The 123,512-nt window shown below is 39.4% G+C and overlaps 7 protein-coding genes and 1 long non-coding RNA gene across 11 annotated transcripts; 2 read left to right on the top strand and 6 right to left on the bottom strand.

The window, feature by feature from the left end:
* Nucleotides 1–9,787: 9,787 nt before the first annotated feature.
* On the bottom strand, nucleotides 9,788–34,717 carry LOC146705210 (C-Jun-amino-terminal kinase-interacting protein 1-like). The gene is made up of 12 exons (XM_085462810.1): nucleotides 34,617–34,717; nucleotides 27,951–28,023; nucleotides 24,632–25,198; nucleotides 22,648–23,196; nucleotides 21,232–21,462; nucleotides 20,715–20,790; nucleotides 20,455–20,621; nucleotides 20,264–20,367; nucleotides 17,363–17,473; nucleotides 13,703–13,773; nucleotides 13,436–13,534; nucleotides 9,788–12,329 (listed from the first exon to the last, which is right to left on the bottom strand). The coding sequence occupies exons 1-12, from the start codon at nucleotides 34,686–34,688 to the stop codon at nucleotides 12,257–12,259; spliced, it is 2,193 nt and encodes a 730-aa protein (XP_085318936.1). The 5' UTR covers nucleotides 34,689–34,717; the 3' UTR covers nucleotides 9,788–12,256.
* A 6,768-nt stretch (nucleotides 34,718–41,485) lies between these two features.
* Nucleotides 41,486–80,619, bottom strand: cry2 (cryptochrome circadian regulator 2). 2 transcript variants are annotated; one of them, XM_085462807.1, is made up of 13 exons: nucleotides 80,321–80,619; nucleotides 76,227–76,335; nucleotides 75,395–75,537; nucleotides 74,187–74,371; nucleotides 73,927–74,015; nucleotides 72,182–72,322; nucleotides 70,353–70,478; nucleotides 69,883–70,068; nucleotides 69,609–69,760; nucleotides 69,011–69,213; nucleotides 67,572–67,652; nucleotides 67,017–67,471; nucleotides 41,486–44,199 (listed from the first exon to the last, which is right to left on the bottom strand). In XM_085462807.1, the coding sequence occupies exons 1-12, from the start codon at nucleotides 80,476–80,478 to the stop codon at nucleotides 67,023–67,025; spliced, it is 2,022 nt and encodes a 673-aa protein (XP_085318933.1). In that variant the 5' UTR covers nucleotides 80,479–80,619; the 3' UTR covers nucleotides 41,486–44,199; nucleotides 67,017–67,022. The 2 variants fall into 2 exon arrangements, with proteins under 2 accessions (XP_085318933.1, XP_085318934.1); XM_085462808.1 differs by lacking the exon at nucleotides 41,486–44,199 and having other exon boundaries at nucleotides 67,126–67,229; nucleotides 67,337–67,471.
* On the bottom strand, nucleotides 48,994–55,213 carry LOC146705209 (uncharacterized). Of its 2 annotated transcripts, none has more exons than XR_014921307.1 (4): nucleotides 50,897–51,664; nucleotides 50,614–50,730; nucleotides 50,394–50,497; nucleotides 48,994–50,291 (listed from the first exon to the last, which is right to left on the bottom strand). XR_014921307.1 is itself a non-coding variant. In XM_085462806.1 (4 exons), exons 1-2 carry the CDS (start codon nucleotides 55,170–55,172, stop codon nucleotides 50,710–50,712), a joined length of 2,958 nt encoding a protein of 985 aa, XP_085318932.1. In that variant the 5' UTR covers nucleotides 55,173–55,213; the 3' UTR covers nucleotides 48,994–50,291; nucleotides 50,394–50,497; nucleotides 50,614–50,709. The 2 variants fall into 2 exon arrangements, 1 of the variants encoding a protein (XP_085318932.1); XM_085462806.1 differs by lacking the exon at nucleotides 50,897–51,664 and adding an exon at nucleotides 52,236–55,213.
* Nucleotides 55,178–61,911, bottom strand: LOC146705208 (uncharacterized). The gene is made up of 4 exons (XM_085460990.1): nucleotides 61,476–61,911; nucleotides 60,554–60,582; nucleotides 55,248–60,122; nucleotides 55,178–55,195 (listed from the first exon to the last, which is right to left on the bottom strand). Exons 3-4 carry the CDS (start codon nucleotides 59,325–59,327, stop codon nucleotides 55,178–55,180), a joined length of 4,098 nt encoding a protein of 1,365 aa, XP_085317116.1. The 5' UTR covers nucleotides 59,328–60,122; nucleotides 60,554–60,582; nucleotides 61,476–61,911.
* Nucleotides 80,620–84,340: 3,721 nt separating the features above from the next.
* LOC146705206 (uncharacterized) lies at nucleotides 84,341–85,358 on the bottom strand. The gene is made up of 3 exons (XM_085465175.1): nucleotides 85,308–85,358; nucleotides 85,059–85,114; nucleotides 84,341–84,961 (listed from the first exon to the last, which is right to left on the bottom strand). The coding sequence occupies exons 1-3, from the start codon at nucleotides 85,310–85,312 to the stop codon at nucleotides 84,459–84,461; spliced, it is 564 nt and encodes a 187-aa protein (XP_085321301.1). The 5' UTR covers nucleotides 85,313–85,358; the 3' UTR covers nucleotides 84,341–84,458.
* A 4,927-nt stretch (nucleotides 85,359–90,285) lies between these two features.
* LOC146705204 (uncharacterized) lies at nucleotides 90,286–99,743 on the bottom strand. Its single transcript, XR_014921306.1, has 3 exons — nucleotides 99,346–99,743; nucleotides 91,481–91,535; nucleotides 90,286–91,292 (listed from the first exon to the last, which is right to left on the bottom strand). It is a non-coding gene; the product is annotated as an uncharacterized LOC146705204 (long non-coding RNA).
* Nucleotides 92,365–93,088, top strand: LOC146705205 (uncharacterized). The gene is made up of 3 exons (XM_085462805.1): nucleotides 92,365–92,406; nucleotides 92,531–92,589; nucleotides 92,676–93,088. Exons 1-3 carry the CDS (start codon nucleotides 92,402–92,404, stop codon nucleotides 93,086–93,088), a joined length of 477 nt encoding a protein of 158 aa, XP_085318931.1. The 5' UTR covers nucleotides 92,365–92,401.
* On the top strand, nucleotides 98,473–121,959 carry tango6 (transport and golgi organization 6 homolog (Drosophila)). 2 transcript variants are annotated; one of them, XM_085462803.1, is made up of 18 exons: nucleotides 98,473–98,792; nucleotides 100,829–101,469; nucleotides 101,680–101,796; nucleotides 102,060–102,204; nucleotides 102,470–102,576; nucleotides 102,817–102,979; nucleotides 103,768–103,835; nucleotides 104,512–104,624; nucleotides 105,214–105,390; nucleotides 106,155–106,281; nucleotides 106,942–107,142; nucleotides 108,932–109,075; nucleotides 109,953–110,438; nucleotides 112,219–112,276; nucleotides 112,359–112,517; nucleotides 116,868–117,019; nucleotides 119,320–119,433; nucleotides 121,617–121,959. In XM_085462803.1, the coding sequence occupies exons 1-18, from the start codon at nucleotides 98,576–98,578 to the stop codon at nucleotides 121,791–121,793; spliced, it is 3,366 nt and encodes a 1,121-aa protein (XP_085318929.1). In that variant the 5' UTR covers nucleotides 98,473–98,575; the 3' UTR covers nucleotides 121,794–121,959. The 2 variants fall into 2 exon arrangements, with proteins under 2 accessions (XP_085318929.1, XP_085318930.1); XM_085462804.1 differs by lacking the exon at nucleotides 98,473–98,792 and adding an exon at nucleotides 99,792–99,971.
* Nucleotides 121,960–123,512: the final 1,553 nt, after the last annotated feature.

Here is a 123,512-nt window from a genome sequence, read left to right as displayed (position 1 = left end):
TAAAATCAAAATTAGTACAGAGTAGGTTTATTAGATAAATACAATTAAGGTGATTTGATTGTTTTGCTTTTATTATTTGAATTAGGTTTTTCTTTACTCCAAAATTTCTTTACAAAGACATCCTGTATTCAAAAAGTCTATATGTTCCCATTCTAAACAGGAAAGGTCAAAATCTGACTATTAGTTTACATCTTATAAATAGCTCTTACAGGTTACTCCAAATTTAAAAACAACAGATCCTCTGGGACTGCTCTCCAGTCCTCTTAATTAAACCTAGTCATATTCCAAGGGCACTGAGAGGAGAGCTGCTACAACAGGTGTGTTTGGTTGGTACGATTCCCATCACCTATCACCTCCATCCAAGCTCTGCACTGCCTAACTGGTAATATTCATAGGATCAGAGACTGTACCTTTTAAACAGAAAGACTATTGGGGTGATGGTTCTGCATATTGACAAGCTGGGCACGACCACTTAGCTCTAGTGAAAGAAACTCTTATTACTACAGCATACCAAGACATTTTGGACAAATGCTCCCAACTTTGTGGGAATAGTTTGATGACGGCCACGTCCCATTCCACCTTAACTGTGCACCACTGTAGAAAGCAATGTCCATAAGGGCATGGACAAGCAAGTTTGGTGTGGAAGAACTTGACTGGCCTGCACTCGATAGAACACCTTGGGATGAATTAGAGCAGAGACTGTGAGCCAGGCCTTGTTGTCCAGCATCAGTGTCTGACCTCATGAATGTGCTTCTGGAAGAACAATCAAAAAAAGAATAGAAATATCCTTTATTGTCCCTCACTGGGGAAATCCAGGTAGCAAAGTGACCGGCAGATAGAGCATGCAAAGAAGAAAGATGAAATAAAAAACAAACAGAAAATAAATAAGACTGTAGAGGGCATATTTACACTTTAAATAGCATACTCAGATTCAAAACCCCTCTGTGTAACAGAGTAGGATAATTAATAAAAATGTACAAAAAGTGCTGTATATTAGTGCTTTTTACAGAAACTGGAAAAACTGCAATTAAATGCAGGGATGTAAACAATGTATTCTAATTATTGTAATTAAGGAGTCAGATGGTCTAATTTTGTTTTAAACCCTTTAAATAAATAAATCAGATATAATTTGGCTGAGTTGGCTCAAGGCCTCAACGTTTATTGTGTATTTCTGATCACTACATAAGTACCTGGGTGTTCACCTGAACAATAAATTGGACTGGAGTCACAGCACTGATGCTCTTTACAGAAACAGTCAGAGCAGACTTTATCTGCTGAGGAGACTCGTATCTTCTGCAGTGTAGGGGCGCTCCTGAAGACCTATTTTTTTTAACTCACTCAAAAATGGTGTTGTCTGTTTTCTACTGTCACTGGTTGGAACAGCAGCTTATCTACAGCTGAGAGGAAGCAGTTGGATAAGCTCATCAGGAAGGCCAGTTCTGTCCTAGGATGCCCCCTCAAGCCAGTGCAGGTGGTAGGAGACAGAAGATAGTATCACTCTTGGACAATGTGTCCCACCCATGAAGCTGTTACAGAACTGTAAAAAGCAAACTGTGGCTGGTAGCTCTCACCAGCAGGAAACTTACAGGGGCGTTTCTTTGACAAACAAACAAACAAACAAACAAACAAACAAACAAACAAACCCCAAATAAATACGATCACACGGGGACACTTATTACATGCACTAAGTGTTTCCCCAAGGAAATAACTGGTACCACTGCAACCAAATTATCTTAGAAACAGTATATCAGTTCATCATAAGTGCCTAAGCAAGGCCTGATTCCTATGAGGTGTTAGCCCCAGCTCAGGAATTGCACATGGCCCAGAAATTTTGATGAATAGGAAGATAAAATGGTTGACTATTAGTTACTAAATAGTGGAAAGGGGGTGGGATTAAATAAGCTTATGCTGCGTCCTACTCCTTTTTGAACATGTAAGTTATTTATAATTACTATTCCTTTTTTTCCCTTTTGTTTTGCTTTATTTGTCTCTTTTTTTTCTCTGTTGTTGTTGTTGTATTAATTGAACATGTTCAAAATAAAGACACAATACGAATACGATCTTTTTTGCACCTTCAGTTAATATTGAAGCAATGTGGACGCCACTACTAAAGATCAAGTGGACATAAGTGGCATTTCAAGTGATGTTAAACAAAACAAAATACTTACAATATTTCAAAATAATGTAATTTTCTTGTCTAATGTCGTTTTAATTGATATAAGGATGTTGATGAAAACATTTTTAACTCTACTATTAAACACTAGGCTCTAACATATAAACAACAGACAACTTCACCATCCATCCAGCCGCTCCCGCTTATCCTTTTCAGGGTTGCGGGGTGGGGCTATCCCAGCTGTCATTTAATAGTTTAATAATTTAATAATTTCTGGTGAATTCATCAAACACACTGAATGATGTCCTGCCTCCACCTGGTCTGGGTCCTAACTGTCAACTGCCTGTAGGTAAAGGAGAACTCAGAACTATCCGAAAAACGAAAACAAAATAAAAAACTAATATGAAAAAATAAGGAAAGAGCATACTTTGTTCAGATTTAAGTTTTTCTACTTAATATATAGTTCTGCCTTTCTCTAACTCACCCTAGCTAACATAATATGCCTAAATTACACATCTACAATATGTATCACTGTGCTGAGTGTTCGACAACATATATGAAATATAGTTGGTTAAAAATATATTTGGTGCAATTCAAACAGAAGAAAATAAGTGAATGCTTACCTGATGTATTACAGAGGATATATCTGGGGTGTAGTAATGTCTCCCGGTCAACCATAAATCCATGATGTTTCAATGGTGGAGAGATGGGATGTACCACGTTGAGAGGGGTGCGATGGAACAGTCCATCTGATAATAGCTTTAATTTTCTGGTCAACTATAATTCCATGACATTTGAGCATCATTGTTGTCACCTGGTCAACTGTAAATAGATCATTAATCAATTATAACAGGACAACTTTGAATCTGTGTTATTTCAGTGTCATTACTTTTGCACTGTCGGTTTGATCGGTATTTTAACACTGATTCAACATTTATTTAGCACTGAGATTTCAATCTGGACCACAATGATGATTCAGATGAAAACTAAACATCATTCAATGTTATCTTTCTATCTGGGAAACCAGAAAAAAAGTGTATGTCATAACTGAATAATTCAACTGTATTCTTGCAACATACATATCAAAAGTATCAGGTCTGAACGTAGCACACAAACTCCGTGCAATAAATATTTCTAGGAATTGAACACATTTTATATTTTATGAAAAAAACATGTCTTGCTTTGAAATTAAGTTGTAAACATGATTTATTGACAAGAACCACCACCAGCATCATCTTGACTTTGTTTTACAACACTGATATTATGCAGTGTCACACCCAGATTTTTGTCAAACCAGCAGCATACAATAATAACTTCTATACAAACATCTATACAGGATATATCTATATTGAGTTATGTGCACTTGATCTCCATGGCGTTAGAATCACAGAAGTGGAATACATAGGGCACTTTCTGGTACAGCCTCTCACCATGATGCAGCTAAGATGACAGCCACAGTCGTACATATTTGACTTAACCAACAAACAAAGTTTGCTGTCTTATATATTGTGTGTAATGCAAATGTAATTCTTGAAACAAACATGTAAGCCAAGAATGGTGTGACACAGTGTGTTTGATGCAGGCCACTTTGTTTTGGTTGTCCTGAAAAATTCAGGTTTTATGCAAAGAGGACCATAAAGATCACTGAGATTACTGTGTTAGGACAGCAGCTGCAATGCTCCTACTAGTGAATCTCACGGACAAGTTGCAGAAGTGCCCATACAAGAAGAGTGACAGCATGAGGAGTCCAAGATGAAGCACTGATTGTCTTTTCCTAATATTTGGGCAAAACACACCACCTATAATAGCAGAAAGATGCCTATTTTCAGTCCCCAGAATTTTTGCTTTTAATATCTGTTTTTGGTCGGGGATCGTCCACACAGTTATATGCCTTCCTTAATAAGAGCTCCACCCTCTCCGTCCCTCTTCTAAAGTCCTGTACAGCTACAAGACTGCTTGTCTGTAACTGGCTGTTGTTTCTATTTCGATTCTGTGACAAAGAGGAAAGCCATCATCATTACACCAGAAAATAAAATAGAAAAAAAGGCACTGTTGCTCTGATATAGTGTAAAACTTTTCCACCTTTATTTCCACTGGCTTAATCTGCTCAAATCGTTTTATTCCATATACATTTAATAGAAGACCAAAGATTCAAATTTCTGAACTTATAACTGCAGTAAGTAGATTTTTGCCACATCTGGGTAGCAGAACAGCTGTCTACATTTTATATGACCAGAGGCCTAAACTAGGAAGCAGGATTTCAGCGTATCCAGGGAACTTCAGGTTTCACCCTGGGTGTTTTGCACCATGAAGGCGGTGCATTTCTTACTGGGGTAAATCGCCACGGTAACTTATGCTGTGAATCTAACCTGTAGGTTAAAATCCTGATTGGTGATCGAGAGGTATAAAATCACTGCCTACTGACCAATCAGCTCTACAGAACATAGCATTACCATGCCTGCAAGGTCACTCGGACCTCTGTGCATTAAAAAGAGGAAGATTTGTACTAGCACAAACTGTCATTGTTTCCTTAATGAGCATCGGTAATAAAAAATAACTTTTAGATGAAAACTTATTCCTTGATTTTTTTTCTCACTGTAACAAAGAATTTTATTGTTTTACTGGCATTGATATCTGATCCTAAAACAGGACACCTACACTGTACTTGCTGACCTCATATGAAATTTGTAAGTAGACTACCTTTGAATTCTGGTTTTAGATTTAATGTTTTCTCTCAAATCCTTAAACAGGGTCTACAGCTCGACGAATCAAAACTGCGAGTCACATTGCCACAGGCATGTTCGTGTTTGGTGATTTGGAAAAAATATTAAATATTGCTGCATGTAATTTTAATCTGCAACAAAATGTCATTTACTTTGTTTTTTGTTCTGTGTGCAAAACCACAAGATTAACAATTAACGATGAACTACAGCTTAAAAACTTGCACTTACAAAACATAAACATAGTTTAGGGGTCAGAGAGTAAGGATTAGTATTAAAACATAATTTATAAATAGGCTTAGTCACCATTGCAAAAGTGATATAAGGTCAGCGAGTATCATGGTGATTTACCTCAGTAAGAAAGTGAAACATCACCTAGAACAGAAAATGCTGGCAGCTGCCACTGCTACCACCTCAGCCTCCTAGTAGAGCCCCCTATTGCATAAGTTTGAATTTTCAGAAAAAATGACTTCTGACCTTAAGGTCTAGGTCACCAAGATTCAAATTCGCCCGAGAGTTTTAGAAGATGCACCTATCGTATCAATTTCAAAATCCTGGGTGAATTCCTTCTTGCATTATTGAAAGATTATCAGAAAGATTTTCAGAAAAGTTGACCTCTGGCCTTCACCTTGAGGTCAAGGTCACTGAGATTCATTCTTGTCCAAGATATTTAGTGGTTTGTGAAAATCCTCCATCACCCTTGTTCTTAAGTTGTTGCATTCACAGGATTTTCAGAAAACTTTACTTCTGACTGAAGATTCACTGAGATTCTAACTCATCTGGGATTTTTAGTACGTGCTCCTATGGCATGAATTTCAAAATCCTACGTCACCTTGTGCTCAAGTTATCACATTCATAAACTTGGGTGTCCACACCACCCAACCACCTAGCGTGACCAGCACATGTGGCTTTCATTTGTGAAACCACATGTGCCACTTTCTACCTCCTTTTTGATAACTTAAAGCTCCAACTGTTAGCAAGGGTTGAGTATGTATGCTTTAAGCAATACAGAAAATGTCTCAGCTTAAAATAATGCGGTCCTTCCCATTAGTCTGCATCAAGTACATCAGTGCGCAGTCAAAGAAAGCTGCATGAAGAGTTGAAGTTGAGCCACATTTGGAAGAAAAAGGAAAGCAGCAAAAAAGACGAATGAGACATCTTTACAAGAACTCCAAAGATCATCAACAGTAGACTGTCATGTCTGGGGTTCAGAAAATACACAGTTTAGAGTTTTAGAAATGTTTTTTGTTTTTATTGTCCTTTAAAATACTGTCTTGGAAACTGCAGGGGGAACCTTTAAAATAAACTTGAATCAAAGATTGTCAAAAGAATTTCGTTTGATCAGAAGAATGTAGTTACGTCACTGAGATGATCATCATTGCACATCACTGCAGCAGGTAGAATAGATCAGCTATTTTTTAAATCCTACTTTAAGTTGTGAATGACTACAGAGAAAATAAGAAAGAATGGGGGAAAGTAGAAAGTGTTTAAAAGGGGCTTTATGAGGGGTTTAAAAAATATCCTTGTAATTTATAGTCTTTTGTTTTTACCACGTTAGCTGGAAAATATAAAACTTGTAAAATAAAGCGTTATCATTTGAACTCAAGTGCCTGTATCACTCAGTTACATCAAATGTTAATAATGAGAAAGAGCATTCATGCACTAGTTTCTTGTTTTACTAACTATTCAGTTTGTTTAAAAATGAATGACTATGTTCCTGGAGCTCAAAGTGTGGTCTAAGTGTTCAGTGGCATACAAATATTTAATTGAATCCCTACTGAACATGTACATTTTCTCACTTACAAAGAAAAGAACAGTTTTGAATTTCTATGTCAGTTTCATTCAAATGGAGAGCAACATGATGTCAACCAAAAATCCAGGAAAAAAAACTGTCCTAAATTGATTTGCATGTCCCTGAGCGAAAAAAATATTTGATCCCCTACAACCCAGTAAGAATTCTGGGTCCCACAGATTTCTGAGTGCCCACATGGCACACAAACCACAATAAATCAATCATTCAGTACACTGGAGATACTCCTGGTCTCAACCTGCATTGTTTATACATTAATCATGCCCACCAAAACAATTTCACATTGAGTGGGCCAGTGGACAGAGCTGTACTGTAAGATCTTGGATGAGAACCTTCTTCCCTGAGTTAGAACACTGAAGAGCGGTTGTACATGGGTCTTAAAGCATGAAAATTATCTAAATACAAACAAGTAAACAACAGAGCAGCTAAAAAAGGAGAACATTATGATCATGGAGTGGCCAGTCTGTAGACCTCTATCCTATAAATCAGATCTGTAGAGAGAATCAGCACTGAAGCTTGAAGTTGCCAACAGGCAGCCAAGAAAATTAAAGGATTTGGAGAATTTCTGTAAAGACGAGTGGGCGCAAAATCCCTGCTGAGATGTGTGAAAAAATGGTGACCAACTACAAGAAACATCTTACTGCTGTGCTTGCCAATAAGGAGTTATCTACCAACAGAGATGGGTGTTACTGTAATCTGATTACTTTTTTCAAGTACCGAGTAAAGTAAGGGATTACTATTGCAAAAACAGTAATTAGATTACCGCTACTTTCCCGTAGGAACGCTGCGTTACTGCGTTACTAAAACCGTGATTTTCTTTGCGAGAGTGTCTCACAACAGTGACGTAAGCGAGTGCGACGTTCGTGGCAACAGCTGTGTGCAGATCAACAATGGATAATATATCGAGTGCGGGAGAGAGTATGAGCGTGCAGCGTTTAAAGCGTGGAAGCACTGACCTTACTTTGAGTTTGATTCCATAAAAAGTGACAAAAACATTAGTGTCCGTTGTGCGTGGGAAGAAAACTTATTTTTACACCGAAACCCCCCCCTAAACAAGCTCCTAGTGCGCAACGACATAATGGGAAATTCACAGAGAAACTCGCGGATTCTTCAACTGACCGCTGCGGCACACCTGCACCAGGGTAAACCTCCGCCTACCCCACTCCTGCTTTACAGGTGAAAATAGAGCAAAAGGACCGCTAGTCTTTGACTTTATTTATTTTCTGCTGTGTTTTACTTGCATCTATTTGAAAGACTGAGTGTAAACACAAAAAATATTTTATTTTATGTGCTGGAATGTGCAGAAAATAGGTTTAAATATTAAACAAATTTCTTCAAGTCAGAGAATGTTGCATATAATTAAATTTTTGCTTGATGCATAAAGTTAAAAGCTTAAAACTAATAAAACAAGTTTTAAAAAAAGACTTTTCCATTTTATTACATTTTGTATGATGGATTATGTAGAAAAAGTAGAATTGGGCTGAAGATCTATCACTTTATCACCTATTCAGGTTGTAAATCGTGTTTTTAAAAAGTAACTAAGTAACTAAGTAATTAATTACTTTTGAAAATAAGTAATCAGTAAAGTAACGGGATTACTTTTTTGGGGAAGTAATCAGTAATTAGTTACTGATTACTTTTTTCAAGTAACTTGACCAACACTGTCTACAAAGTACTAAAAGTGCATTTTAGTTTAAAGTGGACATGAAACACTACATGTATAAAGGCTAATTTACACCATCGAGCCCAGAACTCAAAAAACTGACATAGATGTAACTCTGTCTGTGTATCTGCAGTTATTTATTGAAGAAATAGTGCTCAACGTTAACATTTAAAGAACATTTTTAGTGCTATTTGTGCCATTACAGAACAAGACATCATCGGTTGGTTGGAGTCAATAGACATTACATTAGTTTATGTTAACTAACTAGTAACACAACCAATAACTGAGGGGATAATAAATGCACTAAAAGCACTAAAGCTAAAAATCAGTTTGAGGGGATCACTTTTCTGCTATATAAGCATATACTGTCCACTTTCACTGTCTGTCTCTTTAGTAGTACCTGGCTCTTCGATGTTTGGCTAGCTACACTAAAACAGGAAAATAGAACTGTAAGGCGTAATGTTCGGGTTTGCAAAGCACTTTTTGAATGAGGACAGTGTGGAGGAGAGTCTGTTTTTGAGTCAGGCGACAGATGATTCACTGGACGGACAATCTGGAGTAAGAAACTCAGATTTTTCCTCCTCTGGCTGTACAGAATCGCGCAATCAGCTGATGCGATCGGCACTATTTTATGCAATAAAAGAGTCTCTCTTTTTTCCAAGCACATCCAGACAGTTTACAGCATAACAGATTACTACATGCAAATCACACCACAAGCACAACTACGTTTCTTACCAAAGCACGATTGGGAATCCCATGAACTGCAGGAAAAATGTGTCGATGTGTGTGATGGACAAATATTAGAAGTGAAGAATGTGATATAAACCAGTTTAAAATAAAACTCAAAAAAGAAATTTTAAATAAGTATAAGAATGAAGAAAATGCAATTAACCCAAGACAGCAGTCAAAGTGACGTTTATTTTTTTCTGCAAATTAACAAATCTAAATATAGTTTTAGTTGAACATGAGAAAATATTTTTTTGTGATGTTACGTTCTAAGTTGAAGGCGTTGTATACGTTTTTGTTGTTCAAATTTAGATGATGAGGATGTAAACCTGAGGGGGTCGGGCTAAATAAGTATATACTTCTGCCTTTTCAAACAACTGCATGGAAAGATTTTATGAAATGTTGGTGAATGTATATGTTTGAAATAAAAATGAACTGAACTGAACTGGAGAAAAGTGAAGCCCAAACGTTAGTGAGGGGGAGCGTAATTTGGAGATTAGTGCTGTCAGCGTTAACCTCGTTAGAATGACGTTAACACCATAACCGCACTAATGTGGCAAATTGCCGTTAGCCAGTAAGCGCGGATCGCCTTGTGTGTGGGGTTGCACAGCGCTAATGCGTTAACGAACTAACCGTGCTAATGCGTTGATGCCGTGCAGCCCCACGCACGGGGCGACCCGCGCTTACTCGCTAACGGAGATTTGCCGCGTTAATGTGGTTATGGCATTAACGTCATTTTAATGAGATTAACGCTGACAGCACTAGTGGAGATTTAAAAAAATTTTTTCCTATGGACATGCTGATGGACGTTAAGATTTTCAATCGTGTTTTGGTAAAAAACATAGTTATGTTTGTGGTGTGACAAAAAAAACCCAGTTTGGATATGCTTGGGAAAAGAGAATATTATTACATAAAATAGTGCTGATCACACCTTGTGAGAAACTGTTTTAACAGCTGACTGCACAGTTCAGGCCTGGTGAGGAAAAGCAGCACAAAAATTTTACAGTCCTTATTTTTCCCTGGGTTATTGGTTGTGTTACTAGTTAGCTAACATAAACTAATGCAATGTCTGTTGACTCCAACCAACCCGATGATGTAATGTTCTGTAACTGATACAAGATGGCGCTACACATATTCTAAAAACTTGAACTTTAAGCATTTCTTTCTTAAAACCAGCCACACATACAGAGTTACATCTATGTCAGTTTTTGAGAGCAGGGCTACAGGCAGTGTAAATTAGCCTTTATACATGCAGAAGCTGAATTTGTGGAATTAACCCCAAGTTAACAGTCCAAGATGATGGCAGTGAACATCAAACATTAGAAAAACTGTAAAATCTTTAATCCGTGCAGCCAGTGTTGCAGCAGTCGGGTTGTAAAGTGCAAAAAAAGTACTGTATTGTATTGGTAACGATACATGAATGGCTCAACCGTCCTTAGACAAAAAAAGTTTTTCCTTGTGTTTCTGACTTTACTATAAGAATGCACTCAACTCTGGAGTAATGACATTCCCAATATCCATCATTTCAGGTAACTAGAAAACGGCTTGGAAATCCAATACATATTTCACTCAATGGCGTCCAAATACATTTCGAACTTTTATGTTTTTATTCTGGATTTTTGTGTGTCATTCTTTCTCCATTAAAATGAAACTACCATAAACATTTGAGAGTGTTCATTTCTTTATAAGTGAGTAAACTTTACAAATTCAGCAGGGCATCAGATAATTTTTCCCTCACTCTAAAAGAGAAAAGCAGTAACATCTCTAGATTTGTTTAACTAGAAGAACCAGATTTTTTTTGTTTTTCCATTTGTTGAACTATGTAGTGTCACCCATCAGTTTCATAGACTATACAAATACTGGACAGACTGCCATGTGAGTTTAAACAAATGATCATGAATCCTAATGGCTGGTGACCATAGATTCATCCTGAGACTATGAGCCCCTAAATACACTTAAACGTTCTCTCACCTGCGTCTTGCATCTCTTGGTAGTTGTTTTGTGACTATTTGAAGTCTCTTTCGGGTGATGTTATTTGTGGTTGTTTGCTCAATCATCAAAGTGATTATTTTCTTTTGCGCACTCTTTGCAAATTCAGGAAGAATTTATTTAAAATTTTTGTTTTCATTGAACTCCATACTAACCCTAAAAAGTCATACATGATTACCTATGCAAACAGCACTTAAATGTTAAATGGACTGGTACTTATATAGCTCTTTTCTACTCAATATGAGCACTCAAAGGACTTTCTACCACAAGTCTTTTTCACCCAATCACACATTCACACCACTTTTATCTAGTGCTTCTAGATGCATCAGGGGCAACTTGGGGTTGAGTGTCTCGTCCACGGATACTTTGACATGTGGACTGGAGGAGCCAGGGCTCAATCTACCAACCAAATTGGTCGACACCTGCTCTCCTACCTGAACCACAGCGACCTGGCTCTTAAGTTTTAAGGCTCTTAAACAATCTAACAAATATTTAAGTTATATAATTAAATTTTTATTCTGCTTAAAGCTTTGTTGCCCAGGACTTATGAGCTAAAGTTAAATATATGTATCTCTGAACATTTAAATATGTACTTCAAAGGTTGTTTAATCAAATAAAATCAGAAGCTGCACTTCCAGCTAGTTTTTAGGACCACTACTTTAAATCTTATGAGCTTTTACTCATGTGTTTTATTTGAGCTCCTATAATGTTATGTGATTCAATGACTAACACTGTTATTTAAACATTGTCTCATTAGATTGCTTACAATCATTGACAGATATTGACATGTTTCTATGGTGCCAGATTGTTTGTATGGTAATTGCTAATATCAGAAAGATGATTCAGATTTTTTCTAGCAACATTTGTAGTTGCTGAGATTTGGCTTTGTGGGCTAGAGTAGCTCTGAAGGTAGTCTGTATATATGCAATATCCATGCATAGTTAATTAAGATAATTTTTGCAAATAAAATGCATTAATATTCAATATCTCTGTTTAACTATTGGTAACTTTCTGTGGCGTGAAAAATCCCACGTGTCCCTATCAATCCATAGAATTATTCATATTGTGATATGGCCAAAAGAAGGAGAAGCTTGCTGTATTAGTGGATGCAGCTTAGAAAAGAAATAACCCACCATGCAAAGAAGATATATTGGTAATCCAGTTGGTGGTATATAAGACCAGGCTTACATGCACATAGTGAATATTAAATTCATAGAATGGATGGACAGGAGGCATTATTCAATGAAGATGTCTTCAGTGGGACAGGAGTAGCCGACGTGCTCCTTGTAATACTGCTGGAATGCCCTCCTGTTGGGAAAAATAGCACAAAAGATTCCATAACCAAGCAGACCAGGTCACTGGAAATGGTTGATTTACAAGCTACAAGCCAGACTGACTTGTTCTAATGGTCCAGCCAGTGTTATGGCAAAATGTGACCCTATTGTACTTATTTTGTGTACATAAACAAAAATTGTTTTAAAATCAGCTTTAAACCTAATATATTTCAACAGAAGAGTGTTTATGTGTGTGAATGTGCTGCTGAGAATCCTCAAAGGGAACTCATCGAGAAAAAAGCTCTTTGAATGACATGGCAGCTGTTATATTTGAACCCAAAACACGATCCTTTTATAAACCTTTTATTGTCTAATGTTTTTATTTCCTGAACCTAACCAAGTAGTCAAGGCCCGCAGCTTTCTGCATTTAACACAGTTCTGTTGTAGAAATCATTTCGCAGGCCAATTCATGAAAATCGTGCCAGTGAAGACCATTCCCATCAGCCACTAACGCAAGTTAAAACTCTACATGGCAAAGAAATAACGAGACATAAAAGGAATCCAGAAATGCTGCTGTATAGGTATTAATTGGGTATTTAAAATCTCACATCTAGCATGAAAACATTTAGCTTTTAAAACTACAACTGGCCTCCTGGGCTTCCAGCACTTTTGTTGTTGATAAGGTTGTAATGTAACATTGGAAAATATTCCACTGTTCTTTTAATAAAAAAATGTAATTATATTTTTTCTTATTTATCTTTTACACAGCCTAACATCTTTTTTGGAAACAGGTTATATCTCCATGTTGTTTTGTTAAGGATGAAAACAAAACTGTAGCTAATAAAAGCCTCCCAACATCAGCCTTGTTACTTACTGGACACCATAGTGACCATAGTGAATTGTACTTAACCTCGGTGATGTGTTTTTCCCCCCATAAAACAATTAAAAAGACACTACTTTCTCAGAGCTTTCATCTGTCAGAGTTTGAAACCCTGATAGAAATCGTAACACACTATAAACTAGTGTCTACAGAAGTAATAATCCCTCTGCAGCATGTCCATAGATAGGACAGTCATATGCATTGAATCTTAAATATAATTGAATTAAATGCAGAGCAGAACACAGTAGAGTAGGACTTACCCGACAGATTCTGCTAAAGGATGTAAAGTTGTTTGTGACATCAGGACATGACAAGCAAAGCGCTGCTGGTCAGGGTGCTTGGTGATGAAGCCAAAGTACCTGCAGTGCAAATAAAACAATTATTTCCAAAGGTTCAATTGAGCCTGTTGCAGGATGAAAAACAACAGAGCAAGCAGCACACAGGAAAGATTCATGTTCATAAAAGTTAACTAATCTCTCACGAGGTGAGGGAATTGTAATACAAGCCATCTAAAGCATTTGACTCACCTGCTGTATTTTGGATGACAACCACAGAATGAAATATTTTTCAACTGGAAGAAATGGAAGCACTGGTCCCCCTGATAACAACAAAGACAAAGAGCCATGTAAACATGTAATTCTGGAATATTACTCTAAATTAACATCATAGTTAGAAACTTTTGTTAAGCTAGAATTTAAATTAATTCATTACAGTGAATAACATTAGAAAATGTTGTTAAATGGTAACTTACAACTGGAGAAATCAACTACCAGTAGATCTATTGGAACTAAAGTCCCATAGCAAAGTCACCGGGTAGCAGTCAACAATTATATTTAAGATAACTTTATGAGTACATCACTAAGAGTTGATTATCTTCTACCTAGAGGGGCTATGATGCCACTGACAGTTGTTTGCCCACTCCGGGTCGGGGATGAGTTCCTGCCCCAAGTGGAGGAGTTCAAGTATCTCAGGGTCTTGTTCGCGAGTGAAGCGAGAAGGGAGCGGGAGATCAACAGACGGATTGGTGCTGCACCGGTCCGTCGTGCTGAAGAGAGAGCAGAGCGTAAAAGCGAAGCTCTCAATTTACCGGTCGATCTACGTCCCTACCCTCAACTATGGTCACGAGCTGTGGGTAGTGACCGAAAGAACGAGATCGCAGATACAAGCGGCAAAAATGAGCTTGGCCTCTCCCTTAGGGATAGGGTGAGAAGTTCAGCCATCTGGGAGGGGCTCAGAGTAGAGCCGCTGCTCCTCCACATCGAAAGGAGCCAGCTGAGGTGGTTCGGGCATCTGACAAGGATGCCTCCTGGGCGAGGTGTTCCTGGCAGGTCCCACTGGGAGGAGGCCCTGGGGCAGACCCCGGACACGCTGGAGAGATTATATCTCTTGGCTGGCCTGGGAACGCCTGAGGGTGACCCGGGGGCACCGTGACCCGGCCCGGATAAAGCGGAAGAAGATGGATGGATGGATAGTGAATATAACTTCTTAAATTTGAACTTATGCAGGACTTTTCTAACTAAGAATGCAACCACATTCAGCCATTAATACATTGCTTCTATCTGTGCCTTCATTCTGAGCAATTTGAGGATTTGTAGCTTGCCTAATGACACTTTGACAAATGGGCTGGAGGCCTCTGATTAGAAGATGACAAGCTTTAAATCATGAACCATGTGAATATGTTAGGTTATGTTAGGTTGTAAGTACACAAGAAAATGCAATATTTAATATTGGGTTTGTTGTATTTAGAAATTAAACCCATCTCAATGTATTCAATTGACATAGTATCACAGTGTGACCACAATAAGGACCCACCCACAGGGTGTTGCACGTTGAGAGGTGTTTTATTGATAAGGGTTTTTGACAAACTTTGTTCGCGCAGCTTTTTAACTGCCTTTTCCTGAAATAGGAAATATTTCAGCATCCTCCTGAAATAGGGAAGGAATGACCCTGTAATGGAGAACAGCTGTGTGGGTCAACCTCTGACACACCACACCCTGAACTCACTGCTCCACCCCTCCTATGCTAAGCCACAAACCACACACAGAAAACAGAAACAGCATATAAATGTGGATGAAAACAGTTTCTTTTCTGAAGACTAAAACAACAGAAAAAAATATTTTCAATAAAAATTAATAAAAAATAAATAAATAAATAAAGATGGGAATTTTAAAAATTAAAATGGCATATGTGAAATGGTGAACAAAAAATCCCAGGAGGAAAATCCATCCTTGTTTTAATTATTTATTCAAGTAGAGATATGAGACCTACGGAGCCCGTCTGATGACATGGTCCAAAAACTAAATAAATCGTGGCCACAAAATACTACTTCGTGCCCTTGAAATAGTATAACGTGCCCACGAATTACGCATTTGTGGCAATGAAATAGATAACGTGCGCACACCATATTGATACAATTCCTGGACAGCTGCGTAGACACATAAGCATAAGAGTAGGCTAAACCTATACACCATGGACAGAGACAGTATGATTGACTTTTATTTTAGGCTGGGAATGAGCTACAAATGCATTTTGAAAAGCCTGGCAATGCAAGGAACCATTATTACGGAGAGACATTTAAACAGGATATTAAGATAAGATAAGATAAGATAAGATAAGATAAGATAAGATAAGATAAGATAAGATAAGATAAGATAAGATAAGATAAGATAAGATAAGATAAGAAAAGATAAGATAAGATAAGATAAGATAAGATAAGATAAGATAAGATAACCTTTATTAGTCCCACACGTGGGAAATTTGTTTTGTCACAGCAGGAAGTGGACAGTGCAAAAGTTATGTAGCAAATATTATTATTGAGAGCCCAGTTGCTTTACAGATGTAAGTACGACCTGGATGCCGGGATAGATTTTATTGTCAACCAACTGCAAGGGTCTGGGAAGGATCACGGTTATCGGTCAAGTGTTTCGTGCCCACAAATTAGCATTTCGTGAGCACGTTATACCTATTTCGTGCCCTCAAAATAGTATTTCGTGGCCACAAATAAGTATTTCGTGGGCACGTTATACCCATTTCGTGCCCACGAAGTAGTATTTTGTGGCCACAATTTATTTATTTTTTGGACCATGTCATCAGAGGGGCTCCGTAGAGACCAAATATTAGGATGGAAAATGGAAATACATATAAAGCAAAATGGGAAACGTGAATAGAAAATGCTAAATTAAAGCTGCTGAATAGAAAATGTATAAGAAGAAATACTTTGAGGATCTTCTTAATCCTTGTTCCCAGACTCTTATTTTACGAAAGGCATGTAGAGGAGTCTGGTAGAGGCCAGAGGAGTGGATGAGATTCACCCTGAGTTCCTAAAAACCCTGGATGCTGTAGAGATGTTTTGCTTGACAAGCCTCTGCAATGTTCATTCAAGATGTGGGGTTGTGCCTCTGGATTGGAAGACTGGGTTCATAATTCCCATCATCAAGACGGGGGACTGACGCGTCTATTCCAACTATAGGATTACACCACTCAGCCTCTTTAGGAAGGTCTAAGCTTTCCTGTCTTCCTCCCCTCGACCCCAACAGGTCATGGCAGATGGCTCCCTTCCCTGAGCCTGGATCTGCTGGAGGTTTCTTCCCACTGTTGCCAAGTGCTTGTTTATAAGGGGCTGTCTGATTGTTGGGGTTGTCTCTTTATTATTGTAGGATTTTTACCTTGAAATGTAAAGGAACTTTTAATGAATACTGTTGTGATTTGCTAATAAAAAAAACTGAAATTTATTGAATGAGAGGTCCGTTAGTCAAACCTTGGATTCTGGAGAAATAATGCGGATTTCCTTCTCATCATGAAACGCTGCACCAATTCTTTAGCCATTCAAGGGTGTTCAAGAGCATGTTGGAAAAAAAGTAGAGGCGGCTGCTCGACTTGACTGAGATGGATGCCTTCCTTAAACCACGATCCAAAGCAGGCGAGATTAAGTCACGTACGGTGTCGCGAGATTTAACATTGGTATATTATTGTTTATTATTATTGTTTATTGTACATATTAAACACTATTTGTTTTAATGGTTTTAGCACCATTTTAACAGTAGTCTAATATTCAAATGTGCTCTCTGTTCAAACAAATACTACTTTATTGTAAAATACATACATTTTAAAAATTCCTTCTATAAATCAGAGTTCCATTTTCATTCTGTGAGTAAAGAAAAGTGTGAAGAGAGAGAATAGTGCTGTACCCTGTGAGCGGAGTGGCACTGATCCTGGACACTCATCTTCACCCCTTTCACACTGACTTCCAGCGCACAGGCTGATGGAGGCTGACCCGCTGACCGCCTGTTGTATGCTACCTGTAACACAAACACACAGTTAGTTAGTAATCATGCCAGGCGAGATTTGCTTTGAGTCTAACAGGACTAATCCCGCATGAATCAAGTATGAAAGTGGCATCGGGAAAATGTTCTTTAACCATCTCTTCAAAAGCTTTTTTCAGAATCAAAATCTTTATTGTCATTATGCCAAAAGCACAATAGAATTATATGCAACCCCATTCAATTTAACTTTTATTTTCTGTACAAAAAAAGAAAGAAAGAGAAACTGTGATAAACAAATAAAAAGTATCAAACAGTATACAGTACTGTGCAAAGGTTTTAGGCAGGTGAGAAAAAAATGCTGTAAACAAAGAATGCTTTCAAAAATGGAAGTGTTAACCATTTATTTTCATCAATCAACAAAATGCAGCAAATGAACAAAAGAGAAATCTTAATCACATCAATATTTGGTGTGACCACCCTTTGCCTTTAAAATAGCATCAGTTTTTGAAAGAACTTGGATGGTAGGTTGTCCCAAACATCTCGGGGAACTAACCACAGATCTTCTGTGGATGTAGGCATCCTCACATCTTCCTGTCTCTTCATGTACAACACTCGATGATGTTGAGATTAGGGCTCTGTGGGGGCCATACCATCACTCCCAGTACTTCTTGTTCTTTGTTACGCTGAAGCTAGTTCTTAATGACTTTGGCTGTATGTTTGGGGTCATTGTCCTGCTGCAGAATGGGGCCAGTAAACAATCATTTATATTTCTGAAAGCATTTTTTGTTTACAGCATTTTTTCACACCTTCCGAAAACTTTTGCACAGTACTGTGAACACACTGACTGAAACTGGACTAAACTTTCAATATATTGAATGAAAGTCAGTAATGAAGACATAATTCTATGGAAAATGCACGTAATGCTGCCCAATGCTCTGTGGGGCTTGGAGGTGCTGCTGCTGTGAGCCCCGGTGTGAATGGACCCAGGGCCCCTGCCCTTGGTGGATTCAGGGGGACGGGCGTGCCCATGGAGGTCAGCGGGGGAGCTGCCCCTAGCCAATCCTTTCATTCCCATGCCCAGTTGCCTCCCCCCTTCCGCTCCATCACACCACCACACATGCAGGGCCTTGAGGTACAGGTGCGTCACTGAGGTGCAGGGGAGGCATTCCTCCTCCGTCCCCTCCTGGCCACCTGTGCCTCAATTTTATTCCACAACTTAGACACTCAAATTATTTACATTGTCACGACACATACGTATAGGCCCTTGGCACTCTGTTTATTCAACCTCACCTCTCAATTTTATGTAGACATTGAGGGTTCTCGGGAGGGGCCGTGCTGACACAAGCTGCTATCTGGTTGTTGACACCATGCCCCTCCCAAGTTTTAAATGAAATTTAGAACAGCACATACCAACACCACATATGAGCTCTCTGGGCAAAACCTGGTCTTGTTAGGAGAGCTGCTCCATCCAAAGTTGGACGGAGCAGCTCTCATTTCTAGTAATGTATTAACCCCCCCCCCCCCCCCCCAAAAAAAAAAAAAAAAATCATGACTGTCCTGAGTTGGAACCAGGAAGCAAAGTTACAGTCTTACACGCCTATCCGCAGTTTTTTTCCTCCTTTTATTCACTCGAGGCCCCGTTCCCTTAGAAACTGTGTCTCCCAAACCACTAAAAAACCAACCAAAAAGTGAGTAAAAAACAATTTAAACATAATAAAACAACGAAAGAACAATATAGTATCCACAACTGCACCATAGAGTAAAGCAGTCAAAAATGGATTATTAAACATTAGGTCTCTTTAACAGGTCCCTGTTACTTCATGAATTAATAACTGATCAACACACTGATTTACTCTGACTTACAGAAACCTGGTTACAGCAGGATGATGTTAGTTGAAATGGATCATTTAACATTTACATTTAACAGTGTTTCCTGAAAACTCTCTTTTGTTGGATCATTTCCTAATAACATTTAACTTACAACAATACCACTGTAACTCCTTTAAAAAAAGCCTCAAATCAGAAGTATTTGACTCCCTTGTATTACTTTCAAATGCGCAAGTTCTGCCATTAATTAATGCTTCAATCTTAAATAGGATTAACCCATCTCTATTAATCGTCTATGTACCACAGGCCTTCAAGCTGCCAGTCGTTAAACTGTTACTTAAAAAGTCATAATTTGACATTGGTTCTAAATTCAGATAAAACTGAAGTTATTATTGTATATTATTGTACTCAGCTCTAAAAATCTTAGAAATATGGTGTCTAACCAGATTCTTACTCTGGATAACATTACCTTGGCCTCCAGTAACACTGTGAGGAACCTTGGAGTCATTTTTGACCAGGATATGTCCTTCAAAGCACATATTAAACAAATATGTAGGACTGCTTTCTTCCATTCCAAATCCAGAATTGAATTTAAAATCTTTCTCATCACATACAAGGTCTTTAATAATCAGGCCCCATCTTATCGGAAAGACCTCATAGTACTGCATCACCCACTTTGCTCTCAGACTGCAGCCCTACTTGTGGTTTCTTGGGTATTTAAAAGTAGAACTGGAGGCAAAGCCTTCGGTTTTCAGTCCCCTCCTTTGGCGAAACAGCTCCCAGTTTGGATTTGGGAGACAGACACTATCTCTACTTTTAAGATTAGGCTTAAAACTTCCCTTTTCTATATCAGTGTGAAGAGCTGCCTTTATCTCATTTGTTTTTTATTTTAAAAAAATATTTTATCTGATTCTTGGGGGATTTTGATAATTTATGTTAATGAATTTGTTTAGTCCATACTTCAGCTGTGAGCTTTAATTTAACAGTTACTTTTTGTACCTTCTGCATTGCAGCACACAGCACATCTTTGCCTGTGTAGATGGGAACCGGAACGGAACCCAGATATTGCACCAGGAACTTCTCAATCCAACCATCTTTTTGAACTGCAAGAAGAAAGAAGAAAACATGCTTTTAATCATCGTTGCAGCTGATGAAATTCTCTTTACACAATCCAGTGTGCTGCAACGCACCTTGCTCAATTTCTTTGGGCACCCTGACAGCATAGAAGGCGGGAAAAATGCCTATAGCCCCAGTCCTCATGTTGTAACCCTGACACCACAGGTCCTTAGACTGGTTCAACATTAAGATAGGGTCATCTGCTTCAAGGTCCAGCTCATCTGCATGACGAGGAACAAACCTAAAACCATAGAGAGAAAAAGTACAGGATTTCAGATTCATGTGACTCTTTGCACATGGCACAGTTAATTTGTGTAAGTTCATGTGTGCTGACCTGTAGACAGCTCTGTGACTCTGTTGCCTCTCCACTCCATCCAGAACACAGGAGAACACACCAAACGAGCCAGCACCTGAACAACACATCACTGGCATTATACTCACAATCAGCTACTTAAAGTTTGTATATTTGCCATCCTCAACATCTAATGGGAAACAAGGAAAGAAAAGAAAAGCAACGAATCAAAATAAAACAAACAAAAAAAAAATAAGCATCCACTGACATTTATTTAGAAAAGCTTCATTTTTTATGTAAAATTATGGCTGCCCTGCATCATTTTCTAATAATGTAGTATTGGAAGGCTTAAATTAAACCAAAATACTTCTCAATACTGCAGCAATACTGCAGCATATCATTGCTCTTGCTGCTCCAGTCTTTCTGATGGGTTAAAGACCTTCCCCTAAAGTAACTACTTGTCTTCTGGAGTCTCCTTCTTACTATTCTGGGAAACACAGCAAATCTTTTGGCAATGGCACGTATTGATGTGTGTGAAAAAAAGTTTGGAAATACACACCTGTGGCACTGTTCTGGCTGTCGTTCTTGGCAAACAGGTTGAGGAACTTTCTGCTTATGGGAGCACAAGCTCTTCCACCATTCGACTCTTCTTCCTCTGACGTTGTGGATGATGTTACCTTGGACAGCTTGCAGGATCTTGGCATGACTTCCCTGCTCCTCTTCACCTCCTCCTCCCTCCTCTTCTTCACGTCTTCCTCATTTCTTCTTTTTTCCGCCACTTCCCTCCTCTCTTGGAGCAGTAGAAAAGACAGGTTATACTGAGAGCAGAGAGGAACGAGCAGGTGGTGTAGGTTTGATTTCAACTTCGCCAGTATTCTCTCTTTTTAAATTGTCATAATTTAATCTGGTCAGTGGTGTTACACAAGGTTTTGTACTAAGTTATCTACTTGTTTCTGTAATTCAATAAGAGCATGGCATGCTTTCAATGTTTGTTGATATTCAGAAGATACTTATCTCTGCTCAAAAGTCTTTGCTATTAAAATCGGACATAGGTGCAGTGATTTACTGAAGTGTGTGCAAAAGGTAAAAGAGAGTTTGTATAATTATAACAAGCTTTCAAGTCCGTATTTGATATGACCATCTTTATTCATCAACACAATCTTAACGCTCTTAAGCAAAATCTTCAGAAATAGTTTTCTAGACTTTCCAAAACCCTGTGGACCCACCAGCCCAGGTTCAGTACACACACCTCCTCTTAATCTATCAGATCCGCTGGAGGAATACCGTGACCTACAAGAAATGTTTAGCAAAGACAAGGCTCTATGTCTGCCCCCGCACAGACCCTATGACTGTGCCATCGTCACACATTAAACTCATCAGTTTACCTGCCTCAAACAGTAAGACAGTCATCCTTTCAATTCCTTGCCCTCTGAACTGTCCACCTGAGATGGCCAAACTGCTTGTTGCCCATGTTTTCACGTTACCCGGGATCACAGTACAAGTCGTGGCTGACAAGGGGCGTCAGTTCATCTCCCAAGTCTGGGAGACTTATTGTACCCCTGAGGTACGAGCAATGTTTAAGTTCTGGTTTTCATCCTCAGACAAATTGCTAGAGAGAGACTCAACCAGACTCAACCAGCAACTCGAGCCCCAAGACCACCATCTGCTGCAACCAGGTCATCAGCAGCAGCGGCAGTATTTAAGCTCAGACCTTTACTTTCTGCCAGATCACCAGCTACCGTATGGTGGCAAATTGGTCTTCCTGTTTTCCTCCCTATATTTTTTTAAAAGGGAAAAAGTGTTTTAATCCCGGAAGAAATGGGAGTTGCTATTACTCATATATATATATAATGTTATGTGAGATTGTAGGCCTTAGATATACCTTACTACACTTTGTAGCCATAAAATATGCTTATTTCTTTTCTAAAAACAGAAATGTGCAAGGGGCATGTTAAAAATTAGCAGAAGTATTTACCTTTCTTTTTTGCTTCCTCATTTTTCTTCTTCTCCTCCACATACTGTGGGTCTTCATCCTCATTGGCTGACTGATAGACCGTTTCTGCATCACTGTCATCATTGTGCTCGTTGTAACCATTCAAGCAGTACTTGAGGTTCACCAGCTCCAGTTGAGCATGTTCATCCACCACCAGAGTATATTTAACAGAGTCATAATTTAACCCTGTTAAAGTTTCACGGATTGGTACAGTCTGATTAGCCACAGAGGCCATGATATTGTCATCCTTTTCTTTCTTGGGGTCTACCCCTGTTTCAGTGGTACAGTCCGTTTTGCTGTTACCTTTGGGACAGCACGTTAGATCATTCTGTAAGTTTAGGCATGGAGTTGGAACTCCCTCCCCCTCTTCTTCACTGATGTCAGGGTTAGTTCGGTAGGTCAGAGAGGGATGCAGAGGCCCTGATGGGGGTCCTTCTGTGTCTGAGCTAAGGGACATCCTGTTGGACCCTCCCTCACTGCTGGACCGGGAGAGGACAGAGGGGTTGTCCTGGGTCCTGTCATGGTTCTGGTCTAAGAATACAAAACACGGAGCATCATTGTCAAATGTTTCCAGTTTGTAAAATTTTAGATAACACAGATGAACTTCACACATATGGTTATACTCTAAGATCGTTTTATTTTGCAATATTCTTTATAGCTGATATCAAGGGAATTCTAACAATTGGTTAACAAAGGTTCCAGAATACGTTTGCAGGTTTAGGTAATAGAATTTACAATAGTCCCACAGTATACTTGGGTATTTATCAAATCCCAGGGGAATAATTTTCAAACATCAAATATTGTAGTGCACTGCACAAACACGGGGAATTATTTATAGATAGCCCATTTATATCTCTACCTGTAGCTATAAATGGAACATTTGCCTGAGCTCAGTGAGATATGAATGGTGAAAGCTGGCAACTGCTAATACTAAAACAATTCTAATTAGTAAAGTGGGGGTTCAGTCTAATTAATACAGGTGAACCAACCAATATAAATAAAATTGTGTGGACTATTTGCCTTTAGAAATTTCTAGGAAGCTTTTGAAATGTAGGCTAGCAGGTTGATATTAGCATTCTGGTGCCGCCTCGCACAACACAACTATAGGCTTCCTGTTCACTGCAACAGTTATTAAACCTGCAAATATTTTCTGTGCTCTAAAGTAGTTTTTTATGCAGGGTGAGTTTTTTCAGAATTTTTTCATAGGGGTGACCATTGGGGGCTACATAAGAAACAAAAATAGAGAGGGAAAAAAAAGGAGAAATTTCTAGGAAACTACATTTCTAGTACTGCGCTGGACCTCAGTAGAGCCTATGCTGTACTATAGATTGCATCACAACTATACTTAACTTTATTAAAAGGTGCATTTGTAGGGTTTAAGGGTATACCATGACTATAACATATATTTAATGCAAGATTTTAAATCAAGCGTAACCCTGGATCTCTGATTTTCTTTTAATAGCTTTGGCTCAAAAGCAATATCAGGCACAGAAATCCTTCATTAGTCGACTCTAGTAATGTATTTTTAATTACTTAATATTTTTTAATTGATTTCAGAAATATAAGTAGCTCATTTCAAATGTAATGACTTAAAGAAATTTAAAAAAGATATCTATCTCAACACAGACGTCTCTCTGACTTTAGTTTTCAATGCTAATAATAACATTCCTCCTGATAGTGATGGTCCGTTAAGAGATTTTCTCACTCTCTTTCTTTCTTTCTGTCACTTTTCTTTTTCTGTTCCTCCAACTTCTTCTCCTTTTACCAACCTGGTCTTCACCCCCTGTCCAATATCCACGCAGACATTAAGGTCAATAATAAAATAAAATCAATGTAAAAATTAATAAAAAGAGGAGCCTGCAGAGAGCATAATGTGTTTCACAGACGAAACCATGATCCTGTTTGCTAAAACTGCCAAACAGGAAATGATTATTAAAAAAAATTGGTGTGAACCTTGGTTCAATACCTTGGTGTGTTGTCTCCAGGTTTCTCTGTACTATGGGTGTGCGCGGCACCACCATAGCAGGCAGATAGACTTCCTTATTAGACAGAGTTTTATTCGACTTTAAGGCGCTTCCTCTGTTGCCTCCTTTAGTGCCTCCTTTTCCTCTCCCATCAGCTGCTCGGCCTTTCAGTCCGTTTTCTTCCCTTGGCCTCTGATGTCCATTCTTGTCTTTTGCTTTTGACTCTTCACACGGTCGTCCTCCTCTTCTATCTATCACTCCATCTTTTCCTCTGAGGTCGCCCAGGCCCCTGTCTCTCATCACTGTTGCTCCTTTTCCTCCCCCTCTTCCTCCTCCACTTCCTGCTCTCCTCTGGTTCCTTAGTGTGCGAGAAGACTGTGTATGCATAGCTCCAGGCATTGATTGTTCCCGTGGTCGAGCTCGTGTGTCTGAGCCAGTGGCAGCAGCCTGACCATTGGTTCTGCTGTTGGATACATTGGCTGTTGGAGGTTTGGGTGCTGGCCGGCGCTGAGTGCTGTGCTGGACTTTGTCCTCAGCTTTTGGTTGGACATCTAGTGGAGCGAGATCCCCTTAATACATACACACAAACAACAAAAGCAGCAGATTATGTATTAGGCAATCAGATATACGGTATACAGAGGGATATTCAAAGTAGCCTATGGTAAGCTGTTAATCCTGTTACAGCAACAGCAGAAGAAAAAAACACACATGATGTTTTCCTGACTGAAGGAGTTGTTGTTCTGTTACGTCATCATTGCTTGCCACACAAATAATTCCACTGTTACATTAGACAAAAGGATGACAGCCGCGGATTCCAAAGAAAAACAAGAAAAAAAAGAACTCAGGAAAACAGAGACTTTAACAGTGCATGAACAGACTTATTATGCCATTAGTTGCTTACTGGTATGCTTGATCTGCAGCTTGAGTCTGACCTTACACAAAATGTTACCTTAACTATCAGTTTTCTACTTTTACTATTTTTTAAAGCTTTTAGACTTCTATATTTAGTGCAAAGCTTTGTACATATTGTAATAATAAAATAAAATTAGTATATAAGAATATATAATTTAGTCCAATTTTTAATTCTAATTGTACTTAGCTTGACTTTGCCTCTAAACAGGAAAATGTGTACAGTCAGGGGTTAAAGTGTGATCTAGCAGGTGGGGGAGCCCTAAAATCAGTTGTAGTGACTCAGTGGGGGGGGGGGGGAAATCACAGGTGAAGTCACAATAACTGCTATTGAGAGCTCCAATAGATCTTTGTGTGCAGGCTGTGATCAGTTGATTTGGGCGACTGAGGTTCCCTGCTCTTTGTAGATTTGCACAACTGAATTCAACAAGATCTAAGCAGGTGTTCCACGAGTTGTCCTGGCTGATTTCTATCCTCTGCACTGACAGTACACTGTTGATGCTGTCTTTTTTCTAGATCTAAGCATCATTAGCTAAGAGTCATATTCATCTCTGCTAATCTTGATCTAGCAGACCACGAGCACCACAGCCACTGTGCACCAGTCACACACTGTTGTTTACTTCAAATCCATGACAGACTAACCCGTTTATCCTGCACTAACCTGCAATGTATTTTCTTGCAGTCTTTAAATAACACAGTTAGTCTGCCTTAGTTTGTTTAGCAACATGTTTCACCATATGAAAAACAGTGTCACATGTACAGACCCAATATTTGATTTAAACACATGATTACATGCAAGCTTTAAATTTACAGTTTATCAAATCTGGGGATAGTGTCTGGCAGCCTAGGGTGATGTGGGGGAGGGCTATGGTCTGAATCAAACCTGATGAATATGTCTTTGTAGGTTCTCACTCATCCAGGTCATGGTAATCTAAGGAGCTTGGAAAGAAAAGCAACTGGACTTCTTTAATTTTCTTGAAGATGGTTCATCTCTCATCCTAGAAGCTTCTTCAGCCCAGGTATTAAAACCCTAGTGGGATCTGTCCCTTAGCAGGGTCGCTGACCTACTGTTGATCATGAGCCTCTTTGCATGAGCCAAGGTGAGAAAAAGGGTGTTAGTCATTATATGCAGAGGTTTCAGGTGAAACCATTGTGAGACCTTACCACACCCATTGAGATCACCTAACTCAAAATGTTAGTCGGCGATCAGGTGCCTGGGAAGGGATCTCAAAGCTGCATTGTAGGTGGCTGATAGTTGGTTTCATAAACCACCTCCTCTGTTCAAAGATGGCTGTTCACACTGGACATAGATGGCTTCTTTCACTCCTCTTTCAAACCATCTGTCTCCTCTGTCCAAAATGTCAGCATTGGCATCTGTCTCTGATAAACCTGCTATATAAGGGATGACAATGTTGAAGCGCTACCTCGACAGGACAAGACTCAACTTTACATCTCCATCTAAAGGATAAAGGTCACTCTTTTGAGAATGCCAGTCACTTTTCTTTCAAAGCTTCTTTGATAACCTGTTGAAATAATAATCTGTTCACTCCTTACTGCCATTGTCCTGTGTAGTACCCCCATTATTTCTATGACCTAAAACTTTCTTCAGCCCTGTCCAGATCTCCCTATTGTTGTTTTGCTCCAGTTGCTGTTCCAGTTTCCTCCTGTAGCTGTTCTTGTCCTGCCTAATTTGCATTTTAGTTCCTTTTGGATTCGCTCGAGATTGTCTTTGTCCCCTGAGCTAAAAGGCATCTTCTTCTCATTTAGCAAGGCTTGTAGCTCAGGGGTCACCTATGGTTTATTGTTGGAAACCCCCCATATTTTCTTGGAGGGTACTGTGCTCTCCACACAGAAAATGATGTAATCTGTGATGCGCTGCGTCAGACCATCAGTGTCTTCCCCATGTGGACTGCAGAGTACATCCCAGTCTGTGGTCTCGAAGCAGCCCCTCAGCCTTTCACAGGCCTCCTCCAACTAGATTTTCACAGACATCAGTGGTTGATTAATCACATGCTAACGGCCAGCTGCTCAATCTCTGGAATTCTCTGTATTAACTGTAAAAAGACAAACTAAGCACGAAACCACCCACAGTCTGCTTCCTGGGTTCGAATTAGATAGCGAATTAGAAAAAAAAGAAATAAAATAAAGTTTGCTGACCTATGCCCTGCCCTAAACCTAGAAATAACCAAATGAAAGTAAAATATTGCAGTCACCCACTAGTTGTAAAAAGCTATCTGCCCCACGAACTCTATATTAGTTACGGTTTACGATTTGTATATGAGAGCACTGTGTGATTTATCCTGCTCTGTTCTAAATCATCAAATACACTATTTTGCATTATACTGTAATAATCTGAGGGATCTTAAGAACTACTATAAGTTTGTATTTTGAACCTGTGTTGAGTTTTCGTACCTGTGATATGTGGGGAGGAAGAGTGGGAGTCTTTCCAGCTGGCCTTGCCTAAAGAATTGTTGTTGATGGAGTCCTGAAAAGAAAGTATGAAACAGAGCAGCAATAAGAATAAGACCAACTGATAGGTTTGTAGCTTGAACCCATCCGCTGGAACGTTGAAGGCAATATAATTACACTGCAAAGCAAGACACAAGTAGGCAAGCTTCTTCATGTTTCTCGTGCACGGGAGAGAACCGGACAGGCACCGTTCCTTCGCTTGACCCCAGTTGCTCTCGTCCGTTCTCCCGTACCACTGTTCTTTTATTGAGGTTACATGAATATGCATAAGTTCATTAACATATGACGTCTACATACACACAAAGAGTACCTTGCCTGTGTGTGTGTGTGTGTGTGTGTGTGTGTGTGTGTGTGTGTGTGTGTGTGTGTGTGTGTGTGTGTGGACTGCTGATCAAAGGGTCGAACATCCTTGGTCAGGAAGAGGGTAGCCTCCCCCTCACCCTAGATGGTTCATCCTAGATAACACGGTGAGGAAGTCCTGCAGTTCATCTAAACAAAGAGCACTTAGACTAGAACAGACGCAAATACGTTAATCCTACCATAAAACAATAAGACACGGTATGACCTCTCATGCTCCCAAAGTGCTGTCTAATACACACAAAGTTTGCAGACTATCAAGGATCAAAACCTCTACCAATCTACAACTAATTACAAAACTCTAAGCATATATAAGTAAATATTTCTAAGTATAAATGACAATCAACAATACAAATCTAACACCAACAACAACAAATGACTGGATTACTAACACAAAAAGTGTGAAATCTTATTTCTATCACATTAGGTACATAACTAGGCCCAAAGTCTCTAATGACAGCAATGCCAGGAAGAGGTAGGAGGACTGATGAGGAAGTGTGTGGCATCATCACGAAAAGGTATGCCAATCCCTCACTGACCAGCCCTCTAAATGACCTCACACTCAAAGGTGCTTCGGATCTGGTCCAGAGGACAGAGCAATGCCAGGTCACCTTGAGAGGGTAATCAGGGTAACCTCTGATCCACACTCCTAACTTGTCTTTATTTTTTATAATATACACCAGAGGTCACCAACAGGTGGACCTGTATTCAGACCCATATGGAGCTGGAGCCACAGCCAAAACAGAAGGTTATTATTTAAAAGCTGACGTGAAGCTTCAATTTTAACTGGTCGTCAATGAATGGTCTAAGTGGACGTGAGTTAAGCAATCCCACAAGACATCACTGAGCTAATCAAGTCTGTGCATTCCAGGCAGTACGCACTGCAAATAACACAGTGGAGTCCCTGGATCAGAGGTCACCAACAGGCAGACTGTGGTCTGGGTCTGGGCAAATGTCACATATGGACTTGGATCTAGAGCCAAAAAGTGAAGGTTATGATTTAAAACCTGACGAGGCGCATCTATTTTAACTGGTGGTGCTTTTGTAGTCTTTATGGTAGGGGTTTAGTGGATAAGGGAATGCACAGACCAACTGGATGTGAGTTAAGCAAGCCCTCAAGACACCACTAAGCCAATCAATGCAGACAGATGATAGGCAAGTTACACATGAAAAAATGGTAGAAAAGTAAAAGAAAGATAGTGATACATGTAGAAAAAAGGGAGAGATACAGATGACTCCACCAGAGAAAGCTGAGAAAAAGACAGGTAAGATGGAGAAAGTGAGAATAAAATAAGGAAAAAATTGTTTAAAAACTCTTTTTTTTTAAAAAAAAGTGGAAAGCAAAAATGCATGAGTAAGTGCTGGGCCTTTCCAGATGCATTTGGTTTATCTCCAAGCAGACGTGGCCCTGAAAGAACAGATTCTTCCACTTCCTGGCCTCAAATGGTCCCTGGGACAGATTTCTTAGGTCTGATCTTGACATTGTTTGGGTCCACACACAACTGTGAGGCCCAATGAACAAAATCAAAACTAAATAATGTTCAAGGATCAACAATGAGCACCTCTATATGTCTATGAAAATGACCGTGACTCAATTTAAACCCAGGTACAAAATCCTGGCAGTACAAGATACAACTACTAAATTTTCAAACTGAACAAAAAAGTAGGGGGGTTCAACATAAGAGGGGAAAAAAGTGAGACCTCGATGACTTGGAAACATGAAGATGAGAAAGAGGATTAACAGATTTTCTGACAAAGGGCTGAATAAGACGGAGACAATATATATACTGAAAGGTGACAAGGGAAGTGGAAACGCATGAGAACACAGCAGAAATAAATTAGACATGACATGACAGGGGAGGCAAAACCAAACACACTGAACACAGGACGAGAAACTGTCAAAAATAAGACAGGAAACACATTGAGAAACAAACGAAAACACAGGGAAGAAACAGACATGTGAACAAGACAGACTCAGGCGACAAAACACAGCGACATGACTAAGAAACACAGAGGACGAGGGCAAAGGCACAAAGGGTGCCTAATAGACAACCAGAAAGTACAATAAACTCAGAGAGATGAAAAGGACTAACCTCAAGTGTAAATTGTATGAAACTTAAATCATTACAATATAAAGAAAGAATTAAATTCTAAATAAACTGAAAAGGCTGGGACAAAGACCCAGAACCCTGACATTTGCACATGTAATATATTCTGTCCATAGAGAATCTATATCATTCATATTTAATATAGTTGGGACAAGAGGTGTTTTTTATTCTTGTGCATTTGTTGTGCAGAATATACTCAGAGAATGTTCTCAGCACATTAATAACAAAACAGCACAAAACGGCTTTAGAGACTCAAGATTTTGCTGTTTCAAAGATTTTGCTGTTTCAGACTGAGGAGCTTACAAACCTACACTGGAAACCCTTTATCAATAACAAATACAAAGTCTAGTGAAGAATATACTTTAAGGGCATTGTACCAGACTACAATATACATTATATAATGTTATTTTCATGTATAGCATTGAAATACACTACCCTGTCAGTGAGGTACCAAACAAAAAGAGATACAAAACAACCACAATCATGTAAGATAATGACAGACACTGAAAATAACTCCCAAAATAGAAAAAAATGACCATGGATATTAAAAGACAACCACAGACACTCAATAACCGCTAAGTGACACAAAGTGACACAAATGACCCTAACATTAACAATGTTAATCCATAACATTTTCTGTCTTTGTCATCATGTCACCTCCTGATGACGCAAACAGAACCACATCATCTGCAAAGAGCAGAGAGACACTTCTGACTAAGGGCGTCCACCCAGACATCCCCTCCTCTGTCATGATTTGATAACCTGCAGAATACTGCAGATGAACAAACATAGAATCATGTATGCAAACATGTATGGACGTTCCTTTCTACAGCTATGTGCAAACATGCAGTAATGGAAAGGAGAATGTGTATTTGGCAGCTCAAATGTTTATGTTTTGTTTTTGATCAATAGCATCGATCTACAGCAGAGATATAGAAAAAATATAACGGGATCCAGTTAGAGAAAATTTCTTGAAGCAAAGGTCTGGAAAATCATAACATGTAGAAACTGCACCATCAAATATTTCTACATTTTGCAGGCCAAGCAAAGTGTGGCTCTGTCAGTGGCTGATGCAAAAACTGGTTGTGGGAGGAGTTCAGTGAGACCATGGAAAAATAGTTTTGGTCAGCCTCAAAGCAATTCTGGCAAACCATCAGGTGACTGGAGGAGGAAGCAGTGCTCCACTCACACTGCACACAGCCGTAGTGGGACTCTGCTGACCTCAACTGAGACTATAGTCAGGCAGTGGAAGGAACAGCTTCCCAGATCTCTTAAATCCCTCAGTCACATCTTCTGTGATAGAGGCAAACTCTGGGGGTGAGAGGAATGACTGTTCTACCACTAGCTGTTAGGTCACTCATTTACTTAGACAACTGCTCAGCTGCAGGGCCCCTAGAGTAGATGAGATTCGCAGAGCGTTCTTGGAGTTCCTGGATATTGTAGGGCTGTCCTGGCTGACACATCTCTGCAACATTGTGTGGAGGTCTGGGGAAGTGCCTCTGGACTGGCAGACTGGGATGGTGGTTCTTTGTGGTTCACTGGGAAATTTTATAGTGGTGTGAAAACAATGTTTGCCCCTTTTCCTGATTTCCCTTTTTTTTTGTATGTTTGTCACATTTAAATGTTTCAGATCATGAAAGAAATTTTAAATATTAGACAAAAATGACACAAGTAAACACAAAATGTATTTTTAAAATGAAGGTGTTTGTGATTAAGGGGTAAAAAAATCCAAACCTACATGGCTTTGTGTGAAAAAGGGATTGCCCCCTAAACGTAATAACTGGTTGGACAACCCTTAGTGGCAACAACTGCAATCAAGCATTTGCAAAAACTAGCAATCAGTCTTTTACCGGACTGTGGAGGAATTTTAACCCATGTGTCTTTGCAGAATTGTTGTAATTCAGCCACACCGGAGGGTTTTCGAGTATGAACTTGCCTATTTAAGGTCATCCCACAGCATCTCAATCGGATTCAGGTCAGAACTTTGGCTAGGCAACTCCAAAGTCTTCATTTTGTTTGTCTTAAGCCATTCAGAGTTTGACTTTCTGGTGTGTTTTGGATCATTGTCCTGCTGCAGGACCCAAGTGCGCTTCAGCTTGAGGCCAAGAACAGATGGCCGGACATTCTTCTTCAGGATGTTTTGGCAGACAGCAGAATTCCTGGTTCCATTTACCACAGCAGGTCTTCCAGGTCATGAGGCAGCAAAACAGCCCCAGACCATCACACTACCACCATATTTTACTGTTGGTATCATGTTCCTTTTCTGAAATGCTATGTTATTTGTATGGCAGATGTAATGGGACACACACCTTCCAAAACATTTTTCACACATATAGGTTTGGATTTTTTTCCCCCTTAATAGCGAAGACCTTCATTTAGAAACTGCATTTTTTGTTTGCTTGTGTTATCTTTGTCTAATATTTAAATTTGTTTAATGCTCCAAAACATTTGAGTGTGACAAACACACACAAAAATTGGAAATCGGGAAGGGGGGCAAACACTTTGTCACAGCACTCTAGGCAAGGGTACTATAGAGGAGGGTCCTTTTTTTTAGTTGAACCTTAGATTCAGGATGAACAATGCAGTTTTCATCCTGGTCGTGGAGCACTGGACGAGGCAATTCAGTCCCTGTATAATCATAACGAGAGGTTTGGTCCTAATGCTGGCAGCATGTTGAACTTCTTTCAGATGGCTGTTGGACTCCACCAGGGCTGCCCTTTTCACTAATTCTTTTTACAGTTTTTATATACAGAATTTCTAGAACTTGTCTTGCCTGTCCTACCCCTTCATACCACCATTCACTGAGCGTAACTCCAGATTGCAACAGAGTTCAGTTCCTCTCAGCAAGACTGGTTCCAGAGCTTATGCCATGCATTGAGGTAAATCCTATTTTATCTAGTCCATCTCCTCAACGTCAGGCACTAGCTGGGGCTTCTTTTCCACCAAAGAGCTGATGTTTCATGTACCAAGAGCTAGTTTTAGTAGTCAGGAATTGGACTGCCAGGGCCTCCATTTTTGACTGCTGACATACTCACTGGCACTGGACACTTATGGCACATTCTGTGGGTGGTGAGCCCACAGGAGATGTAAAAAATAATGTAAAATGTAAAAATGTATTAGTTGAACACACAAAAACCATACTAGTTAAATGTTAGGTGGTTTTAGCTTGATTTAGCTTTTAACTGTTTTATTTTACAATTTGAAACCTTACAAATAGACAAGCTGTCTGAAAGTTAGTGTTTACAAGCAAAATATACTTATCTATAGTTTAATAACTTCTGAAAGCATGCAATTTAAAGGCAACATAAGCACATAAGAATTACTTTATACCAATTTATTAAATACTTTCCACCAGACCATTTCAGATTTACCTGAGAAGGTAAAGGTATGTTTTTCAAAAGGAATTGTGTAAAATCTCAGGTCACTACTGTAAAGAGTTTGCTCAGAAAAACAGAAGGAGAGTGAGAAAGCAGCCCCTGTAAATTTACTTGATTGTACATGACATTAAATATGTATAATTTAAATAACCTATATGAATGTGTTGACTCATAAGTAACTCAACAAAGCTAAGGAAGATGCAATGACAGAAAGAAGGGATAACACTGAAGGGGTGTTAGCTACCATCCTATAGACTAGATTATTCTGGTGTAATTTTAATCAAATGTCCAGAAGTTAGTTAAGGTATTCGAGGTTGGCAAGGCAGTGCAGTATACCTATATTAAGTATATATTTAATAGGATGGTAAAAAACAACAACAAAAAAACTGCTTTTCCAAGTGTCCTTGAGCAAATCCCCCAGCTAACCCAACCCCTAGCCGTTCAGCTGCCATGATACAGACTGATTTATCAGGACCGCCTCTCTAAATAAAAGCATGTGTGGAGAATTTGTGAAAAAAACAATAACAATCAATAAACAGGAATCTACAGCATTTGACTATGTGCCAGCACACGCATAAACACAAAATATACATAGATACACAACAAGCCACTGCTGTCTCATCCTCAGGACTGGATCCTCCCCGGAAATGCACAGAAATACGGTTATTCAGCTGGATGCTCAGATGTCTCATTCCAAATACACAATCCAACCATGACACACACTTTCCACAGCACCCCACAGCTCCTTTTAAAAACAGGCCTCCTACCTGGGTGCCGGCTTGTGGCAGCTGTGGGAACAGGGCCAAGGTAGTTGGTCTCTTTGGTCGATATTTGTCCATGACAGCATAGACGGATCCCCCCTTGACAAATGACAGCTTCCTTTCTCCCTCCCTCCCCCTCCTCTTCTCTTTTATTAAGCCAATGTTCGCACTGCTGCTCAGACAGACCCCCCACCCCCCCCCACCCCACCCTCCAACCACCTCTACCTCCCTCTCTTTCCGTTATTTTCCTTTTGTCTTCTCAGCATCGATCAGCGCTGAGCTCAGCCTCAGGGCACATCTCTTTCAGTCCTTTCTTGCGTTATCATTCGGCATCCACAGCGTCAGACTACCATAATCATCATCATCATCATCACCACAGTTATCTTCCTGATGATGTGGAAATGGAGACGAGAGGAGACAGAAGGAGAAAGAGAAGTGGGTGGTGTTGGGTAGTGATGGAGTGAATGAGGGCTGAAAGAGGAGGAGGAAAAGAACAGAGATGCAGGGAGGAGGGGGAGTTCTGTACCAGCCAATCAGGGAAAAGCATGACATCATCAACTGATCTGCCTGTGGTGCTTTCTGATTTGAGGCTAATAAACATTATGATGTTGTGGGCATGCATATGTGCTTGTGACCCAGTAAAATAAGATTAGACAGTAATATGAAAATTCAAACAAAGGAAATAGCCCAGTGAGCAAACCAGACAGTCGGCCTACAACACAGCTGAAGAAAAGATCAGCCAGTAAACTGAGAACCAGTTAGTGAAACACACAGATTTTAAAAATAAATAAATAAATAAAACAACAGTCCACAAATCAGTTAGTTATTCAGTGAACATCACGAACAAGCCTTTTCACATGATTCACAGTAGTCAGTGACTAAAACCAAGGCCAGAGGAGGGAGCATGTAAATAACAGTATACAGATCATTAATTTCATTATAAAACACTTGGAAAGTCATCTCCATAACTACTTTTTGGTGATTTTACCATAATCCACATCAACCCCATATACTGATCCAAAAAAACTGACAGATGAATGTTAATCCTTAGACAAATAAGTTTTATTTACCATTTTGCCCAATCATGTACTGTTGGCTGAAGCAAAGGAAAAGAAGAGGGAAAAGCATGTTAGGAGGCAGCAAGAGAGAAGGGGTGTGAGATTGTGGATGTGAGAGTAGGGACTCTAAATGTAGACGCAAGGTAGATATACTGTGTGTGCAGAAGACCAGTTGAAAGAAAAGCAAGGCTGGAAACATTGGAGGTGGATTCAACTGTTCTATGAAGAGAACAGCCGGCGAGCACTGAGGGTCATGTTTTTTGACTTTTCTAGTGCTCTCAATACCATCAGGCCGACCCTCCTGGGTGATAAGTTAGCAGCGATGCAGGTGGATGCTTCTCTGGTGTCCTGGATTGTTGATTACCTGACAGGAAGACCACAATATGTACGTCTCCCACAGTGTGTGTCTGACAAGGTAATTAGCAACACAGGGGCACCACAGGGGACTGTCCTCTCCCCCTTCCTCTTCACCCTCTACACCACAGACTTCAGCCACTGCACAGAGACCTGCCATCTTCAGAAGTTTTCTGATGACTCTGCGGTGGTTGGATGCATCAGCAGGGATGATGAGACAGAGTACCGGGCTGTGGTCGACTCCTTTGTCACGTGGTGTGAGCAGAATCATCTGCAGCTCAACGTGGCAAAGACCAAGGAACTGATCGTGGACTTCAAGAAGACCAGGAAACACTTGACCCCTGTTTCAATCCAGGGGGTCAATGTTGGAGTACACATCGACAATAAACTGGACTGGGCTAAAAACACCACAGCACTTTACAGGAAGGGCCAGAGTCGTCTCTGTTTTTTGAGGCGACTGAGGTCCTTCAACATCTGCCAGAAAATGCTCAGGATTTTCTACGAGTCTGTTGTGGCCAGTGCGATCCTCTATGCTGTTGCATGCTGGGGGAGCAGGCTGAGGGTCGCAGATGCCAACAGACTTAATAAACTAATCCGTAAGGCCGGTAATGTTGTGGGGATGGAGCTGGACTCCCTCAAAGTGGTGTCGGAGAGGCGGATGTTGTCCAAGATAAAGACAATGTTGGATAACACCTCCCACCCACTCCATGACATGCTGGTCAGTCACAGGAGCATGTTCCACTTAACACACTGTTTACTGCTACAACTACACGTGTTTCTTTTCCAGCTATTTATTTATATATATATATATATATATATATATATATATATATATATATATATATATATATTGTACTATTCTTAGTTAGCGTATTGTCTGTCTTGTTAATGTTTGTTTATAATGGAGCACTGTAACAAAAAAATTATTTCCCCCAGGGATCAATAAAGTATTCTGATTCTGATTCTGAAAAGGAGTAGGGGTATTCTTGAAAAAGAAGTATCTAAATAGTGTTGTGTCTGACAGGATCATGAATTTGAAGCTGGAAAAGAGATATTGTTAATTGTTATCAATAAGTATGCCTAACAGATTGGATGTCAGATATGAAAAAGGAATTCTGGAGTAAGCTGGATGAAGTGGTAGATTGTGTCCCCTGGGGTGATTGGGGTTAACATGTAGGTGAAGGAAACCGAGTGGTATGGTGTTAAAGCTGAGGTGAACACATACTTCAAACAGATGGGGAAACAGAATATAAGAGTGGAGGAAGGAGCACACAGGTGAACTACATCAAATGCTGATGCTGCAAAAGAAACAGGAGGCTGTAAGGTGGTGGCAGGGAAGAATATGACTAGGCAGCAATGAATGGTTGAAGATGAAGAGGGACGAATGTTGCACAGAATTCCAGAAGTTGAGCCAGATTCTCAGTGGTAAGGAAGTATTACCAGATGACTGGGAAAATATAGCTGTAGTGCTGAGGGAAAGTGCCAAGAAGGTGTTTGGTGCATGTTCGGGACGAAAAAAAGAGGACAAGGAGATTTGGTTCATGTTCAGGTTATTTTATTTGCACCTGTTCTGCAGGCACGAGTCATGCATCCTTACATGCACACTCTCAATACAGACACAACACACAACAAATAAACATAGTACAAAGTACTAAAAACAAGAACTAATAATAATTTTCAGCATCATGTAACCCACAAAGTAACAAAGCTATAATTTGTTGAGTGATGGCTAGTGAAAAAAGCTGATTTTAAAAACTGTGTTCTTTTACATTCACTATGCAAGGAGTCTGAACTGCCCAACCTCCAAAAAATGAAACCAGCCAATCAGCCAATCACTCCTTTTCATATGGACCAACACACAGAATGAAGTGCGAGAGAGATCAGAGTGGAAATGATCAGTTTGTTGCAACGCATCACGGTCAACACTTGGCCACCTCGTTCAGTGAGTTCCCGTGCTAGCTTACCTCGTGTTTGTAAAACACCAAGGAGAAAACCGCTGTGGTTTTCAGGATTATTTTCAAGGCACAGTCCAGGAAGATGGTCTGCAGCTCGGTCCTGTAAGGCTTCCCTATAGCTAAACCTGGTAAATTAAAAAGGTTATCATTATGAAGAGTTTAATCAATGGGTAGAAGAATTACTAACTACATATTTTGGTAGATGGGTGTTTTGGGAATTGTTATGTGCAATTGCAGCGTTTAATATATTGCTTGGTGTTCACAAAGTATACTGGGCTGGTTTTCTTTTGATGTTTAAAGTGTCAGGTCTTAAAGTGCTTGAGCTTCCTTTGTGTATGGTTTGCAAAACAAACTAGGTTTATATGTCAGGGAGAGAAACCTGACTGGCACCCTGGAAGAGACGACTCATTGTTGAGCCTCCTTGGTAAGCAAACCACCACAGTACTATGTTTAAAACCAAGATTCCTTTTCAGTATGATGGACTTCACAGATTTAGTCACCAATGGTTAATTACTAGGGTATTTTATTAAAAAGAAAAAACTTGGATAGAAAGACTAATCATGTCTCTACAAAACACAGTGTAAGAGCAAATGACATCAGTAAGTGTTGGGTTAACTTGGGATTGACATCACTCCCAAGTTCCAACATTCGAGTTCCGAGGCATCTGGAAAGCAGCATCGATATGCCTCCCATAAGCCATCGTAGAGACAAATGTCACACTACAAGTTTGGAATTTGTAATGTGACATCTTTCACACGAGATAAACTCTGTAGGTTAAACTGCAACAGTAGCCTACATCTCTCGTGCAGGTGTCGACACCTGCGGAGCACTCCGCTTAGTTCAAATAAAAAATAAATTGGAAAATGAAAATAAAATAGAACAAAATAAAGATCAAACTGGGTGAATTAAAAAGAGTAAATAAATGTGACAATAAAAAACATAAAAGACACAAAACAACTACAATGTGCAACACGTTCTCAGTCCCAAGACGTAACATTTTACGCTAGGTGACAAATCGTGGATATAATAATAATAATAATAATAATAATAATAATAAAAATTTTTATTTATGAGCGCCTTTCAAGTCACCCAAGGACACTTTACAATAGGATAAAACACTTAGTAAAAAAGTGTTTTATCCTATATTATATTACGCTTTCAGCCACCCAACATGTCCCTATATTATGAGTTTGGAAAAATTTGAAAACATCAAAACAGTTTGGAACAAATCTACGCATGTATGTTTATTTTACTCAAATCGCTTTGGAAAACACTATCTTACGGAGCCCCGCAGGGGACATGGGAGAAAAAAAAAATTAAGACGGACTTTTGCGAGATCTCGCAAAACAAACTCGGGATCTCGCAAAAGTTTTAGCTGCATTCTTCGGAGGCCGCCAGATCGAAGCCAACCGGGAGGTCGAGGCACGATGTGCCGGGAAAGCGGTGTTCCTCCCGGCTGTAGTAGGTCTCGACCTCCCGTTAGCTTCAAGATGGTGGGTGTCAGATCTCCGAAAACATCGGAGCACTTTTGCAAATATGTGATGTCTTGTAAACCAAGCAGATATCTGATGTTTACACAACTACATTCACGCCTCAAAATATCTTAAAAGTGTATTTTGTGACCCAGAAAGAGTAATATTACAACTAAGTAGCTGCCGCCATTGTTGGAATTCAACTTTTGCGAGATCTCGCAAAAGTTTTGTGAGATCCTGAGTTTGTTTTGTGAGATCCCGAGTTTGTTTTGCGAGATTTCGCAAAACTTTTGCGAGATCTTGCAAAAGTCCGTCTTAATTTCTTTTCTCCCATGTCCCCTGCGGGGCTCCGTACTATCTAACATGATTAAGGTGGTGGTTAAGATTAATCCACAATCCAGCGCGTAGCATATGAACGCATTTGTCCTTGTGATGCGCAGTGGTGGTGGAAATGAGGAAGTATAGGAAAGTACTGAAAGTAAGAAGTTACCAAAGAAAAAGAGGGAAAATGAAAAAGAGAAATGTGCTAACAAGTGCAGAGTATTGATGGAAGGATTACTTTGAAGAGCTCATGAATGTAGAAAATGAGGACAGATGGAGTACCTTTAGCGAAGCAGCAAGCGCAGAGGATTATTAGGGAGGAAACAATGACAGTTGTAAAAAATAAGTGTGTAAAGGCAGTTGGTTCAGATGACATACCTGTAGAGGTACGGACATGCCCAGGAGAACAGGCAGTGGACTTTATGTCCTGTGTTTAACACAATCTTGGAGAATAAGAGAACACGTGAGGAACAGAGAAATCGAGAAGTGTATCGGAACTGATTTGGGGGTTTAAGGAGATGAGCCATTCTTTAAAGCTATGGGAGAGAGTTGCTGGAGCCAGGTTAAGACGATGATTGGTAAGCAGCAGCAGATCAAGCTAAATGAGTATGAGTTTAAATACCTTACAAAGCAATGGACAGGCACCAGAGGTGAAAAAGACTTTGCAGCCACTGAGACATCACTTATTTTGGACTCCACATTTTGTAGCTGATATTTTGAAAGAATGTAGAGTGCTAAGCTATGAGCTAATGCTACTAACTGTGATCCAAGCTACATCTATAAGCTGTCCGAATTTTTCTTTCCTGCCTGAATGTAATGCAACTTTGGATTTCAGGATGGCTTTACGAGATCAAGAACATTTTGAGAAACGGTTGCCTAACTCTGAGACCAGCCAAGCAACCAAAGGGTTCAATGCTTTGTAGATCGAGTGGCAGTCAGAGGCAGAGGTCGTGGTGCTCCAATGCTCAGCTTCCAAAACTGGCCTTTGGTACAATGTCACCTTGCAGGTGGGGAAGGAACCTGAGCTGGTGCGTGAGGTTGGGAGATACCAATTAGATATAGTCGGGCTCAGCTCAATGCATAGCTTGAGAACATATGTCAGAGGCCCACTCCGCGAAATCTTCAACTCCCACTTCCGGCAGACTGCATTTTAAGGGGGGCTGGGGACATTGAGTACAAGTGGACCATGTTCGGCTCCACGTTCATCTGCAGCTACAAGGTTCTTCACACAACTTTTGTGGTGGCAGTAATCCCAGAACCATATGGTGGACACCAGAGGTGAAAGAAGACGTTAGGCTGAAATAGGAGACTTATCGGGCTTAGCTAGCCTGTGGGACTCCAGACGCGCTTGACAGGTACGGCAGGCCAAGCAGATTGTGGCTCTGGCAGTGATTCATACAAAGGGGGAAGCGTTATTCTGAACACTGTTTACAGTGGTGGTGGGATGCTGCTGATTTCAAATGGGTAAGTAAACTGAGTTGAAGTTTATTCATACAGAGCTTTCTACAGACACAGCAGAGGAACACTCCTCAATCTGGACCAGCTTTTTATCCTCTCAAGGATATTTTGGGTGCATGCGATTTTACCCAACCAGTCCACACGTGTTTTTTGGACTTGGAAAAGGCATTTCTCTGTAGCAAGGAATCATTTTATGGACCAAGCTGAGAGCACATTATTAAAAACAAACAAAGAAAAACCCACACGCATTCCAGTCACAACTTTTCATCAGTTTTAATGAAAATAAACATTATGTTTAGAATACAAAACAAATAAATAACCAAGTATTTCATGCTGGACTCAGGCAACACATTATGCTGTCAGCAAGTAGAATGTGAAGGAGCACACCAGCATGTCAGCACTGCTGTTGCTTCTAGGAAAAGTTGGAACTGAACTTTTCTGGCCAGCGTAGTTTCCACTTGTTTTTTTCTCCTGCAGGTAAATTTGACTTATGCATGGTTGTCAAATTTACCTTTTTTGTTTTACACAAACATGTGCATATAAATTACAAGTTATAGACTTCATAATTATATTTACTAATTACATTTACGGAGATTTGTTTGACACAAAGGAAAAGTACATCTTTTATTGAAGTACTCTTTTATTTCTGTCTATCAATATAAGTTGGAGATGTCTATGGTAGCTGACTTAAAAAAAATACAATTTCCTGCAATTTGTTTTGGCAAAGTGACTAATTATTCATAAAAATATTTTATGCTAAAGTTAAAGTTGTCACCTAGAATTTTTTTTAAATTACTAATAATCAGCAGATAATATATCAAGTGCAAAATTATTTCAGGGTGTACCGATGTGTGTCACTTTACTTATTCATAGCTGTTGAGCCATGATCCTGAAGATCTTTGAACTTTGCTGGTGAAAGAAAGCGATTAAGCTAATCCAATCTATTCAAAAAGTAAAACACTTTCTTTTTAAAATTGTTGGTTGAAGGAAACAAGGGAATGATAGTCAGTTTAACTTTATTATTATTATCGTTATTATTATTATTATTATCATTATTATTCCTGCAGGCGAAGAGAAAAAACAAGCTGTGGAATCACTGTAGTACACTCACTGCTGGATCTGGTGTTGCCCTCTAGTGGACACTCTGGGCAGCCATGAGCCTTTATGAAAACCCCTCCATACTATTTCTAGCAAAATAGACAGGTTATGATATTTAATTTTATATACAAACAGATAAATGTGAGGAGAAAAGCACAACACTTGTTTCTGCTATATTCAGGTGACACAAGCAGGATCTTAAGTTGCCACAGAGGAAAATGACTCTCTTTCATGCCTGCCATCCCCCTGCACCATATCTACAGGATCCACTGTCATATTCAGTCAGCCATTTGCCATTTTTTCCACAAACCACCAAATACACAAAGGATTCATAGACAATCAAATATTAGCCAATTCCCTAGTTACCATAGTTAGTAACAAAAAATATCAGATATATTCAAAATTGGGGATTTACAGTATTTACAAACAGTTGGAGCTTGGAGCAACTGTGTAAACAAGTGCCTCCTAAAACTGTCTTCACACTGAAGCCACATGCAAGATTCAGACTGAGAAGAAGAAAAAAGAGAAGAAGAAGAAAAACCCAGCTGATTTAATGCTCAACATGAGCATAAAACCATTTCACGTCTGTGTATTTTTTTGAGTAGAAAAAAAAAGAAGTCTTGGTGCTTTTCTTCATCAAAACTATTTACAAAAACAAAAAAGCCCCCGAAACTTTTTTGAATTTGGCTGTATGTGTTACAGCAACTTCAGTTCTGAAGGTGTTTGAGCTTTAACAACTAGACTTAACTTGGTCGAGAGCAAGTTAAGTCTAGTCTGTTTCTTTGACAAGAAAATCCATGTTACATGGGCTAATGCTCAGTCTTTGGTAAGAAAAGATGGCAAAAAGTTGAAGATACAACTTTATACAGTGCACAAAATAAAGCCAATCTACCCTTGGTCTTTCCTTTAAAGGGAATATTGGGATGCTGCAAAATCTGAACCTAGTGTATAACCCAGTAAAACTTGCCTGAAGCTTTTGGTGGGCTGATACCTGCAGCTGTAGTTAAAGATGAAGACTGTGCAGTGTGGTACCAGTTCTTAACTGGAACGGTTCCCCATGCTACGACAAGTGCACAGTTGTCTACTGCTAACCATCCCTGTACAAAATATAATTGTGAACTCTCAAGATGGCCGGCCTATGTCAGGTTGAACTTGAAGAAGTGACGTTGAATTTCTTCTATCAAAGAGCACAAGATGGTGTGGCGGAGGTGTGGTCCCGGGCGCGTCTGCAGGGGAGGAGTGGTGCAGTGGGCTCAACGGGGCGGTGCTGGAGATGCCGGTGAGAACCACTCCTCCCCTGCAGACGCGCCCGGGACCACACCTCCGCCACAGATGGTTTCCGGCATACTTAGCTTTACTTGTTCATCTTCATTTAGTTAGCAATTCAGATCATCACTCGTTAAACCTCGTAAAGCATAGTAACAAGTCACTGTATGTAAAATCGTCATTTCACCTTAGAGATTGTCTAGTGCAGAAATATGACAGACACATTGAGTGCTAAGGGAAGAACAAGTGCCACTGTGTGTTGTATGGCTTCAGTGTGAAGAAGTTGACATTGCTTCTTATTCACCGTGTGCTTCAGAGGTGGAATTCTATAAACGTTTACTCATACTTAAGAATTTCTGAGGGAAATGAACGTCCACATGCAGTCAAGTTACTTTTAATGATATGATTAAAATGCTCACCTAGACAGCTTTTTAGCATTTCTCTTGACTGAAGTAGGATCTAAATGCTTTTGTACATCTTTCACTAGTGTTATATACATGCTTCTGTTTGTATTTATCCACATATCCAGAAGATTGTTCTTTGTGTGTCTTTACGTGTCCCGGTGTGCGGGATTTATTTCTTCCCTCATTCTTCTTTTACATTCCACCTGAAGAAAAAAACAGCAGGAAAGATTTTAAAATTGTAAAACAAACACAATTATAAAAAGTAATAAAATAATAATCAGCAATAGAATTCACGCCGCGTAGTAAAGGTAAGAGCATTTCGATACGCAGAATCTAAAGAGAACTAGAAAAAATTGCATTTCCTGCGAAAATGCTGTGTGGATGCCTTACGCTGAAGATTTCTGCTGAAAAAAAGCAGAAAAAGTTGAAAAAACAAAAAACATTGCCCTGAGCGAGATTCGAACCTGGCCTTTCTGATCTATAGGCGGCGTCTCACCTTACTGGACCAAACTGATTCTTACAAAGAAGAGGTGGAGAGACTGACAATTCTGGTGAAATTAGCAGAAGCTGCTTAGTATTGTGCTAATAAGAGGTGAAAAGGCTAAACATTTAGCAGAAAAGAGGTGAATCAGAAGAAGTTCTGCTGAAAAGAGGTAAAGAAGCAAAAAGATGAGTTGAAAAGAGGTGTAGAAGTGCTTGCTGAAGATGGCTGTATGTGTAATGACACACTGGAGAGTGTCAAGAAAGCAGAGCGCATGCAAGCAGGGAACATGTGTAGCAACTGTCACAGGTAGGATTCGAAACTCTGCCCCCGGGTCTCACGGCAGCTGCCCTACCCTCTGAGCCAAATGAGTTCTGGTCTCAAGCAAATATATGATGAGAGAGAAAATGTGCACTGTGGAGCAGAAGCTCAAATTAGCAGAAAAGAGGTGAAGAGGAAGAACTTTGTTGTGAAATGAGGTAAAGAAACTGAAATTTGTGCTTAAAACAAGTGAAAAAGCTGAACTCTGAAATCCTGCTAAAACAGTAGTAGAGGCTGATATTTTTCAGCTACTCACTGAGCCAAACTGGTTCTCACGTAACTGAAAAAAGGTGGAAAAGCTTAAAATTCTAATGAAAACAGCAGAAGAGGCTAAGTGCACTGTGGAGCAGGAGCTCTAATTAGCAGAAAAGAGGTGAAGAGGAATAATTTCTGCTGAAAAGAGGTAAAGAAGCAAAAAGCCGAGTTGAAAAGAAGTGTAGAAGCAGAAGTGCTTGCTGAAGATGGCTGTATGTGTAATGACACACTGGAGAGTGTCAAGAAAGCAGAGCGCATGCAAGCAGTGAACATGTGTAGCAGCTGTCACAGGTAGGATTCGAACCTCTGCCACCGGGTCTCACGACAGATGCCCTACCCTCTGAGCCAAATGAGTTCTGGTCACAAGCAAAGATATGATGAGAGGGAAAATGTGCACTGTGGAGCAGCAGCTCAAATTAGCAGAAAAGAGGTGAAGAGGAAGAACTTTGTTGTGAAATGAGGTAAAGAAACTGAAATTTGTGCTTAAAACAAGTGAAAAAGCTGAACTCTGAAATCCTGCTAAAACAGCAGAAGAGGCTGATATTTTTCAGCTACTCATTGAGCCAAACTGGTTCTCACGTAACTGAAAAAAGGTGGAAAAGCTTAAAATTCTAATGAAAACAGCAGAAGAGGCTGAGTGCACTGTGGAACAGAAGCTCAAATTAGCAGAAAAGAGGTGAAAACAGCAGAAGAGGGTGAGATTTGTGCTGATAAGAGGTGAAACTGCGGAACCAATCAGAGGTACTGCTTCTGTCTGCTTCATCAGGCTGTGTACTTGTATGTATTTCTGCCATAGACTGTTAACCAGAATCTGAGGTCCATATTAGAAAAGCTGCTAAAATCATTAAACTTTGCAGAATTGTAATAAATTATCAATATGAATTACCGGTCTGTGATAGTGTATAAATTTGTAGTTAAAAAAAAAACATGTGGGCCAAGGTGGAATCGAACCCACGACCTCTGGTCTGAAGAGCGGTGTCATTACCAATCGCGCCACCTCTAAGGGGGCGGGCGCTTTGAAAAAAAGGGTGATGAGGAGTCAGAATTAGATCGCGGTGAGACGCGAAAAACGCCGTTTTTTGGAGTTACAAAACGTCGTGTAACTCAAAAACTAGGTGGGATAGAAGCATAATTCTTGCACTGGGTGAATCAGCGGACTTTGGTGTACTTTGACTGCGATTTACATAGCTCTTTGTATCTCCGTCGCGGAGATATGACGAGAGAAGAAACGGCTTCATTTTCGGAATTTGAAAAATGAGAGGAGGACAGATTTCCACCCCTCAAACAAGTCTAACTCATCTCAGAACGGTAATAGGTGAGAAAATAATTCTTGAATTGTGAGTGTCAGGAGTGTCTGAAGATATACAGGGACAAGCCTCATGTCTTAACTTTGCTTCGTTAAGGAGATATGACGATTTGAAAATGCCTTCAGTTTCAGTATTTCAGCTCTGAGTTTCACAACCTCCCCATAGACTTTGAATGGGGAGTTTTTAGACCATGTGTCACTTCGAGGCAAATTGTGAAAAAAACGTAACTCTCACAATAATTATAGTGACACTGTCTTAAAGCCAGCAAAAATACCTACGTTTTGATGTATAATTTGTGGAAGTTGAGTGGAAATTGAGCGAGTAGCAAGGAGTTGTTCAGACATGAAGAGAAAATTCAGAACGGACGAGTGTGCAGTGGGAGTTAATTGCATAGCAACCATAGCAACACATGTATTTTCTGAAAAATCACAAAGTTGTAACTGAAAACTTAAAGAGTCATTACATGAAAACGGTAACAGATATGAAAAAGCTGAATCACACAGGAATAGCCCAATCATCTGAGAACGTTTTAAAGTTTGAATGGAGTTTCTAGGTGAAAGTATGAGGAAGTAGTTAAGTTTCAAAGACAAGCAAGTTTTAGCAGAATTGTAGAAGTTTCCCATTCATTTCAATGGGACAAATTAAAGGAAAAAAGTGTAATATTTTAAAAAGTATAATAGTAATAAGTACCAAAAGATATAGCAGTCGAAAGCAGAAATAGCAGAACAGTTTAGAGTTTGAATGGTAAAAATCGGCTGAAAACTGAGGGAGTAGTTAAGCGGCAAAGAAACGGAGCAACTAGAATAACTAGAAAGTGCATTTTCTGAAGAAACTGCAGTGTGAATGCTTGAATCTGAATGTATGCACTGAAATGAATTAATTGCTGAATTTTGAGTTAAAAATATTGAATGAGATTAAAAAAAACCAAAAAAAAACCCGAATTTAACCTGAAAACAAAGGTGCTGAACTGCTAAAAGCTGAAAGTTACACAGAAGAAGGAGTTGGAAAAAAACTGAAAATGTTTTAAATGTAAATTAGAAAACCCTAAGAAATGAGAAAAGAACATTTAGAGTCAGAAAACATCTGAATGAATATTAAAAGGTCATATTCTTTGAATCACTGAATGACTCAAATGTGATCCCTCCACTTTGATCCACACAGTTTAAAAAGTTTAAATGCCTGAGCTTTGAAAGATACGGTGTTGGAAAGAGAACAATAATGGCGACAATTTGAGGGTAAAATGATGGCTGTAACACTGTGGACACAGCAGCAGTTGAAAGAGAAGTGCTTAAGATGAATCTTGGTACAGTGGCAGGCAGAGCTCGTTAAGCAGGCAGGTGTGAGCCTGGTTGCTATAGTGACCGCACCCAATGGCTCCATACACACGTACACAGACATGCGCCTCACTTTTGCTGCTTAAAATGAACAGAAAAGTCAGGCCGAAACAAATCGTTCCCAAATGAAAAGTAAAAGTCGTATTGACAAAATTCTTTCACTGTGAGCGACAGCAATGTCTAGTCTACCTAATTCTCAGTTTTCATGTCTGTGGAGTTTATTATATGGACGTGGTGACAGTGGAAAGACACCATGCTCTTCTGATTTTCAAACGAACCTTCTGAGCCATTTTAACATTAGAGTCTATGGAAGAGTTGGAAGGAGGAGGCTGTGCATTGGTGACATTTATGAGAGAACCGTAACACCTAGGACAATAGTAAACACATTGGATGAAAGAGGACAGCCATGGCTACGTTTTGAGGGTAAAATCATACCTGTAGAGCAAACGCTGCGGACACAGCAGCAGTTTTAAAAAATATTTTAAGATTAATTTTTTTGCTCCTCTCACTCTAGCAGTTGAGCTGCCTCACTCTAGCCCCAACATTCCGTCCCATACACACCCATTATAAACTCTGAAACGGGTGAAAAAACATCATGAAACTTAAACTGGAACTGAAGAAAAAGTATAATAGATATTGAAAAGATAAATACAAGTTGAATAGTTGAATGTCTTGTCTTCGTTTTAAAGTTTGAATGGTGGCTCTATGTCAATGTATGTGGAAGTAGTAAGAGTTTAAAAATGAGTAAATTGAATGAGAATTTGAAGGGTCTCCCCATTGAAATACATGGGAAATTTTTGTTGAATAAAGTTGAATAAAATTAAAAATATAAATGTTAAAAATGAGAAAAATACAAGCAATCATGTCCAAAAGAATAGGAATCTAACGATGTTTGAATGGTTTTTCTAAGTTGAACGGTTTTGAAGGAGTAGGCTTTCAAAAAACGTACGGAAAAATAAAATATAATAACTAGAAAGTGCATTTTCTGAAGAAACTGCAGTGTGAATGCTTGAATCTGAATGTATGCACTGAAATGAATTAATTGCTGAATGTTAAGTTAAAAATTCTGAATGAGCTGGAAAATACAGAATTTTTAAAGTGAAAACAAAAGTGCAGAACTTTTGAAAGCTGATGTTCACACAGAAGAAGTTGGAAAAAAGCTAAACATGTTTAAAATGTAAATAATAAAAAAATGAGTAATGACAAAAGAAAATTTAGAGTCAGAAAATCTCTGAATGAATATTAAAAGTTCAAATTCTTCTAACTGAAATGAACTTAAAAGATGAACAAAAATTCTGGAGAAAATGCAAACTTTAATATACAGCATAATGTTTTTCAGACATATACACATGTGTATATCATGTTTAATAGTATTACATACATCAATTTGTTTTGTATGTCATAGAAAATAAAAAAAAAATCTTAAGTCATATTTTACAGCTTCTTTCTGAAAAGGACTAGTAGAATAAATAAAAATAACTAAATTAAATAACTAAATAAAAAATAATAAGCAAGATATGAAATACATGAAAATTCAACTTTTAAAACCACAATCCTGAACCTTTAAATTGTGTTGGTTTCTTAGAACATGGCTGAACAGCTGTTTCTATCGTCCTACTTAATCTGTCTACACATCTTTTTATTACTCATTCTTCTTTATGTTTTAATGTAAACAGAGTCCACACAGTGGTAAAAGAGAACTGTATAGAGATTTTTGAGTAAACTCAAATGAAAGCCTAAGGTGGTGACACAGTTTAACACGTGCAAATAATCAAATAAACACATTAGTCCTTTTTGTGAACATGGATAAATAAGTATCAATACAGCATTGTTCAGCCATGCCACTAAATGCTTTTTTACACATTGTTTTAACCTGGGCTCAGACACAAAGTCCCAAAATTAGTTAGTCCCTGACTTTGAGTTGTGGTTATGACTAATTATTATACACAAGGCTTTATCTATCTAAACTCTAAGTACACAAATATGAAAAAAAAAACCTATACTTACCAGCTGATACCCCACACTACACACTAGGTGTGCCATGTGACCTGAAACTTTGGTACAAAATCATCATAATCATTCTGTTAACACTGTTTTTTAACACTGTTTGTGTTGCTGTTCAGCAGTTTAAAATGTTTTAGATTGGATTACATGGAATGAATTTGAATTTTCTTGGGGGGTTTTGTGTGTGTTTTGTTCTTAGCAGATTTTTTCTTCCATAACGTTGAATTCCAGTTACCACATTTCTGGTCATATGACATCCCGAGTGCCCACTTAAAAAAATCCCCACAGTTAATTCAACATTAAAACAAAATAAAAATATGTTAAATAAATAAAGGTTTGCTCTGTGATGAAATACTAAATAAGCATACATTGTACAGAGCACTAACAATGACAACAATCCTTTAGCCTGTTGATCAGAGAGAGGCAGTCATTATGTCCATTTAAAACCTGTAATCACAGAGCACATCGTTTCTGTGAAACTATGAAGTCCCATATGATCCTCATCATGTCCAGTGACTTCAGAGTGGATCCTCCCTGTCATCCGGCCAGTGTTTGATGTGTGGCAAGCAGCACAGAAGCAGGATAGCTGAGGACTTTAAAAGAAGAGCAGAAAACAGGAATATGTAGTTGTAAATGTAAATATCAGTGATACTTGTCTTGTCAAAGGGAATAAAATAATGAAAATGTTAACTTACACACTCATTTAGGGAGGATCTTGACACTGCACAGAGGAGGCACAGTCAGTCTGACAATGATGGTGATCTCCAGGGATGTTTTCCTGCAGCAACATTCCTGCCAACTGGCCGTATGATCCAGAGTAGTTGGTTTGTAATAAACAGAAAGGTGTATATGTTAGGTAGTGTGCACTCAGAGCTGGTCCTAAGAAACAAACACATCCTGTAATAAACTGAATACCTGTAGTAGTGCTGCTGCAAATATGAAGCCCTTCTATCATGAGTGGTTTCAAAGAAGGTGTTTTGGAGGCTCAGTCACAGAAACTGTGCAGTCTGTTCAGTCCTGAGTGTCTCGGCTCTGAAGGGGATGGATCACAGAGGGAAACACCTGAGTACAGACATTACAATACACTCTAACACTCCTAAGGTCAAGTGAAAACACAATTTAAACACTTCACAAAGAATGAATACATGTTTTCATGGAAATAATGTCATTAACCCTTTTTGTTGTTAGTAAATCTCACCGACTGCTTGTGGGACAAGCTAGAAGGAAGACTTATCACAGAATCTCTCCTGTGCTCCAGATGTGAAGTCTCACGCTCTGATCGTATGGCGATGAAGATGGTGATGATGAAGTTTCTCTGATCTGTGGCATTACAGTTTCTGGCTGCTATGTGCTTCACATTGTTGGATTTTACATGTGAAGATTGGAGAAGACACTGGAGGACTGTGTCTTGCTTAAAAAAAAAAAAAGAAAAAAAAAAGGAAACCTAACAGGAAAGGAACCCCCCCCCCCTCAACTCCCACCGTACCCTCCCCCCCCCCCCCCCTCCCACTCAACTCCCCAACCTCACACCATCAAATGTCTATACAAATGTAGGGTATCAGCTGGTAACAGAAAGCAAGTGTAACATATGCACTACATATGTAACACTGCTGAAACATTTCTGGCCAGAAATGTGCAGTTATCAACCCAGACCCACCCTGATGATTGCACTGGCCAGAAACATGATAAAAGCTCATAAAAATTTATGTTTCATAGAAAAATTTGTCCAAAAATATAATTGTGTACTTTTGAAAAAGTTTAAAGTTTATAACAAACCAAAATAATAATATTTTTGTAAATAGTATTTCAAAATAGAGGCACACATAAAGTGGCTTAACTGTCATTATTGCTGTAATTAGGTTTGTTTGTTTGTTTGTTTGTTTTTTTAAAAAGCAACCTTTAGTCATTATTGTTCTCTCAGAAACAATGAAGAAGCTGTTGAACATTTATGTTTTGTGTGGGCAATCCTCTGGTCCACCCTCCCTCCCTCCCAGCCACAGTGAGACTGGGGCAGCCTGGCAGGATGTTGAAGCCTGGCTGCAGAGAGAATATGCCTACACTATTCATTTTAAACTGCTATATTTGATTTTTCTGACATTTATAGGTTACTGTTAGTGAATTTTAGATTTTCTGTAATAAATAAAATTGTCATCAAACATTATACTGCAATGCAGGGCGTCAACTTTTAAATATCGCTCTACTTTCTTAAGTCATTCAAAAATATAGATATTACTTACTGTATTCAAAGATCTAGATCATGAATCATCACAGGACAATACACAGTATACTGGGTCATGGTAACTATGGTATGTCTTCATGACTCCAGAATGGAGACATCGATCTGACTGAGAAATGAAAATTAGGTCAAGCAGTGTGTTCTTCTCTGTGGTAGGGGCAGTGATGACCTGTGCGTATCCCCTAGACTCAAACAGCTCCAGGATTGGTTTGTTTGCACTGGATAAAACATTCTCATTAAAATCACCACAAACTATGATGGGATGACAGTCCATGATCTCCAATGAGTCTAATAGGCTTACCAGGTTTTTCAGGAATGGCCTCAGAGTGTAGTCTGGAGGTCTGTATACAACTGCAATCAGAGCACTGACTGGTGCTTCAACCTTTAAAGCCAGAAATTCAAGGTCAGTTACATTATGGATGTACTGTTTTTCATGCACTTGAATGTCACTTTTCACATAAACAGCAACTCCACCACCACTTCTGTTTGCCATCTGGGGAAAGTTTGTGTAGGACAGGTGTCTGTTGCGTTTGAACAAATTGTAATTTTCCAAGTGGAGACTCTCTGCGACAAAAGAGCCCCGCAGGTGTGTTTCTGTTAGGCACAAAACATCTGCTAGACACAATTCATGGTGACTTTTGATGTCATTAATGTGAGCTGGCAGTCCCTCTGTATTATGATGAACAATGGTGAAAACCTCTGACCTGCTCAGTGTTTGCCTCACGTGTAGAAGAGGCATCATGTCATCAAGGTTGGCTTGTCTCATGTTCTCAAGCGCTGCAGTGATTTCTGGGTTGGTGAATATTTTTTTCTCTTCCATATCAAGAAGATACAGTCCACTGAGAGACGTCACTCTACTGACAGCTACGTAGGCCATGCCGGGCTCAAAAATGCTCTTAAGAGAGACAACAGCTGATGTAGTTGTCATACCCTGTACCTTATGTATTGTACATGCAAAGGCCAGCTTCACTGGGAACTGTCTTCGTACCACTCCTTTCTGCTTCAGATTCTCCTCTGCTCTCTCAATGTACACCATGTCGTCTGCTGGTGTGCGGTTATTCTTTCCAGATGTCTCATTATCCATTTTAAGTCCAAGCTTGATGATGTGTTGGTCGTTTTCAGAGTGAACTACTCTAAGTAGTATTCCAAAAGCTCCATTAACCAAACCATTTTGTATGTCAATGTTTCTGGTGAGCATGACACGAGCTCCTTCTGCAACTTTCAGTGTGTCTGGTAACTCGTTTTTACCTCCTTTCAATGGTCTGTCTTGAAGTGCCATTCTGCCAGTTCTAGGATCTTTTCTATAATCATCTGCATGGATGTCAATGATATGAGTGTGGAGCAGAGCCAGTGTTGCAGAGTTGTGTGCATCCACTTCTTTATTAGTTGCAAAAATGTGCAACGCATCAGTTGGACAAAGGGCTGGTTCAGTTATGGCCTGTGACAACAAATTTCTATCTGCTTCGCAAAGCTCATCCAACTTTCCTTTCACACGAATTCTGTTCAGCATCTCTGCAAAGACAACATCATCTTTCTGACGCATAATCTCAGTCAGAGTGATCATCTGAAAATGCTCCCGCCACAGGTCGATCTCAGACGGGTCGTGCACACAGAGAGGTTTAGACTGTCGCACTGGGGGTAGCTGATAGAAGTCTCCGACAGCAATGACTGACATGCCTCCAAAGGGTCTCCGAGTCCCTTTGATCTGTTTGAGTCTTGCATCTACATATGCAAACAGATGTCTTGACACCATAGACACTTCGTCAATGACGATTATTTCAGCATTCAAAAGTTCTGATCTGACTTCATCCAGCTGATTGCCAAGTCCCTGAATGGGAGGTTTTAAGCTTCTAGGCAGCTTGAGAAGAGAATGCAGTGTTGTTCCAGAAATGTTAAAAGCTGCAGTCCCAGTGAAAGCAGTTAACAGGACAGTGGGTTTTGATATGTCAACGTCGTCTGCATATCTGGGCACTTTGCTCAGTATCTTAGATGCTTCTGAGTAGATGCATTTGATAAGATGTGATTTTCCTGTTCCAGCACCACCATTAATATAAAAGAAAAACTGCTCTGGATTTAGAGCACAGACTCTTTTAATGCACCAGTCTCTAACTGCATAAAATATGCAGGCTTGCTTCTTGTTCAGATTCTGAAACATCTGACGTAACAATGTGGGATCAATAGCAGGGGGTTCCCTGATGGCTCTGACTTCTGTTGAAGCATCAGCCTGACGGCTGTAGTCGGGCACATCTTCCTGTTCATTTTCATTGTCTCGCTCTCTTTCTTGTTCAACAAGTGGCAACCTTACGAGATCTGATTCAGGTGCCAGATTACACCATTCGTCAGTCACACCTCTGTTCTGCTCATATTCCTCAACAGCGCTCTCGATCTCCTCACTGTTTTTCTCATATTTTTCTCTGTTTCTTTTGACAATGTGTTGCACGTACTCAAGACGGTCAGTACCTGGCAGCTGTACACAGCCAGCACCATAGAAAGCCTGATAGGTTGGCAACGATGGTGTTTTCAGTTCGTGGTCTGAACGATGAGGAAGGTACAGTTTAAGCAGTCTTCCGTAATATTGCTCTGGATGTTTTTCTTGTGAGCAGCGGTGAAATCTGATGATAGCAGGCTTATTGTTTTTGCGCCTTTGCACAAACCCCATCTCATTGAGAAGGGGCAAAACATCTTTACCTTTTTTCTGTTGGCCATAGACAATCCTGCAAGTAGCAGCAAAGTCTGCCATGCACATCTCCTCATACTCTGGTGTTTCAGGTCTGGCTTTGTATTTGTCATTCAAAGATGTCATCCAAACATTGGAAGACTCAGGTGTTGTGTTGTCCAGAACTGACAGGGGACGACTCATTTTCACAGGATTATCATCAGTTGGTATGAATATTACAGCACGTGAACATTGCTTCATGTGAAGACCACATGCACGAGCAACACACTCCTGTGCACTGATCTCTCGCTTCTTTGAATATGCCTGCATGACGGCTCTCATTTCATCGCACTCATTTACACTGTCCTTATTGGAGTTTTCAATGACAGTTTTCAGGTACTCAGATAGCCCGCCCTCTTTTTTTGATATATATTTCATTAAATAATTTGCAGCGCCGAAAGCATCTAAAACAAAGCTTATGTCGATATTACTGTTCCAGGCTTCAAGCAGATGTGGATTATAGCCATTTATCCAAGAGTCTTTTGGATCACGCTTTAGTATGATCGTACTCCTCATGTTCATTTTATTCAGGTATCTCTCATATTCTGCATGTGTCAAGTTGCATCTTGCCAAGAGCTGCTCTAAACTCATAGAAGCAGTTTCAGGTTCATTCAGCAGCTGGTTCAGTGGTCTGAGCTTGTTCTTTGCCGTTTCTACTTCCAGTGCATCATCCTCACTGGGTCTTGTGATCATTGTCTCATTGCAGGGTGGTTTGGGAAAACCAAAACGGCACCCGGAGCTTAAACTCCTAAAGCACGTCTTTGTGTGGTTCTTACTGTGTTTTTGCACTTCTGTTACTTTTTTGTACAGTTCGGGTTGTTTATGTGGATCAGGCAGCTGAGCTGTGATGTATTTGTTTATAAAATCAACAACAGTTTGCTCATCATCCTCCTCAAACACAGGAGCACCTTCTACCCACAGGAGACAGTGTATGTGTGGGCTTCCTCTGTGCTGAAACTCAACTCTGTAAAAGTAGTCAATGACTTTGCCAAGTGGCTCTGCGGGAGATAAGAGTAAATCTCTGAATAATGCTTCAACTCTCTTGTCAAACATGCGCATTGTTGTGACAGGATTGCTTCTCAGGATGTCACACTTTGCTGACCAGTCGAGTCCTTCAAAATTCACTTGTTCACCTTGCTGCCTTGTTATTGCCTCAATCACTTCAGGCCAGCGCATTTCAGCAGCTGAAAATGTGCAAAAGAACGTGGGAGTTCCCAACTGTCTGATCATGGCAAAAAGATCTCTTGTTGTTTTCTCCCAATAGGCTGGGGTTCCTCTCAGAGGCTGCATGAATCTCACTGCATCTTTATTTCGCACCAGTTTCTCCACCTCATGTTTATCTTGTAACATGCCTGAGGTTATTTTTCTACCATCTCTGGTCAGAGGCTTTGCCTTCCTTAACTGTACTGTCATGCTGGATGTAGCCAAGTGTATTTCAGTCACAAACTGTGCAAAGAACAAATAGTTTGTGTCTTTGGCAAAACGATCATCAATGCAGAAAAGTCTTGATTTGAAATACCCACTGGGGGATACTTTGATCAGCCTTCTTTCATCAAGTGTGTTTTGACCTGTAGGAAACTGCACAGGGAAGGCCATGGCCTCCAGTTTAGGTGTTTTGAAAAAACTTATTGGATTGTTTCTCTCTGCAGGAGCAACAGAGTAGATTCCTTCACTGAAACATAATATCTCCTCAGCCACATCAGGGGGCTGCAAACAGGACTCGAGTGCAAAACCACCATTAGTCAGTCCATCTGCTTGCTCTGAATCATCTCTCATCTGTTCATGCGATTGTTCACCATCACAGGGTAACATGTCAATGTCCTGTTCATTTATATTTTGTGCTTCACTCAGTGCATTTTTCTCACAGCTGTCAATTTCCATTAAATCAGCCTCATCATAATCTTCCTCATTCATGTTTTCATCATCATCATCCTCATCATCTTCATCAGGAAGAGTTGGATCACACAGCTCAGCATCATCTCTGATGCTCACATCCTTATACTGTGGATGAATCTGCTTGAGTTTATGCAGTGCTTGCACAAGTTTAGACCAGCTTACAGTCTGAAACAGCTGATGACCTTTGTAAGACAAGCGTCTCTTCAGTTTCACTCTGATCACCTGAGAATTAATTCTCAATCGAGGTAGTGTTTCAACAGTTTCCTGTACCTCTGATGGGACACAGACCACATTTCCTCTAATTGCTCTTTGTCTGCCTTTGGGAAGAGGAATGATCTTGGCAAATGGTATGCACTTGGCTATGAGATGTCTCTCCAGTATGTTGAGATCAGACAGTTCAGCTGGAATATCAGCAAGATCCAACTTATTGGCAACAGCAAGTGCTGGCATGGATCCATTTTTAAGATGATCGTGGCAGGTGTGACAAATCCACTCTCTCTTTCTCTCATCGGGAACATTGCACTGCTCATTTCTGCAGTTTTCATCACAAACATGAACAAACTTTCCTGTCAAACATGTTGCAACCACATGTGGGTTTTTGACATAATTTGACCTTCTGCAGGGTCGTACTTGGTTTGGAAATGAAGCCTTGAAACACACAGTACATGGGTATGATGGTCCAGCTTTGATTTGTGATTTGAACACAGATATGGCCTCGTTAATCACACTGTTGTCACTCTCTTGGGTTTGTCTGTTCACCCATCTGTATTTCCTTTTTATTTTCATTGCACATCTCATATTGTGCATAATCCTGAAGGCAAGATTACTTTGATACCTGTCTCGCATTAGTTGTTTCATTAGTTGTCTGTGTCTTACTCTGAATGCGTTATCACGTGCATAACGCTGAGTCACTCGAGATCTCTGTCTCTCTCTGAAATCTGGGCTCTCTTGATACCTTTTAGTGATATAGTTTTTTTGTTTTTGTCTAAATTCAGCATTGTCACAGTAGCGTCTTTTAATATATTGTTGTTGTTTCTTTCTAACTGTAGCATTCTCAGAAAAACGTTTTTTAACATATTGTTTTTGTTTCTTTCTGAATTCATCATTTTCACAGTAACGTCTTCTAATATATCTCTGTTTTTTCTGTCTCAATTCATCATTCTCACAATAACGTCTTTTCATATACTGTTGTTTTTTCTGTCTGACTTCAGGATTGTTTTTATATGCCTCGCTTGTGCAAGACTTTTTCTTTTCTTTGTACTCTTTGTTTGAAGCATACTTTTGTCGTTCTTTCCTTTTTTGGTTTTCTTTTCTCTGATTTCTGGGTTTCTCTGATGCCATTAATCTTCTTCTCATTTTTTGCCTTTGTTGTTTATTAACTTTTTTCACTTTTTGTAAAACTATATCAGAAAGGTCACAGGCAGCAACATTTGTTATGGCAGCATTTGATTGACATGAAAAAGCATCACTTGATGGAAGGAAACTTAATTCACTGCATAGTTCTTCAGTTGGTATATTAGGAGGTTCATTCTGATCTTCATATGATGTGAACTGAGTCACGTGGACTTCTTTTTGTTTCACCGGTGGCGTACAAATGGACATTTGACAAAAGATGTTCTCAGTCAGATCAGTCGTTGTGTTTCTCCTTGGAGTAGAGGAGTTTGCTTCATCAACAGTTGTATCAGAGTGAGTAGATGCCACAGCAGTGGCAGCTGTTGGTCTGCAGACTGTGTCTGTGATAGTATCACTCAGGTTGACTGTGCTCATACTGTAGAACTGCACAGGCTTCAGTTCATAGTTACAAGAGGGTGATATCTCCATCATTTCATAAGAATCTTGGATCCTCTTAATCATGTCACTGAGGAGTGTGAATTTCAGCATCACTGCTGTACCACGATTACGTGACTGTAGTAGTAGAGGAAGACCACTGGGTGTTCTGGAGTGTGGATCAAAGAAACCATATTTGCCTGATGTGGATCTGAACACTGCGATACACAATCCACTCATAATCAATAAGGCATACTGCACATCTGACAACAGGCAGCTCAGTCCTGCTTCTAAGCTGAGAAAGGTATCTACTGCCTCCTCTGGAGGTTCTTCAAATGTCCCATACCGGGAAGGCTGTGTCATGTCGACATCATACATAGACCAGCGAGCATCAACTTTGTCTGGCAGCTCATCGGTTGCCAAATGAATATTTTTAGGAAATCTTTTCTTGGCCTCTTTGTACATCACATCACCTTTATCCAAGACCAGATTAAGGTCAGCTGTAGTCATGTTATCATTCTCATGAAGGAAAGCAAGAAATGTGAGTGAGTTACATGTGCACTGCTTGTTTCTGGAGTCTCCATATTTGGGATGAGCCTGGCTGTGAGATGCACAGATATGTGTAACAGAGGGCTGGTTTTCAAAGTTCACTCTTTCTGCATGAGATGGTCCTGCCACATCACTGTGACGGCCTCTTTTTACAATATCAGCATAACCCACCTGTGGGGCACTTGACACCTCAGGTTGGTCTCTATGGTTTACCTGATGATCATTAAATTCATGCTGCAATCCAATCTTTACAGCATCTGCATAGGATACCTGTTGTACATGTGCAGGAACATGTTGACCTGCCTGTTTGACACCATCAGCATTGGTCTTTGCAGACACAAAGTCTTCTGCAGAGCTCTGAGGAAAATCACACTCAGCTTGTTCACATGTTGGTACTTCATGAAACTCATGGAACTTCTTCCAGCGTTGTTTTGCAGCTTGTGACTTTTTCTGCTTCCTTGGCATTTTTACACAAGTGTTTCTCTTAGTCTTTAGAAAATATGTTTATAAAATAAGAGTGGCACAGAGCAGGAGATGTTTTCTTTGTCTTTATATTTCAGTTTTTATTTCTCAGAAACAGATGTCTTTGTTTGTTTGACAGTTTGTCAGTCGAGAGAATAATATGCACTCTCTTTATTGGCTTGGCACAACTTAGCAGCAAGCACAAAGTGAAAAACAGCTAGAGAGAAAATTTAGAAGAGAGAACAGACAGAGCAGGAGAAACACGGCTGGGAAATCACAATCAAACCGTGAATTAGAGTTTTCTTTATTTGTTCAGTTTGTTCTCAGGTAGAGGCAATATGCACTCTTTATTGCTTTAATGGCTTGGCATTTTTCAGCAGCAAGCCAAGAGTGAAAAACAGGTAGAGAGAAAATTTAGCAGAGAGAACAGACAGAGCAGGAGAGACACGGCTTTAAATCAAACCGCAGAGTTTTCTTTGTTTGTTCAGTTTGTTCTCAGGTTGAGGCAAAATATGCACTCTTTATTGTTTTATTGGCTTGTGCATTTTTCAGCAGCAAGCCAAAGAGTGAAAAACAGGTAGAGAGAAAATTTAGCAGAGAGAACAGACAGAGCAGGAGAGACACGGCTTTAAATCAAACCGCAATAAGATTCTTGGTTTGGCAAAATTTCTCACAAACCACAGGGTGAAATACAGATGGAAAGAAGGCAGAGACAACAGGTGGAGTAGGACAGAAGATAGAGGGGTTGGGATGTGAGATAGAAGACTGGAGATCTGGTCCTTGTTCTTCTTCTGCACACTGTGAACAAAAAACAAGAAAAAAAAAATAATTTTAATAAAATTATATCACATGGTAATTGTATGAACTAATTGTGACTACTGAAAAAGGACAAAACAAATATTCAAGCTAAACTGTTGTCGGCTGCCATGTGCAAAAAGTTGCACAATTTGGCACTTTTTAAAAGAATAAATATTTAATTAAATTCAGCAATAATATTTTTAAATACAAATATGATTGAGTGAATTGTTAACTAATCACATGTAATGTGCAAAAATGTACGAAAAAAATATTTTAGCCCAATTGTTAAGCTGAACTTATGTGTATTTATTATAAAAATGTGTTTAAAAGGTCTAGCACAAAGTTTGAACCCATCACTTTAAAGCTTATATTAGTCAGACTCTTTTTTTTAAAAATTTGGTGTACTTCTCTAACAGTATGTGCACACCTACCAGGCAAAGCACAGATGTGAGTCAAGTTCCTGAAAGTGTAAGACAAGAAATAACATGTTAGTTGTCTGTACAGTGTTATCAGACTAACAAAAAACAAAGCCCACACGACATGATACACTGAACTTATAGTCAGCAGGGTAATTATAGAGTAATATAGCACACCAGCTGATACAGCAGCCAATTTATAATTCAAACTAATTAACTGAAGTATTTATTTAAGTACTTATATAAGGCTACTGTTAGACTGTTACTAGCCTTAGCATCGCTGCTAACGCTAGCATTCCTGCTAGCGTTAGCACTTCAGTTAGTGTTAGCACTGCTGGTAGAACTAGCACTCTTACTGTTAAAACTGAGGCACAATGGCAATAATAAAGCTCATTTGTTACTTTTGTCTCACTGACCGCCAATAAATATCACAGGAATATCACAGGAATATTCTTTTTGTCAGTTAAAAACTGCTAAGGCTAGTGTTGGCACTATAGCTAGCGTTAGCATTGATGCTAGCATTAGCATCGAAGCTAGCATTAGCACTGCTACTAACAGCAAAAGTCATAAAGTACTCTTACTGTTAAAACTGAGGCACAATGGCAATAATAAATCTCATTTGTTACTTTTGTCTCACTGACCGCCAATAAATATCACAGGAATATCACAAGAATATTCTTTTTGTCAGTTAACAACTGCTAAGGCTAGTGTTAGCACTATAGCTAGCATTAGCATTGAAGCTAGCGTTAGCACTGCTGCTAACAGCAAAAGTCATAAACCTATATAAATGGTAGCAAAGGTTATTCTTTTTTTGCTTTCTTTATTCTTTGAACTCTGTTGAACTTTAAAAAGACTTGATATGTGAGTTTAAATGTCAAACATGTATTTTTACCATCATAAAATTAAAACCGTGCTGTACTGAGTGTATTGTACTTACCACAGCAGAGAGCAAAGCGGAATGACGGCAGTTGGTGCAGTGATTAGTTAAAGACTGATGAGGCGTTCAGGTGGTGCTTGGAAATTTGAGCATCAGTTTGAACATCAATAATGAGCATATATATTTCTCTGTCATAGAGAGACAGAGAAAAAAATACACAAGACTCACCAGCATACAAATTGGTACTTTTTCTCTTTATGTCACTCATTCGCTTATACTCAGGAAAGAGGGCAACTGGCATTAAATTAGCAAATAAAAAGTATGTCATCTTGAACTGTTTTATGGATTTTATTTTAAGACTACTTTGAGCGTATTCGTGGGGAGATAAACTATACAGACTAAAAACAGAGACATTAAATGAGATTCGATTATTTAAAATGTGGGAAAATACACTACAGACAGGTAGATGCTGTGAGCTTTAATTATCCAGTCAGAAAAGATTATGTTAAAGTCATCAACTGACTAAAACTGCCGAGGTATGAAAAACCTGTGTGGAGAAGACAAGTCCACCAATACACAATCAACTTGAATTTAACAGGGCAATAATTCAGGGCTCTATTCAGTTAGCCTATATTAACTACTGACATACTGTTAATCTGTGGCAAAAGCCTGTCAAACCTGTCTTATTGTACCTATTGAAAAAGTTAATCTTACTACAACTGCTTAGATGTAACACACATTTTTGATTTAATCTTGGCAGAGTGAGAGACAGAGCTCGTTAAGCAGGCAGGTGTGAGCCTGGTTGCTATAGTGACTGCACCCAAGGGCTCCATACACACGGACACAGACATGTGGACTGAAATGAATTAATTGCTGAATTTTGAGTTAAAAATTTTGAATGAGATAAAAAAAAAAAAAAAAAACTGAATTTAACCTGAAAACAACAGTGCTGAACTGCTAAAAGCTGAAGGTTACACAGAAGAAGAAGTTGGAAAAAAACTGAAAATGTTTTAAATGTAAATTAGAAAACCCTAAGAAATGAGAAAAGAACATTTAGAGTCAGAAAACATCTGAATGAATATTAAAAGGTCATATTCTTTGAATCACTGAATGACTAAAATGTGATCCCTCCACTTGGACCCACACAGTTTAAAAAGTTTACATGTCTGAGCTTTGAAAGACAAGATGTTGGAAAGAGAACAACGATGGCGACGTTTTGAGGGTAAAATGATGGCTTTAACACTGTGGACACAGCAGCAGTTGAAAGAGAAGTGTTTAAGATGAATCTTGGCAGAGTGGCAGGCAGAGCTCGTTAAGCAGGCAGGTGTGAGCCTGGTTGCTATAGTGACCGCACCCAATGGCTCCATACACACGACACAGACATGCACCTCACTTTTGCTGCTTAAAATGAACAGAAAAGTCAGGCCGAAACAAATCGTTCCCAAATGAAAAGTACATGTCGTACTGACAAAATTCTTTCACCGTGAGCGACAGCCATGTCTAGTCTACCAAATTCTCAGTTTTCATGTCTGTGGAGTTTATTATATGGACGTGGTGACAGTGTAAAGACACCATGCTCTTCTGATTTTCAAACGAACCTTCTGAGCCATTTTAACATTAGAGTCTATGGAAGAGTTGGAGGGAGGAGGCTGTGCATTGGTGACATTTATGAAAGAACCGTAACACCTAGGACAATAGTAAACACATTGGATGAAAGAGGACAGCCATGGCTACGTTTTGAGGGTAAAATCATACCTGTAGAGCAAACGCTGAGGACACAGCAGCAGTTTTAAAAAAGATTTTAAGATTAATTTTTTTGCTCCTCTCACTCTAGCAGTTGAGCTGCCTCACTCTAGCCCCAACATTCCGTCCCATACACACCCATTATAAACTCTGAAACGGGTGAAAAAACATCATGAAACTTAAACTGGAACTGAAGAAAAAGTATAATAGATATTGAAAAGATAAATACAAGTTGAATAGTTGAATGTCTTGTCTTCGTTTTAAAGTTTGAATGGTGGCTCTATGTGAACGTATGTTGAAGTAGTAAGAGTTTCAAAATGAGTAAGTTGAATGAGAATTTGAAGGGTCTCCCCATTGAAATACATGGGAAATTTTTGTTGAATAAAGTTGAATAAAATTAAAAATATAAATGTTAAAAATGAGAAAAATAGAAGCAATGTTGTCCAAAATAATAGGAATCTAACGATGTTTGAATGGTTTTTCTAAGTTGAACGGTTTTGAAGGAGTAGGCTTTCAAAAAACGTACGGAATACAGAATAAAATATAATAATAAAGATTAGAAGAACAATACTGTGAATGCTTTTCAAGCATTCACACTAACTAGAAAGTGCATTTTCTGAAGAAACTGCAGTGTGAATGCTTGAATCTGAATGTATGCATTGAAATGAAATAATTACTGAATTTAAGTTAAAAATTTTGAATGAGATTAAAAAAAAACCCGAATTTAACCTGAAAACAAAAGTGCTGAACTGCTAAAAGCTGAAGGTTACACAGAAGAAGAAGTTGGAAAAAAGCTGAAAATGTTTTAATTGTAAATTAGAAAAACCTAAGAAATGAGAAAAGAACATTTAGAGTCAGAAAACATCTGAAAGAATATTAAAAGGTCATATTCTTTGAATCACTGAATGACTAAAATGTGATCCCTCCACTTTGATCCACACAGTTTAAAAAGTTTAAATGTCTGAGCTTTGAAAGACAAGATGTTGGAAAGAGAACAACGATGGCGACGTTTTGAGGGTAAAATGATGGCTGTAACACTGTGGACACAGCAGCAGTTGAAAGAGAAGTGCTTAAGATGAATCTTGGCAGAGTGAGAGAGAGAGCTCGTTAAGCAGGCAGGTGTGAGCCTGGTTGCTATAGTGACTGCACCCAATGGCTCCATACACACGACACAGACATGCACCTCACTTTTGCTGCTTAAAATGAACAGAAAAGTCAGGCCGAAACAAATCGTTCCCATATGAAAAGTACAAGTCGTATTGACAAAATTCTTTCACCGTGAGCGACAGCAGCTTCTAGTCTACCGAATTCTCAGTTTTCATGTCTGTGGAGTTTATTATATGGACGTGGTGACAGTGGAAAGACACCATGCTCTTCTGATTTTCAAACGAACCTTCTGAGCCATTTTAACATTAGAGTCTATGGAAGAGTTGGAGGGAGGAGGCTGTGCATTGGTGACATTTACGAAAGAACCATAACACCTAGGACAATAGTAAACACATTGGATGAAAGAGGACAGCCATGGCTACGTTTTGAGGGTAAAATCATACCTGTAGAGCAAACGCTGTGGACACAGCAGCAGTTTTAAAAAAGATTTTAAGATTAATTTTTTTGCTCCTCTCACTCTAGCAGTTGAGCTGTCTCACTCTAGCCCCAACATTCCGTCCCATACACACCCATTATAAACTCTGAAACGGCTGAAAAAACATCATGAAACTTAAACTGGAACTGAAGAAAAAGTATAATAGATATTGAAAAGATAAATACAAGTTGAATAGTTGAATGTCTTGTCTTCGTTTTAAAGTTTGAATGGTGGCTCTATGTCAATGTATGTGGAAGTAGTAAGAGTTTAAAAATGAGTAAGTTGAATGAGGATTTGAAGGGTCTCCCCATTGAAATACATTATAAATTTTTGTTGAATAAAGTTGAATAAAATTAAAAATATAAATGTTAAAAATATGAAAAATAGAAGCAGTGTTGTCCAAAAGAATAGGAATCTAACGGTGTTTGAATGGTTTTTCTAAGTTGAACGGTTTTGAAGTTATAGGATTACAAAAAACGTACGGAATACAGAATAAAATATAATAATAATAATAATAAAGATTAGAATAACAATACTGTGAATGCTTTTCAAGCATTCACACTAATAAAGATTAGAAGAACAATACTGTGAATGCTTTTCAAGCATTCACACTAATAAAGGATAAAGAATAAAGAGAAACAGGATCTCAATAGTGTGGATGCCTACGGCATCCACCCAATTAATAATCTGTAACCCTCTTTGTGAGAAAGAGACTCAGTTATTTTACACACAATACAAGAAAAGTCAGGCTCAAGTTGAGCAGCTCATACATAAAGAATATACATGTACTGAACTATTAGGATTTATTAGGTAAATAATCCATGTAATAAAAGACAAAAAGTCCAGGATAAAAATAAAAGGAGAGGTCAGGTCATCTCCTGAAATCAAATCTAAGGTTTCCCTCCATGACAGCACTATTGCAGTGCGTCAGCATTCAAAATGCCAGCACCCTGGAGCTGTAACGTCCACTCTGAACGGGCCAGTTTTTGACAGTTAAGTTAGTGCGTCGCATTGATACCTTATGTTAATGTTTGTACAGTAAGTAAAACTTCTCAGGATGATGCCTAAGTGTTTCCGTTTTGCATTTGTATTACCAAATATTTTGATTATTTTGAGCTTCAAGTCATTATATGCCCCAAAAAAATGAGGTCAGTTGACTACTCGTGTATATAATAAATAACTACACATGTTTCACTTGATTGTGTTGGAGCAGTTCGTGGAGGGACTTCTACCAGGCACTGAATGGGTCCACTGCCAATGCCCAGCTGGCTTGGACCCAGTGGTGACGCTGGCAGAGGAACCCCCAGCCGAGAGAGCACTACGCATACACATAGGGCCAGTGGGACTGCCACAACCAGTGGCGGGCAGTCAGTCAGTCCCAGGCCCAGCCCAGAGGAGGAGGCTCTAGGGTCCATCTCCATCATGACCTGCTGCTTCAGAGGCCCCAAACACAAGCTAAACAATATATTGTATGTAGTGTCACGTTTGCTGTTTTGCCCTGGCAGCTAAGGACACTGTGCCCCACCCACTGAGAGCAACATGAACGTAGGAGCAGGAGTGTTGAAGGTGTTGGAAGCCAGGAGTTTGGGACACATCCCACTGATGGAGCTGCTCCAGGCAGCTCACTATAACCCGATGACAGGGCATATGGAATATAATAATGACCTTCTACCTTAAGGTCGTGTTTGAGTGACTGGCCCGAACCTCATCAGGCCATTTCACCAGAGCACACAGGGATATTGCTTTCTATTAGGTCTGGTAGATTATGCAACGTGATATTCTGAAGCAGTTTCTGTCCTGGATCAGGTTGAACTTACCCTGTGCTCAGTAAAAATTGAATGTTATATCCATATTCACTGCTCTGGTAATATCCTCCTCCAACACACAAACTGAAATCACCTGATTGTAGTGCAAGTGCAACTAGAATTGATATGTGAGATCGACAAACAAGCAGACTAACAATTTCAAGGAATGGGACAACCGGTTCTTGACTCCCCTCCAGAAATGTGACAATGCACAAGCTTATTGAAGTGATGCAATAGCATACAACATAAAAGCTAAAGGTGCTGCAATGCCATATTAGAATGTGTGACATGGTACAGGAGCACGGGATTTTTTTTAGCAGATATCTTAACTTCAACTTTTCAGTATTGTTCTCATTTCTTTTGATGACTTTGCTGAGCTTGCATGTCAGTCACTAGCAACAAAATCCACATTTTGTAAATAATTATTTGTTTCTATGTATTGAATACAAACGCAGACACCAAATGTTTCACCTTTTATCACTCTAGCTGTCCTGCAGTTTCTGCACAAGTCTCCTCTTCCTCCTCCATTCTTTCCTCCTCCTGCTCCATGTCCTCCTCCATCGTCTCCTCTTGTCCTGTAGCCTCCTCACGAGCTGTTAGAGTGCAGTATTGTCGCCCTCGCTGCCTTTGGCCACGTCGCACCTTGCGGCTAAGGCCTTTTCTCTTTGTTCCCAATGAGGATGACTGAGATGAACAAGAAGATGAAGGGGAGCACGGTTTGGACTTTAACGGTGGGCTGTGTCTCTGTATTGAGGAAAGGGAAGGAGGATGACTGGGATCAGTGTGGCAACCTGAGGAGATGCAAGGAGCCTGGTACTCCTGGTCTGGATGTGGGGCTGATGTGGAGGATGGACAGATTGTCGAAGAATCAGGAGCTTCATAGCAGACATCTTCCTCTGTGTTTGCAGGAACTCTTTGAGGAGAATCTAAGAAAACAGAAAACAATAATGAGAAAATTGCGTACAGTTTATTTGTGAACATTCTTTTTAGGGAGAAAATGAATCTTGGTTCTTTGTTTCTTCCGACCTGGGCCACTGCTGGTCTGGGACTCATCAGTCATCGGTGGCTCTGCTTCTTCCTGGATTGTTGGTACAGATGCTAGCAGACCTAACATACACACATACATACTTTATAAGTGCAATGTTGATTTAATGTCCTGTCTAATGATAAAGTGAGAAATCTTCTTATGTTGTCCCAATTATTTGTTATGCCGAGATATACTGTGGTAGCACTGTCATTGGTAGATAATGACATGACACTCCCTCCATGCACAAAGGTGTTTATTATTAAGGGGAAAAAATCCAAACTTAAATGGCCCTGTGTGAAAAACTGATTGCCCCCTAAACCTAATAACTAGTTGCACCACACTTAACAGCAGCAACTGCAATCAAGCGTTTGTGATAAACTGGTAGTCATTCACAGCACTGTGGAGAGATTTTGGTCCACTCATCTTTAGAGAATTGTTTTAATTCAGCCACACTAGAGGTTTTTCGAGCATGAACCACCTTTTTAAGGTCATGCCACAGCATCTCAATCGGATTCAGCTCTGCATATGGCTTATTAGCAAGTCACAGGCACACAACAGCATCAGTACAGATTCTTCTGTTTAACTGACGCCTTCTTGGATTGTTAAATCGGGCCTGGGGTGTCTGTATATTTTGACTTGGGGTGTCTGTTTTTTATCAGTCTGTTCAGGTTATCGACAGACAGACTGTCATGTCATGCTGCTACTGTTACCATCTGTGAGGTGCATGAATGCAAAAACAAATTATGTCCAATAGAAGTCAATCCACAGAAGCCTCTCTCTTATTTGAATTGCACATTCCTAGAATGAATTACTGATGGAATTTTCAAGAAAAAATATCCTGCAGCGGGCTTAGGCCCACAGTTAAAAAATCTTGAGGTGCTATTCTTCTTATAGCAGTAGGAGAGCAACTGTTATAATGCCATTTTGAGTTTTCATAACGGAGATTTTTGTTGTGTTGCATTATTGTGCAGTTTTTAGAGTGGAATGGTCTGTACACCCAACACATCCCTGTATTAGCTTAATGGTGCACTTCAACCGAGACTGGACACTCTGCAGTCAGTGTTTGTACACAAGCTAGATTCCTGACAAACATACAGGAGCAGTAATGAAAGGCAGAGGCTTCAGGGAAGTAATTGCGTGACTCCATAGGGTCATGTAGCATGTATCACTATGGGATAACGCCACATAAGCCCCCAAGTTCATTTCATTTTTGATTTATTTAAATGTAAAACAGAAATAGTGCTTTTGATGTAATGATTACATTAACTATGTAATATATGTACAGAAAATGCACTGTGATGTGATATATGTCGTAATCCAGGGAAACAAATTCTTATACCAGGACCAGTGAGATTCTACTCATATTGCACTGCCCTAATCCAAACCAATCTCAACATGAAGGGAGTGGCACACTTTGCCCTTTGGTATGATGACTTACTGAGTCCTCTGTAGTGGGAAAGCTGCTGGTAAACTTGTTTCATCCTCTCAATGTTAAGCCTACTACTCTCTGCATGGTTGATCATGGGTTTGGGGTAATCCACTCCCACCACACAGTTGGCTGCTTTCTGTAGTGACTCAGGGGCGTTCCATGGCTCATAGATATACCGGTTCGGGTAGTCCTTAAGAATGGGGATGTAATGCCTGCAGAGATTTCAAAAGAATATAATCTGAACTTTAATATGGCATGTGTTTCACTTCAAATCACTTTAAGTCAGCCTATAGCAGAGCTTAATCATCCATTCCAGAATTTACAGACATTTTTAATCCTTTTCACATGAGTGCATTACGACATCAGTTATCTACATGCTCAAAAGCCCCTGACGTCAAGGGACAAAAAAAGAAAGCAATTTGGTCCTCATGTGCACAATGTTTTGAGCTGTTATTGGTATATACTATAACACAAAATTTGGAAATGATATCTTGAAAACTTTGGATGCTAGACTGTCACAAAACAGGCTAACAAGCAAACAGAATTGATTACATGCTACCTCCCCTCAGAGGTAATGATGTGTTCAGAATGTGATGGTACGAGATACCTGATGTAGTCTCCCGTCGGGTCAGTTCTCCTTCCGAAGCCAACAGGACAGTAGCAGTGGAAGAACTGCTGAAAGAAAGCACTACAGGACAACCACATCCAGCTACCAGCATTCACACTCCAGTCTGCATCCAGCAGCATTTCCTCAAACACCTGCAGGAACACAGAACCAGATTGCAAGGAGCACTGTTACCGTGTCTTATAAGGTCAATTTACCTGTTCATCACCTGGGAGACAACAGGTTTCAGATTGAATGAAAAAACAGACAGTCCTACTTTCATGCCGCTCTCCCAGCTGATCCACAAGTCTCCCCTGGTGAGAAAGCAGGCCACAGCGTGCCGCGCCAGGTGGTGGATCCAGCCCTCTTGTCTCAACTGGGTCATAATGGCGTCGATCCAGGGGAAACCAGTTCGACCCTCAGCCCACTTGGCCAGTGCTTCTGGGTTCTGGTCCCATGGGATCTGGAAACAAACATGTTACATAGTAAGTAACTGTGTTTAGACATATATTTAGGCTGATAAACATGTTACCTGTACTTATAAGCTGAGAAATCAACTTTTCAGTCTCTCTCACCTAGTTCCAAAATTGATAATGCAGCTGTTTATCTTTTTTTTTTTTTTTTTTGGGGGGGGGGGGGGCGTATTATAAAATGTCAGTTTGTGGCACTTTATCTAGAGACAGGTGCTAATAACTCTTTTACCTACAGTAATGCTTATTTATACATCCACTCCCTGCAAAGGTTCACCTGGACACAGATGGGGTTTCCATCCATACGGTCAAAGTTTGGGTTGTTGGTGGCTGCAGTGTAAAAGAATTCCCTCCATAAGAGCTGGCCGAACAGGGACAGAGGAGGAGTACAGCGTTTGCGGACCTGATGGAAAAACAGCCAGGGGAAAAACTGGGATGAGAAAGTAATTCATCTTCAGTTAACACTGTGTTAAAACCCCATTAATGAGGGGTTATTGAAGTGCAAGCTAGTTTGGGAGTCACCACACCAAGTGCTCCAACTACCACTGGGACCACTGTTACCTTCACCCTCCACATCTTCTTGAGCTCTTCTCTGAGCAGTTGGCACTTCTCGTTTTCCTTTTTCCTGATGTTGCGGTCATTCGGAATCACTACATCTACTTGTCTATCAGCACTATGTCCGGTTAGTTAGCCACTATTATTTTGTCATGGGGTCTTGCCTGGTGTGATAGACCCCAGCCTCTATGGATCTTGTGCTCAATGCTTGTTCCTGTGCTGCCATGATTAGTGCCTCCGTGCTGTCTATCAATCCAGCTTTGTCCAGCCACTGATAGAGGAAGTGGCTGACATCCAGAAATCCTATCTGCCGGTGGTACATACCGTGCAGGGGCCTGTTCTTCCATGATGATTCTTCCTCTTGCTCCTCTTTTTTGGGTTTCTGCTTCCTCAAGTATTCATTGAGCATGCGGTTGGACATGGACATCTTCCTCATGTACTTATGGATGTTCGTTGTGTCATCCTTGATCGTGGTACTAACACTTACTAGTGTCTGGCCTCCTTCCTTCCGTTTGGTGTACAGTTTCAAGGTGCTGGATTAGGGGTGAAACCCTCCGTGCATGGTGAGTAGCTTCCTTGTCTTGACGCCACTGGCTTCCATCTCCTCCTTGATTACTTGATCACGGGCATGGTGTAGGTGTTGATAACCCAGCTCTTGTTCTTCCCATTCAGCGGACTCCTTAGGACTTGCCTGATTCTCTACAGGTATTTAGTGGTTGCGTGTTTCCTAGCAACCTCTTCGTGGTTCCCATTTGCCTGCGGGATTCCCATGTACTTGTAGCTGTCCTCAATGTCTGCAATGTTGCCTTGTGGTAGTTCAATCCCCTCAGTTCTGACTACCTTCCCTCTCTTTGTTACCATCAGACTACACCTCTCCAGTCTGAATGACACTCCACTGTCACTGCTGTATATCAGTAGTGAAAAGCTACTACCATCAATAGGAATAAAGCTCTTGTTTACAGGGAACGAATGGACAGTAACAATGGGCCAGAGATCCCATACTTGCGAAGCACCACCCACTGGATACGTCAAAGGACTCAGTCGAATGTCTTTTCCATGTCAACAAATCATTTCTTTAACTGGTTGGACAAACTCCCAGGCACCCTCGAATATCTTCGAAAGGATTTAGAGCTGGTCCAGAGGTCCGCAAGGAGGACAAAACCCAGATTATTCCTCCAGAATCCAAGACTCTACAAACAGATGGACTCTCCACTCCAATACCCTTGCATAGACTTTCCCAGAGGCTGAGAGAGTGTAATCCCCCTGCTGTAGGAGCACACCCCTCGGTGCCTCTTCTTAAACAGGGGAACTCCTTGGCAAAAGTAATTAAAAAAAAATTATTAAATTTTTTTTAAACTAATAAATACCTTAAAAAATAAACTGAATCACTGTCTGCTGGAAGTTCTGATGTAGTCAAGAGAAACATGCAATAACTATCCAATACAAATTTAGGTCAATGTAACATTTTAAGGCCTTTTTTAGATGAATATTAATTGAAGACATTTTAAACCACCCTTCGGTTGTTTTGAGTCATTTTATCTGTGACAGTACCTTCATGTAGAGCTCTCTCAGGTTGTAGTACAAAACTCTGCAGGACAGACACCCGAAACGCAGGTAGGGGCTGAGACCGGTAGGACTGGCATATAGAGAGCAGGTTTTAACACGGGAGTGCTCCAAGCTGGTTACCCACACCTAAAGAGACAGACACAATCAGGAATCATCATCTTCAAGCTGAGGCTGTATCATGTGAAAGAAAAAAAAAAAAAAAAAAAAAAAAAAAAAGCTTGACCCCACCAGTGTGACCCCTCAGCCTCCTAGCAGATACACCTATGATATGAATTTGAAGCTCCTACAGCGCCTCATTTTTGAGTTATCACATTTACAAACTTAGCTATCCATGCTGTCCACAACACTTAAATTATGACTGTCCAACCACTATGCCAAAAAGTATTTTATATTTTATGATATATTCTCTCTAACCCAAGTGGGGTCACGCAAATATCTCATCAGCCTTTTACGTGTGAGGGGTAAAAACTGAAAAGAAGCAAGACAAGACTAGCTGTGTAATGCTTACAGAAATATGTGTAGTAACTCTAAATTAATTGCTACAGGTAAACAGAATGACTTGAAACAAACAGAGCACCTTAAAGACGCTAAGGCTTTCAGGAGTCAAAGTAGGGAGTGATTCACAAATGCAAAATTACAACGGAAAAAAAAAGTATATCAATGAAAGCCTTATGGAGTCACAATCATGATATTATTTGGCTATATCACAATATACGATATATATCACCATATGTTTAAATAAACTACAAAAACAAATGTTATTTTCAACCATATAGTGGCTGAAATTGCACTGGCATACTCATTCAAATCAACCATTCAATGTTTTTTTTCTACTTTGAATACAAAAACCATCAGTTGCACACACAAGTTTCTCATAAATGACAATACTGCCACAGTAAGTCTCTTTCTGTGGTCAACACTAGACCTTTAATAAACAAAAGATCATAGCAACAAAAAAAACTACATCAAGCAAGAATTCATGAGACAAAAGTTAAACAAATGAACTTAAAAATGTTTGATGCATTCGCAGTGTGTGTGAGAAGAAAAAAAACTCAGTGATCTACATGCAAACAGGCTTAATGTTGCCATGGCAACTTATACAAGATTCAAGAAAACTTTATTTGTCACATGCAAGTTTCCCTGCAGTGAAATGGACCCCCCCCCCGACCTTACATACACAACACAGACATCACATGGGGAGACAGGTCGGAGATCGGTAGTATTATGGAAAAACACTGAAATGTACACTACAATGGGAAAGTCCAAGAGGGGAAAAAAGAGACCTCTACTCATGCTGGGCTCCTGGGAGGACAGCATGAGAACAGAAAACAACAACACTCCTCTACACAGAAAGCACATAAATGTCCACAGCACAACATTATGGAGCACGTGACAAGCAACAGGGGTGAGGAGTAATTCGAAGCAAACACAGCAGCCATCTTGTATACTCGATTGTTACGATAAAACCATTTTAACCATCGTACACGGAAAAACTTGCATTACATCCGGAGATTACCAGGTAAGTAGGTATGGATAGCAGAGCAAGGAGGCAACACTGTCAAATTACTAATTTATCCCTATTCTGTGGGCATTTACTGAAAGTTTAAGAACAAGGAGGACAAAAGTAAACAAACAAACAAACAAAAAAATCAGCCAATGCAACTTAGCATTCAAAATAAACTCCTGGATTCTGGATTAGACCAATTAAAGCACTTTGACTTTAGCTTTACCTTTTTGTCCAGATGTTTACCGAGTCTGTCCAATGCCTGAGACTCTCCTCCATGCCACACAGCCAGAGGTAAACCATCTGTCCTGAAACCTGGGCACATCAAAATAAGTTTAAATACAGATCAATGTGTTAACTTTAGATTCAATAAATAAGGAAAGTAGAGTTGTGTAGTTTGCAAACCATTAATTATTTTTCTTAAAATCAGATTAAAAACATAAATGTTATAGAAAAACTTTACGTGAAAAGATAAATTATGCGTACCTAATTCTTCTAAAGAAGGGATACTGTATAGCTGGTCATGGTTGTCTTCTATTTTGGTGTGACATTTGTCCATTTGTTGCTGAGTGATGGGAGGCAGAGGTCTCCTAGGCAACTCCAGTCTGCTCACAATAGTCTGAAAACGCTTAAACGTCAGAGGAGGACTGTTGTTGTTCATCTCTATTATCCTGTAGCAAAACAGAAAAGGAAGAAAATTTGAGTAACACACAGCAACATATCTGTATCAGTTTACCAGTGGCCTCTCTGGGAGAGAAGTCTGGGAAATACAGTGTGCCGGCAATATGTAAAGGGGCTCCACACGGCGTGACAACACTATGCTCAGCCTTTGAACAAGTGATTAAAAGCAATGGTCAATTGGTGCGCCCTGATGTAACACTGACATTACCACATTTTTTAATGATTAGGGACAGACTGTATTAAGTGAGTTGCCAGATGTTGGTACCAAAAAGCCATCAGGAAATTATTTTCCAGGTGAACCACACGGTGATATTAACCCAGGAAAACACTGAGTAATGTTACAACAGTTAATAAACAAAACTATTAATGAACTGTTCTTAAGATGTAAGTTTGCAAGAGCATCTGTGTTTAATCAGCTAGCTGATTAATTTCACATATTTGTTATAGGATTAGTCAGTCACTTGAGTTCAGTTTGACTGAGCATGTGATTCACTTCCTGAATACAAAACTGAGGAAGGTATTCAAGTATCAACCAAAGACAGCAGAAGCTAAATCTAGGACATCACCTCAAGGCAGGAAACCCAGTCATCAGTTTCAGTATTAAAGGTGCAGGTCGACACTTTAATTCACAACTGCTTAATTTTAAAGCCACTGTTGTTGTTGTATGAGGTCAAAATTGTCATTTTCCAAATGGGCTTGACTATACGTAACTGAGAATTGGATTAACAAGTTAAAACAACAAACAAACAAAAGGAAAATGATACCTAAGTCCATAAGCTTGCTATCAAATACTGGTTGCAGCAGACTATGAAGACTTATTCATTACCTTTTGTTAAGGTAAAAGAATTACTTTTTAAAATTACTTCTCAAACACTTGTCAATAAAGAGCTCCTGTCGTTATACAAGAATGGACTGCTGATACAGGAAGGAAGAGACTAAATGGAGTTGCATAATACCTGCGTTTGTGGTGGGAATACCACTAGAAATCGACTAATTGTGTGGAAAACACAAACCTATCTAGGTTGTAGAGGGTATGAGAGTTTCTGACAATGGTCTCCACTCCAAATTCTTGGGCCAACTTAATGATTGCGCCATCCCTCTCTTTCCCGTAAGGCTCTGGGTCATATTCAAAGGTCAGCCTGGTCACGTTCCACTCCTGCAGCAAAGAATAAAAGAATTCGAAAAAAGGATGTTAAATAGTAACAATGATCAAAGAACTAATTAAATCTTTGGCTTTAACAGTTTGTAAGTCTTGTATAGATCTATCATGTGCCTACTTATAACCCAGACCACCAAGTCAAACTGTTGTATTCAAGTTGTGCATTCAAGCTTCGGTTTACAATGCCAAACTGGATTGTTCCAAATGGGTCAGTTTGAACAGAAATAAGAAGTAAAGAAAATGAAATGTATTTGACAGCCACTTCATCTGTTGTGTTTCCTGTTCACACTGATGGTAGCAGATGATAGTAGCAAAACACATGGCAGGCCTAAAAGAAACAATGGGCCAGAGAATTGGTTTGTTATAAGGTAGCATAAAATGTTACCTTATAACTAGATAAATGGTTAACAGAGAGCTAAATTGATTGTAATGCATTAGCTAAAAGCATTGAAAACATAGATAAAAGGTTTGGTTTTTGTATGCAAATGATAGACGTATGAATGTGAACTTGTTCAGTTCTAGATCTTTAATCTAGTTTTAGATGCAGAAAAATATTAGAACAGCAATTTCAGTGAGAAAAATGTAAAAATAAATATATCCCACATGCAAATTCTGCATCTGTACTATCTGAACATTCTTTGCAGATGAGGAATAACAGAGGAGAAGCAACTGACAGGAATACAGACCTTGAAAAGCCTGGGGAACACATCTGTAGGCTGGCCTCTGACTACAAAAAGCCTGGAATTGAGCTTCTTGAGACTGCTGTCCAGGTCCTCCAGAGCTTCCAAGAGAAACCTGCACAGACATAAACATGAACATAAACTCCCTTGTGGGGTGTTTCCAGTTTGCAGTGATCAGCACCTATGGTTCGTATCTATGAAAAGTGGTCCAAGGAAAGAACAGCGATGAACCAGTAAAAAAGGTGGCCGAGGCTCATTGTGCAGGTAGAGAGTGAAGGTTGTCTCTTGTGATTGTGGTCTTTATTTACAAAGTCAAGAAAGCAATGTTTTTCTTAAACATAAAAGAAAGATTTCCAGTCTCTTTTTCAGAGTGAGGAATGCAGCTTATTCAGTCGGGCTGCAACTATTCATTCAATTTGAATTTGAAATTAAATAACATGACAAAAAACCCTGAGCAATTTTTTTGGGTCAATGCTTTACTTAAAATCTTTAATGCTCAGTCATCATCATGTGATGCTGCAGCTTCAATCCAGCAGTGTTTGTTTTACAGCAAGGAAATCTAGAGTAAGCCTAAAATATACAAACCACAGCTGTAGCTGCTTATCTGTTTAGGCAACAGAAACTGTGCGTAGTAGGCTACTCCGACCGTTTTGTCCCAGCAGGTAAGGGGACTTGGTTGCCCCATTTACTACATCAGCCGGAGACTGTCTGAGAGAGGTCAGATACAGTACAGTGGAGAGAAAGTGTCTGGTAATCCAGTGAGTGGTAGACTCCCTTTTTTTATTACCTCCTGAGACGCCCGTTGACCCTGTGCTTAGACCATGCGCCGCTGCAGTGGGACGTACTGATATCTGGCCCTAGAGACATTTAAGTTCAAGGTGGACGATAGGCCGGGGGTTTAGTCACATGGGAGGGGCTGAGAGTAGAGGCGCTACTCCTCCACATTGAAATGAGCCAGCTAAGGAGTTGCAGCTGATAATGTCCTACTGAGAGGATGTCCTGATGTAGACCCAGGACACACCGGAGAGATTACTTACTATTGGCTGGGCAGGGAAAGGCTCGAGGTTTCCCCCAATTGTTAAATTATTTTAGGTTTTAACTTTTGTTAAAGTAGCTGTCAATCAGCTTTGAACAGTGTGGATCATTCATAATCCACAGCACAACGTGCCACACATTTCAGTCGCAGCTTTTTAGTTTTTTGGATGTTAATTTGTCACATTATATTAAAACGTGAACATCTTTTATAGTAAGAGATTTTTTTTAAATATCATAATTAAGATCAGTTTATTTTAAGTGTTTGTCTTCTTGTCTGTTTGGAGTTAGGGCTGGGTGATATGAGGAAAATCTAATTTTGCAATTTTTTGTGGGCTATATAATGATACATATTGCGATACGTTTCAATAGCATCCTAAAAAAAGTTTTTTTCCAATCATATAGTGCCTAAAATTGCACTGGTATACTCATTCAAATCGACCATTCAATATTTGCACACAGATGTTTTTCACAAATGACAATACTGCCACAGAAAGTCTCTTTCAGTGGTCAACACTAAACCTTTACCAAACAAAATATAACAACAACAAAAAGAAAAACTACATCAAGCAAAAATACACAAGATAAAAATTAAATGACCTTAAAAAGGTACTCTTGTGCTTATAACATGTAAAAACCATAAAATAAAAATGTGCTGACCTCAAATTACAGAAACATTCAGAAACAACAGTGGCAGATATCAGAGCTGGTTTATTTAACGTTTTCTTTGCTGTGCGGGGAGACGCTGATATGCCGCGTTTAAAACAGGCTTCATTTTGCAGTGGATGACTTTTCAGCTTGTTGGATAAATTAGTGTTACTGCTACTTTTTGCAGCAATGGTCTTTAAGGCATGTTTTGGTAATTATCACATTTTGTTCAACATCCTCCCAGTGAAATCCAAACGACAGCAAGTGTCATTCTCTCACTTATCTGAAACTCCTGCTGCCATATTTTTCCCTATCTGGTAGTATATAAACAGACATGCTCAGCACAGCGTGCCGGGTAGAAGATTTTCCGGTTGGGAGGCCGGGGGTTAATGTTGCATTCGCAGTGTGTGGGATGGTAAATGGTTAATGGACTGATTCTTTTCAAACTACTTTTCTACAACATGCCCCATTCACCCAATCACACCCATTCACAAAAGCACTTTCTTTCTATACTTAGTACTTCCTAACTTCATTCATACACATTCAGATTCCGATGGATGCATCGGAGAGCAACTTGGGGTTAGTATCTTGCCCAAGGATACTTGGCATGCAGACTGGAGGAGCCTAGGATTGAACCACTAACCCGCCGATCAGTAGGGGACCTGCTCTAAACGATGCGAGGTGCTGCATGATTCATTACTGAAGAATTGGATTAATGGGTTCAAATATCTTTATTGTTGGTTTTGACACTGTTCATTAAACAGTTCTCAAATTTAACATAATATCTGAGTGTTTCTTAGTTTTAGACAAGTCGGTTATTCAATTTTTTTTCCTCTAAACTTTTTTTTAGTACACTGGGAAATTAGTTGCCGTAAGTATTGATAATTCTTAATAATTACATATTAACATGTACAGCATTATAACTTGCTGTTTTCAGCAGCACAAATTTTTGCATCAACACAAAAGGCAAACTTCTAAATGCTGATTTTGTTGCTTTTGTTTATTGCAGCCACAACATACTCCTTTAAAGGCTTACAGACACAAAATATACACTAACTGACTTAAACACAGACACACACACACACACACACAAAAACCACATACATATAAACAGACACAAAATCTAGCTCATCCAGGTGATATAATACCGTCAGAATGATTTTGCCTTCTATTAATGTAAGAAAGCCTAATAAAGCCAAATTTAATTTATACCTTGATCTAGATTGCGTGTGTACCTTATTTTATTTGACTGACCTTTGACTGTACCTGAGATTGTTTTACTTTTTGCATATAAGAAATTTATGCAGTTAAACTTAAAAACCTTATAAATTCTATATTCCAATCCAATGAGCAGTTCTTTTTAAAAGACCTGTGGGGGGTTTTTGTCTTTTACCTTTTAATATTTACCAAATACTCAAGTAACCAAGTAATAGTAATAAGTGATACAATAGACAGATAAACATAATCCATAGCTCCAGCACTACTATTGAGTGAACACAGTACTTTGTATTACCAAATACCCATATCCAAGCCACTAGTATATTATAACTAGAAAAAATTAAATTGATGAATATGCAACAACCTTAATATTATTAAATATATAGAATTTTAAAATACACTTTATAGTGGTATAAATTTTAACATAACGTATCAAACCGTTGCGCTTGAGAAGCACTGACATTTGAGGAATTTTGGATAAATGTGTTTATATATTGCCTGTAGTATACCTGTAGTAAACAGAAAGTACAGCGTTCTCTTCTGAAACGTGGTGGAGTGTTGACGTTTATGCAGTTATTCCAGCTATGTCGTGTTGGAGCGTCATTATCAATTAATTTACTATAGCAACCTCTATGTTTCCTTGGCAAGCGTGACAATGAATTATTTTGTAATAATTTTCGCATAGCTACTCACTAAGCAAATCGAAATTGACATCAACTCCCATAGTGCACCTCTCTCCGCTTGCGTGATTAACGGGCTTTGCCATTTCATGCGAACCTTTCTTTTACTCATGTTAAATGGACATCGTTGTCTCCATAGTTTCTGTACCAAACTGTTGTAAGTTAACTTGGTTAGCAGAAGCCTTTCAGACACCATCAAGAATTAGCTCCAATGTTTTTTAAATGTAATTTTGAGTGTAAGCCGAACAAGAATGTACAGTATTTAATTTACGTTAAACACTTCGCCTTTTAAGTGGACATACTTGGCTGATATGCGACGATAAGTTAAAGTTGTGTATTTCTTCAATGGCGCTTAGCATTAATCGGGTTGCATTCTATGCTAGCATTAGCTAAATGACGTGGAGCCGAGGCCCAAGAGTAATGGATCGTGTAAATATTGACCTAGTAAATGCTCTTCCTGTATTTCACTGGGTTAAGTTAGCCTTTAATAACCCCAAACTGTCACAATATAAAGTCACAAACCTCCATCGGTTGATTCCCACGTTAGCAGCTCCAGCAAAAAAGGGGTCTAGAATATAAACACAGCGCACTGCGTCCGCTCCATTCAGGGCCTCCTGCAGCGCAGGATTATCGTGCAACCGCAGACATTTACGAAACCAGTGGACTGAATTCACCACCATTCTTATTTGTTATTCCATCGTTATAGTAAAATCCGAAAAAACAGGCGAAATTAAGCAAAAAGGTTAAAATCACTGACAACTCAACGACTCCCAACAAACTTTACTCACTGTCAAACGAAAACTGACACTCGGGGGCGTGGCCTGTTCTGTGGGCATGGCTATAGGTTAGGTTGTGTCGGTTTGCTGGTTGGACAGAATTGAAATCGTGAACATGAGTTACAAAACTGGAGATTTGTACTTGGTTGAAGCTGCAGATGCAGGCAGCATCGGTGAGAGGTTGTGTCACCTTTCTGATACAGACCAGCACGGGTGCCTGCAGGGATTTGGGGACCCGTGAAAACAAATATCACCTTGGGCCCCACCGTTTAATTTTGGAAACCATTCCAGCACTAACACTATAGCACATTGCAAACATGGATATATATTTTGCTTAGATTTTGCTCAAGATTGTTGAGACATGTGCCATTTTCTTTACATTTTATTTTTTAATGGTAATGTTATTTATTTATTTACTCATTCATTTCGTTTACACTGATTGGTACCTTGTACCAAAATAAAAAAGTGAAAGTTGGGGTTTTTTTACTCCTTAAATGTGTAAATATAATATTTAGTATTATTTAGGAAATATAATTTTATAATTTTAATAATTCTTTGTATATTAATTTTCAAACAAAGTATAGCCAACTAAAATATGTCTCTGTCCTTAGACCTAGTTAAACTCAAAAAGGTTTTAATCTAAATTCCCAAAGGCCCTCCTGCAATTAGACACAGTGTTTGACATAAAAGAGCTCACCTATAACTAAGCCTGAGCCAGGGGTTTGATCTGTTTGGCCTGGCAGTGGATTGTCAGAGAATTGATTTCGCGTACATATGTAGAAAGGGTCTGTCTGCACCAATTGCTTTTTGGCTATATTAACAGAACACATTTTCTGTTAGAAATGAAGTAAGCTAACTGATACTAGTAAATGTCAAACTGTTTCTGTGGAGCTTGCTATGAGTTTAATTTCTACTGTCTCCCTTTTCTTTTTTGAAACCCAGACTTTACTTTTAAGGTGCCATCCTTACTTTAATCTCAGCATCAGCACCACTTGGACTAAACCAAATCATGAAATAAGGAGGGGGGAGCAGAGTCAGACTTAGGGGGCAGGGATAGCTCAGAGGGGGCAGGGATAGCTCAGTGGGGGCAGGGATAGCTCAGTGGGGGCAGGGATAGCTCAGTAGGTAAAGTGGTCGCCCCATGATCGGAAGGTCGGCGGTTCGAATCCACTTAACGGCTACCCTGAGCAAGGTACCATCCCTACACACTGCTCCCCGGGCGCCTGCTTAGTGGGCTGCCCACTGCTTCACTGAGTGAATGGGTCAAATGCAGAGAAAAACAAGTAATTTCCCCATGGGGATCAATAAAGTATCCATTATTATTATTATTAATTTAATTTATTCTTTGTTGCCAAAAATAAAATGCTAGGAAATCAACACGTTTATAAGTACCATGTGAAGCAAGCATTATCTCATTGTGATAGACTAATCATTTTCATTAAAAAAACAAACAAACAAACAAAAAAAAAAACCTGTACATTCCCAGTTCAGAGAGGTGTACTGTTTTCCCTCCTTGTAAATCTCACATTTGATGATGGACCACAGGTTCTCAATGGGGTTCAGATCAGGTGAACAAGGAGGCCATGTCATTAGTTTGTGGAGTACTTGGACGTGTGTGATGGAGCATTGTCCTGCATGAAAATCATGTTTTTCTTGAAGGATGCAGACTTCTTCCTGTACCACTGCTTGAAGAAGGTGTCTTCCAGAAACTGGCAGTAGGACTGGGAGTTGAGCTTGACTCCATCCTCAACCCGAAAAGGCCCCACAAGCTCATCTTTGATGATACCAGCCCAAACCAGTACTCCACCTCCACCTTGCTGGCGTCTGAGTCGGACTGGAGCTCTCTGCCCTTTACCAATCCAGCCACGGGCCCATCCATCTGGCCCATCAAGACTCACTCTCATTTCATCAGTCCATAAAACCTTAGAAAAACCAGTCTTGAGATATTTCTTGGCCCAGTCTTGACGTTTCAGCTTGTGTGTCTTGTTCAGTGGTGGTCGTCTTTCAGCCTTTCTTACCTTGGCCATGTCTCTGAGTATTGCACACCTTGTGCTTTTGGGCACTCCAGTGATGTTGCAGCTCTGAAATATAGCCAAACTGGTGGCAAGTGGCATCTTGGCAGCTGCACGCTTGACTTTTCTCAGTTCATGGGCAGTTATTTTGCACCTTGGTTTTTCCACACGCTTCTTGCGACCCTGTTGACTATTTTGAATGAAACGCTTGATTGTTGGATGATCACGCTTCAGAAGCTTTGCAATTTTGAGACTGCTGCATCCCTCTGCAAGATATCTCACTATTTTTGACTTTTCTGAGCCTGTCAAGTCCTTCTTTTGACCCATTTTGCCAAAGGAAAGGACGTTGCCTAATAATTATGCACACCTGATATAGGGTGTTGATGTCATTAGACCACACCCCTTCTCATTACAGAGATGCACATCACCTAATATGCTTAATTGGTAGTAGGCTTTCGAGTCTATACAGCTTGGAGTAAGACAACATGCATGAAGAGGATGATGTGGACAAAATACTCATTTGCCTAATAATTCTGCACTCCCTGTACAGGCTTCAGCAAGTTCAATTAGTTCTATTTCTAGCAGTTGTATAAGACTATCATTGTGGCAAAACATTTTGTGCATGTGTGTATTTTGATTTGTGTGCAGATTTGTGTGTGTGTAATCAATTTTTAAATGTTTTGAATAAATCGGTAAATCTGTACAGACATTTCTGAATTTTCAAAGGAATCTGTAAATGTGTATTTATAATTCCAGAACAGCGACACTCAATTTTAGCATTAAAAAAAAAAAAAATGGCATTGAAAAATAAAAGTTTTACATTTACCGCTTTTTTTTTTCTCGCTTTTTGCTCTCAGCAGTTAAGTTTCGGGGCTTTATGGCTGAGCCTTGGCTGTAATGTCACATAATTTGCATCCAACAGACCTAATAGCTGCCCAACTTTACCGAACAACATTGTAATGAATGTTTTGAGTTCAGGTGAGACTCAGAAAGAGCTATAAGGGTTTTTTTTTTTTTTTTTTTTTGCTTTTTCCTTGTTATCACTTGGAGGTGGACTGGTTTACAGAAGTCCACTCTTAACTAGATTAGTAGTTGCATTTGACAAACAGCTGCAAGATGAGCTAGATGACCTTCCTGTAGTGCCCTTAGCCCACGGATGGGCATCGCCAGGCCTCGAGAGCCGGTGTCCCTGCCCGTTTTAGATGTGTCTTTGAACCAACACAGCTGATTTAAATGGCTAAATTAGCTTCTCAACATGTCCTAAGTTCTCCAGAGGCCTGGTAACGAACTAATCATGGGATTCTGGTGTGTTGACCCAAGGTGAGATCTAAAACCTGCAGGACCCTCGGGGCCTGGAATTGCCCACCGCTGCCTTAGCCCCAAGGAGTTGGTACTGCTGCACAAGCATCATAAAGCTGCCTGTAATTCCCAAGGCTTGAGTCAGACTATTAAAACATCCTTTAACCTTACCTCTGTGCCCTGCAATTGTGTCCACAGTAAGCTATATATAAGAACGCCTTCAAGGTGACAGTAAAGACCATTTTGTCCGTGTTTAAATTGCATGGCTCAAATTTTGACATTTGATCATTTTCACAGTTAAGGTTTTTAAAGAAAAAAAAAAAAAAAATAATAATAATAATAATAATAATAATAATAATGTAGTGACAAGACTGCCAGTTTCTGGAATATTGCCTCAGGAAACATGGCAAAAGGCATCAGAATTGATTTAAACAAGTCAAACCAAAGTCATTTATTGACAAATTTTGAGTCATAAGCAGCAGAGACACAACATTAACACCTGCAAGGTAAAGACAAGTCCATCAACCATCACTAGCTTAAGAAACCCAATTCAAGAGAGCTAGTCCCAGCTCTTCAGTAGACAATGTGAGGAGCAAACATGTAGCTGGTGTATGGGAATAGCGGCACAGACAAACCAAGAGATTCTGTGGCGGTGTAGCGGGTTTGGGCGAAAGCCGCTCTTCCTTTGTGGTAGCGTGAACGGGAACTTAAGGAGTAGACTGGCTCCAGACCATACACGTCACTGAAAACTGGCTCGTTTTCACCATTGTTGATGCCAGATTGAGTGTTAAACTGTGTAGGTCCTGTCTGATACTGACCCGCTGCATATCTGTCCGAACCTCCTCCCGGAGACCCATACTGACCTACTGCAAAGCCAACTGCTGGAGCTCCATACTGACCCACTGTATATCCCAACGAACCAGCTGCTGGAGCATCATACAGGGTATATGGAGGACTGCTCTGTACTCCATAGCCACTACTAGTGCGTTCTGGTGCTTTGTCAGAGTCACTCCCCGTTCCCCTGAATGTATACCAAGGAAGTGTTTGTGGTGTCTCAGCTCTGTTCAGTCCCAGCCCTAGAAGAGAAATTAATGGAAGCTAAGACTTAGCCAATACATTTAAGCTCCCATTAACTTTAACTGGTCAATCATTTAAGTTTAGTAAACCTCTTGCCTTTCTCCACAGGTGCACAAGTGATGCTTCCAGTGAGACATAATAGCCACAACCACCTGCAGACCATGTTTTTAAAAAAATAATAATAATAAATAAAATTCATGATATGTACACATCCAATCCACACCCATAATGCACCCTTCCTATGAAGCATCACTGCACATGAACAGTTTTTAAAATTTCTGACTTTAATGCAGACACCGCTGGATTACGGCACTCTTTTTTTAGTTGTTTTATAGCATCACTTACCTCATTTTGCTGTAGAGTAAGGTGTTTCAACCTCCCCAAGAGTCTGTTACAGGATCACAAAAAATAATAAGATGCATAATAGACCAATAAATAAACTACAATGCAAACTCAATACCAGCACTGTACCTTATTGCAACAGGAGCTTCCACATACTGACTAGAAACAACAAGAGCTGATTTTATATGATCTTTGCTGCAGAGGGGACTGATTGCTCAGTGGTAACAGCTGCCTGTGTAGTTAATTGGAAACAAGTAGCTTCTCATTTGTGGAGATGTCCCCATGTTTCCCTTTTATTCTACCATCTTAAGTTGTTTCCACATTGTCTTTCCACCAAATTGTGTCCTCTTACAGTCTCTAAACCTTTCATCACCAACACAGTTTTGTTCCATCCTTCTCACAGCTTCAAATCAGACCAGATGCATTTCACAAGGTAGCATTTAGAGTTTTAATAACATTTTAGGAATTAATAAAATACTTATTAAAAATACTATGTATTTCATTCTTTTTGTCAAATTTCTCATTATCTTTGATTATGTATGTGAGGGGGGATCTGAATCAGTATCTTATCCATTTAGTAACTGAAGTTTAAATCCCAACTCAAAACTCATCTGTTCAAATCTGCATATTCACTGTGAATCCACTGTTTGTTCATTTTATCTTGTGCTTTATTTTTTTGTTCTTATTCTGCCATTGTTTTACTAAGTGTTTTATCCTATTGTAAAGTGTCCTTGGGTGACTTGAAAGGCGCTCATAAATAAAATTTATTATTATTATTATTATTATTATTATTATGAAGTGTTTTCCAAAATTTTAAGGAAGTGTTCACATTTTCTGAGATAAAATATGCAGCCTTTGCATTTATTATTGTCACAATGCATTTATTGCAGAGCTCTATAAAGCATTTCCAATCTGAGCTAGGATCTGTTTTTCTGGTTTTGGCTCACACCACATTACACTCATGAAGTAACTTTAAAAGTTCTTGTGTGAACCAGGTATTTTTACGACCTTAAAATCTCTATTTTTTTTAATGGAGCATGTTTATCAATGATTTTAATGAAACCTTCATAGAAAAATTCCCATAAATTTTTCACGTTTGGAATAAGATAAAGCTTATCCCAGCCAAAAACATGTACAACATTTACAAATCCCTATACAGGAAAATGTTTTATGTTTCATTTTACAAGAATTCCAGCCTTGGTTTTGAGAATTGTCTAATTGTAGCAATGACACAGTGGTCACTGATGACATTTTATATTTCCAGAAATTAAAAGCAGTAATCAATTAAAAAGAAAAAACTATACTTGAAAGAATGATGACAGAAATAAAAGTCATTCTTACTAAAAAATATTTTCACTAAATAAACAAACATAATTGTTTTTGTAAAACCATTACACTAGAAAAAAGAACCAGAGCCATGGAACAAAAAGTTACAATTGAGGTTGAGGTAAACTGATTAACCTTTACAAAATCCAAAGCACATGAGCCGTCACAGGTTACTTAAGAAAATAATGTTGATCCCACACCGTGTGCACACAGTGTGCACACAGTGTGCACACACTGTATTCAGTCTATACTCTGCAGCACACAGTTCTTGAAGATCACGGCAGAAGTATTACAACAGAAGCAGATCTTTTTGTCTTCTTTGAATTTTTTCTTCTCAATTTCAGTGTAGACAGAGAAAAGTATGAATCTGAAAAGGGGAAACAAGTGAGATCACACTGCTCGCTCTGTCCCAAATGTAAATCAGACCCAAGTGTGCTGAGGGGGCCTTCAGTTACTGTGGTCCTGATCTTTGGAACGTGCAACCGTGCAGCCTGAAGGCGTTATTGTAGATCAGTGTAGTTTTGTCACTTTTTATTGACACATTCCTACTGCTTGCTAAGCACACGACAACCCCATATTCTGAACACAATGACCAATGTGCCGTCACTTGGCTGCACATTAGAGTAGCTCTATATCACCACTTGATCGATGATGGTCTCCTGTTCATAGAAAGTCTCTTACAACAGTGTTGCCCTCCACTATTTTATTTTATTTATTTTGTGTTCTTTATAGATAATTTCATTACCATTTGATAATGTCTCTGGTGTAGGTGTCATATAGATCATTTTCTGTGGGAGAAAAGTGATATGATCTGTGAAACACCTCTTTTAGATTGGTCAGATGCTGCCAACACCACACCTTTCATGTGAGTATTCTCTGGGTTAACCTAGTTTGTAGATAGCCATGTTTCTGTGACCAGTTATCCTGATCAACAGTGTTAGGGTAATGAAAAAATATCCTGGATATGTTGAACTTGCTTCGTAGTATAGGTCCCAGATGTCAGAATAAACGTATCTATAGTCTTTCACCACATTCTTTGTCCAGGTTGCCTGCTATGACCTTTTAAAATCCAGTAGATGTTGTTACTGAACACCAATGCAGTCTATTAAAATAGTGTCTCGTTTACTGACCTCCCAGCCCATTGTTCCTTCACTGGGCTGATTTCAGTCATTATGCAATGTACTGTTTATAAGATTGGGGAAACCTGCAGTCAGCTGAGACTGAAGAAGTCACTCGGATGAGTGACGGAACATTTCTCCCACAAAACGATCCGTCCAGATGAACAGAATCAACTTTTCGTGACTCATTTACATTAGTTTCTAGCTCTGCTAAAATCAACGTGATGGACTGCAGCTAAGGTACATTTTTCAAGCAGGAAGTTAATGGGTGTTTCTGTTTCTTTGAGTTGTTCAGTGTTTCCAGAGAGAAATATAACCATAAATGTTACTCAGTATATACTGAGTATGATCTCTTTAATAACAAAAAAACAAAACAAAAACCGTGGCCTTTGGGATTGCTTCGTTATTGCTTTGGGGTGACTGTGGCTCAGGGGATTGGGAAGCTCATCTGTAACCGGAAGGTTGCCAGTTCGATCCCCGGGCTCTCTGTCCTGGTCGTTGTGTCCTTGGGCAAGACACTTTACCCTACCGCCAGCTGGTGTTGGCCAAAGGGCCCAATGGTGTGATATGGCAGCCTCGCTTCTGTCAGTCTGCCCCAGGGCAGCTGTGGCTACAACTGTAGCTGCCTCCACCAGTGTGTGAATGTGAGAGTGAATGAATAGTGGAATTGTAAAGTGCTTTGGGTGCCTAGAAAAGCGCTGTATAAATGCAATCCATTATTATCCTATGGTTTTACCTTTGGGAGTAGCTATCCCAGCAATGTGACTTGAGCCATGTGAGAACCAAATATCATTACCCCATTGATTTTTCCTGAATGTCAAATCATCTCAGCATGGATGACATTCCTGTAGAACAATTAGATCTGTTTTCATCTATAAGTAAGACAAAACACAAGGCTTTCCTCTTTACTGAGTTTTGTAAATCACTTGTATAAACAGATATTACCAAAACAACACTTCTTTTTCAGGAAGGACCTGTTCTTTGTTCTCTTCCAGATGAGGTCTCTCACAGAGCGAAAGACAAATGGATGATGATTGCACACTTGTACGCGTGCAATCATTCACCTGCATTGCCATCGGGATACTTTTTTTAAAAATCCTTATTGTCTTGTTCTTCTTTTGTACCACTCTGCTTCAGGTATTCTGTCAGTTAGGGCAATATGTCACTTTTTTCCGTTTTTTCTAAGAGCTTTTTTTTTAATGTGTTCTTCTTCTTTGGTTTGGATTTTAGGCTATATGCCAATTTCTTCTTCCTCTGTTGCTTGTCCTTTTCAGCTTGTTCTCCTTCATCTTGCTTTGTATTTCACCTTCTCCTGTTACACCATTCATAGCTACATCTGCTGTGTCTCCATACATTCTCATTGTGTGAGGAAAACTAATGACTTTGAGGGGACCCAGTGGGATGAACCATTTTTCAATTACACAATATGTTTATATTGTGTAATTGAAAAATGTATTTCATATTAATTGTTTCTACACTTGCACAAAGGGTTAATGCTAGCCTAGGGTTTTTTAATAAACAGCATTATCATATGCAAAACTAGGGTCTCACTAGGGGTGGGAAGAGATTATTTTAGGATGGCACATGCCACCTATTGCCACTACAGAAGATCCGCCCCTGCTTTGAGCAAGCACAATCCACAGTCCATAGCCTAAGCCTGCCTTGCATCAGCACAAATCACTGAACAGATGTATTCACACATTTACAAATGTGATTATATACACATAGATCTGAAAATGCACAAAGAGCTCTAAATACATGTGTATAGTTCTGAGAGCACACACACACACACACACACACACACACACACACACACACACACACACACACACACACACACACACAGAGAGAGAGAGAGAGAGAGAGAGAGAGAGAGATTTCAATAGGCACACACAAATCTTTACAAAATTCACACATGCAGACTAAAATAGGCTCACACAAAAATCCTTTTGCTACAACAGTAGTCCCATAAAGGTCAGCATTTAGACACAGCCTTCAGATATTAATAGTTGTAGTACTAAGTAGTAATGGAAGCTGAAGCTCCAGCATATTTGTCAAAAAACATCAACACACTGCTTCAGAAACACTATGCCAGGGCTTTGTTAGTCTGAACAGTCACATGATCAATGACGTCCGAAGCTTAATTCAGCACGTCACTACCTCAGTACCAGATTCAGTGGTTTATAAGGAATTGAATCATTAGTGGGATTTGTGCTGTGTTTGGGTGATTTTGTGCGAGAGGGAGCAAACCAGTGTGCGTCATAATTAGAGCCAGGAAAAGAGGACGCTCTGCCTGTGCCTAAATAAAAAACAGTTCATCAGCACTTGTGCTCCCAGGTATAAAATGGACATAAGGAATACACTATAGGTTACATATAGCTATAATTATGGAAGTTACTAGGGATGTGTATTGGCAAGAATCTGGCGATACAATATGTATCATAATACAGGGTAGACGATACGATATATTGCAATACTAAAAGCCAGACGATATTTGTGTTTAGTAGGACTAAATTTAATTAGGAAAACTCACAGTAAACAGTCCAAACTGTTTAATGCTTGACATGAAACATCTGAAACAAAAACACTCTCTAAGTTCAAAATGAATGGAGAAATTAACATCTGCCTTATTAGAAGTCATGTCAAATAAACAAACAAAAACTACTTTACTGAAATATCAAGTATTTTTTAACATGAAAAAAGTAAACATGTAACACTGAAGTCTTTCTAAGTACTATGATTGTAAAATACTTATCCAAAAACTGCTCTATGGAGCATCAAAACAAAGTACTTTTTATGTGACCTCAATATAAACAAATATAAATCAAAAATGAAATTGCTTGAAGAATCCATCCAAGTAAACATTAACAAAAAATGTAAAGTGCTATTACAATTAAGTGTTAATAAAATAAAGTACAGCTCTGCAGTGTCCATCAATGGAACACTTTTAGTACAACCTGAAAAAAGGAATTTACTCATCTAAATAAGTGCTTATGAGACTCAACCAAAATGTCAAACATTCTCATATCAGAGATTTTACATGTGTAGTGTTTTCTCAGTGTTTATTTTTCAATTTTCAGATTTTTGTGCAGGAATACAAGCTGATCGACATGGTCAGCTCTCAGGACACTTCTCTGTGCATTTACTATGTCTCCTGCAGAGGAGAAAACTCTCTCTGCAGAAACACTTGTTCCAGGAATGCATAGGAAACTCCTTGCTACTTTGGATAGCTGAGGGTATTCCTGTTCATGGTCCTTCCACCAACTGAGAGGATTTCCTGTGAGAGGCAAAGGGGTCTCATCTCTATACCTCTTGATCTCAGCTGCAGCAACATCATGGTCTGATTTTGGTGCAGTATTGTCACTAGTAGAGGCAAACGTAGCTCCGAGCAAGTCCACCAATGCACATGAGGTCCTCTGTCTCTTTAGGGGTGGTCGAGGGATGGAGTCAAAGCTGTCTTTGATATGTGGGTGGCATCCTCCACAGCCTCCTCTGTGGCATTCTCTTCCTCCACCTGTTTGTCAGTCTCCTCATTCTTTTGCTGCTGAAAAACATTAAATTCAAATAATATTAATGTCAGAAAGCCCAAATTCAAATCCAAGATTCACCCTGTTTTTCACTAATATTTGATGACAAATGTCATCAATATGCATTTTTTTTTTGCTTTTTACTTTATTCACTTGCTTATAACTTCAGTTGAATTTTTCCAAATAAATTCATTTATTTACGTACATTTCTTCCTTCTTTATCACAGTCACCACAGTGTCCAACAGTCTGGAATAGGTCTCTGCTTCAGACAGGAAGGGCAGGTCCTTAAACCGAGGATTAACAGTCGATGCCATCCATAGTGTCTCCCTCTCATTTACATATCTCTTTCCTAGATCTTCTGCTATGGCAGTCTTAATGTTAACCTATTAACCTATTATAAGATTGTGTTGTACATTGTTATATATAGTGTATTTTAGTTTTAGTTAAAAACAAACAAACATCAAGACGTCACAAGCAAAAAGAAAACAAACCATGGCACATGTTTAAACAAGGAAGGTTTATTTGTCTGAATTATTTATTATTAAAATAGACATAAGATAATTTTTTCACCCCCCAAAAAACATATTCAAAGCACCATAGCTCTGTAGAGTGGGCAGTCATAATGAAGCAGTTCATTGTACGTTTTAGATTCAAGCTGCTCTTCATATTTCTGGCCACCAGATGTCCCTAAAGAGGACTGTGTTAAAAAGCTTTGAGTGATGAACTGTTTTTCAATACAAGCTTCCTTAAACCTCAAATTCTGTTTTGCAATACAGAGCTAAGGTGGTTCTCTGGTCCATGTATCAGTGTAAATAAATGGATCGTCAATTATAAGGGTAAAGGCGAAGTGAGGGAACTGAGAAGCCGGCTGTTTGCGATTAACTTCAAAGGCAGCTGCTATCACTAAGCAATCAGCTCCTGCTGCACTGAGGATCATATAAAAGCAGCTTCTGTAGGTTGCATCAACTAAGGAGAAGTTCTTGGCACAAGTTAAGGGTTGGTAGAAGCTATGAGTTTGTGGCTTATTTTGGGCTGGGATTATTGATATATTATGGTTGACCAGGGTTTCTCCATTTTTGTTAGTGCAGGCTCTCAGGGGCAGGTCAGAACTCAAACTGCAGCAGAATGAGGTGAGTAATTATGTTTAAGTCTAAAGCTAAATTTTAAAGGGCCTGTCTGATGCATCAAGATAAATGGGTACTAAAACAGCTAAATATTGGCTTAAACCTTATGTTCTGAAATGACTGTTTCTAGGGTTTTGTGGATTTCATGTCTGCTGATTGGAAGCATCATCTGTGTTCCTGTAGAATATGGTATGATAACACTAACAAAATTGAGAAAGCTGAACAAAATTAAGTGGCCTTGAATACATTCTGGCTCTTGCCTTGTTTCTCCTCAGATTATGGATTTGATATGGAATATGACGATATGGGCACATACCCCATGCAGGAGGGAGCATTTTTTTATGACCATTCCCAAGACAGTGCAAATTATGAGGCAAACGACGGCTATGCCCACATCGCCACAGACTCCAGTGCTGGTCCTCGTAGTTACGGGAGTAACACGATGGTTGGGGATGACTGGTTCACTAGTGGCTATACAGGGGGGGACCGTGTTTACACTGATACCAGCGGTGAGGAAAACAAGCCTGTTTTTAGTGACGTGTCTGGTCTGGAACCAGTCTACACTACTGGCTCTCGTTCACGCTACCAAAGAGGAAGAGCAGTGTTTGCCCAAACCCGCTACACCCCCACAGAGTCTGTTGGCTTACCTATGCCGCTACTCCCATACACCAGCTACACACTTTCTTGACATGCAATCTTCAAACTCCAGCCAAAGCTGCCTATTAACTCTTGGTGAGTTCAGTTACTCTTGGCTTTTCATTTGAGTGGTGTGAATGATAACTGGTTGATTAACTTGTCTGCTCTTCTCTATTCTCAGGTCTGTCAATGACTCTTTGCCCAGTTGCCAAAATACTTAATAAATTGCTTTAAACTTAAACAATGCCACTTATTTCCTCCTAAGCTGGTGTTTAACAATTTAAGCATATAGATGCATGTATGACTGTTCTGAAAGTTTGCCAAAAAATATCAGGTATTGATATCCAAGCAGAAGGCTTTTTACAATAAAGACTTATAATCATACTTTTTTTTTTTTTTTTTTTTGAAGCAAAAGAGTGTGCACAAAAGAATTTACTTTTAATAAGGGGCAAGGAATAATTAAAAAATTATTTAAGAACATAATGTTGATTAAAAAATATTTACTAAAAGCCAGACTCCAATTGGGCTTAATCGATAATATCTCTGATGCAAGATCTGTTAAATTATGCAGAATGGATAGAAGACGATAGGGGGGGTGGATTGTTTCAAGAGAACCCACTGAGCAGAGGTGGGACCAAGTCATTGTTTTGCAAGTCTCAAGTCTTTATCCTCAAGTCTCAAGTCAAGTCTCAAGTAATGTCAGGCAAGTCAGAGTCGAGTCTCAAGTCACTGGTGTAAAAGTCCAAGTAAAGTCACAAGTCTGAAACTTTGAATTTCAAGTCCTTTTGAGTCTTTAAAAAAAAAAAAGAGAAAAGCATGTTGCAGTTATGCTAAATGTAAATATTAGACCATGTGATTTTTAAATCTGTGTTTTTCTCAACACATGACAAAATAGTGAACTTAGAAAATATACACAAATTGTGAAATTGCACCTCTTTAAAATGCAGCTCAATTAAACCTAGCTCCAAGAATAATTTTCACCGACAGTTCTGAGATAAGCTGCATGTTATTCTTGGATGCGGTTGTAGGACCAGCTTTAAAATCGCATGACAAAAATATCATACACATTAAAAAAAACTGTATCACCAACGTAGCCTGGACAACATTTGCTAGTTAGATGAAGTCAGCTATCTCATCGTAGCATATTTATATGCATATTTATAATTATACGGTTCTTGGAGTGAGTGCATACACTCATGGAGTTTAGTAACTTCAGGTCACTGCAACAAGCCCAGGTACAGTTTACCGACGGATGGGTGCAGGACCTTGAAACGCACCGTGTAGAAAGTAAAGACCATCGTATCATAAGTTTACCAGTCTCACACATCGTCGTCATAAATACACATTCGTTAACCGTTTATTAATAGGACCTTTGAGCTCAATGGTAATTAATTAGCAGTGGAAATAATTTCTGGTAGCATCACAGAAATGTAGCAGTGACAATAATATTGTATGCTGTAATCGTACTGGGCAATTAGTGATACAAAACAACTGTTTTATCCTGTGAATAAAAGTATATGTTTTTGTCAATGTACCATAATAACAGAAGCGAAACACAATATTGTGTCAGGACAATTCACTATTTATGCACAATAAACAAAGGAGCATAGCGCGACAATTTCTGTTCAGCGCCAGACTTGCTTGTAACCTGTATCACTAATTATGTTATGAAAATGACGTATTAACTACAACAGCAGACTGACCTTTGTGGGAATGCTTGGAGCAGACTAACCTGTGAGCTGGAGTGTTCTGGGACGTTATATTTGGTCTTTGAATGGCTGCAATCCAGTCGCCTCTTTGTTACTTCGGAAACATGGTTCGAACAATTTCTCTTCCACAACGTAATCCGATAACAACCGATCTCTTTACCCGTCGGCTTCCCGTGGCTGTCATGCGACCGGCTATTGCAGTTAATAATACAACGGCTTCTTGGCATTTTTTGTTTCTTTTTATCGCTGTGTAACTGATTTCAATTGAAAGCCTGCGTGCGCTAGTACCTCTTGCCACGAGTTCCCAGAATCCTTTGCGGTTCTACCCCTGAATGACGTCACATTTTCAATCTCTATATAATATGCATGTTAAATTTTATATTTGGGGTGAAATATCAAGTCTTTTCAAGTAAACCGGTTCAAGTCCAATTCAAGTCCCAGGTCATTGGTGTAAAAGTCCAAGTCAAGTCACAAGTCTTAGAACATTTTTTCAAGTCAAGTCTAAAGTCATAAAATTAATGACTCGAATGTGACTCGAGTCCACACCTCTGCCACTGAGTGTCTACATGTTCTGTCTCTGGGACACTGTCCCCCTCCTGCCTAATTGGTATGCTGACTGGCAGGTGTAAGCTCTTCCTCATTTCAAGCCAAGTCTTCTCTCTCACACTTGCTTGCTCTTCTCAGTCTCTTCCCTTCTGCTTTTCCTCTATCTTAATAACTTATACAAGTACTGCACATGGTACTGTTAACTTTAGATTAGAGCTGGGCGATAGAACGATAACGATATGTATCGCGATATAACTTTTACTCGATAGAGAAATTAAGCTATCCCGATAGACCTCGCTGCTCTTGTCCTCAAAAAAAAAAAAAAAGGTCAGCCAATCCAAATTAAGTAGCGCAGAGCCGAACCAATCACAGCCGCAGCGTCACGTCGCGTGACTTGTTACGTACAGCACAAGTGCCAAGCCGCACGTGTGTTTGTTTGGGAAGCAGCCAGCGGGTAATGGAGCCAGCGCGTAATGGAGGAAATGAGTGTGCCGACTAGAAAAATCAACCGAGCGTGACCGAAGAGAAAACATGATGGTTCCAATGCCGGAGAGATTGTCGAACGGAAGAGCCATAGAAGTTCCGTAGGGTGAAGGTATTTCGGCTATTTCAAGTCTGACAAAAAACAGAGTAGCGTGCACTGTAAATTGTGCCGAAAGCAAGTCTGGAAATACAATAAACTGGTGCATGCGTCACACTGTGCGCCACGTTATTGTTTCTGTGAAATGAATTTCTACAATACTGTTAATTCTACTCTCTGCAGTGTTTAAATGCTTACATATATACACAGTTACTGTCCCTCCACACATACGACTCGGTTCTGCTTCTATGCCCCAGCTTTGTTTACTTTTTCCCACCGAGGCTTCTAGACTTCTGATTGGCCAACATTTCGGCACGGTTAGGAATCTAGCGCCACCTGCTGCTTTGGCATGTTCATAGCAGCGTTTTCCTTCATTTCTGCCTTTATGTGTGGACGGGATTATTTTTTAAAACGAAAACGGAAAATCTCCGTTTTCACAAATACCCGTGTACGTGTGGACGTAGCCTCAGTCTCTGACTGGAAGCGCTAATTCGTCATTCGGCTTTTGTCAGACTAAAGTAACTGTTAAAACTGTTTGAAAAGCTCAGCTATACAACAAGGAGAGATTGAGAATTTCCTTTTAGTTCTCAGTTTATTTGATATTGAAAAAAGTTAGTCAGTTTTGTCTGTTCTTCTGTAAAACAAACTAAGATTTATTTTTAGAATTAATATTTTGTTTCTAAGTTGAATTGACAATTTAGTCTGTTTCGTTTGTTCTATTTTGAAACTTAAACGCTTTAGCGGCTGCCTTTTGTGTAGTTTGCAATATTTGCCTTTATTTATCTGAAAAAGTCTCATGTTCCTTAAGTACATCTACCCTGTTGAACTTATTATGGGAAATAAATATTTAAATAAAAACAAGCTGCTGATTATTTCACATTTTACTTGTGAGCAACGGCACATTTAAATCTTACAAATATAGTTATTTGGCTTATATCGTGATAGATATCGTTATCGCCTGAAATGAAAAAAACATATCGTGATATGAAAAAATCTCATATCGCCCAGCTCTACTTTAGATGTTCAAAATCTTGAAATAACAATCTTCATTATTTTGTTAATAGATTTTTGTAGCCATGTTATTTTAATTAGTATGGCTTCTTTGGGGGGTTTGGCTTTTGGTGAACAGCCAAAATTGTTTTTAGCTAGTGGGTCTTAGTAACTGTTCAGACTAACCCTCATATATTCTACTGTAAAAATACAAATATATGTCAACATGTAATTGCATTTGTTATGTAAATAAGATAAATTAATGCATTTATAGATTAATAATTTCCCAAAATTGACTGTCTCCATTTAAAGCAGCGGTAAGCACTGCCGGAACTGTTTTAAGTCCCGTGCATCACGTGACACCCCGAAGTCTGAACCCACTGTTGGGAACGACCCTCCGGCACTTGCCAGTAGTGATGGGATTTCCGGATCTTTTTAGAGAACCGGCTCTTTCGGCTTGACTCACTAAAGAGTCAGCTCTTTCAGCTCCCAACCGGCTCTTCAGGTTGTTTTGTTGCTTTAACTATCAACAACAATATACAATTATGCACAAAAGGAATTAGTAATATAAAGAAACGTGGTTTTCTTTATGCATGTATGTGTGTATATATATAAATAAATAAATATTTATGGGGGTCCCTAGAGACGAAATGCGTCCAAAACTACAAAGCACTTAGATTATCTATCTATCTCAACACGGCCCCTAGCATCCTGGAGCACTTCCGTTGTGTTTTGGAGTTTGTACGTGCTTTGTCTCTAGGGGCCACTGTAAATATACTTTTATTTATTCACTCCACAAAATGTAATAAATAAAATACAAAAACCAACTATTTACATTTCAACTTTTAACTACTTCAATTTTCAGCTTTTTCCTTTTAAACAAATATAAAGTGAAGCAACACAAAACACTGCAAACCACAACACAATAAAATATGAAAAAAAAAAAGAACGCTCAGATCTTTAATTAATCAGAATCAGAATCAGAATACTTTATTGATCCCTGGGGGAAATTATTTATTAAATTAAGGGGGACGTTGGCATTTAGAAATATTAATATCACACTCAACTGACTTCGTTTTATCTTCCCATTGCACTGATGGTTCTTAGGTGCCTGTGCATGTTGTTTGTGGAGCCGGCTCTATATGATATCCTTTTCTTGTAGACTCTACACTCTGCCTTTGTTTTGTCAATAAGATTGAAATGGTTCCAGACTTTGCTTCTTTTCTTGGTGTCACTCATTTTCTTTACTGTACCTTTCCAATGTGATGGTGTTGTCTCTTGTTGCTCCTGGCTCTCTTTCTTTCTCTCTCCCTCCTGCTCTTGTTGTGTGCTGATATGAGTGTAACTACGGCCCTGCCCCCTCAGCTCAGCGCTGGGGGGAGGGGTGCAAATGCAAGGCTCTGTTTGCCATCTCTTCTCAGCGCAAACACGAGGGTGACTTGCAGCGTGAAGCAAAAAAAAGTGAAAGAGAGGGCAGGAGAAGGGAAAAAACAAAAACAAAAACCCCGACTACCAATAAGGAGTCGGATCGCATCGTTCACTTCAAAGAATCGGATCTAAGAGCCATTTTGTTCGCGACCGACCCATCACTACTTGCCAGCCAATAGCTAGGTTTCATTTGACGTAGACGTGACGTCGACGTAAAGCGCGAAATTTGACTGGCGGTCGGAAGTGAAAAAGATAAGCGCAAAATCACAGACAGACAGTACGCAAAATGCCTATGTCCTGTTGTGTTTACGGATGCTCCAGTAGGTCGACCAGAGAAACTGATAAACGGTATTTTAGGGTACCAAAAATAGCCCAACGAAGAGGAGAAAAATGGAAAATTCTAACCGAAAAACGTAGGAAAAAATGGATTTTAAATTTACGTTTACAGTCGGGAGGAGCAGAGTCTGCCAATGCCCGTGTCTGCAGCGACCACTTCGTCAGAGGTAATGTTATGTTTGCAAACGAACTTATTAGCATTAGGTTGTCGTTAAATTCTCGTTTACTTAGTGCTTTTAAGTTAGTAGTCTAATATTGACTTGATTGGGACTATAGGCTGCCCAAGTGCTTTGGATGACGAAGAGTCGGAGGACTGGGCTCCGACGGTCAATCTCGGCTACGAACGAAAACCCAGATCGGAATCAGTTCTCAAACGAGAGAAAAGAATGAAGCTTAAGGCAGAACAGCATCGATGTGCAGAGGCGATTTTGGATATGCAACAGACGGCTGAGAGCCCGGATTTGAGCCTAGTGACAGTGGAGAACAGGCTACTAACCCTGCCATACAATTGCAATGAGCTGCAATCACTTCTCCATCCTCCTTTGCAATTACCCAAGTCTTCAGAGGTGTCTCGTTAGACCGCTGAGAATGGTTTACCTTGAAACAAACAACTGTCACTCTAACGAAGTCCTAAGGATGTGGCATGTTTGTTGACGTTAAAGCCGCTACCGCTAACTGTTAGCGTGTTTAAGATAAAGCAATATAAGAACAAACACTCACCCTTGCAAACACCAAACTGTATCCATCACGGAGACGTTTTGTTCCAAGGTTGTGGACCCACCCGCTGACAAAAAAATTGTACGCCTCCAGACTCTTGAAAGCTTTCATTTGCTGCCTAGTGTAGTAAGAAGTCTGGAGGACCAAGTAGTTGGTGATATCCACAGCCTCGATAGTAGGCAAATCCTTTACTTCTGTGGTGTATTCGGACATTTTCAAAGAATACGGATCACGTCCGATATATTTTTTAACTATCTGTTTATATCTCTCCCGAGAAACGGGGTCTAAAGTTGCACAATAGCTGCTCTCCTGACTCTCCACAGTGTCCTCCATGTTTACTTCCGCCCTCCACTCAAAAATCGCGCTGCCTCCGCACGTCATCAGAACCACATGACCGCAACCCAACTATTCCATGAAAGGAGCGTGCTGACGTCTTATTCCGGCGCCCGTTGGAAATGTTTTTAATAGCCTTAGCCGTCTATATCCGACGATCAACTTATTCTGTCTTACTTTAAATCAAACGCTGAAGTCGTACCCAGACTTGGAATGTAAAATTTGTAATCTGTATGAAAGTCAAATGACTTCCGCGATTATATGTGCGATAAACATCCTCACCAGACCTCTTAAAGGTAAGTGGACTGTTTTACAGCGTTAATCTAAATAAACGCATGTATTCCGGAAGCACATCGGTTAAGTACATTGAATAATATAAAGCAAATATTTTAGCTGTCTTAACTTTTGCCTTTGGTCTCACAGTCGGTAGAGAACGTCTTTGGTTTAAGATAAGATAACCTTTATTAGTCCCACACGTGGGAAATTTGTTTTGTCACAGCAGGAAGTGGACAGTGCAAAAGTTATGACGCAAAAATTAGAATACAATAAGAATAAATACAGTACAGAATAGAATAAAATAATATACTATATACAGTAGAATAAAATAGAATAAAAATATACAATAAGATAAAAATAGAATACGAATGCTATATACAACTGAGTAAAAATACAACGATGCCAGAAAAGATTATTGCACTTAGTGTTATTGCACATGTGTGGATGTGTGTGTTTGTTTCTGGCTACAGCTGGTGATTTGTCAAAAAACAAACAAAAAAAACAAAACAAAAACGAAAAAACCCCCAAGTTGATTTATAATTTTTAATTTATTCTCCAATACCTGCTTATATAATTATGATTCTGGAAGCTAAACGCTTCAAAACATCGTACCCCTAAAAGTAAAAAAGGATGACAGATGTACTTGAGGACACTTTTAATGTGTATATTATGATGTTTAGAGAAAACAAGCCCAATTATTATATATTGTTGTAGGATCTACCTTACAATATAAAGCGACTTGAGATGACTGATGTTGTGATTTGGTACTGTATTAATAAAACGGAATTGAATTGAATTTAATATTTTTCTCTCATTAAAAAAGGTTTATAGTGTTGTATAGAAGTTTTGTGTAGTGTGATGTTCTGTGTGTCTGCAGAGGTATCTGCACATGAGGCTCAACTGTCACATCAGGAGGTCCTTCTGGCAGCTCTGCGGGCCAACTGGGCCCATCTCCTGGAGCAACTTCAAAGGGAGAGCAACTTTGAGGTTGTGAAGAGGCTAAGGGAGGAGGTTAAGGCAACAGCAGATTGGTTCTGTGTGGATACAGATGATGCCACATGGGCTTTTGTCCAGGAATGCCTCCTGCTGCTACTCACGTTATCACGTCACCTTTCTGATGAACTGGAGCGTTTCCAACAGGATCAATCTTGCTTGGCACCAAAAAGTCGTACCCCTGAGATGGCCCCACCTTTAGCCCCTGACATCCTCAGCATCACCCAGCAGAAGACAATCGGAGCTGCTCTGCAGTTTGTGGTTTGTCTGGGGCTCTGCCCATACTTGGCCCCTGGAGTGGGTGTCCCACTAGGACGGAGGTCAGCTTTTGGAGCCATGGTGGAAAAACTAGTCCATGTGGGCCCGGTGTCTGGAATGGCACGCCGCCTTCTTACCACCACTAAGGTCCTGTTGGAGCTGGCAGAGTTATCGTCTCTTGCCACACTCGTGTTCACCCGATATCTGGGAGACATTATTGCAGCAATATGCCAGCTGGGATACATGCCACACCACAAGGATGAAAAGGTAATTATTGTTCTCACTGTCAGGATTATTTTTGCACAAATTGAAATGTCAGGGAATAATGACGTAACTGACTTAATAGTGGGGTAGGCAGGGTGGGAGATGGGTTTTTGTTTTTGTTTTTAATTTTTGAGACCCAGCAGTCTCTTTGGAAGATACTGTTTTAATTTTCTTTCGTTCTTCTTGAATGTTTTTTTTTTTTTTTTAATGCAGCTGCTCAGTGCTGAGGAATGTCAAACATGTAAGGAGACCCTCAAGACCCTCCTTGGAAAAGTGTACCAGCCGATTGTCATCAAAGAGCTCCTTATTCTCCAAGGAGGAGCCAAACAGGTGATAATGACGGCATGGTTTTTATTTGACAAATATAAATTTGTGCTGCTGGATGGTGATTTGTTTGCTTGAAATCACCCCAAAGTTTAGACAAACTTCATCAAGGCTTATTGTTCTGATTTCCTCATTGGATCAATTCATTTGGGCTGCTGTGTAGGTCATGTTTTTTAATCTTATTCAATCTTTGTAAGCCTGTTTGTTTTTCACATAATAATAAAGATTTTACTTCAGAGGTCTCACTTTAGATGTCTCCTTCCTTTCAGTCTGGTCCAGTTCAGAGCTCCAGTGGTTGCAGCTGCAGGGCTCCAGCTTGGCTGAGGCGTCTGTGTGGTCAGCTGCTGTCTGAGCGACTGATGCAGCCCAGTGGTGTGCAGGCTGTTATCAGAGCAATTCTGGAGGGTGGCACAGGTGAGAAGTGTAATTGCAGCCAGCATGTACAGTATTTTGAAAAGAATTAGCACATCATGAAGAAGTGGAAATGTTGTGGTTGGTGTATCACCAGCTTGTGATCACTAATTCATCTATGAAATCTGAATCATATAAAATGCTACCAGAAGATAATGTGAGCTCTAGAAACAAGTACAAAGTCCACAGACCAGTGGGTGATGCCAATTGTGCCAATATATGTCTGTGGTTCCAACCAAATAGACGCACTGTTTCTGTCCTGTTTCAGGGGGTGAGTCAGACTGGAGGAAATGCGATGCTGTGGCAAAGATCCTCATTGCCTGCCCTCAGCAGTCTGCCTCAGCTGACGCCTACTTCAGACACATCTGCCCTCAGGTCATCCCCTGTGTTTGTGGAGAGTACATCACAATGACAGTCACCTGTGTTACACAACCTTAATCAGTATTTGACTGATCCTTACCTTTATCCTAACCATAAGCTAAAACTAACGCTGTCCTTATGGACTCCTTCTTGCTTTAACCAGTTTTCTTTATTCATTTTTCTGTCTAGTTTATATACTCTTTACATTTCTTGTTTAAATAAATCAGCTTGCTTGCTGTTTGTGTTGTTTTCCAGATCCTTGAACTCCTGCACTTCAAAGACAAGCTGACATCCCGTCAATTCCAGCTTGTGGCCACCAGGGCGGTGATCTTTATGGTGCAAGAAAGATCTAGCTTTGCCGAAAAGTACCTTCTCAGCCCTCTGCTTGCTGCACTGCACCATTGCACCACTATCCCCAGTCAGTAACACAACCATCTTCATCTCTACGTCATAATATGACAAGATAAAAAAAAAAAAAAATATATATATATATATATATATATATATTTATATATATTTATTTGGGGGGGGTTAATACCCAACATACTTCTCTGAAAGGTTCTGCAAATTCTCTCCTGGAGCCTTAAAAGGTTGATTCTGTTCATCTGGACGTAGTGTTTTTAGTGGGAGAAACGTTTAGTCGCTCATCCAAGTTACTGAATGTTTCTCCCATTGAAAACGCTACGTCCAGATGAACAGAATCAGCCTTTTGGGATTTACTTCCCTGGATGATTGAGCATACATCAAGACTTCCCTTCTGGAATTTTATATATGTAATAAACTGTAATTTGGCATCTTAAAAAAAAAAAAACATGTGCTGTCTTGGTACACAGTAAACAATAGTTGTATTTTATCATGAAAGTTTTGATTTGCTTAAAGAACACACTGGTGGATTAACCATTATAGAAACATCCAACACTATTAACTTAGGCCACCTGTGGCATAAAGCTCACATTGGGTTGGTAGTCTTATACATTTGTTAAGTAATGCACATGACTACGATATATGCTAACAACTAAAGCCAGTATCAAAAGGTGAGTTTGACTGAGGATGAGGATTTACTTTGTGTAATTCATGTAGGAAGATGTCCAGGCTGTGTTGTCAGCACTTTGCATCAGCTGTGGTTTAAAAGTGCTTTATAAATAAAGGTGGATGGATGGATGAGCAGTATATGGATGATAAATCAGTTTATGTGCATTTTTCCAGGTGAGTGTGATTCCCAAACTGCTGTGGAAGAGTCAGAACTGACACAGTGTGTGGAAGATGTATACAAGGTGAGGACGCAAGGTCTTTACAGACATGTAAAAGCAGGAATGTAAGAGGAGTGAATTTCTTTCATCTAACAGAGCTCTTTGGGAAGGATGTGTCCGGCATTGAGGATGTTGGTGGAGTAGAATAGGGCCATCAAGATGATCTCTGAATGTGCCATCCAGCATCTTCCTAATAACTAGGTCCAGTGTATTCCATTTTTTTTAGCCAGCCTACTCATGCTGCATTATTGTATTGCCTCTTCCTATTCTTCTGCTTTAATCCAGCTGAACTGTGGTCTTTGAGTAACCTGCGTTTGAGTTTCATTGAATTGTTGTTGCAGTTGAGTCAGACATGTCTTCTCAGTGGCGTTGAAGTAGCATAGAAAAAAGTGCTTGTGCGAGTGGGTGAATGAGGCAAGTTGTAAAGCGCTGTGAGTGCTCAGAGTAGAAAAGTGTGATTATAAGAACCAGCGTATTTACTATTTACGAAGACCACAGATTAACTTTTGTAACAGTATCTAGTGAAAACTGCAGAACTTGAATAAATTGATTTGAATGAAATGTCATTAAAAAAGAACCATCAGCTGATTTCATGCCTGTACCTGCAGCTTGTGGCTTTGATAAACAGAATTCTTTCACAGGGTGAATCCTGGTCGTGCTGTTTACTTGATGCTTGTCTTGTGTCTCCTGTTGCTGCCAGGTCTGCATGGTTGAAAACACTTCCTCAGCTTCTCTTCTCAGAGCTCTAGAAGAAGTTCTTCCTGTTATCTTCACACTCTTCTGTTTTACCAAGAAGAATGTTTCTCACCTCCGGTAAACATTTTCTGTTTTTAGCTGCGATTTAACTTCGTTTCATTCTTCAGCTTCTTTTTTCATCAGTTTGTGTATTTAAATGCATTCATGCCTTAGAGCAGCGGTCCCCAATCTTTTTTGCGGTGCCGAAAAAAAATAAGTTTTATGCATAACACATGTGAAAAGACCCAGGAAAACCGAGTTAACCATAAACCCGATAATAAAATAACGCTAAAAAAACGATAAAACCCTGAAAAGCATGCATTTCACACCTGAGCCTCAACGCTCGCGGCCCGGTACCAAACGACTCCGTGGCCCGGGGGTTGGGGACCGCTGCCTTCGAGTGTGTAATGGATGTGGCTACAATAATATTACCCTTTGCCGTGTGGATCACTGCTAATTGGTTGGATACTTTGACCAACACTTTTTTTTCTAAACCTGAGTTGACCATTTTGGAAGAAAGGGTTGAAGGATTCAGTTTTGGTCTTAGTGTAATCACAATTAAAATGCTGCTCAACAAACATTTTTAGTCACTAATTTTGTTGGAAAAGTTAAACTGATTCTGGATGTAGAACACAGTAATTACCTGTGTGCGCTCTGTGCTCCACAGCGCCCCCTGTCAGGAGATCTTGCTGTGGTACTTGACCCACGCTGAGATGTCTGCAGCCTTGTCAATGCTGAGGCAGCTTTCAGGCCTCCAGAGAGGGAATAACCAGGTGGCAGCAAACTTCCACTTCACTGCTGGCAGTGAAGGAGGGGCCAGGCTCAGCTGCAGAGAGAGCTGCAGGTAATGATGTTAAACATACAGATGACAGATCCTAAGTATTAAAAACCTTAATTTAAAGTAAAAAATAAAAGCACAGCAATGTAAAAATGTTACATTACAAGTAAAATGTTCAAGTTTTACAAGTTAAGTGTTTATTAATACATCTTTAATGACATGCAAAAATCTGAATTTGTTTTTGGTTTTCGTCTGATCCACAAGGTGTCGACAGTATACAAACAACAAGAAGCAGTCGAACAGCACAAAGCTGACAGGCAGTGTTTAGTTTTAAGGGAATATTGTTTTATTTTGCTTTCAAACATCGTGCACAAATAGGTAATGAACATTTGGTATTAATTGGTAAATAACTGTACATGAACCACTTGAGCTTGTTATATAATTTTATACTATAGTATATTTCTAACTAACTAGGCAGCTTATTCTTTCAATGCAAACACAGGCAGTATTTGGCCTTGCAGAAGAGGTCAGAGGTCCAAAGTAATATAATATTTAGAATCTCATTATATTGTTCCCTATATGCTTACATAAGTTGTCAATATGAAGAATTAAGCATTAAGAAACATAGTTTGCCTCTGTATTTGAAAATTGCATATCATCTCATAAGGGAGATGATTTAAAAATGGGGCAAGTTAGAATAATGAGGGATGTATGTGTGTGATCACTTATGACTGGTTGTATTTAACCAAACATTAATGGGGTGTCCAAAAAAACATAATGCTTAAGCAGAGTAGTATATTAAATATGTTCTTTCTGATGCTGTTTCCCAGTGATGAAGATGATGAGATGTATGAGAGACTGTCAGGGGACCAGTGGAGAGTGGAGTGTCTGATGCACCTGCTGGCTGAGCTCAAAGACTGTGATCTGCCAGGAGACTTTTTCCTTGACCTGCTGCAGGTAAACAGGGATGCACGAGGATAGACTGCTGACCTATGATGGTCAAAAGTGAGGGTTACTTCCAGCATTCAATCATTACCTCTCAGTCTTAAATGACTGATGAAATATTATCATCACCCTGCCAGGTGGAAACCCAAGTTTGTGAATGCAATAACTTGATAACAAGGCAACATAGGATTTTGAAATTCATACCGTAGGTGCATCTGCTAAAAATCTTTGAGCTTGAAATTAAGTGACCTCGACTTCAAGGTGACCTCTGACCTTGACCTCAAAGCCCCCACTCCTAGGACCCCACCAAGATGGACCAGTCAACGATCCAAGTCAACTCTTACATGTCCTCCAATTTCCTGATTCCTGATTTCCTGAAAGAATAATGAATCTAATTAGTTGAACAACCAAATATTGCAGTGAAAATCAGAACAAAATGTTTTAATTTGCTTTATTTATATTATTTTTTTGGCCATTTTCATTTAAATATGGATCAGTTTTAAAAGAACTGAACCTCATAAATAGTGCTTATGTGAGCTTTCATCAGCCTCAGTAGAAATTGATCATTTTATGTAGTTATGATTGGGAATTGGAGTGTTTTATGTCTAGATTATATTACAGTGTTTGCTCTGTGACAGAAAGCAACCTCAGATAACTTTGCTCCTTCTGTAGGAGCTCACCAGCTGGGCCGTTGCAGATGAAGAAACAAAGGATGAAGAAGAGGTTGACATGTCGGCCATGACGCTGCTGGAAGTGGAGCAGCAGCTACTGGGTCGAGCTGAGAAACAAGCCCAAAGACTGGCTTTGCTTCATGTACTGGCTACGATGGTTGAGTCCCTGCAGCACGCTCATCTCCTGAGAAAAACAACACAGGTGAGTGGAGACATACAGAAACGCATGAAATTAGTCTTAAAAGGTATACAGATCTGATGTGATCCAGAGGTGTAAAGTATGACAATGATTGTGTATATATTTTGAGCAGAAATGAGTGTACCAGTCCATACACTAAAAGAGGGCAAGTTAAACACATGTAGCAGTATTTTACAATTGCTTATGTGAAAATGTTAACGTTGATAATTTACACACACATTTTTAAGGTCAATGTCAAAAATCAGATTATTTCTGCTCTCAAAACTCTTCTTGTGCATGCAGATGTCTTTAAAAAATAAATACATTTCTGACATTCTTTTTGCTCATTTACGGATTCTTAAATATGTGTGCACGATACACACAGGTCACATGTGTAGATGGGGTTTGAGGCTCCTCAATGTTTCAGTAATATAATGTTTGTTCAAGTACTAGTAGGAAACGGGGAATTCAACTTCCTGTGAATTCCTGTTTTTCTAAATAAGCAGAACGACTGATCACCCCTCTACTAGAAAACATACATTTACCACTACCAATATTTTACTCCATCTCTGTCACCTGTATAATCTGTCACTATTAACTTTTTTTTTATTGCTCAGTATTAGTGTATCAATCCAAGCATGCGTGTGTGAGTACTCAAAATGTAAACACTAATCACCGTACACATTTTAAAATCTTAGTTTATCCTTGTGAATCTTTTTTTACACGTGTAAACCTTTGTTTTTACTAATTTCGCTCTATACAAGATTTGTGAGTGGAGATAATGAGATCTTATGCAGCACTCCATCACTTTGCTTCTTGCTCAGACAGACCTTACTCACCTTGGGGTCGTTTACCTGCTGAAAAATTAATGATTTTCCCAGTAAGATCAAAGCTGTGCTGCAGCATGTTGTGGTAGCCATGCTGGTTAAATGTCACCTTGAATTCTCAAATAAAGCTTCTGGTCTGGACCTTCTGGACCAAACACAACATTTATACAGCAAGCCATTACCAGATTGGATTTGAATTGATTCGATATATGTAATTTAGTTTCTCCTAGACAGAAGGAACAGAATGGATGTCTTCAGTGTCATTTTTCCTAAAGCAGATGACTTCAGTTTTGCACTGTCACTGTCAGTTGACGGCACAAGTGGAGGGCTGTTACTGGTTTTGGAGCAGTTGGGACTTTAATGCATCGTTCTTCGTGCAATCGAACCGAAAGCAATATTAATATGTGCAGTCCTCAAAGTTGTAGACACAAAACCTGAAATCAGATGAAAGGACACATTTATTACCCATCAGTTTCTGGAGTTCACATTTTTGGACCTCACCACACTTACCATGTTAGTTTTTGGAGGCCGTGCTTGGATGAGAAGATAGAGGGCTAAATTACTGGTCAATGCTGAGAAGCTTGGTTATCAAGATGCATCCACACACTGCACAGGTGCAACACACAGACACTCATTTCTGCTCATTTGTACTAAGTGAAAGGCTAAAAAATACTATAATTTTATTTCCCAACAGTGAAGCATAAACTTCTTAGAAGTTTCAAAGAAAAAGAAAAAATTTAAAAATAATCCATCTAAATTTTTCAGCTTTGGGTATAAATTCTAGTACTTTATTAGTATGCTATTTATGATAGTATTTGTTACAATCATATACACCTATGCTTGCTAATATCTTAGCACTTCACCCTTTTCAAATGAATTTTGTCACTTCAGTTTTTCAAATTGCTTTTGTTGTTTTTAGTCTTTCTACATTTGCCTCCCTGATGTTTCATCACTGAGCAACTGACCCCTGTCTGGGTTTGTTATAGGTTGTGGACTTTATGATGTCTCTGCTCCAGAGGGCCTGTGCGGGCCTGGATCTGACCGCTGGGCTGAATGCTGGCAGTGCAGCAGAGAGCCAGACACTGAGAATGGGGATGGGTCTGGTGTCTGCGCTGTTGTCTGAGCCTCAGGTATGCACAAGTGACTGATAACTCCATTCTGCTGCATGTGGCTCTTTCACGTTCAGTTCATAATGTTCTGTAGTTTCATTTTTTGTAGCTTTGATTATACATTATATTTGTACAATAACAGAGTATCTGCAGGTCTTGAGCATTAATTTTGCTCAAGACAGCAGCTTCAGTTAAATTTCAAAGGTCATTTTCTATGTGTTTTTATAGACGGCTACAGTTGGTAGTTGTTTGTTATTTTGGGGGGTTTTAAGAAAGGTTTTTAATTACCTCCAACCATAAAAGGTGATGTAGGAGCTTCAAATTGTTAATCTGGGCATATCTACTAAATATCTCAGATGAGTCCAAATCTCAGTGACCTCAACCTCTCAGAGGTCACTTTTTCCTGAAAATCTAATGAATGCAATAACTTGAGAAAAAGGAGATAAAGAATTTTGAATTGATACCATAGGTGTGTCTTCTAAGAGGCTGAGAGGTAGCACCGGTGGTCCCCAGTAATTTTAAGTCATTCTAAACCTGTGATGTTCATATGTTGACTTTGTTTTACAAAATGCATCCCTCTATTTCTTGCTGCTTATCTGCTATCATGCCTCACATAACACTAGATAGCTTTTTAAAAAAAACATTTAGAATTTTTATTTAAGGAACGTTTTGAGACTCTGAGGATGTACATATGCCTGTTATATGGAGATCTAATCAGGTAGTATAATTCCAGCTTTAGCTATTATGTACTTCTGTGTACATGTGCAAACAATTTGAAATCTGTTTTTTGAAGAACATTAAAGCAACATTAAAAACAAAGTTTTAGAACTTTAACACACTTTATAACAGTAAATGCATAACAGAAACTCTCAAGAAACCCTTACATTTGACTTTACAGTTCAGTGTGGAGGACTACTTGTCGATGTCAAAGCTGCTGCCACCTCTGGAGATACTCTCTCAGCAGCATCCTGACGTGATTATTCAGGAGCTAGCGTCCAACCTGAGAGCGGTCATTGCCACTCACGGGGCGTACCGCCCTGACAGCAGCAGTGAGGCTATCTCTGTCACTGACGCACCGCCCCCCAGAAACCATAAAACAGCTGTAAAAAATGTAGTGAAAGGTGAAGCAAACGACTCACATAAACCTGCCCAAAGCCATGAAAGACTTACAGCATCTTCTGGAGGGTCAGGAATAAGTCCAGGATGTGAAGGACAGATCTCTGGCTCCAGTGACTCTTGCCCTCCTTCCAAGCCCATCTCTGACTGGCTGATAGAGGCATGTGACCCAGACGTGCCAACAAGAGCGTACGCCCTGAGGGTACTGACACAAATGGTGCAACATAGAAAGCCAGAGGCCATCCAGGCGCAGGAGAAAATCCTGACGGTAAGTTACCTGGTAGCTGCTCTGTTTGTTTGTTTTTTTGTTTTAAATATGTTTTGGCTTTTTTGGTGTTTTCATTTTTTTTGTTCTGTTCTTTTTCTTTTTTTTTTAACTTAGGCTTTTCTTTTCTTTTTGTTTGTCAAGTTGAGTAGATGTTATGTTCTTCACATTTGCAAGTCCTGTATAAATTAAAATTATAAATTAAATTTTTAGGTAGAGAAATTTGATTCAAGTACTTTATTTCAAAATAAATTAAATGATTATCCACACATATAATATACAGGAGTTGGTGTGGCCTGTGTAGAGCGGGTGAGATACTGAAGCGTTAGTTGCTCCCAGTGTGTTCATCTTAGTGTGACAGTATGTCAGTGTTAAATAGAAAAAACATTTAGACATTAAATAGAAAATCATTATATAAGAACCAGTATCATTACCATTTGCAGCACTGTACAAAGGTCTTCAGCTACCCCTCATTTCTGTATATATTTTGCTAGGAGGATCTTAAGGCCATCTTAAAGCTATCTGTTACATTGTTAAAGCAATGATCATACTGCAGATTATATTATGCTGGTAAAATACTTTTGTTCATCCCCACAAACTGCGTCCAGCAATTTATTAAAAGTTGTTTAAACTGGTCACGAGCTGTGGGTAGTGACCGAAAGTACGAGATTGTGGATACAATCGGCAGAAATGAGCTTCTTCTGAAGGGTGGCTGGTCTCTCTTTTAGAGAGGGGGTGAGAAGTTCAGCCATCCGGGAGGGGCTCAGAGTAGAGCCGCTGCTCCTCCACATTGAAAGAAGCCAGTTGAGGTGGTTCTGGCATCTGACAAGGATGCCTCCTGGGTGAGGTGTTCTGGGCATGTCCCACCAGGAGGAGGCCCTGGGGCAGACCCAGGACACACTGGAGAGATTATATCACTCCATAAGACCTGTTATGCCCCCCATGGTGTACTAGTTAACACTTTCACTTGGCAAGTGAAAGGTCACTGCTTTGATGTCAGGAAGGGCATCCAGCTTGAAGCTTTGCCAAATCATGCAGGGGAGCAGCTAACGTAGCTTTTACTCCAAAAAACCAGTTGTCACTGATTCTCAGCCCAGTTCTTGAGTAATTTAGCGTACCATAGCTTTTCCTCCCAGTTTCCCTCTCTATGGTTAATAATGGCTTCTTGACATCTACTCTTCCATTGAGCCCATTTCTGTTTAGGCTTTTGTGAACAGCTCTCAAGTCTGTGTCAAGTTTTAGATGGATTTTTTTTCTTTTCCATGTTCATCTGGTGTATTTTTTTTTTTTTTGGCACACATACAATAAAATCTGTCACAGTGTGTTATTGTTTCAAAAAAAAAAAATGTGAGCACTGGCAATATCTGTCTCTTGAGACTTCTATAATAAATGAGGGAGCTGAAGCTCTTTGAGACAGCTCAAAAGAGCTTTGAGCTCTTGGGGCTTGTTAAGATGGTAAGAGAAGATACCAACTAATGTATTATTCTATTTGATCAGAAGCCCATCCCCTTCAACCATCCTTCAGCAAAACCCCCCTTTATTGATTTTTCTGCCTTGTCACACAGTTGAGTTTTCTAGAGGTCACTTTTCATGTGTACTGTCCTTTCTCCTTATTTTAACTGAAACTACAGTTTAAAAAAAAAAAAAAAGTTGTTTGTTTGATGTATGGAGTGGTGTGTATTCTTCTTGGCTCTGCTGTTTGTATGTGTTTTGATGTTGTGTGTGTTTTTTACACAGTAGACCATGTGGTTATAAATCATGCTGATGGTCTATTTTTCTCCAGCTCTTCTTAGAAAGCCTGGAGCATGTAGACTCATTTGTCTACCTGTCAGCCATTCAAGGTAATCTAGTGATTCATCCCAATGTTGATGAAGTATTCAGATGCTGCTGATGATTGATGGACTCGTTATAAACCGTCTTTAGGTCTGGCTGCATTGGCTGATTCCTACCCTGACAAAATACTGGAACGGCTCCTAAAAGACTTCCAACATGGACCCTCCCTCCTTTCCTCCAACAAAGAGCGCTCCGTGGAAACCCGCCTTAAAGTGGGAGAGGTCCTGATGAGGACAAGCAGGGCCATGGGTGAGCATCATCAGATTCAACTTAACAGTTATGCTGTGATGTTACTTTGTTGTTGTTGCTTCTGTTTCATGTCTGTCAGTGCTGTGTGCTCTTGTGTGTTGAATCAGGATCTGAACGCACTGTTGTGACAACATTGCTTTTTTCTCTGATGAGCTCTATAGACTCTCTATAAACTCATCTTATTTCTGTATATATAAAAAAGAAAATAGGTCAAAAGACAAGAATAGCAAGACAGAGCACAAGTGGAAAAACACAATGTGTCTCTAATAGAGATGGACCGATCGGATATTACGTATCGGTATCGGTCTGATACTGACCTAAATTACTGGATCGGATATCAGAGAGAAATAAAAAATGTAATCCGATCCATTAAATATCACAAAAGCACCTCAGAAGACTTGCGACATGGCGTAACTCGGCTCATAACCGTAGCACGTCGGAGCAGTGTGCATCACGTGATAGAGCGGCTGTGGCTTGCCAGATCTCTCGGCGGTCTGGTTGAGCATTTGTAGCCTCGCTACCAGCCCGGCATTTCATCTCCGAGGAAGTGATCCCAAAGAGAAGTAAAGCAAGTGTGTCAGTTCATCTCTGAATGTTTGTAAAGCATTCCTGCGTTAAGCTTAACAACCGATATATGGAGCGACTGCCTCTCTCTCCCTCCCTCTCCTGTTGCTACTTCAATCATGAAACCGATCAATGATCAGCTGATCGGCTTTTCTGTTGTGAGTCCGTGTCTCTTGTTTGTTTTTTGGCCCAGTTTGCGCCAGAAAGAGGAAACCAGCGGCTGAACAACAGCAGCACGTTTAAACTTGATAATCTGTTGTTAGAATTTATTTATTATTACTTTCTACTCGAGGATCTTTTTCTACGTAGCTGACGCCGGTCACTGTGCAGGGGCGGATCTAGCAAAGTTTAGCCAGGGGGGCCGATAGGGCATAAACAGGGAAAAGGGGGCACAAAGACATACTTTTCTTTCTTATTCTCATTTAAAATGTCTAGCTTTTAATAAATTATCTGAATCTTACACCCAGTTTTAATCTGATGTAAAATGTATAGAAATCCATTATTGTATAGAGGAACTATTAAGTCTAATATAACCCAGTAAGCTATAGTACTTTTGGGAAGGTACGATCTGTGCAGTCTGCAATTCTGTTGAAGAAAGATGTTGAATCAATTTAATTATTGTAGAAAAATAATTGATTTCTGTGTTTTTTTTTTTTTTTTTTTTTTTTACATGTGCATTAAATTAAGGTTGATTACGTCGATTAAGCATCACGGGGGGGTGATTCCCTTTTTTTTTTTTTTTTTTTTTGCTGGGAGTTTGCAACCCTATTAGTTAGGTTGTTTAATATTTCTGCTAAGTACTCTTTAAAATACCAGAATAGGGAGGATGGTGCAGGTTTAAGTTTATTAGCTTGATCAGTGTTGTTGAACTATGAAATATTTTGGGTGCAGTGTATTTTTTGAATACAGGTATAACAGAATAGCTTTAGTGTTTTGTTTTTTAAAACTTCACTATGAACTTATACACAATGCAGCAAGATATTAGAAAAACTGCTTTATTGATTAAAAATACACTATATTGGATTCATATCGGTATCAGCAGATATCCAAATTTATGATATCGGTATCGGACATAAAAAAGTGGTATTGTGCCATCTCTAGTCTCTAACTGCTGCACCTATAAGAAAACGCATACAAGAACGCAGCAGCTGACCACAATCTTGTTGGTGTGTGTGTGTGTGTGTGTGTGTGTGTGTGTGCCTCTGCATGTGTGTTTGTCACCAATTATACTTGGTAATGATGGAAGAAGAAGCCACACTAACTGTGTCTAGGAGCCAGAGGCAGACAGAGAAAGACCCAGGAGACCTGAGCCATCTGCAGCCTCCAGACTATGAAAAATCTTATTTAAAATTAGAATGAAATGGTTTATATGGTGTATATATCTTAAGGCATAAAATGTACCTGTACTCGACCTCTTTGACATTAATAATAGGCAAGTTTTTGTGTTGCTGAAGACCGATGGTAATTAATATTAACAATAATTCACTTGTCATGTACGTCTTTATTGGCTTGTAAAAGTAGCTTTTATTTTATTTTAGTTCACATTTTTAATGCAATTTAATGAATACAATATTTTATATTATTTCACTTTTAATCTTAATAATCTTGTGAAATCCTTGAAACATGGTCTAGTACACCCATGCCCCCCTTTAGACTCGCCCCTGTTATGCAGAATAGGACAGCTGCCATCAGCCTTCAATAAGCTGTATAATTTAAACATGCTCTCAGATTAAGTTAACAGTTCATCAGCATATTTTAAAACATCTGGAGGCTTACTGCAGATTTTTCACTGTGTAAAACAAACGGTGTGGATGGAGCTCGTGCTAGGTTTTTCCCAGTAAAGGTTTGAAAGGTGGTTACGGGAGCAGCGCTGCTGCCTGAGCTCAGTGTGTCGGTAACGGCTCTGCCTCTTTGCTCTTCAGTGTGTAAACAGACTCTGGCTCCACGTTAAACTACACCAGCATCATTATCACTGCTGCTGTTGTGTTATCAGGTTTCTAATAATTGCTTCTGAATATTTTTGTATCACAGGTCTGTTTTTAGTTGCAAATGTGGGTGACACTCTTGCATTTACATTGTTTAACACAACGATCAGGTGTGTTGACCCAGGGTGATATCTAAAACCTGCAGGACACCGGCCCTTGAGACCTGGAGTTGCCCACCCCTGCCTTAAATGAAACATCGAAGAAAATAATTTCTGGCAAGAATTTTTTATAATAGAATTTCTCGATGAATCGTTGCAGCCCTAGATGCAATATTCGATTTAGTCATAATCAACATACTCAAAAAGCTGTACAAGACAGGAAATGACATTTTCACACCAAAAAGTGCTGACCAAAGAGCTAGCCACCTGACACGTTGGTAAAACATGGCACATGTCTGCATGGTGTGCTGTGTGTCCTTAAAAAACTGAGGAAACTTGACAAGTGAAGGGTAAAAGAAGTGTCACGTCTAAAAGCCATCCACAGCAGATAAACAATATCTGAATATCATGACCTTAAGAAACGGGTAAAAAAGTGACTACTTTGTTGTAGTCATCACAGCCACACAAAAACCACAGTGCACGCTTGTTTTCTTTGCAGATCCCCATCAGAAGGAACCCTGTGTATAAAAATCTTTCCTGACAGAACCCCCCCCACCCCACTCTGTTTTACTGTGCCAGATTGCCATCGTACCACTTCTCTGGGACAATTAGATGGTTTATATCCTTGCTGAGAGATTGGATCGAGATTCAGTTTGTTGCACAGGCACCCAGAGAGCTCCTCTGTTTGGCTAAAATGCTCCCACAAGACTGGCCAAGATTTGGCTTTTGCCAGGCCATCGTTTTTAAGTAAGAAAGTTCTCTTAATTGACTCGCCTGGTTGAGCAAATGTTTAATAAATGAATGTTTGGTTTGCTAACTGTGACTGGCTTAATGGCCTTGCACAGTCCTGTGAACTCTCATAGTAACCAGTGATAGGACATGTACTGAAAGGGAAGAGCTCTGAACCAGCTGCTGTTCTCAAAACATGATGTTTATCGGGATGTACAGGAAGAGGACGTGCAGATGTATTTGTTGGAGTGCATCAGTTTTACCAGCTTTACCAATGTTGAATATTAATGTGTGTAGTTGAGACACACACTGATACAAGTATGGACTCTAAAACAGCATTTCTCTTTCATGGAGTCTGTTAAAGCAAGTTGTGACCGGCTAGTGAAAGATGGAAATAAAGTGAGAGCAGCTGAGCTGAAAAAAGGCTATTGTAGAACAAGCTAACATCATTAAGGTGCAAGGTGTCTGTTTCTGGATAAGACAAATCTAACTGGCTCTGAACTCTACATCATAACTTGTGACGTAACCAGAAACCCCTTTGACCCTGTTCAGCTACTTTACTTGGGCTCCCACTTTGTGATTGAGTGGTTCTGAAATGCTTTCACTTTGCTGTAATACTGATTACAGTAAATCGTGGAATATCTAGAAGGAAAAAAATGTACAAATTGACTGTTTCAGTGGTGGCATCCTATTACAGTACCATGCCTGAATTCACTGAGTCCTTTACAATTAGCCCACTCTTTAACAAATGTTTTTAAAGGCAGACCGCATGACTAAGTGCTTAATTTTTATACATCTGGAAATACCTGGAATCAAATATTAAGAGGTCATCCCAGTACTTTTGTCCATATATTGTATTTTCCACAGAAGATGACTACAATCACCTAGAGAACCACAGACATGACATCCTCTGATAAATGGTCAGTTTTATGGAGCCTTAGATCTAACCTGTCTGCTTGATGTTTCTCCTTTAGGAGAACTAGCTCCCCACCTTGGCCGTCCTCTGGTGGGCATCTTCCTGCGAGAATCCAGAGACCCTGACCAAAGCATCCGGGCTAGCAGTCTGTCCAACCTGGGGGAAATCTGTCAGAGACTGGACTATTCCCTGGGGTCACTAGCTCAAGAGGTAGGGTTAACCAATAGACAATAGAAAATAAACACATTAACATTTCTAAGAACCCATTAAGCAAAAAACAGGTTATTGTTAGAGTATAAATTAAATGGCATGAAATTCTAGAGGCTTCATCTGACTCCTGTTGCTCAGGAGGTAGAGTGGGTTGTCTACTGATCAGAAGTTTGGTGGATCGATCCCAGGCTGCTCCAGTGTGCGTGCCAGATATTCTTGGGCTAAACCCCATGTTGCTCTCTGCTGCATCCATCGAGTATGAACGTCTGTGAATGTTAGATAGAAAAGCATGATTCTTGTATGAATGGGTGCTTTGAGTGCTCCTGGAGAGTAGAAAAGAGAGAGAACTCTCAGTCCAGTCACCAAATCAAACAAACAGCTGTACAGCTTCAACTGACAAAAATAAAACCAACAAGATTTTACAAATAAACATTTTACAGCATTATATAACTCATGCCTCATACAGGACAACCGATGGAACAATGTAAACACAGGACAATAATTTACAATAGAAACAGTGAAAAGATAATTAGTAAAATAATTGAGTTGAACAAGTGGGTTTTCAAGAACTTTGGTTTAACTTCACTCTGTAAACTGGCTGACATGTTGGTTCCATGCTGCAGCCAGCTGGCATGAATGAGCCACCTCTGTATATGTCTGCAGCACACAAACAGATCTCACTCTAAATATACTGAATGTTTGTCCTGAGATGCACAGCTCAGCTCTATAGTGACTAACTCTTTGTAATTTTTCAATGTTGTTAAGTTAACAGACTTCATGTCTGTAATATTACATAGATACTGAAATGAAAACTGCAAAACTCACAAAAATACTGAAAATACACCAGTTCTTTCAACCAGGCTGCAAGGCTGCAATAACCAACCAGATGTATTTGTGATTATTTTGGTTTGGTAGGTAATATTTTGAGAGTAGTTTGAGAGTAAACCACGTGAAAACAAAAATGTCAAAAACCATTGCTATTCTCTATAAAACAAAGCATGTCCTGAACACAAAATCATTATACACACTTTATTGTACTCTGTTGCTTCCATATATGACTTACTGTCTGGAGATATGGGGTAATGCATATAAAACGAACACTCTTCATATTTTCAAGTTACAAAAAAGAGCTATAAGAATTATAAACCAATCAAACTATATAGAACCAACTAACATTTTGTTTATTAATCTGAATACCCTGAAATTTTATGATTTAGTTGAATATAAAATGGCACAGATAATGTATAAAGCACAAAATAACTTGCTTTGCCCCAGTACTCAGAAGCTGTTCAAAGTCAGAAAGAGTCAATATGACTTAAGGGGAACAGATTTCTTTAAAAAAAACAAGATAAGGACAAATATAAAGCAGAGATGTGTTTCTGTTAGAGGAGTTAACCTGTGGAATAGTTATGACAGTGATTTAAAAAGGTGTAGTTCATTTTCCTTGTTTAAAAACATGTTTAAAAATAGAGTATTAGAAAAATATATAAATCAAGAATTAAAAGAGCAAAAAGGAGAAAAAAAATAACCTCTTGATTCTTTTGCTTTGATGTAGTTACTTATCTAAGGTGGAAAGTTTTTTTTTCTTTGTTTTTTTTTCTTTGTTTTTTTTGTTTGTTTGCTTGTTTGTTTGTTTGTTTGGTTTTTGCTTTGTTTTATTATTTTCTTCAAGCCCTGTGTACAGGAGCTGCATACAAAAAGATATTTTGTGAAAAGGGTTGGCGTAATAAGCAAATGCTTCAGCCAATACCTTTTGATTAGCCTTGTCTCATGCTTTCTTTCTTTATGGTAGATTTTTGTTCTGTTTTCACTGTTTGTTTGTTTTTTCACTGTTTTCACTGAGATTTGAATTTGAATGCTAATCAATAAAATCAAAAATCAAATCAAAAGTTACAGCAGCTCTGTGCAAGATAAAGATGGTAGGTATTTAAAATAAATCAAACTGCACTAAGTCCAATTGGGAAAATAATTTTCTGTGTTTCTGAAATGTGAGACTCCATGCTTCCACAGTTATCTACAGTTGTGTTATCTGTGCTTGTTAGTTTAAAGCATTATTAACTGTTATTATCTGTCGTGGATACACTTTGTACAAATATAATTCCCCATAAATTGGGACACTTGTGTAAAATAGGAACAGATACATTGGACAAGGAATGCAATATTTTACATTTGACTCTTTCATGAAAAATAACTCAATTCATATTTGATGACAACAGCATGACTAAAAAAAAGTTGGGACAGGTGCAGCAAAACGCTGGAAAAGTGCTAAAAAGAACATCTTGCATGCTGTTTTTGTGCAGATTAGCTCCTGTCTGACGTCACTGATAAAGACGGAGAAGGAGGCAGAGGTGAGGAGAGCTGCTGTCCACGTTATTGCGTCGCTGCTCCGTGGTCTTGGGGACAAAAGCACACAGGTACACTCTCACAGCTCACTGGGTATTTTTAAAAATGTCTTCGGAAGCACTGGATTCAGTTTTCTAAACCTAATGCCAGAAGACCTTAAGATGAGATGTTACTTCATATTTGGTAGGTGTATTACTGGGGACCCGCGTAAAGTGCTATTGTGAATAAATGTTTTATTGAATGTTCTATTATTGTGACATTAACACAGTTCCATAAGGGGTGTTTCTGACAGTGCTGGGCTGTTTTTACAGACAACAGGCACAAGACACGTTTTTTTGTTTTCTTTTGTTTTTTCCATGTTTGACTGCGTGCAATTTGCAGTAAATTGTGTGCCTTAAACTTTTTAATTAACATTTACGTGACTCATTTAAATATTTTTCTCCTAAAAGTGAAACACTTGCAAATGTGCAAATACGCTTCAGTTTGAGGTCAGGCTGTTAGCTTTTTCTAATATTTACATTTAAGTGTGACAAACATGCCAAAAAATAGGAGATCAGGAAGGGGGCAAACACTTTTCCATGTTTTGTAGTCCGTTTTCTCCACATCCTGCATATTGTCATTTCAACATCCGGACATCATGTTGTTAATGAGAGACTAATGTAAGGTCGTTTTTATTCTCGGCACGCTCTTTTCGTTTCCTAAGTCCTTTTCAAATTTCCTACCCACTTTTGCTTGACCTCGATGCCGTTTTCATCAATGACGTTTTTATCGAGGTCAAGGAAAAGAGGTGGGGAAGAGGAGGAGGTACATTTGGAGTGCACCAGGCAGAGGAGAGATAAAAATAAAATCCAGTGAAGTCGCACAGAGAGGACTGAGGGACCGTGACGTAAAACTTATTTCTTTAGCCACTTTCGCTCTGTCTTTTTAGCTGTAAGTGGTTCTTCATTGTTGTCTATCTGAACTGAAATGGAAAAATCCGTCTGTTAGCCTTAATGTTAGGTTTTGTAGGTGTATGCATGGTGAATGAGAACTATGTGGAGAATAGACTGAGTCAGCTACACAGGTGATTCACTAGACCAGCAAGCTGGTTAGCAACTAAGTCCAGGGAAAACCGTGAAAGCAGGGAAACAGTCAGAGAACTAACTAGAAATATCTCAGGATGAAACAACAAAAGCACACCAAAGAGTCCTGGGGTCTGTTTCTTACACAGAACCCCCCACCCCCACCTAGCAACCCATAAGACCCAATCAGCACAGTACATCCTTACAGTTCCTCTGTCTATGGCCAAACTGATCAAAGCCATGAAATAGAGCTAATAATAATAGGCTGGTGGTTTTAAAGCTGTAGTAGCTGCTGCTAATTGTATGTAAAAAGCTGGCTCAGGTGTTATATAGCTTTTAATCACCTGTCATGACCCCAGTGAAGTGGCTAGCTGTTTGACTTAGTCCAGGTTGTATAATTACTGGAACAGCTGGAGAATGGTGACACCAGCTGCACAGCACTAATGACACACAGTGACATTATTGGAAGACAAGACTGGGAAGAAACCAGAAGGACTGTTTAACCCCCCTCACCTCCCCCAACGACAGAATCCATTTGAAATCTGGAACATTATTTTTTTTAATCATAGTTTTCAAGGTAAATTAGAAATACTAAATGCTGTGTTCCTACTTTATTTAATCAGACCCTAAACCAAATTATAACAATAACTATATCTATCTAAAATTCCAGATTTTATGTAAACTGGTTCCCACTTTATGTAAAAATGGGTTGTGCTGATTAAACTACTTTAAGCAACTTTCCAAGGCAGCAGTTGCCTTACAGTATAAGGGTCTGGATTCAGGGCAATTATCAATTGGTAATATAACTGGAAACAATATATTTTGGTCAATGTTGAGACCAACAAATAAAGTTTTCCTTGGCTTTGAATTTGACGATACTTTAAATAATGTCTAATAGAAAAAAGCAAAAAAGGCAACTAAAATAAACATGCTAAAGCTCGGTAAATATGAATGAACAATAGTTGAAGTACAAATAAAAAATGAATGTAGTTCAGTTAAGCAGACTTTTTATTAAGTAACCAATTACTATTATGCTTCTTTTTTTTTTTCTTTTTTTTTAAGTGTATGGGAGGATAAGGAGTGTTTTGAGTCATATTGTATGAAATGTACTTGGTAGCAAACTCAGCACCCCCACATTTGTGTCACTTTAGTGTCACCTTTTCCAAAGTTTCATTAGTGTCTGTCTCCTCCAGGTTCTCAGTGATGTTTTGTTGGACCTGTACCGAGCTCTCAAATGGGTGGTTAACTCTGACCTGGATGAGGTATCCGTGCTTCATGCCCACCTGGCTCTGGAGGAGCTTGACGACATAATGAGGAGGTTCATCTTCCCTGAGCAGAAGCTGGAGAAGAAGATTGTCGTCCTACCATAGAACTAATTTCCGTGGGCTCTTTGCACTACAATTTATGCCTCCGTGTAATGTGGATTAAGTCTTCAGAAATGTGGTTGACCACAAAGAGCAGAAAATCCTACATCCATGCATACCAAGGACTGTGACCTAGTGTACCACCCTATTCCACAATAAATTTTTAAGCATATTTTCTGTGATTTGTGATTTGAAATATGAAAAATATTTTAACTTTAGATTTATGTGAATTAAATACTGTAATAATACTGACTTTAATATATATTAATGTTGAATAATAATCCCAAAAAGGTTGATTCGGTTCATCTGTACGTAGCGTTTTCAGTGGGAGAAATGTTTCGTCACTCGTCCAAGTGACTTCTTCAGTCTCAGCTGACTGCAGGTTTCCCCAACCTTATAAACAGTACATTTGCACAGTGAGTGAAACTAGCACCCTTTAATGAACAATGGACTGTGAGGTCAGTTCATTGATCATTAATATGCAAATTGTCATGACCACTGATTAACAACCATTGATCAATGGCCATGAGTACAATTTACACAGAGTTGGTATTGTAAGAATGTGAAAAGACCCTTTGTCTGTATGATCAACTCGGTCACCTATAACAGCTCAAAGTTTTTGGCTTCGATCCTCAACCCCTTGGTAGGCAGCTCTAAACACCACCACCCACTACAAACGCTACAACCAGATGAACAGAATCTACTTTTTGGGATTTCCTTATGATTGAGCACGCATGAAGATGTTAAATAATATTCATATTGTATACCACAAAAACTATAAAACTTTAAGCCCAAAGAAAACCTCATGCCACAGTACTGCCCTGAACTTCTGCACATTATCACATTATCACACATCACACATTTGCACTTCTCTCCACTTCACTACCACGGGCCTTTCTAAAGTATGGGAGGCAATTATCCTAAACAAAAAAAATTACATTGAGATTGTCAAAGAAGAAATTTGCAAGAGGAAGAATCCAAATTCTGATTGAAATATGCTACAATTACATGGTAATAAAATAATTCAAATCAATTTTTTAAAATGGCGCCAAATCACAACAACAGTTGTCTCAAGGTGCTTTATATTGTAAGGTAAAGACTCTACAATGATAGAAAGAAAACAGAAAACCCCAACAATCATATGACCCCCTATGAGCAAACGCTTTGACAGCAGTGGGATGGGCGAGACAGTGTGCGGGGTTATGTTATATGTTAGTATAGCCAACTAAAACAACACATTCTCACTCCCGAGGCGTAATATTTTACGCTAGGTGACAATAAAACATATCTCTGTCCTGAGACCTTGTGGAACTCAAACAGGTTTTAATCAGATTTTGCTTCCTGAAAGATCTCATCACCTGCAACAGTCACAGGCAGTGTGCAAAATATATGTAGAGCAAAATACACACTTCTCTGTTTATGTGGATTATACTTTTGTAATAATGGATTGTTATTACACAATGAATAGTGTGTGGAATAGAATTAATTTCCCAATGAACCTCCTCAAATTAGACACAATTAGACACAGTGGGGCTGGTTCAGTGTCAGGAGTGTGGGTATGGGGAGACGGGAGTGGGACAGCTAAGCCTGAGCCTGTGTTTGTCTGTTTGGCCCCGCACCACGTTGTCACATAAATGATTTAGTGCAGGGGTGTCAAACTCAAATACACAGTGGGCCAAAATTCAAAACTGAAACAAAGTCGCAGGCTAACGTTAATATTTACTG

Source organism: Copadichromis virginalis, linkage group LG7 (assembly GCF_057382275.1).
Source record: "Copadichromis virginalis isolate Kocher_CV1m ecotype Utaka linkage group LG7, C_Virginalis_male_GT1.1, whole genome shotgun sequence".
Classification (NCBI taxonomy): domain Eukaryota; kingdom Metazoa; phylum Chordata; class Actinopteri; order Cichliformes; family Cichlidae; genus Copadichromis; species Copadichromis virginalis.
This window is presented reverse-complemented; position numbering and strand designations above follow the sequence as displayed.

Bases quoted from the DNA above. Each gene is read 5' to 3' on its own strand.
- LOC146705210 (XM_085462810.1), bottom strand. From the start codon at position 34,688: ATGGACAAATATCGACCAAAGAGACCAACTACCTTGGCCCTGTTCCCA. The intron at 28,024-34,616 runs GTAGGAGGCCTG...CTTTCTTTTCAG, and splicing joins TGCCACAAGCCGGCACCCAG to GACTCCATCAACAACAATTC. The intron at 20,622-20,714 runs GTCAGCACACAT...CTATGGTTTTAG, and splicing joins AGTCACAGAGCTGTCTACAG to GTTTGTTCCTCGTCATGCAG.
- LOC146705209 (XM_085462806.1), bottom strand. From the start codon at position 55,172: ATGAACATGAGGAGTACGATCATACTAAAGCGTGATCCAAAAGACTCT. The intron at 50,731-52,235 runs GTAAGCCTATTA...CATCCCCTTCAG, and splicing joins GGCCATTCCTGAAAAACCTG to AGCCGAGACACTCAGGACTG.
- LOC146705208 (XM_085460990.1), bottom strand. From the start codon at position 59,327: ATGCCAAGGAAGCAGAAAAAGTCACAAGCTGCAAAACAACGCTGGAAG.
- cry2 (XM_085462807.1), bottom strand. From the start codon at position 80,478: ATGGTGGTGAATTCAGTCCACTGGTTTCGTAAATGTCTGCGGTTGCAC. The intron at 74,016-74,186 runs GTACGCATAATT...TGATGTGCCCAG, and splicing joins CCCTTCTTTAGAAGAATTAG to GTTTCAGGACAGATGGTTTA. The intron at 70,069-70,352 runs GTGAACCTTTGC...GTTTGTTTCCAG, and splicing joins GAAACCCCATCTGTGTCCAG to ATCCCATGGGACCAGAACCC.
- LOC146705206 (XM_085465175.1), bottom strand. The intron at 84,962-85,058 runs GCAAGAGGTTTA...TTTCTCTTCTAG, and splicing joins TTGTGCACCTGTGGAGAAAG to GGCTGGGACTGAACAGAGCT.
- LOC146705205 (XM_085462805.1), top strand. The intron at 92,590-92,675 runs GTATGATAACAC...GTTTCTCCTCAG, and splicing joins CTGTGTTCCTGTAGAATATG to ATTATGGATTTGATATGGAA.
- tango6 (XM_085462803.1), top strand. From the start codon at position 98,576: ATGCCTATGTCCTGTTGTGTTTACGGATGCTCCAGTAGGTCGACCAGA. The intron at 101,797-102,059 runs GTGATAATGACG...CCTTCCTTTCAG, and splicing joins TCCAAGGAGGAGCCAAACAG to TCTGGTCCAGTTCAGAGCTC. The intron at 106,282-106,941 runs GTAAACAGGGAT...CTCCTTCTGTAG, and splicing joins TTTTCCTTGACCTGCTGCAG to GAGCTCACCAGCTGGGCCGT.